The 144,179-nt window shown below is 46.7% G+C and overlaps 3 protein-coding genes across 3 annotated transcripts in view; 2 read left to right on the top strand and 1 right to left on the bottom strand.

Annotated features, from left to right (window-relative positions):
• LOC141078001 (uncharacterized) overlaps positions 1-49,272 on the bottom strand; it is an 81,889-nt gene extending 32,617 nt beyond the window's left edge. Inside the window, exons 1-4 of the mRNA XM_073564792.1 lie at positions 49,249-49,272; positions 37,088-37,211; positions 36,907-37,004; positions 36,618-36,708 (exon numbers count right to left, since the gene is read on the bottom strand). Coding sequence (XP_073420893.1) covers positions 36,618-36,708; positions 36,907-37,004; positions 37,088-37,211; positions 49,249-49,272 — 337 coding nt within the window. The remainder of the gene's footprint in view (positions 1-36,617; positions 36,709-36,906; positions 37,005-37,087; positions 37,212-49,248) is intronic.
• An 8,388-nt stretch (positions 49,273-57,660) lies between these two features.
• On the top strand, positions 57,661-141,721 carry LOC141078000 (uncharacterized). The gene is made up of 3 exons (XM_073564791.1): positions 57,661-57,665; positions 58,200-58,891; positions 140,690-141,721. Exons 1-3 carry the CDS (start codon positions 57,661-57,663, stop codon positions 141,472-141,474), a joined length of 1,482 nt encoding a protein of 493 aa, XP_073420892.1. The 3' UTR covers positions 141,475-141,721.
• Positions 115,084-116,406, top strand: LOC141077990 (gastrula zinc finger protein XlCGF66.1-like). Its single transcript, XM_073564781.1, has 4 exons — positions 115,084-115,092; positions 115,724-115,873; positions 116,003-116,182; positions 116,266-116,406. The coding sequence occupies exons 1-4, from the start codon at positions 115,084-115,086 to the stop codon at positions 116,404-116,406; spliced, it is 480 nt and encodes a 159-aa protein (XP_073420882.1).
• Positions 141,722-144,179: the final 2,458 nt, after the last annotated feature.

The following is a 144,179-nucleotide window of genomic DNA, read 5'->3' as shown; positions in this document are numbered from 1 at the left end:
TGCACGTGATTGCACAAAGGTTAGAAAGGGTACCGTATCCCCGGATAACATGTATGGATAGCGTACACATTCAAAATATATGTCTCAGGAGGCAGGCTCAGACGGTGTTAGGCCCAGTATGGATTGCACGTGATTGCACAAAGGTTAGAAAGGGTACCGTATCCCCAGATAACATGTATGGATAGCGTACACATTCAAAAATATATGTCTCAGGAGGCAGGCTCAGACGGTGTCAGGCACAGTATGGATTTGACGGCCCAGATTACACAGCGGAGGAGCAGGGAGAGGTAAAGATTGCAAATGCTGGGGCCCTGCCCAAGCAAGGGGGGCCCACTCGTGGGCGTCGGTACTGGCACTGGGCCCCTCATAGTACAGGAATAGGAGGAGGACCAAAGCAAGCCATTTTTCTGGCAACCTATGTGTCATCAAGGGAAGGTGGGACAAAATCCTTGGAAACCCATGCATGGTTCATTTTAATGAAGGTTAGATCATCCACATTTTGGGTTGACAGACGGGTCCTTTTTTCTGTCAGGATTGATCCAGCTGCACTGAAGACTCTTTCCGATAGCACACTTGCAGCTGGGCAAGCGAGCTCCTGTAAGGCATATTGTGCCAATTCAGGCCAGGTGTCCAGTTTAGCGGCCCAATAGTCAAAGGGGAATGACCTGTGTGGGAGAACATCGATATGGGAGGAAAAGTAGTTTGTAACCATGGTTGACAACTGCTGTCTCCTGTCACTTTCCATCGATGCAGTATTACCAGTTGTGTGAGCGGTATTTGAAAAATCAGTCCACAACATTGTCATGAAACCCCTGTCTCCAACGCCACTTCTGCTGTGTGCACCACGAACACCTCTGCCAAGCTGCCCCCGGCCCGTACGGCTCGTGTGAGAACCATCACCGCTGCTGTGTGCTGGGAATGCCTCAAGCAACCGATTTACCAGAGTTGCTTGTTTATTAGCCAATATTAGGTCAAGGTTCTCCTGTGGCATGATGTTTTGTAATTTGCCTTTATAGCGTGGATCCAGGATGCTGGCCAACCAGTAGTCGTCATCGTTCATCATTTTGGCAATGCGGGGGTCCCTTTTTAGGATCCGCAAGGCATAATCTGACATGTGGGCCAATGTTCCCGGTGTCAATGATGCACTGCGAGTGCTGGTTGGAGGAGCACTTTCTGGCTAATCCACATCCTTCCAGTCACGCACAAACCCTGTACCAGACCTTGCCACGCCAACATTTTCACTTGCCCCACGAGATGCATCCTCCTCCCCTAAGTAATCATCCCCATCATCATCCTCCTCCTCCTCTTCTTCCTCCACCTCGTCCAGGAGAGGTCCCTGAGCAGACAATGGCTGAATGTCATCAAGGATTCCCTCCTCCTCTTCCTCCTCATCAACAATGGCTGCAGACGCCTGCTCCTTAAGGTGCGTCAAAGTTTGCATGAGCAGACGCATAAGTGGGATGCTCATGCTTAGGATGGCGTCGTCTGCGCTTACCAGCCGTGTGCATTCCTCAAAACACTGAAGGACTTTACAGAGGTCTTTCAGCTTCGACCACTGCACACCTGTCAACTCCATATCTGCTCTCAAAGTGCCTGGCCGTGTATCCTCCCACAAATGCATTATGGCCTGCCTCTGCTCGCACAGCCGCTCCACCATGTGCAGGGTGGAGTTCCACCTTGTTGCAATGTCGATAATGAGGCGGTGGTTGGGAAGGTGGAGCAATCGCTGCAGCTTCTGCATACGAACGGAGTGTACAGGCGACCGGCGGATGTGCGCGCACAGTCTTCGCACCTTCTGGAGCAGGGCTGTTAACTCCGGATAATTTTTGAGGAAGCACTGCACCACCAGGTTCAAGGTGTGAGCCAAGCAAGGTATGTGGCTGAGTTTTGAAAGGGCTATGGCTGCCACAAAATTACGGCCGTTATCACTAACTACCTTGCCTGCCTCAGGATGTACACTGCCCAGCCATGACTCAGTTTGTCGCTTCAAGTACTCGGCCAGCACCTCGGCGGTATGTCTGTCGCCCAAACACATCATCTGCAACACAGCCTGCTGACGCTTTCCACTAGCTGCTCGATAGGGGGACACATCGTGTGCAACAGTGTCAGCTGCAGATGGAGTGCTCGTACGACTGCGCTCTGTGGACGAGCTTTCGCTTCTGGATGAGGAGGAGGAGGAGGGTGGAACGTCTACAGCCAACTGTTTCCTATACCGTGGGCTAGGCAGCACTGTCCCACCACCGCTGTCCCCTGTGGACCCTGCATCCACCACATTAACCCAGTGCGCAGTGATGGACATGTAACGGCCCTGGCCATGCCGACTGGACCATGCATCAGTTGTGAGGTGCACCTTTCCGCTCACTGACTGCTTGAGTGCATGGACAATGCAGTCTTTCACATGATGGTAGAGGGCTGGGATGGCTTTGTGAGAGAAGAAGTGGCGACTGGGTAGGTCATAGCGTGGTACTGCATAGGCCATGAGTTCGCGGAAAGCTGTGCTTTCCACCAACCGAAAGGGCATCATCTCAAACGAGATTAGTTTGGCAATGTGGGCGTTCAAACCCAGTGTACGCGGATGAGAGATTGAGTACTTTCTTGACCTACTCATAGTGTCTGGGAGGGTGAGCTGGACTTGAGAGCTGCATATGGTGGAAGTAGCGGTGGACAGGGCGGACTGAGAGAGGGTTGATGATGGTGATGGAGTTGGTGTTCTTTCTGATGGCCTAGAATCAGTCTTTCGTTGATATAACAGTGGGATTCCCTGACTGCTGTGGCCTTGCAACGACATCTCAACATTTGCTGCTGTGCTAACCGGTGGGCTTACAGTGGGGGAAACAATGTAGCGTTGATGACTACCTTCGTTGTGATCAGTTGCACATGTGGCACTTGAGGTTTGGTGTTGTGTCCACGCTTGCAAGTGCATGCTGGTTAAATGTCTAAGCATGCAACTGGTATTCAAATTTTTCAGATTTTTCCCTCGGCTAAAGGTCTTTGCGCACTTCTTACAGATAACCTTGGCCTGATCATGAGGATTTTGTTCAAAAAAGTGCCACACTGCACTCTACCTACTTTGGCAGACATTTTGCGGCCTAGCACGCTGTGATCTTTTGACCCTCTGGACAAGCTGTCCAGCAACTCTTTTGATGTTTGGAACCTGTCTTTGGAGTGCTCCGGGCCTGCCAGATAACAGCTGTTGCGATGTCGATGTCTGCTGTGGATGCTCCTCATCTGAGCTATTGGAAGCAGCACCCTCTTCCCCCAATGGATGCCAATCTGGGTCAACAACTGGGTCATCCATCACCTCCTCTTCTATGTCATGTGCACCTTCCTCTGTGTCACCGTGTATGGTGGTATAGTGTGCGGGAAGGGGCACCTGAGTCTCATCAGGGTCAGAATCTGGCTCTGTACACTGCGAGGACAATGTAGTGCTCTGAGTGAATGTACCAGCAGAATCATCCATCAGCGGCTGTGCATCAGTGCACTCCATGTCAGATTCATCTTGGCCTGGGTAATTCACCATTTCACTTGATAATCCAGGCATGGTATGTGAAAACAGCTCCATGGAGTAATCAGTAGTATGGCCTGCGTCATCCTTCAATCTTGGTTGGGGTGAAGGACACAAGGAAAGGTGTGGTTCATGAACATGAGCCTCCAATGACGACTCAGTGCTTTTACTTTTTACAACTGAAGAAGAGGAGGCGATAGAGCTGGAGGCTGAGTCAGCAATGTAAGACAAAACTTTTTCCTGATGCTCTGGCTTTAAAAGCGGTTTGCCAACTCCTAGAAAACTAAGCGTTCGAGGCCTTATGTAGCCAGACGATGACGCAGGCTCAACACCTCCTGCATTCGGTCCTATTTTGCTCTTGCCACTACCATCAGATCCACCACCAACACCATCATTACCAGCTGCCAACCCCCGCCCAATTCCACGTCCTCTTCCACCAGCCTTCCTCATTTTTGGTAGAAATGTAGACAAAATCCAACAAACTATATAGTATGTAAAACAAGGTACAAGGTGTCTATAGGACAGGGGAGATTTTGAATTTCTGCACACACTTTTGGACACTGGACACTTTTGGATTGTGTGAGGCCCACTGATATCTGAGCGCTATGTGACAGGCTTGATGGCACAGCTGTGACCTAAGTGACTAGAGGATAAGTGAGATTTTGAATCTCTGCACACACTTTTGGACACTGGACACTTTTGGATTGTGTGAGGCCCAATGAATATCTGAGCGCTATGTCACAGGCTCGATGGCACAGCTGTGACCTAAGTGACTAGAGGATAAGTGAGATTTTGAATCTCTGCACACACTTTTGGACACTGGACACTTTTGGATTGTGTGAGGCCCAATGAATATCTGAGCGCTATGTGACAGGCTTGATGGCACAGCTGTGACCTAAGTGACTAGAGGATAAGTGAGATTTTGAATCTCTGCACACACTTTTGGACACTGGACACTTTTGGATTGTGTGAGGCCCAATGAATATCTGAGCGCTATGTCACAGGCTCGATGGCACAGCTGTGACCTAAGTGACTAGAGGATAAGTGAGATTTTGAATCTCTGCACACACTTTTGGACACTGGACACTTTTGGATTGTGTGAGGCCCAATGAATATCTGAGCGCTATGTGACAGGCTTGATGGCACAGCTGTGACCTAAGTGACTAGAGGATAAGTGAGATTTTGAATCTCTGCACACACTTTTGGACACTGGACACTTTTGGATTGTGTGAGGCCCAATGAATATCTGAGCGCTATGTCACAGGCTCGATGGCACAGCTGTGACCTAAGTGACTAGAGGATAAGTGAGATTTTGAATCTCTGCACACACTTTTGGACACTGGACACTTTTGGATTGTGTGAGGCCCACTGATATCTGAGCGCTATGTGACACGCTCGATGGCACAGCTGTGACCTAAGTGACTAGAGGATAAGTGAGATTTTGAATCTCTGCACACACTTTTGGACACTGGACACTTTTGGATTGTGTGAGGCCCACTGATATCTGAGCGCTATGTGACAGGCTTGATGGCACAGCTGTGACCTAAGTGACTAGAGGATAAGTGAGATTTTGAATCTCTGCACACACTTTTGGACACTGGACACTTTTGGATTGTGTGAGGCCCAATGAATATCTGAGCGCTATGTGACAGGCTCGATGGCACAGCTGTGACCTAAGTGACTAGAGGATAAGTGAGATTTTGAATCTCTGCACACACTTTTGGACACTGGACACTTTTGGATTGTGTGAGGCCCACTGATATCTGAGCGCTATGTGACAGGCTTGATGGCACAGCTGTGACCTAAGTGACTAGAGGATAAGGGAGATTGGATTGCTTTTAAAAAAGCAGTTTGCGGAGCAGTGGGTAAACAGCAATGCCAGCCTGTCAGGAAGCCTTAAAAGGCAGCCCAACAACCAACACCACTGATACACCACAATATAGCCTCCCCTTGCACTGCACACACAGTGACTGGTGTGTTGTGCAGGCCAAATTGCTATCAGCAGCAGAAGCAGTTTTTTTTTCTTCTCATCAGGACAAAAAAAAAATTGGGATTGCTTTTAAAAAAGCAGTTTGAGGCCCAATGAATATCTGAGCGCTATGTGACAGGCTCGATGGCACAGCTGTGACCAAAGTGACTAGAGGATAAGGGAGATTGGATTGCTTTTAAAAAAGCAGTTTGCGGAGCAGTGGGTAAACAGCAATGCCAGCCTGTCAGGAAGCCTTAGAAGGCAGCCCAACAACCAACACCACTGATACACCACTATATAGCCTCCCCTTGCACTGCACACACAGTGACTGGTGTGTTGTGCAGGCCAAATCGCTAGCAGCAGAAGCAGTTTTTTGGTCTTCTTCCCTGCCTAACGCTCTCCCTACAGAATCAGCAGCAACCTCTCCCTATACTGAGATCGGCAGAAGTAAGATGGCGGTCGGCGTGCACGCCCTTTTATACCCCCTGTGACGCCCACCAAAGCAAGCCAATCACTTGCATGCCCTTCTGAAAGATGGTGGTGACCCGTGCCTATGTCATCACGTTGCCCACAGTGTCCGTTGATCCTGATTGGCTGAAAAAGAGCGCAAAACAAACTTTTGAAACGCGACTTTGGCGCGTAAGTCGCCGATCTCGTGGCCGACCTCATCCTAGGGTTGGGTTTCGTTTCATGAAACCCGACTTTGCCAAAAGTCGGCGACTTTTGAATTTTTTCGACCCGTTTCGCTCAACTCTAGTAACCCTATAAGAGAAGATATAACAAATTTCCCCTAAACTCACACAGCGGAGGAGGCCTCACTTGGAGCAATGTGACTCGCGCACAGAAAATCTATTCCCGGTTCTGTGATTAAGTTATCGGCCGACAGGAAGAAGAAAGGTCTGAATTACAGCCCAGACTGGAGGAGAAACTGCAGGAGTTAGAATTGGCCAATCAGCGCTCTTCACCCCTATACTTATCTACACAAATACAAGATATGAAATGACAATTAGACGCCATTCTCACCACCAGAACGGAGAGGCGCTAACTTGGAGTAAAGCCGCGTTTTATCACCATGCCAATAAGCCTAATAAGTTGCCGCTCGTAAGCTCAGAATGAGAGAGTCACTGCATATAATCTCCTCTATAAAAGACCCTAAGGGTCAGACCTCAGCCCACCCCGATGTCATGTATAGCACTTATAATGAATACTCCCAGAGTTTGTATTCGCCCCCACAATCACCCCCCCCTCACTACTGGAGTCATTCCTTCACACACTACATCTACCTAACCTGACTGAGTCCGCGGCACAACAACTCCATTTACTCATCTCTGAGGAGGAAATAGTTTCAACAATCAAAAAACTAAAAAGAGGAAAGGCCCCGGGGCCGGATGGTCTTACAGCAATATATTATAAAAAATGCAGCGATGTGCTGACACCACATATAAAAACCTCTGTAATTCACTACTAAATGGCTCACAGCTGCCCCCTGAGCTCTACGTGGCGCATGTAACCGTAATCCCTAATCCTAAGAAAGATCATCTCACAACAAATTATAGACCTATATCCCTCTTATACATTGACTTCAGAATCTTTACATCCATTGTGACTAACAGGATCAATAAAATCCTCCCTCACCTCATCCATCGGGATCAGGTTGGTTTTATACCAGTGCGACAGGCCCCAGATAATATTAGGAGAGCGTTAAATATTATTCATACAACTAACCTACAGCGAAAGTGACTTCTCCTGCCTGCATTAGATACTGAGAGGGCTTTCGATTCGGCGTCCTGGACGTATCTCTTAACGGTTCTATCGGAAGTCGGATTCTCCCCTAAACTTATAAAGTGCCTCCAATTGTTATATGATAGCCCTATCGCTTATGTAAAACTCCCGTCACCACACCCCCCTCCAATTAATATTCAGAGGGTACCAGGCAGGGCTGTCCTCTATCTCCGGATCTTTTTGCACTTCCAATGGAACCCATTGTGGAAGCAATAAGGAGAGATCAGAATATCCTGGGCCCTGAGAATATGGGAGACCAATATAAAGTCAGCCTCTTTGCGGATGATCTCCTGCTAACATTAATAAGTCCCCACACTACACTCCCTCACTTGTTTTCCCTCCTTCACGAATTTGAGAAGATCTCAGGGTTAAAGATTAACATTGATAAATCCAGAAGCATTATTTGTAAATTTTCCGAAGAGCAAACTAATATAGCCTCCCATTTTGGGTTTATACACAAAGAACATTATCTAACATATCTGGGTATCAACTTAACAGCCAACAGGTCACCTCTGTTTAGGTGGAATTACACTCCACTGATCCAAAACTTCCAGAGGGACCTGGATAGATGGGCTTCCTCAAAGTTATCCTGGCTCGGCAGAACACAGGCATTAAAAATGGTGTCACGGCCTCGCTTCTTATATCTATTTAGGTCCCTCCCAATTATGGTACCAGCCAGAACGTTCACTCATTTACACTCTATGATGTCTAGAATCATAGAATCGTAGAGCTGGAAGGGACCTCCTGGGCCATGTGGTCCAACCCCCTGCTCAAAGCAGGATTCGCTAAATCATCCCAGACAGATGTCTGTCCAGCCTCTGTTTGAAGACTTCCATTGAAGGAGAACTCACCACTTCTTGTGGCAGCCTGTTCCACTCATTGATCACTTTAACTGTCAAAAAGTTTTTTCTAATATCTAATCTGTGTCTCCTCCCATTCAGTTTCATCCCATTACTTCTAGTCTTTCCTTGTGCAAATGAGAATAAAGTTGATCCTTCTACAATGTGACAGCCCTTTAGATATTTGTAGACAGCTATTAAGTCTCCTCTCAGTCTTCTCTTTTGCAAGCTAAACATTCCCAAATCATGCAACCTTTCCTCATAAGATAGGGTTTGCAGACCGGTCATCATTCTGGTCGCTCTTTTCTGAACTTGCTCCAGTTTGTTGATGTCTTTTTTAAAATATGGCGCCCAAAACTGGACACAGTATTCCAGATGAGGTCTGACCAAAGAGGAGTAGAGGGCAATAATGACTTCACGTGATCTAGACTGTATGCTTCTGTTAATGCATCCTAAAATTGCATTTGCCTTTTTTGCTGCTGCATCACACTGTTGACTCATTCAGTCTGTGATCTATTAGTATACCCAAGTCTTTTTCACATGTGCTGTTGCTTAGCCCTATTCCTCCCATTCTGTATATGCTTTTTTTCATTTTTATTGCCCAGATGTAGTACTTTGCATTTTTCCCTGTTAAAAAACCATTCTGTTAGTTGCTGCCCACTTCTCCAGTTTATTTATATAATTTTGAATCCTCTCTCTCTCTTCTCTAGTATTAGCTATCCCTCCTAGCTTTGTGTCATCAGCAAATTTAATCAGTTTACCCTCTATTCCTTCATCTAAATCATTGATAAAGATGTTGAAAAATACAGGGCCTAGGACAGAGCCCTGTGGTACCCACTTGAGACATTCTTCCAACTGGATGTGCAGCCATTTACGACCACTCTTTGGGTCCGATCACTAAGCCAGTTATGAATCCACCTAACAGTTGCCTTGTCCATTCCATACTTAGTCATTTTTTCAATAAGGATTGTATGAGATACTTTGTCAAATGCTTTGCTGAAGTCAAGATATACTATATCAACAGCATTTCCCTGATCCACCCAATCAGTGATTCCATCATAGAAGGAAATTAAGTTAGTCTGACATGACTTATTAGTTACAAATAGAGTTGAGCAAAACGGGTCGAAATATTTCAAAAGTCCCCGACTTTTGGCAAAGTCGGGTTTCATGAAACGAAACCCGACCCTAGGATAAGGTCGGCCATGAGGTCGGCGACTTAAGCGCCAAAGTCGAGTTTCAAAAGTTTGTTTTGCGCTCTTTTTCAGCCAATCAGGATCCACGGACACTGTGGGCAACGTGATGACATAGGCAGGGGTCACCACCATCTTTCAGAAGGGCATGCAAGTGATTGGCTTGCTTTGGTGGGCGTCACAGGGGGTATAAAAGGGCGTGCACACCGACCGCCATGTTACTCATGCTGATCTCACAATAGGGAGAGCTGCTGCTGCTGCTGATTCTGTAGGAAGAGCGTTAGGCAGGGAAGAATACACCAAAAACTGCTTCTGCTGCTAGCGATTTTGCCTGTACAACACACCAGTCACTGTGTGTGCAGTGCAAGTGGAGGCTATATTTTGCTGGATCAGCGTTGTTGGTTGTTAGGCTGGCTTCTAAGGCTTCCTGACGGCTGCATTGCTGTTTACCCACTGCTCTGCAAACTGCTTTTTTAAAAGCAATCCCAATTTTTTTTTTGTGTCCTGGTGAGGTACTGAGCGTGCATTTTTTCACACCATACAGCGGTGCACACTCCTCACACAGTACCGTGTAACGGCTGTTATCACAGCCACAGTGAAGCTATCTGTGTGTCACTCTGTAAGAATAAGTCGAGGACATGTTCCGTTCTTACAGACCTGCACCTTCTAGTTTTGTCTAGTTTTCAAACAGTTAAATATATTTGCTGTTTGATCACATTCAAAACTATAGAGAGACAGCGTGTGTCAGTCCGTATACTTAAAAAACACGGAGCTTGACAATTTTACGTACACCAGACAGCCGTGTACGTGCACGCTCCTCTCTCAGTACCGTGTAATGGCTGTTATCACGGCCACAGTGAAGCTATCTGTGTGTCACTCTGTAAGAATAAGTCGAGGACATGTTCCGTTCTTACAGACCTGCACCTTCTAGTTTTGTCTAGTTTTCAAACAGTTAAATACATTTGCTGTTTGATCACATTCAAAACTATAGAGAGACAGCATGTGTCAGTCTGTATACTTAAAAAACACGGAGCTTGACAATTTTACATACACCGGACAGCCGTGTACATGCACGCTCCTCTCTCAGTACCGTGTAACGGCTGTTATCACGGCCACAGTGAAGCTATCTGTGTGTCACTCTCTAAGAATAAGTCGAGGACATGTTCCGTTCTTACAGACCTACACTCTAGGGAGATTCCTATTCTGCCCAATTCTATATACACCTTGTAGTTTGTCATACACTAGCCAATTTCTGCCTGTGACATAGTGCTGTGATATTCACTGGGCCTCACACAATCCAAAAGTGTCCAGTGTCCACAAGTGTGTGCAGAAATTCAAAATCTCCGTTATCCTCTAGTGACATTTTTCACACTTGCGACATCGAGCCTGTGACATAGCGTTGTGATATTCAGTGGGCCTCACACAATCCAAAAGTGTCCAGTGTCCACAAGTGTGTGCAGAAATTCAAAATCTCCGTTATCCTCTAGTGACATTTTTCACACCTGCGACATCGAGCCTGTCACATAGCGCTGTGATATTCAGTGGGCCTCACACAATCCAAAAGTGTCCAGTGTCCACAAGTGTGTGCAGAAATTCAAAATCTCCCCTGTCCTATAGACACCTTGTACCTTGCTTTACATTACTATATAGTTTGTTGGATTTTGTCTACATTTCTACCAAAAATGAGGAAGGCTGGTGGAAGAGGCCGTGGAATTGGGCGGGGGTTGGCAGCTGGTAATGATGGTATTGGTGGTGGATCTGATGGTAGTGGCAAAAGCAAAATAGGACCGAATGCAGGAGGTGTTGAGCCTGTGTCATCGTCTGGCTCCACAAGGCCTCGAAGGCTTAGTTTTCTAGGAGTTGGCAAACCGCTTTTAAAGCCAGAGCTTCAGGAAAAAGTTTTGTCTTACATTGCTGACTCAGCCTCCAGCTCTATCGCCTCCTCTTCTGAAGTTGTTCTGTCCCCACTTAATGGCGATTAAAGGTATGCAGACATGTAAGTGAGAGAAGTTCCTACCTTTGTGTATCCAATAAGCGAGGCAGACATGACCCTTAGCAGCTTCTCAGATAAGCATACACGCGTTGTGATGAAGAACAATGTTGGTTTATTCCGTAGATAACGATCCAAACATTACATTGAATCTCTTGCATGGAGCTTGTCTCTGGAGTCGCTACTTGTGGGTCAAAAGACTTTGCTTCCTCAGCTCATGAGGGAGAACAGTTCTCTCAGGTAAGATGTCTGCCGATGACTGAGCAAACAGGAAGAGAAGAGGCTGAAGAGAAGCCCCTCCCCATAGGCTGAACAAGGAAAGACCGAGGAACTAAATGGTCTGGCCAGTAGATGGCAGCAGAGACAAGCGAAAAAACATAAATACATTTCTTTAACTAGAAACATGCATGGAACAGCACACTCCCCGTCTGGAATTCACTATGGGGATTCCACTATTGTCAATAATAATAATAAACCTAAAAGAAAGGGCATGTTAAATGCAACAATTAAAGTTCAAAAAATCAGAAAAACGGCCAAACTTCGGGTGCAGAACGCTCATCCCGTAGTGGCGCTCTCGATAGGCAGTAAGAGGACGAGTTCATGGATTGGCCTCGCAAAGATCTTCGTCTCACCCTTCCTAAAGACCCTCAGCTCCACCTTCCGCACGTTGCCGTCCTGGCTAGGCAGTGTCCTGGTAACAAGTCCCAGAGGCCAGTCAGTCCTTTCAGTGGTCTGGTCTTTCATGAGGACCAGATCTCCTTCCTTGATATTCGGCTTGGGATGTCGCCACTTCCTTCTCCCTTGAAGAATGGTAAGGTATTCCTTCCTCCATCGGTTCCAGAAGTAGTCGGCCAAATATTGGACTCGTTTCCAGTGTCTTTGGTAGGTGTTGGCATGAGTGAAGTCTCCGCTGGGAATTACCGCGTTGTCGATCTTCTGGGTAAGAAGGATGTTGGGAGTCAACATGGTTGGTACCTCTGGATCCATTGACACCGGCACAAGGGGTCTCGAGTTGATGATGGCTGAGACTTCGGCTAAAAGAGTCACTAGAGTCTCGTGCGTGAGTCTCGAGGAGTTGACGTCCTTTAGCATGGAGTTCAGGATGTTGCGTGAGATTCCGATCATCCTCTCCCAGGAGCCTCCCATGTGAGAGCTGTGAGGAGAATTGAAGATCCAGGTGCAACCCTTGTCTGCCAGCTGGTCTTGGATTGGCTTGGTGTCGATGTTCAGCTCTCTACATGCACCGACGAAGTTGCTGCCGCGGTCGGACCTCAGCTGCTTTACTGGTCCTCTGATGGCGAGGAATCTTCTCAAGGCGTTAATCAGGCAGGAGGTATCCATGGACTCTAACACCTCGATGTGAACAGCTCGGATGCTCAAGCAGGTGAATAGCACAGCCCACCGCTTACTGTCCGCACGGCTGCTACGAGTTCTGCGTGTGGATACCATCCATGGTCCGAAAACGTCTAGGCCCACATAGGTGAAAGGTGGTTCCATGGAAAGTCTATCTGTAGGTAGGTCGGCCATTTGTTGGCAGAGTTGCTTTCCTCTCACTTTGCGACAGTGCACACAATCGTGAAGTATTTGTGCTACAAGTCTCTTCATCCCGACAATCCAGAGGCCTGCAGACCGTAGAGTGCCCTCTGTAATTTGCCTGCCTTGGTGTTCAGCCCTTTCATGATGATGACGGATCAGTAAGACTGTAACGTGGTGTTTGTTGGGAATGATGAGAGGATTTTGCTCTGCGACACCGAAACGAGCCTGGCTTAAACGACCGCCAACCCTCAGTAAGCCGAAGCTGTCCATTACTGGGTTTAAATTGGCGAGGGGGCTTCTTAATGGAATCTGCTGTTTGTTATTTAAGCACTTCCATTCGGTGGCGAATTCGCTCTGTTGGAGGTGGCGTATAATGAGGGACTCACTACGGGAGATGTCCTCAGCAGAAAGAGGTCTGTGGCATACATGCCAGCGATGACAGTCCTTGTCTTTAAAGTCTGCACGATAACATCTGGCGATGTGCACTAACCTGGCAACAGTCCTGACGAGTCTTAACCAGCTGGAGAAACGTTCAAAACGTTGGCAGCCGAGGTTGGATGTTTTCTCAGCACTGGTGGTCAGGGTATGGACCTCAGTTCGGACATCTGGATCGTTGTCTGGATCTAGGATGCTGAAGTCTTCCTGGACACCTTCTTCTGACTGTCTCAGCAGGAACTCTGGACCTGTAAGCCAAGAAGAGTTAACGAAAGAAGATATAGACATGGGTCTGGTTGCAAGATCTGCTGGATTCAGCTCCGATGGTACGTAACGCCATTGTTCCGGTTTGGAGGATCTCCTGATCCTTTCGATGCGGTTACTGACATACACGTAGAATCGTCTCGATGTATTGTAGATGTAACCCAAAACGACCTTGCTGTCGGTGTAGAATTGGACCTCATCTATTTCGATACACAGTTCTTGTAGTATGAAGTCAGCAATTTCCACTGCCAAGACGGCTCCACAGAGTTCGAGTCTGGGGATGGTGTGGTCGGGCTTCGGGGCTAGCTTCGCCTTGCCGAACACCAATCCGACGTAGCTTTGCCCGCTGGCGTCCATCACCTTCAGGTATGCAACCGCCGCTATGGCTTCTGTGGAGGCGTCTGAAAAGACGTGGAGTTCTTTCCTTCCGCTAGAGGCAAGGGAGATTTTGGTGTAGCATCTCGGGATGTGAATATTGTTCAATCCGCACAACGACTGTTTCCAAGTTTCCCATTTTTTCTCTTTGTCGGAGGGGAGCGGGGTATCCCAATCCTTGACAGTTTCAGATAGTTGTCTCAACAAGGATTTGCCTTGTATGGTGATGGGCGCCACGAACCCCAGCGGGTCAAATAAGCTGTTCACTATGGAGAGGACACCACGTTTTGTGAACGGTTTGTCCGAGCAATTCACTTGAAACCCGAAGGAGTCGGCTGCGAGATCCCATCTGATGCCTAGGCTCCTCTGCACGGGTGGGCTGTCTAGCCCCAAGTCAATGTCCTTGAATCCAGGGGCGTGATCACCCGAATCAAAGGCTCTCATTACGGTCGGGCTGTTTGAAGCGATTTTATGAAGCCTGAGCCTTGCCTGGGCCAGCATACCTTGGGTCCTCTTGAGCAAATCAATGGCTGCTTCTTCAGTGGGCAGTGATTTGAGCCCGTCGTCTACATAGAAGTCTCTTTCAACGAAGTCTCTTGCGTCTGTGCCATACTCAGACTCTCCCTCTGATGCGGTCCTTCGGAGACCGTAGGTTGCTACTGCGGGTGAAGGGCTGTTCCCGAAGACATGGACTCTCATTCGGTATTCCACCATCTCTTTGTTGGTGTCGTTGTCCTTGAACCACAGGAATCTGAGGAAGTTCCGGTGGTCCTCCCTGACTAGGAAACAGTGGAACATCTGTTCGATATCGGCAGTGATGGCGACGAGTTCTTTCCGGAACCTCAGCAACACTCCTACTAAGTTGTTCGTCAGGTTGGGACCTGTGAGGAGGACATCGTTGAGTGATACGCCTCCATGTTTGGCTCTGGAGTCAAAGACAACCCTGATTTGGTTCGGTTTCCGTGGGTGGTAGACACCAAATGAAGGCAGATACCAGCACTCTTCGTTCTTCTTCACGGGAGGAGCAGGTTCCGCGTGGTTGTTGCGAAATATTCTGTCCATAAAGGCGACAATATGCTCCCTCATTTCAGGTTTGTGGTTCGTTGAACGTTGAAGAGAGTTGAATCTGTTCTGAGCTTGGTCTCGGTTGTTTGGCAGTCTTACCCTGGTGGATCGGAAGGGTAATGGAGAGACCCAGTGGTCGGTTTTGTCCTTAGAGAACTCACGGTCCATTATGTCGATGAATTCTCTGTCCTCCACTGACAAGGCTACTTTATCGTCGTCCTTGGTGATGTGAAAGACTGATCTTCCCAAGTTGTCGGTACGCAGAGAAGAAGCGATGTCAGGCAGCTGTATTGAGTCTGGGGGCTTCTCTTTCACTTCATAGTGATGAGGACATGGCCTTAGGCAGGTTGTGCGTCCGTCTCCATGGACGTAGGTCCTGAAGGAGTCGATTTCTGATCGATCAACGCACACGTTTCCTATGACTACCCATCCGAGGTCCAGTCTCTGGGCGTATGGTGCGTAGTCAGGTCCGTTGCACTGTTGTCGCACCTTGTGTACCCTCAGGTTGTCTCTGCCGAGCAGGAGTAGAATCTCCGCGTTGTTGTCCATAGGTGGGATGACGCTTGCGAGGTGCTTCAGGTGCGGCTGATGAAGTACAGCTTCTGGGGTAGGAATTTCACTCCTATGGCTGGGTATTTGGTCACATTCAACTAGCGTTGGCAGAGGTATTTCAGTCTTCCCGTTGATAGGAGAAGCGATGAATCCCTGGGCTCTTCTGCCGCTAGTCTCTATGCGGCCTGAGCAGGTGTTCAAGGTGTAGGGCTCTGATGGTCCACTAATTCCGAAGGCTTCAAAGAATTTGGCTCCTGCCAGGGACCGGTTGCTTTGGTCGTCTATGATTGCATACACCTTCATTGCCTTTTCTGGATGTCCTTCGGGGTAAACCTTGATGAGGCATATTCGGGCGCAACATTTCTCCATGCGGCCCTCTCCACATACTTCTGAGCATGAGCAGGAGACAGTTGTGGCGGTGTCGGTCTGATTCTGTGGCTCCCCGCCATGACTTGGAGCGGGAGCGGTGGTGACTGCAGCCGGTGTGTCTCTAGCTATTCGGGTTGAGTGCATGGCTGAAACATGCTTTTCGCTGTGGCACTCCCCACACTTGACTGTGGATTTGCAGTCCTTGGCCATGTGCTCAAGTGATGCGCAGCATTTGAAGCAAACCCCGAGCTCTGTGAGGATCTTCTTGCGCTCCTGTAGGGTTTTGGATCTAAACCCTTTGCACTTGGTCAACGAGTGTGGCTTCTTGTGGATGGGACATTCACGATTAAAGGATTTATCTCGTGATGAGACGATGTTCTGTTCGTCTGTGGGCGTTGCAGGTGACGGTAGCTCGGTCTTCCTAACGCTCACAGCTCTCTTAGTGTCTCTGCGTTTGTTTGTGGTGTTTTCATACCTTGGCGCAGGAGTTGGTGCGGCTGTCGAAGCGTTGGACTCTAGGAAGTCGAGGCTGGGGTCATTCCTCATCTGGGCCTGTTCATCGATGAACCTGCAGAAGTGGATGAATGGAGGGAAGGTAACGTCGTTCACTCTTTTGTATCTTGATACTGACATTGCCCACTTTTCCTGCAGGCTGTATGGCAGCTTCACCACGATCGGGTTTACTCCATGGGCTGAATCCAGATAGCACAGCCCAGACAGACGAGGGTCTCTTTTGGCGAGCTCCAGCTCCATTAGCAGGTCACTTAGGTCTTGCAGCTTGTGGACGTCTTTAAGGTTGATCTTTTGGAAATCCTGCAGTCTCTTGAATAAGGCTTTCTCTATTGCCTCTGCGCTGCCAAAGGTGCGTTCCAGCCTTTGCCATGCGGCAGCGAGACCTGCATCTGCTTGTCCCACGTGGACCGCTCTGAGGCTCCTGACGCGGGTTGAAGAGCTTGGACCTAACCACTTTATCAGGAGGTCAAGTTCCTGTTCTTCAGTTAGGTTGAGATTGGCGATGGCTGCCTTAAAGGTTGCTTTCCAGGCCCTGTAGCTCTCTGCACGATCATCAAACTTCGTAAGACTGGTGTTGATTAGCTCTCTGCTCACCATGAACCTGGCGAACTCGGACATATCCAACTTCTCACCACTCGTTGCCACGACGACTCGTGATGCCCCTGGGGCGTATGGGCCGCCTGGTGTGAATGGATGAGCTGTTCCCGGATAGAATGATGTTGCTGCAGGGTTGAGCTGTGGTTTAGCCCTTGAAGAATCTGACGAATACCGCTTGAGCTGTGAAGGTGGGTCAGGAAACACTTGGTTGCCATCTTGTGGTGGTGACTGTGTTTGAGAAGGTATCTCTGGGTGACTGTCATTAATTAGCTCGGGTGCCTTCGAGGGTACTGGCGCCTCTGGAAGTACGTTGGAGGTTTTGGTGTCGTCGACTTGGACGGTACTGTAGACCGGGGTTGCTACAGGTAGCTGGTTTAGTACATAGTCTTTCGTGCGATTGACTGGATCGTCTGATTCCAGTGGTGGCGAGTTAGCTGCATCAGGACCTTGGATCAACGCCTGCTCAAGTAGTCTCACTTTAGCTAATGCGACCTCCTCTTCCATCTGTGACCGAAGAATCTTCAGCTGAGCCTCCGCTTCTGCTTCTGCTCTCTTGGCTTCCACTTCTGCCCTTTTTGCTTCCATGTCTGCTTCTGCCCTTTTTGCCTCTGCCTTAGCTTCTCTCTCAGTGAAAGAACGTCTCACTCTGGATTCCTCTGCCTTTATGCGGGCCTCTAGTATCCTGTCGCTCATGGTTGAACTTCTTGAGGACGATGCCCTGGATGACCGAGAGGAACGTTTAGATGAGGTCGATCGGTGTGACCTGGTTTCTTGCAGGTGAGAGATACGGTGTTCAGCCTTGTTTATGGCATGTTGGACCTTGGCGTCTCTCTCCTTGTCCGTCTCTAGCGCCTCACTGAGGTCTGGAAGAGCTTCATCAGAATTAAAATCTTTTAGAAGAGCGATGTACTTTGCTGATAGTCTCTTGTACCTTTCACGGGCGGTGTTCAGCCGCTCCATGACGGATTGCAAGCTTGCGGCATTGCCTGATGAGGATTCGAGTCTTGACATATAAGAGGTGACGCATTCCCACTGTTCTTCCAGGTGATCACATAGCTCATCTTTCATATTGTGATAGTTTTCAAGCACCTTTATAGTTGGTTTGGCAGAACGTTTTGGTCGGGTGACTTGGTCTGCTTGAGATGTGGGGTCTGCCTCCTGGGCTTCATCGTGGACGGTATCAGGTTGTATTTGCACTGTTTCAGCAGTAGGGACCTGTCCGAGGTCTTTTTCGGCCATTTTGAATAAAGGTGTACTGTCTCTTTAAAAAATTCAACTTTTGAATCGGGGTCCGAAAATCGCTGTGCGGCTCTGCGGGAGGTCCCGGATGAGATTCCCAGAGTGGCTTTGGCGAAACTTGGGGGTTCGCGGATCGCTGATGCGCGGTAATGAGGTATGGAGTACTGCAGGCCTTTAGGAGCGATGTGGCCAGAAGGAAACAGCAGGTGCATAGACAGTCCTCATTAACAGTACGAGCAGAGTTATTGCAAGATGTGGCAGGTGGTGGAGCTACTTCTAGGCTTGTCCAGACGTGCACTGCTGCAGGCAGACTGGTGTGCGAGGCTTGTTGCTGGGCAGATTACACATAGGGAGACGGGGCAGATGGAGATCTGTAGCTGGGGTGCTGGGCTATAAGGAGGTTTTCTAGCTGCTTATGAGCTTTAAAAGTAGTCTTCTGACTTGTATGGGCCGGCAAGCTAGTCTTTTGACTGTTCTGTCCCCACTTAATGGCGATTAAAGGTATGCAGACATGTAAGTGAGAGAAGTTCCTACCTTTGTGTATCCAATAAGCGAGGCAGACATGACCCTTAGCAGCTTCTCAGATAAGCATACACGCGTTGTGATGAAGAACAATGTTGGTTTATTCCGTAGATAACGATCCAAACATTACATTGAATCTCTTGCATGGAGCTTGTCTCTGGAGTCGCTACTTGCGGGTCAAAAGACTTTGCTTCCTCAGCTCATGAGGGAGAACAGTTCTCTCAGGTAAGATGTCTGCCGATGACTGAGCAAACAGGAAGAGAAGAGGCTGAAGAGAAGCCCCTCCCCATAGGCTGAACAAGGAAAGACCGAGGAACTAAATGGTCTGGCCAGTAGATGGCAGCAGAGACAAGCGAAAAAACATAAATACATTTCTTTAACTAGAAACATGCATGGAACAGCACAGAAGTTGTAAAAAATAAAAGCACTGAGTCGTCATTGGAGGCTCATGTTCATGAACCACACCTTTCCTTGTGTCCTTCACCCCAACCAAGATTGCAGGATGACGCAGGCCATACTACTGATTACTCCCTGGAGCTGTTTTCACATACCATCCCTGGATTATCAAGTGAAATGGTGAATTACCCAGGCCAAGATGAATCTGACATGGAGTGCACTGATGCACAGCCACTGATAGATGATTCTGCTGGTACATTCACTCAGAGCACTACATTGTCCTCGCAGTGTACAGAGCCAGATTCTGACCCTGATGAGACTCAGGTGCCCCTTCCCGCACACTATACCACCATACACGGTGACACAGAGGAAGGTGCACATGACATTGAAGAGGAGGTGATGGATGACCCAGTTGTTGACCCAGATTGGCATCCATTGAGGGAAGAGGGTGCTGCTTCCAATAGCTCAGATGAGGAGGAGCATCCACAGCAGACATCGACATCGCAACAGCTGTTATCTGGCAGGCCCGGAGCACTCCAAAGACAGGTTCCAAAAATCAAAAGAGTTGCTGGACAGCTTGTCCAGAGGGTCAAAATATCACAGCGTGCTAGGCCGCAAAATGTCTGCCAAAGTAGGAAGAGTGCAGTGTGGCACTTTTTTGAACAAAATCCTCATGATCAGGCCAAGGTTATCTGTAGGTTATCTGTAAGAAGTGCGCAAAGACCTTTAGCCGAGGGAAAAATCTGAAAAATTTGAATACCAGTTGCATGCTTAGACATTTAACCAGCATGCACTTGCAAGCGTGGACACAACACCAAACCTCAAGTACCACATGTGCAACTGATCACAAAGAAGGTAGTCAGCAACGCTACATTGTTTCCCCCACTGTAAGCCCACCGGTTAGCACAGCAGCAAATGTTGAGGTGTCATTGCAAGGCCACAGCAGTCAGGGAATCCCACTGTTATATCAACGAAAGACTGTATCTAGGCCATCAGAAAGAACACCAACTCCATCACCATCATCAACCCTCTCTCAGTCCGCCCTGTCCACCGCTACTTCCACCATATGCAGCTCTCAAGTCCAGCTCACCCTCCCAGACACTATGAGTAGGTCAAGAAAGTACTCAGTCTCTCATCCGCGTACACTGGGTTTGAACGCCCACATTGCCAAACTAATCTCGTTAGAGATGATGCCCTATCAGTTGGTGGAAAGCGCAGCTTTCCGCAAACTCATGGCCTATGCAGTACCACGCTATGACCTACCCAGTCGCCACTTCTTCTCTCGCAAAGCCATCCCAGCCCTCCACCATCATGTGAAAGACCGCATTGTCCATGCACTCAAGCAGTCAGTGAGTGGAAAGGTGCACCTCACAACAGATGCATGGTCCAGTCGGCATGGCCAGGGCCGTTACGTGTCCATCACTGTGCACTGGGTTAATGTGGTGGATGCAGGGTCCACAGGGGACAGCGGTGGTGGGACAGTGCTGCCTAGCCCACGGTATAGGAAACAGTTGGCTTTAGGCATTCGACCCTCCTCCTCCTCCAGAAGCAAAAGCTCGTCCACAGAGCGCAGTCGTACGAGCACTCCATCTGCAGCTGCCACTGTTGCACACGAGGTGTCCCCCTATCGAGCAGCTAGTGGAAAGCGTCAGCAGGCTGTGTTGCAGATGATGTGTCATGGCTGGGCAGTGTACATCTTGAGGCAGTCAAGGTAGTTAGTGATAATGGCCGTAATTTTGTGGCAGCCATAGCCCTTTCAAAACTCAGCCACATACCTTGCTTGGCTCACACCTTGAATCTGGTGGTGCAGTGCTTCCTCAATAATTATCCGGAGTTAACAGCCCTGCTCCAGAAGGTGCGAAGACTGTGCGCGCACATCCGCCGGTCGCCTGTACACTCCGTTCGTATGCAGAAGCTGCAGCGATTGCTCCACCTTCCCAACCACCGCCTCATTATCGACATTGCAACAAGGTGGAACTCCACCCTGCACATGGTGGAGCGGCTGTGCGAGCAGAGGCAGGCCATAATGCATTTGTGGGAGGATACACGGCCAGGCATTTTGAGAGCAGACATGGAGTTGACAGGTGTGCAGTGGTCGAAGCTGAAAGACCTCTGTAAAGTCCTTCAGTGTTTTGAGGAATGCACACGGCTGGTAAGCGCAGACGACGCCATCCTAAGCATGAGCATCCCACTTATGCGTCTGCTCATGCAAACTTTGACGCACCTTAAGGAGCAGGCGTCTGCAGCCAATGTTGACGAGGAGGAAGAGGAGGAGGGAATCCTTGATGACATTCAGCCATTGTCTGCTCAGAGACCTCTCCTGGACGAGGTGGAGGAAGAAGAGGAGGAGGAGGATGATGATGACGGGGATGATTACTTAGGGGAGGAGGATGCATCTCGTGGAGCAAGTGAAAATGTTGGCGTGGCAAGGTCTGGTACAGGGTTTGTGCATGACTGGAGGGATGTGGATTTGCCAGAAAGTGCTCCTCCACCCAGCACTCGCAGTGCATCATTGACACTGGGAACATTGGCCCACATGTCAGATTATGCCTTGCAGATCCTAAAAAGGGACCCACGCATTGCCAAAATGATGAACGATGACGACTACTGGTTGGCCAGCATCCTGGATCCACGCTATAAAGGCAAATTACAAAACATCATGCCACAGGAGAACCTTGACCTAATATTGGCTACTAAACAAGCAACTCTGGTTAACCGGTTGGTTGAGGCATTCCCAGCACACAGCAGCGGTGATGGTTCTCACACGAGCCGTACGGGCCGGGGGCAGCTTGGCAGAGGTGTTTGTGGTGCACACAGCAGAAGTGGCGTTGGAGACAGGGGTTTCATGACAATGTTGTGGACTGATTTTTCAAGTACCGCTCACACAACTGGTAATACTGCATTGATGGAAAGTGACAGGAGACAGCAGTTGTCAACTATGGTTAACAACTACTTTTCCTCCCATATCGATGCTCTCCCGCACAGGTCATTCCCCTTTGACTATTGGGCCGCTAAACTGGACACCTGGCCTGAATTGGCACAATATGCCTTACAGGAGCTCGCTTGCCCAGCTGCAAGTGTGCTATCGGAAAGAGTCTTCAGTGCAGCTGGATCAATCCTGACCGAAAAAAGGACCCGTCTGTCAACCCAAAATGTGGATGATCTAACCTTCATTAAAATGAACCATGCATGGGTTTCCAAGGATTTTGTCCCACCTTCCCTTGATGACACATAGGTTGCCAGAAAAATGGCTTGCTTTGGTCCTCCTCCTATTCCGTGAACTTTACCTATTTCGCCTTTTGCAGCAGCTGAATGACCCACATCTACATATGCCACTTTGTAAACATCCCTAAGTGGGCGGCCCCCCCCATGGCCGGGGTCACCACCTAGCGCACAAAACCGTGCGAGTGCCGTTGCCCTGGACAGGTGGGTAGGCCGACTCTTGGGCGCGGGCACTGGCATAGGGTCCCTCATAGTGCAATCAAGTGTCTCTGACAGTGGTGGTGCACACCCGCCGTCAGACACACCGCCGTACTATGAGGCGCCCAGTGCCAGTACCGACGCCCACGAGTGTGCCCCCCTTGCTTGGGCAGGGCCCCAGCATTTGCAATGTTTACCTCTACCTGCTCCTCCGCTGTGTAGTCTGGGCTGTCAAATCCTTCACTGGGACTGCCACTACAAATTGATTGAACTGAAAGATGATGGTTAAGATGTAGCTATGCCCTGTCCTGCTGGCCGGGCTCTAGCTCCAGATGATCAATGGCTTCCATTTCTTATGGACGTCGACTCACAATTACATGCAGTGGTGGTTTATCATCAGCTTTCACAGTTTTCCTACTCACAAACGTGTGACATTCCGGCGCACATTTCAAAATGTGCCCTCTCATGCCAATCAAATAGAATCGCCTACGGCCTGTGGCTTCTGTCTTTTGCACTCCAAAGTTACGTGACAGATCATGATAGCCAGTGAGCACCATGTTTACATCGCTCCCTGTGATAAAAATTGGATTGAGATGAGTAACAGTGATGGAATCAACGGAAGTGCGATACAGCAAGACTTTATTCACAAAAAAATGTTTTCACTGTCTCAACACACAAATTAATTGAGGGTCAGCTTCGCCTATGAGAATTGTGACGGAAGTTTTTCCCGTGAATAATAATTCCTAGATTTCTGCAATCAATAGCCTTTATGTCACTAATTGTATGCATCTCATTTCCTATTGCGGAGAGGCTGGACTGTATTACTGAGACAGAACTATATATGAAGATTTAAAAATAACACCAAAAGTACAGTATATAGTTGTGTACGCCTCAAATGCATTTCCTTTTTTCCACTTTTTAGATTGCTGTGTAATCCATACTGAGAACACGGAGATTTTACTTGTTTAAACTATGCTATATATACCTGCTATCCAGTGATAAAGTACCCTTTCTCAACTTTGTACAATCTGGTCAAATCCATACTGGGCCTGAGAACATCTGAGTCTGCCTCCTGATCTATAGACATATATTTTTAATGTGTAAACTAGGCTACATATATACGTGTTATCCGGTGAAACTGTACCCTTTATCAACTTTCTACTGTCACACGGCGGCTGCCGCGGACTTCTCCTCTTACCTCCCTCCGGCCCCGGCTCACCCGCTCTCCGGGGGTCTCCTCGCTGTCGCGCCGGCCGCTGCAGGCCTCGGCGCGGTCTCTCCCGGTCTCCCGTCCACGGCCCACGGCCGCCTCGGTCCAGCCCCCTGGTGTGCGCTCCCGCTCCTCCTCCTCGGCAGGCGCGTTTCCTCGCTATGGCCGGGCGCGCGCCCTCCCCCACCTGAGGACGCGCGTCTCCTCCTCCAGCTGGAGGTCATGACCTGGAAGCCCTTCTCTCTCCCTATATCAGGCCGCCTCCTTCTGGAGGCGATGCCTGACTATCACTAGAACTTGCTAGTGACTCTGGCCGCCCTCCTAGTGCTCCCTAGCTTTCTCCCGTGCATTTACCCAGTTCCTCTTGTGCTCTCCTTCCTAGGTTCTGTGGCTTCAGTCCTCGTCCGTTTCCCTCCTGTGTCTTCAAGCCGTGCCATCCCTCCTGTCTCGCCAAGCTGTGCCGTTTCTCCTGTGTCTTCTAGCCGTGCCATCCCTCCTGTCTCGCCAAGACGTGCCGTCTCTCCTGTGTCTCCGAGCCGTGTCGTCTGTCCAGTACCTGCTATTTGGATCTACCCGTCTGTCCGCTTATACTTTCCCGGGTACCGGCTACCGTGGTGATAGTTACCCGTGGGCTTGCCCCATACACTCCCTGTATAGGGGGTGGTCCACCTGGTCTGCTCGCCCTCGGGAGGTTCGTTGCCACTTTCTAGTGGGTCCACCCCAGGAGTACCTTACAGGATAGTCAGGCCATGGATCCCGCTGGTACCTCGACCCCGACCCAAAAGGAACTTTTGTTCCTTCGTGAGAACCAGGCGAGGATCATGTCGTTCCTCAAATCGATGGAGTCCCGACTTTCCTCTTTGCAGACCTCCGATCCGGGAATTGCCTCCCAGATCTCCGGCCTGCAGCAGGAACTGGCCCAGCAGCGCGACACCCAGGCCCATATTTTGAACTACATTGCCTCTGTAGATAACCGCTTACTAGCCCTACAGACGGCAGCCGCAGTCCCGGCACCTGTGGCAATCCCACACTCCTCTCCCCGGTTGGCCAAACCCCCACGTTATAGCGGAGATCCCAAACTCTGTCGGGGGTTCATCAACCAGTGCCAGTTGCATTTCGAGTTGGCTCCCCTACAGTATCCCTCCGACCGGGCCAAAGTGGCTTTTATGATTTCCCACTTTGAGGGTGAGGCACTGGCCTGGGTGAATCCCTTGTGGGAACGCGATGACCCGATAGTCTCCCAGCTCGCGACCTTCTTGGAGACCTTTCGTAAGGTCTTCGATGAGCCCGGTCGCCTGGTCTCTGCTACCGAGTCTTTATTTTGCCTTCGCCAGGGTACTCTCTCGGTAGGACAGTACGCCATCCAGTTCCGTACGTTATCCTCGGAGCTGGGGTGGAACAATGAGGCCCTGGTTGGGGCTTTTTGGGGAGGCTTATCGTCCCGAATCAAGGACGAGCTGGCAGGCCGGGATACACCCACGTCTTTGGAGGACCTCATCTCGCTGGCAACACGAGTTGATCCACGTTTCCGGGAGCGTTCCCGCGAGATCGCCAGGGAGAGAAGGCCCAATCGTTTTTTTCCTCCGACACACAGCCCACCACGCTCGCGGTCCTCCGCCGCGGCCGCAGCTCCCGAACCCATGCAAGTGGACCGACTCAGGCCCGCGGAGCTTCGCCGCCAGGACAGAATCGCTCATGGCCTTTGTCTCTATTGTGGCAGCGCCTCCCATCTCCTGCGTTCCTGTCCTGTGAGGCCGGGAAACTCCTCCGCCTAGGACAGGTAAGAGAGGCCTCCCTAGGTGTCACTGACACCTCTCTACCCTTGACCCTTTCTGTTGTGTTTTTCCTGGGCTCCAAACGTTTTTCGGAGTTAGCCTATATTGATTCTGGGGCTGCGGGAAACTTCATCCAACTCGAGGCGGTGAAGAGATTAGGGATACCTGTCAGGTCCTTGGAGGTTCCCCGGCAGTTAGCCTCTGTCGACGGTGCTCCCTTGCGCGAAGCCGTTACACTGGTCACTGAAGAGCTGGAGTTACAGATCGGGGTCTTGCACCGTGAAAAGATAACCTTCTTCGTGCTGCCGTCTTTGTCCCACACCGTGCTCCTGGGTCTTCCGTGGTTGCGGATGCATGAACCTGTTCTGGATTGGCGGTCCAGAGACATTCTTCGCTGGGGCCGCTTCTGCCAAACCAGATGTCTCCGCCCAGTACGACCCCTCAAATGCTCGTCTCCTGTCTCGGGTCCGGCGGAGTTGCCTTCGGCTTACTGGGCCTTCGCGGACGTCTTCGATAAAAAGGAAGCGAAGGTCCTCCCTCCGCACTGGCAATATGATTGTCCCATCGAGCTTGTTCCTGGCTCGACTCCGCCCCGAGGGCGGATCTATCCGTTGAGTCCACTCGAGTCCCAGGCCATGACCGAATATGTACAGGAGAATTTGGCCAGGGGCTTCATCCGAAAGTCTTCTTCCCCTGCTGGAGCTGGCTTCTTTTTTGTCAAGAAGAAAGACGGGTCCCTGCGCCCCTGTATTGACTATCGTGGTCTCAACGAGATTACCGTTAAGAATAGATATCCGCTACCTCTCATCCCCGAGTTGTTCGACCGGCTACGTGGGGCACGAATCTTTTCTAAATTGGATCTCCGTGGAGCCTACAATCTCATCCGTATTCGCTCCGGAGATGAGTGGAAGACCGCCTTCAACACCAGAGATGGACACTATGAGTATCTCGTCATGCCCTTTGGGTTATGCAACGCTCCCACAGTCTTTCAGGAATTTGTGAACGACGTCTTCCGAGACCTTCTGTATTCCTGTGTGGTGGTGTACCTCGACGATATCCTGGTCTTCTCTCCTGATCTGTCCACCCATAGAAGAGATGTCCGCCGCGTACTGCTCCGTTTGAGGGAGAATCGTCTGTACGCCAAGTTGCAGAAGTGTGCCTTTGAACAGTCCTCTCTTCCATTTCTGGGCTATATCATCTCCGACTCTGGTCTGCGTATGGATCCTGAGAAGGTTTCGGCCGTGCTTAACTGGCCACGTCCTCAAGGGGTGAAAGCCATTCAGCGCTTTCTCGGCTTCGCAAACTACTACCGGCAGTTCATCTCCCATTTCTCCTCTTTGACTGGCGCTATCTCGTCTTTGATCCGTAAGGGAGCCAACCCACACATCTGGACCCCTGAAGCAGAAGGAGCCTTTCTATCTCTGAAACGTGCCTTTGCCACGGCTCCCGTACTCCATCGCCCTGAGGTCAACAAACCATTCGTCCTTGAGGTGGATGCATCCGCAACTGGAGCTGGAGCTGTTTTGTCTCAGAAGTCCTCCTCCGGCAGGCTCGTTACGTGCGGTTTCTTTTCAAAATCATTCTCCACCCCAGAGCGGAATTATTCCATCGGAGACCGAGAACTGCTTGCCATCAAGTTAGCCCTAGAGGAGTGGAGGTACTTGTTGGAGGGCGCCGCACATCCCTTCACAATCTACACAGACCATAAGAATCTAGCGTACCTGCGGTCTGCACAAAGACTCAACCCTCGGCAGGCCAGGTGGTCTCTGTTCTTCGGCCGATTCGATTTTGACCTGCATTTTCGTCCAGGCAACAAGAACCTCAAAGCCGACGCCTTGTCCAGGTCCTCTCTTTCCACGGATGTCGAGGAGGAACCTGCACATATCTTGGACCCATCCAGGTTCATCACCGTGGCACCGCTTTCTCTCCTCGCTACCCCACCTGGCAAGACTTTTGTTTCTGAGAGGGACCGAAGACGAATCCTCCACTGGGGCCATGCTTCTAAGCTGGCGGGTCATCTCGGCCATAAAAAGACACTTCTTTTGGTGTCCCGCTATTACTGGTGGCCTACCCTTTCCCAAGATGTCCGGGATTTCGTCGCCTCCTGTCTCTCGTGTGCCAAGATCAAGGTGCCTCGGCAGCTGCCTTCTGGTCTTCTACATCCGCTTCCAGTACCCTCGTCACCTTGGCAACACATCGCCATGGACTTTATTACGGACCTACCCTCCTCTGCCAAGTGTACTGTCGTCTTAGTGGTAGTAGATAGATTCTCTAAAATGGCACACTTCATCCCTTTGCCTGGCTTGCCATCGGCTTCCGCCTTGGCGAAGATTTTCGTCCAGCACATCTTTCGTCTCCATGGACTGCCCCAACATATTGTTTCGGACAGAGGAGTCCAATTCACCTCTCGCTTCTGGAGAGCTCTATGCAAATCGATGGATGTCACTCTTGACTTCTCCTCATCTTATCATCCACAGTCCAACGGTCAGGCAGAACGGACGAATCAGAGTTTGGTGAACTACCTCCGGCACTTTTCTAATATCCACCAGGCCGACTGGTCTGAATTACTCCCGTGGGCTGAGTTTTCCTATAATAACCACATCAGTGAATCTTCTGGCAAATCCCCGTTCTTTGTCGTCTACGGTCTACATCCTGGTGTACCTCTACCAGTTCCCCCCGCCTCGGGTGTACCGGCGGCAGATCTTCTGTCCGGCGAATTCTCCAGGATCTGGCAGGAGACCAAGACCGCTCTCGAGTTGGTGCGTAACAGGGTGAAAGAATACGCAGACAAGAGGCACCTGGATGTTCTACCATATCACCCAGGTGATAAAGTTTGGCTAGCCTCCAAGTTTATTCGCCTCAAAGTCCCGTCCCACAAACTGGGTCCCCGCTATATTGGACCTTTTGAGGTCTTGTCCCGTATTAATGATGTCTCCTATAAATTGCGTCTTCCCGCCTCTCTCCGCATCCCTAACGCTTTCCATGTGTCTTTGCTTAAGCCAGTTATTTTCAATCGTTTCCTTTCTGAAGCTCCTCATTCACCTCCGCCTGCCGCCGCAGACGATGTATTTGAGGTGAGAGATATTTTGGCCATGAGAAAGCAAAAAGGGAAAACCTTTTTTTTGGTTGATTGGAAGGGCTTTGGTCCTGAGGAGAGATCCTGGGAGCCCCAGGAGAATATCCAAGCTCCTCGAATCCTGGCTAAATTTTTGTCCGGTCTGCGGGGGAGGGCGCGTAAGGGGGGGGTACTGTCACACGGCGGCTGCCGCGGACTTCTCCTCTTACCTCCCTCCGGCCACGGCTCACCCGCTCTCCGGGGGTCTCCTCGCTGCCGCGCCGGCCGCTGCAGGCCTCGGCATGGTCTCTCCCGGTCTCCCGTCCACGGCCCACGGCCGCCTCGGTCCAGCCCCCTGGTGCGCGCTCCCGCTCCTCCTCCTCGGCGGGCGCGTTTCCTCGCTATGAGGACGCGCGTCTCCTCCTCCAGCTGGAGGTCATGACCTGGAAGCCCTTCTCTCTCCCTATATCAGGCCGCCTCCTTCTGGAGGCGATGCCTGACTATCACTAGAACTTGCTAGTGACTCTGGCCGCCCTCCTAGTACTCCCTAGCTTTCTCCCGTGCATTTACCCAGTTCCTCTTGTGCTCTCTTTCCTAGGTTCTGTGGCTTCAGTCCTCGTCCGTTTCCCTCCTGTGTCTTCAAGCCGTGCCATCCCTCCTGTCTCACCAAGCTGTGCCGTTCCTCCTGTGTCTTCTAGCCGTGCCATCCCTCCTGTCTCACCAAGACGTGCCGTCTCTCCTGTGTCTCCGAGCCGTGTCATCTGTCCAGTGCCTGCTATTTGGATCTATCCGTCTGTCCGCTTATACTTTCCCGGGTACCGGCTACCGTGGTGATAGTTACCCGTGGGCTTGCCCCATACACTCCCTGTATAGGGGGTGGTCCACCTGGTCAGCTCGCCCTCGGGAGGTTCGTTGCCACGGTCTAGTGGGTCCACCCCAGGAGTACCTTACATCTACAATGTTGTTGAATCCATACTGGGCCTGAGAACGGCTGCCGAGCTGTTAAGCAAGCTACAGCACCTGTGGTTTGGACACGTAATTTTTTCAGGAATGACGGTTAGGCCCAACTCCGGAATTGCGGTTGACCTGAACTTACTGGGAAATCATCGTTCGCGGGGAATAATCTGAATCCCAGATCCCCATCACTATCGGAGTTCAGCAGGTTATCTGCACCTGTAAGCGACAAAAGCTGGTCCTTTCAGTGTAGCGTGCATGCAGCCCCGGACATGTACTGGAATGCTAGACCTGTTATTGCTCGATCCCACGTGCCACAGCCTCGCGTATCCCTCTAGTAAGCTTGACGCGTACCGCGGGGCCATGCCGGAGTCTCGGTCGTTAACGGAATAAAGCTGAGAAATTGCTAGCACAACTACAAACGGACATACCACACCACACACAGAATCGACAAAGCTTGCAATCTGTCCATCTTTTCTGTAGCTTGTATGGTAGTGGTTTCCCGGGTGCAGTCCAATTAAGCCACAGGCTCCACTCCTGGTGGTGCCTTTTTGGACATTCCTTTAAGGTTCAGCTTTGCAATCACACTGCCCCCGGAAACCAAAAACTTTGCCTTCAGGGACGCTGTTTGGAGGTTCGTGGGAATAACGCCGCCCGATCAGCAGTCGGCATATGGGTCGCCCTCCCAGGGCTGTGGGGTACTCGGTACTGGGCCGGTGTCAGTGGGATGTGTCACAGCAGCGGTGACCCGGACGGTGGCCCTGGGCGCCCATGTAAATGGCGTGGTATAACGGTAAAGAGTTTATATAGATAGTTTGACGCCACCTGTGGTGTTCGGCAACATAGATGTTAGGCCGACGCTGCATGCAGATCCTCTGGGACTGATGGTGTTGTCCAGCAAAGATGGTGAAGCTCCCCACAGGTGGAGCTGGAGTCCCAGGGAAGTGTAGATGTAGTGATGGGGGAAAGGCACAGGCGGTGTAGGTGCTGGTACCCAGATGTAGCGGTGCTGGAATAACTGTAGGACACCAGAGCGTGCAGTTCCAAAGCTTTACTCACAGTCTGCAGGTTACACAGATGCCTGCCTCCGTGCTGTGTCCTCCGGGTCAGGACCTCTGCCAACCTCCGGGACCAGAATGGAAAGCTCCCTTCCAACACTCCGCCAACATGTACCTTCCTGAAAGTCTCCTTTCTAGCGCTTGTGGGGGAAGCACTCACAGGACCGTGGTTCACTGAAACACCTCCTGTCTAACAGATGTTCCTCAGACTTTACTTGTATGGTAGACAGCTGTAGCCTTTTCCTTCTGCCTCGCACACGTCGATGCTGGGGCCTCCGAGCCTTAGTTGGGTATAGAGCATTTATAGCTGCTACTTCCCCCGGTTTTTGCTGCAGGAACGTCAGTGTCCCTACAAACTCGGAGACCGGAATCCGGACCATGCGCTCCAGCTAGAAGTGAGCCTTAACTCTGCTCATCCTCCAGCTCCCCTTCTCACGTCCACACACTTCCCCTTCCCTGCACAGAGTGCCCAAGCTTACCTCCTCCCGACCACAGAGAGCAGCTGCTCAGCAGTCAAGTTCAGAGGTCTCCCTGCTGGCCTGGAGTGGGAAATGTGTTGTGTGTTGGTTTCACTACTAGAGAGATCCTTTGTTGCTCCCAAGCTTGACAACACACTCCCTAGGAGGAAGGCAATGCCACAGTGGCGACCGTACTCTTGGGGACGCCACAAGTGCACTGAGGCCCAGCCACTGCTGGATGATGCTGCTGGTACATTGACCCAGACCACTACATTCCCCTCGCACTCTACACAGCCAGAATCTGACCCAGAGGAAACTCAGGTTCCCCTTCCCGCATACTATACCACCTTACACGGTGACAAAGAGGAAGGTGCAGATGAAAGTGCAGGTTCCTTGAGCAGGTGGGGGGGCATACTCATGGGCGATGGCACTGGCACAGGGCACCGCATAGTATGCAAAAGTGTCTCTGCCAGTGGGAGGGCCTAAACAGCCAAGTGCAGTGAGATGGAAGATGGGGACGACAAGGAGTTCAGAGTAGTGCAGGGATTCCCTAGCAAGGAGACTTATGTAATTGTTTTCAATGTTGGGACAGCAATTTTTGGGGAGCACTATACTCTAGTGAATGATATATGGGGCCCACCATACACTGGAGCATTCCAAAGGTGGACATCAGACACTGGAGCAGCATTTACAGGGCCCATTATACACTAGAGCAGTAGAAATGGGGCCCATTATGTATGGAGCATTATTTGGGCCCATAAGACAGTGGAGCTTCATCTATTGGGACCAACATATACTGTAGCATTATGTGGAGCTCATCATATACAGTTTGAAACATTATATGGGAATAATGATTCCGTATGGAGAAATATATGGGCCTCATTACTCTGTATAGCGCACTAAGCGCTGGCCATAATACTGTATGGAGTTATATACTGTCCGTTTTTGGAGGTATTGGAGAATTTAAAATGGATATCAGTCATGAGATGTAAGAAGTGAAGTATTTTTCATTGTACTATACCGCTATTTCTCTGCCGTATCGGAGCATCATGAGTTGTGGTATGTGTTAAAGGGGCGCTCTTTGGCCCTGGGCCCACGAAAACCTGGAGCCAGCCCTCCCGCCCCCACAACTGTAGCCAAATAACCCCCATTTTTCAGTGCGTAACTAGTATTATGAAGTTAATTAAGGTTGACAAGCTTCAGTAACAAGAATTTATGCTTTTGGCATTCAAATGGGCACTGTAGGTGTGTTTCCTGTCCTCCTCTCACTGCCGAATTTAATTCTCCATTGACTTACATTGGGTTTCGTGTTTCGGGACGACCCCGACTTTTCCCTATAGTCGGCCGATTTTGCTCGACCCGACTTTTGGAAAAGTCGGGTTTCATGAAACGAAACTCGACCCTAAAAAAACAAAAGTCGCTCAACACTAGTCAACACTTAAGAAGATACAATTTTGAGTTAAAATATTTCCAACATTTTGAACATGAAAAAAGCTTCTCCCCGTATGACTTCCCTGATGTTTATTAAGAGTTGATTCCAGTAGAAAACATTTCCCACATTAAGAACATGATTAAGGTTTCTCCCCTGTGAGAGTTTTTTGGTGACTAAGAAGAGATGATTTCATCACAAAACATTTCCCACATTCTGAACAGGAAAAAGGCTTCTCCCCTGTGTGAGTTCTCTGGTGAGTAACAAAATGTGATTTATCTGCAAAACATTTCCCACATTCTGAACAGGAAAAAGGCTTCTCCCCTGTGTGAGTTCTCTGGTGCTTAACCAAATCTGATTTCTGGATAAAACATTTCCCACATTCTGAACAGGAAAAAGGCTTCTCACCTGTGTGAGTTATTTGGTGCCTAACCAAATCTGATTTTCGAATAAAACATGTCCAACATTCTGAACATGAAAAAGGCTTCTCCCCTGTGTGAGATCTCTGGTGCTTAACCAAATCTGATTTCTGGATAAAACATTTCCCACATTCTGAACAGGAAAAAGGCTTCTCACCTGTGTGAGTTATTTGGTGCCTAACCAAATCTGATTTCTGGATAAAACATTTCCCACATTCTAAACATGAAAAAGGCTTCTCCCCTGTGTGAATTTTTAGATGTATATCAAGATTACATTTTTGTATAAAACATTTCCCACATTCTGAACATGAAAAAGGCGTCTCCCCTGTGTGAGTTCTGTGGTGGTTAACGAAATGTGATTTCCGTTTAAAACATTTACCACATTCTGAACAGGAAAAAGGCTTCTCCCCTGTGTGAGTTCTTTGGTGCCTAACCAAATTTGCTTTCTGGCTAAAACATTTCCCACATTCTGAACATGAATATGGCTTCTCTGCGGTGTGAATTCTCTCATGTGTAGCAAGATGTGAATTCTGAGTAAAACATTTCCCACATTCTGAACAAGAAAATCTATTCTCTGTTATGTGAATTTTTTCATGTTTACGAAAAGTCTCTTCAAGAAAACTATTTCCATATTCTGAATCTGAAAATGGCTCCTTTCCTTTAAAATCAATTAATTTCTTAATGCTTATATTGTGACTTTGATTTTCCTTAGTAATTGGTAATAAACTAAAACATGGGACCTGTTTCACAGGATCAGATGACAGATCTTTGCTATGAAGGGATGATGGTATATCTGGAGTAATGGCAGTCACTTCAGTTGTATCTTGTAGGATCTCAAGATCATCAGATTTAAAAATTGAAGATGTGAGCGTTCCCTCTAATCTCCTGGTGCAATCATCTGCTAAAAATAAAACCAAATAATAATTTTGAATACAATATCTTCAAATTTTATACTTTTGGACATTTCTACTTAAGCTGTCCATAAAAAATACAAGCTTTTTAAAAATATTGAATTATTATCCAAGACAATGACCGTTCACAGTCTAATCGAAAGCCTCATAGCATGAACCAGTGCATCATGGTGTTCAATGGTTTGTTCATTCTGCCTCCCAAACATGGAATAAAAAGCCAACAATGTTATATATGTGAAAATTATACCAATAAAACTTCTACTCATCTCACGGAAAGACAAGACACCACTAAGGTCCATCATCTGTCAGAGGAAAAATCAAAAGGTTTCCACAATATTTGTGGCTCAAAAGCTCTTGAAAAGCAACATGGCTTCCATAAACCAATCCAGCAATATCCGCTCTCCCAAAGTCAAATATCCACTCTCTTCTGAGCCTTGTAGTGCGCCCAAACCATATTTAGCATCCATATATGTGGCATTACTATAGTGAGAAGAACCCACTTAATTTACGGTGTGTGTTTCCTGGAGCACAATCTGGGCATTATGTGCTGGGTAATAAAATGGCAAATGTGCAATTTTCATGTTGCAACATCCAGTGCGAGCTAATTTCTGGAAAGTGTCACTACTCCCATAGAATAATTCACTGAGGGTTATATTTTCCATAATGGAGTCACTTTATGGGGATTTCTACTGCTTTAGTTTCCTGTAATTTTGTTATATTAGGGCATCTGCAGATGGTGTGTCCCCTCTCCCCTGGAATCTGCTCCTGCGATGTTTGGTTCCATCACCAAGCAGCGCCTTATTTATGGTGCAGGCGTTGCTGGTAATAGAAGAGACATCGAAACCAGAAGCTCTGGGTGGCGCTGGCTCTGTCCAGCCACTAAGATTAGGGTGCCTGAGACCAGTAGTTTCATCCAGCCTGGCAGTATGGGTTTATGTGCTGTCCAGCAATCTGGTAGCAATCTGCTACCTGCTTAAGCCAATTAGAAAGCACCAAACCCTACTAAAGCTTGAAGCCTATTCCCGGAATCTGCCAGATACAGCCTTGCTCTCCTCTGGTTCAGTCCTCTGTGCTCAGCTGGTGTATTTGTTTCCTGGTGTAATCCCAGCCCGCTTACTGACTACACTTGTGTCTTCTGATTTTGTATTTTCTCTGCCCGCCTGGTTATGACCAACTACCTGACTATTCTTCTTGCCATCTCACCCCACAGAATAGCAGGTAACACCTTGGCCCAAGCCTAGGGGTCTCTGTGTAAGTCCAGATCCATGAAGAGGGGTTAAGGGATGATGAGCAAGGCAATCACTGGGATCTGGAAAATAGAGTAGATAGAGCCAAGCCTTCTCGTGGTGGCCATCTTCTGATCTGCCAGGTGATCACTAACAATGCTCCCAATACATCGTGTCTGCAAACTATTCCATCAAGATCTGTGTACGAATAGCTAAATGGCGCTCCTTCCTTTCTTAGCCCTACCATGTGCCCAGAGAGTAGTGTACAACCATATACAGGGGATTGTTGGATTGAAGAGACATTGGGAAATAATTTGTAAGGTCCATTTGTTTCCTATGATTCTGGTGAACACTCTCTGGGTAATTAGAGTATGGGGCTCGGTGGCTCTTGGCAATCTAAACTATCGTAAGGGCCAATATTTTCCATCAGATGAGTTTCAAGACGAAATATTAGATATTCATAGAGAACTTTTTATAATAGTGCAGAGATGATGTGTCTTAAATTTAGATCTCAGGCATTTGGCAGAGGTAATGGAGACCTTATTTTAAAGGCTACCAGGTAGTTGCAGACTCACAAAAGTGAGGCAGGCCGATCCCACCATCATCAGACTACCATACAAAATGAACCTGTACAAAAAGAACTAGAAAAAAAAAACATGTTACCGTATTTTTTGGATAATAAGACGCTCCCCAAATTTTGAGGAGAAAAATAGGAATTTTTTTTTAATAACACGGTGGTGCTTCTTATAATCCATGCGTCTTATTTCTGTGGTGAAGCGGGTCCCAGGGTCGCTGCTGGAGGAGGCAGGAGTGGGGTGATGCTGCAGACCGCAGGGTGGGATGAGGGGGTGTCCGATGTGCAGTGCGCAGCTGTGAGTGTTTGCAGCGGCTGGGGTGCCTGGCACTGCTGCCCGGGGTGCCCGCTGCTGCCCAAGGTGGCCGCCTCCGCTGCTGCTGCCGCAGCTCGGGGTGTCCACCGCTGCTGCTGCCTGAAGTGTCTGCTGCTGCGGGGGGGACTATGCCGACTTTTCGTGATAGGCCAGAGCCCCTCGCATGTCCGTGGTTTCCTCCAGTGCGGTGGACTCCGTGAACATGGCTGCTGGGGCGCGGCGCATACGCAGATGGAAATCTCGGTATCAAGATCTCAGGATATGAGATTTCAGCCCTGAAATGAGATCTCAGGATTCTAGGAAGCCAACAGCATCATTACCCTCCGCTTTCTCTTACAGGCCCAGTATAATATTTTTCATCAAGTGATTTTCTAACTAGCCAGCACATTTTACGTACGCTGTCATTTGGCTTTATAGTTTACAGATCTGGGCAGGTAACGGTCAACGTCTCCTAATCCCAGGGAGTAGGTGGATCCTCCAGGTTGTAAGTTCGATAGAAAAGGGCTTTCAATGCCCAAAGTCATGTGAACAGTTTTGGGTGGAGGAGAATGTTGTGGTCTAGAGGCAAAATGGTGATCATGGTAATACGGCCGGACTACACCACCGATAAAGCAGCCACAGCCGGTGACTGAGAGGAATCTGTGACTTCTCTGCATTCAGTGGTTACTACTCACCTGGGTAGTCATATGTGGGAATCTCCTCTTTACACCACTCATCATCTCCCACATATGTCTCTGTAGTATTAATATGGGTCAGATCTTCACCCTGAAACAGATATTGTAAAAGTCACAGACAGATGGAGAAGTCCCATCTATGATCAGCTCTAATCCTGCCATCTCCACCGTTCTCATTACACAAGTATAAAACATATAATACTGGTGGATAAAACAAGACTGAGCACAAGACCTTCACAGCCGTCTACACATCATAGGGGAGATCTCCTGACACCTTCTCTCCATCTACCTGATGATCCTGAGGAGCACTGGGATCTTCTTGGTTACAGTCCTGTGGAAGAAGAGGACGGGGACATCTCCCTGGTGTTGTCCTCTTACTGGATAGATCTGGAGGAAACACATACAGGGACTGAATTCATTCTCTACATACAGATAATTATAGGCCGTGTGTATTTAGTCCTGTCTATTACCTGGAGATGTGAGGGGCTGGGGAACCTCCATTATGACGTTCTTGTAGAGATCTCTGTGTCCTTCTAAATACTCCCACTCCTCCATGGAGAAATAGACAGCGACATCCTGACACCTTATAGGAACCTGACACATACAATGATACCGTCATCCCCCGATCCCTTCATAGTGTTACTGTATAATGTCCCAGCATTCCCAGCAGTGTCACCTCTCCAGTCAGCAGCTCTATCATCCTGTAGATGAGTTCTAGGATCTTCTGCTCATTGATGTCCTCATGGATCAGGGGGTGAGGTGGAGGCCCCGTGATTGGGCTCAGGGGTCTTCCCCATCCCTCAGACACAGGGTCCTGACAGCGATCACAAGAGGTCTTCTTCACCACTGTGTAATCCTGGTAATGGAGAAACACATTAATAAATCTCACTACAGACATTTCCAGAGTCCTCACCTCTCCAGTTCTGTCCATCTGTTATTCCCATAGATAAGAATGATGTAATGTGACGTCATCAGAATCTCTCACCTCTCCAGTGAGACGGAAGAGGATCTCTAGGGTGAGGTGTAACATCCTCTCCGCCATCTTGTCTCTGTCCATATCCATCCTTGATGGGTAAAACAGGAAATTTATCTTTTGTAGAAGATCTTCACTGAGAGGATCCGATATTGTAGAGACCTGAATGAGAAGAAGATGATCCGATGTAACATCATAAGAATCCTGTGTAATAATACAATTACTGGAGATAATAAGGGAAACATATGAGGAGATTTATTATCTTACAGGGTTTAGTTTTCTTCCCTGACATCTTCTAATAAAACCTATATATTTAGGCGACAGACAACAAGCAGTTTCCTCCTCGGAGTCGGCAGCTGAACACGTTCCTCATAGACTCATCTTCCATAACGCTAATTCTCATCTCATTACCGACACTGGAATCGGCATTAGTAATACTGCAGGAGATATTTGTTATGAATGAGTCACCGGAGGGGAGAAAACAAAAATACAAGCTAAGTCCAGAAAAACCGGAGAGGTTGGTAACTATCGGATTGCAGACCCCTGATCCTATTCACCACAACTAACAGTAGCCGTGGGGGGGTTCCTACGGTGTTCCTAGACCCCTCGTCACAGCCAGGGAGCTAAATAAGCCTAAAGAAAGAAAGGGGAAATCTAAACTGCCCCAGAGCAGACCCCAATGCAATAGACAGCCCCCAACATGTATTGTCGGTGAAAAACAGATGAAAACACAAACACAGACAGAAAGACAGGCTGAGCAAACAATGGGGCCCAACTAACTAGATAGGACAGGACAGAAAAGATGCTGGCTGCAATCCGCAAAAACCCTGCCAAAAATGTCCCAACCGTCTGATAGGAAAAAAGGCCAAATCACTATATCAGCACTCAGGTATATTCTGAAAAAAGAGCAAAGAGATCAACTGATCAGAGACAAAAATGGAATTCAGCCAGTCCCAGCAAGAGCTGGCTGAACACAAACACTAAGTAAACCAGACAAAATCTCATGGAATAATAGCAGGGCAAAAACTTAGCTTTAGAAGACAGGAACTAGACTGAAGGCCAGAGCTCAGAGCAGAGAGGATCACCAGCAACCTTGCAGGGCGTCGGCTGCCTTATATCCACTCAGAGATTCCGGATGTCCAATCACCCTCCGCCTGCTCTGATGACAGGTTCTTCCCATCTAAATCAATTTCACTACCTCCCTTCACCAGAAGAGGGAGTTCATCAGACATCAATGCTGAAGGGGAAAATGAACTCACAACAGTACCTCCCCCTTGAGGAGGGGTCACCGAACCCTCATCCACGCCTCCAGGGCGATCAGGATGGGCCCGATGAAAAGCACGAACCAATCTTTTGGCATGAATATCGGATGCAGGGACCCAAGAATTATCCTCCTGGCCATAACCCTTCCACTTAACCAAATACTGGAGTTTCCGTCTAGCCAGACGAGAATCCAGTATCTTCTCAACCTCATATTCCACATTACCTTCAACCAATACAGGGTCAGGAGGTGCCACCACAGGAACTACTGGCTCAACAAAACTCTTTAACAGAGACTTATGAAACACATTATGGATCTTGAATGTAACAGGAGCCAATCGAAAAGAGACCAGATTAAGAATCTCCAAAATCTTGTAAGGTCCAATAAATCTAGGTTTAAACTTTGGAGAAGCCACCTTCATAGAGATGTTCTTTCATGACAACCAAACCATATCACCCACCTTAAACCGGGGATCAATGGTCCTATGCCGGTTGGAAAACCGCTGGGCCTTTTCCTGGCAAAGAGACAACTTATACACTACGTGGTCCCAGATCTGGTGCATTCTCTCCACCACAGTGTCAACACCTGGGCAGGCAGAAGACTCCACCTGTCCTGAAGAAAATCGAGGATGAAACCCAAAGTTACAAAAAAAAGGTGACATCAAAGTGGCAGAACTAGCTTTATTATTTAAAGCAAATTCGGCCAAGGACAAAAATGAAACCCAATCATCCTGATCAGCAGAAATAAAACATCTCAAATACGACTCCAAAGTCTGGTTTGTTCTCTCCGTCTGCCCATTGGTCTCAGGGTGAAACGCAGAGGAGAAGGACAACTGAATTCCCAGCTTGGAACAGAAAGTCCTCCAAATTCTAGAAAAAAACTGAACTCCTCTGTCAGATACAATGTTCTCAGGAATCCCATGCAAGCGAACCAACTGTTGCAAAAACAAGGGCACCAACTCTGAGGAAGATGGCAACTTAGGGAGTGGTACAAGATGGACCATCTTAGAGAGTCTATCACAAATCACCCAAATAACAGTCATTCTCTGAGAGACAGGCATATCAGAGATAAAATCCATTGAAATATGGGTCCATGGCCTCCTGGGCACCGGCAAAGGCATCAACAACCCACTAGAGCGAGAACAAGGTTTAGACCGAGAGCAAGTCCCACAGGACTGCACAAAATTCCTGACATCACGAGACAAGGCGGGCCACCAAAAAGACCGACTCACCAAATCTCTAGTACCAAAAATACCTGGATGACCAGCCAATGCGGAGCAATGAACTTCAGACATTACTCTCTTCCTCCACTGGTCAGGAACATACAATTTTCCAATGGGACAACGATCAGGTTTGTCCTCCTGAAACTCTTCCAGAGCATGTCTCAAATCGGGCAAGATGGCAGAAAGAACTACCCCCTCACCTAAGATGGTAGCAGGCTTGGTCACAATAGGAGAATTAGCAAAGAAACTCCTAGAGAGGGCGTCTGCCTTGACATTCTTAGTGCCCGGAAGAAAAGAGACCACAAAATCAAAACGTGTGAAAAACAAGGCCCACCTGGCCTGTCTAGGATTCAAGCGTATGGCCGACTCAAGGTAAATCAAATTCTTGTGGTCAGTAAGGACCACGACTTGATGTTTAGCTCCCTCCAACCAATGTCTCCACTCCTCAAATGCCCATTTCATGGCTAACAGTTCCCAATTCCCCACATCATAGTTACGTTCGGATGGGGAGAACTCTCGGGAAAAGAAAGCACAGGGATTCATTTTAGATGTTACAGGATCTTTTTGGGACAAAACAGCTCCTGCACCAATCTCAGAAGCGTCCACCTCTACCTGAAACGGGAATGAGACATCAGGTTGCCGCAAAATCGGAGCATAAGTGAACCTCCGCTTCAGCTCCTGAAAGGAAGAAACAGCCTCCGGAGACCAATTCAGCACATCAGCACCCTTCTTAGTAAAATCAGTCAATGGTTTGGCAATACCAGAAAAATTAGCTATAAATTTACGATAAAAATTAGCAAAACCCAAAAACTTCTGGAGGGCCTTCAAAGAAGTGGGCTGAACCCAATCATAAATGGCCTGTACCTTGGCCGGGTCCATTTCAATAGTTGACGGAGACAAAATAAATCCCAAAAATGAAATCCTCTGTACACCAAAAAGGCATTTCGATCCCTTGACATACAGGGAATTCTCCCTCAAAATCCGGAACACAGTCCGAACCTGTTCCACATGAGAGTCCCAATCCTTGGAAAAGATCAAAATATCATCCAGATAGATGATCAAAAATTTATCCACAAAGTCCCGGAAAATATCATTCATGAAGCACTGGAAGACAGAAGGGGCATTAGTGAGCCCAAAAGGCATCACCAGGTACTCAAAATGTCCCTCCGGAGTATTAAACGCCATCTTCCATTCATCCCCATGCTTAATGCGAATAAGATTATACGCCCCCCTGAGGTCAAGCTTGGTAAACCAGCAAGCACCTTTAACTCTGGAGAATAGATCAGAAATCAGGGGTAACGGATACTGATATTTAACAGTAATTTTGTTGAGGGAACGATAGTCAATACAAGGCCTTAATGAACCATATTTCTTGGCCACGAAAAAAACCCCACCACCTAAGGGTGAAGAGGATGGTCTAATATGACCCTTCTCCAAAAACTCCTAAATATAGGATCGCATAGCCTCGTGCTCGGATACAGATAAATTGAAAAGACGACCCTTGGGAAATTTACACCCAGGGCTCAGCTCAATTGCACAGTCATAACTCCTATGAGGAGGCAAAGACGCAGACTTACTCTCACTAAACACATCATAAAAATCAGCCAAATAGTCAGGAACCTCATGCGACTGGGGAGAGGTGGAGAAAACAGGAGCGTCACTAAGGGCACACCGACAACCCCAACTCACCACAGACACAGATTTCCAATCCAAAACTGGATTATGGATTTGCAACCAGAGAAACCCCAGAATAATGGTATCATGCAAATTATGCAACACCAAAAATCTGCAATTTTCTTGATGGTCTGGGGCGACCCGCATTACCACCTGGGTCCAAAACTGAGGTTTATTTTTCTCCAAAGGAGTAGCATCAATCCCCCTCAAAGGGATAGGCGTCCACAGAGGTGTCATAGGAAATCCACAACGTTTAGCAAAATCCAAGTCCATTAGGTTCAGGGTTGCTCCCGAATCCACAAAAGCCTTGGCGGAAAATGTGGACAGGGAGCAGATCAGAGTAATTGCCAGAAGAAACTTAGGTTGAACACCACCCACAGAAAACGTGTGTGCAAAGCGTTTCTCTCGTTTAAGACAGAGAGAAATAATATGCGAGGCATCTCCACAAAAAAACACAGCTTATTACACCTATCACATTGCATAGGTTCAGACACTTGTTCAACAGGTGGCAACACCTCTCGTGCAAGTCCTGCGTTCACGCAAACGCCGATTAACCTGAATGGCTAATGACATAGAATCGTCAAGACCAGAGGGAACAGGAAATCCCACCATAGTATCTTTTTCGGTTTCTGACAAACCCTTCCGAAAGAGAGCTGCCAAGGCACCATCATTCCAGGTAGTAAGGACCGCCCACTTTCGGAATTTTTGACAGTACAACTCTGCAGCATCCTGACCCTGGCTCAATGCCAACAGGGCCTTTTCAGCCTGATCAATAGCATTAGGTTCATCATACAACAACCCCAAGGCTTGAAAAAATGCGTCCACATTAGTTAGAATAGGATCATCAGGTTTCAAAGAAAACACCCAATCCTGGGGATCGCCGCGCAGCAAAGAGATGACAATTTTAACCTGCTGCGCGGAGCTCCCTGATGAGTTAGGCTTCAAGGCAAGAAATAATTTACAATTATTCTTAAAATTCAAAAATTTAGACCGATCCCCAAAAAACACATCAGGAGTAGGGATTTTTGGTTCAGCAGCATGTGAATGAGCAAGATAGGCGGAAATTTCCCGCACTTCAGCAGTGAGCTGCTCCACACGATCAGACAATTGCTTAATCTCCATTAAGAAAAAATTCCCCCTACGGCCTCAGAGAAATAGAGGAAAAAATATACACAAAAAAAAAATTCTGACACTTTTTTTTTTTTTTAACAATTCTTTCCTGCTATTGAGTACCCTAGAATCTGCGGTATGGCTGGTGATTCTGTTATGAATGAGTCACCGGAGGAGGAGAAAACAAAAATACAAGCTAAGTCCGGAAAAACCAGAGAGGTTGGTAGCTATCGGATTGCAGACCCCAATCCTATTCACCACAACTAACAGTAGCCGTGGGGGGTTGCTACGGTGTTCCTAGACCCCTCGTCACAGCCGGAGAGCTAAATAAGCCTAAAGAAAGAAAGGGGAAATCTAAACTGCTCCAGAGCAGACCCCAAAGCAATAGACAGCCCCCAATATGTATTGTCAGTGAAAAACAGATGAAAACACAAACACAGACAGAAAGACAGGCTGAGCAAACGATGGGGCCCAACTAACTAGATAGGACAGGACAGAAAAGATGCTGGCTGCAATCTGCAAAAACCCTGCCAAAAATGTCCCAACCGTCTGATAGGAAAAAAGGCCCTGAAGTCGCTAGACTTCAAAATCACTATATCAGCACTCAGGTATATTCTGAAAAAAGAGCAAAGAGATCAACTGATCAGAGACAAAAATGGAATTCAGCCAGTCCCAGCAAGAGCTGGCTGAACACAAACACTAAGTAAACCAGACAAAATCTCATGGAATAATAGCAGGGCAAAAACTTAGCTTTAGAAGACAGGAACTAGACTGGAGGCCAGAGCTCAGAGCAGAAAGGATCACCAGCAACCTTGCAGGACGTCGGCTGCCTTATATCCACTCAGAGATTCCAGATGTCCAATCACCCTCCGCCTGCTCTGATGACAGGTTCTTCCCATCTAAATCAATTTCACTACCTCCCTTCACCAGCAGAGGGAGTTCATCAGACATCAATGCTGAAGGGGAAAATGAACTCACAACAGATATTCATTACAGGCGACATGAGAAATAACTCCTTCATGGTAAGGACGACATCTTCATCTTCTATTACGGCTCTAGAAACAGATTTGGCCAGAGTCGGTCACTGACTCCATCCCCACCGGCCGTCTATATGAAGGTTTCCCGTCTTCCCCGCACTGGAATCTTCTATCCCGTTAGATCTCAGCTCTGAGTCACACACAGAAGTTTGAGGCTTTAAAAAAGATCTTTTGCTTCCACAATCAACGTGGACAGAAATGATCTGATCCCAAAGTCTCCATGTACAGTGATTTATGGGGTTTATTTCTGGCCTTAGGCTTTCCTATATTACAAGAAAAACTCCAGAAAAAGGTGATATTAAAATGTTTCTAAAGAAAACTGGCTCCAACAATTCTTGTAAGAAGAAAAAATCAGAAGACACATTTTATAATTTATCACATGTTAAACATTTATTAAAAAGAAATGAATCTTTTTGGGCACCAGAACATAGATGTACACCGCAGGGACGGCACAGATGAGGCTTTAACAAAAACCCTGAAAAGCAAATATGACATCTAAGAAGGTAATATGACATCTAAGAAGGTGTGACAGAGTCCGGCTGAATGCCCCCCGCCCCCAAGTACTCGATAGTATGGGGCGGCCTAGTTACTCCGATACTTACATGCCTAATAATGGGTTCTGGGCTGCAATGTATGAAGGTCTATTAGGCCGGGCCAGAGGCAGCGTCCAATAAGTTACCTTATAACGCCCCCATACACATTAGACTAAAATTCCAGGAAAGCACTGATTTCGGGGGGTTTGGCCGACCATATAATGTATTTGGGGGCCTCCCGACAGATGATGTCAGGGTAGAGAAGGATCTGGCATCCTGAATTTCAGAGGATAATCCGTTTGCTCTTCCTGTAGATAATCCTCCTCTAGAGGAGTCTGGAGGCGACTCTCTCATACAGACCACAGGAAAGCTGGAAGATTTGTGTGTATGGGGGAGTCGGGAGAGATCGCCGTCTGCCAAATGACCGTTCAGCCAACTCTGATCTCATGTGTATGGGGCCGTTAGTATTACACTGACAGGCAGTGATGATACACGGCACTACAGTAGTACAGGGCATCACCGGAGCCATCAGAGGCTTGTATGTTGTATGATCGCACTGATCAGAGGGGTTTAAAAAAGGTTTAAAGTGGAAAAAAATCACAGTTTCAGCAACAAGAAATATCTGTCACTATATGGAAAGCAGAGTCACTGCACAATGTTAGTTACGTCACATCCATAACTACTTTATTATACTCTATTATCCTATACACAGTGGAGTAGATAGAAATCACAGATCCCACAGCAATAGCTGGAACTGGACCCTCCAATGTAAAGAAAAAAAAATATCTCTATCTACTGTATCTATATACACTGTTCAAAAAAATAAAGGGAACACTTAAACAACAGAATATAACTCCAAGTAAATCAAACTTCTGTGAAATCAAACTGCCCACTTAGGAAGCAACACTGATTGACAATAAGTTTCACATGCTGTTGTGCAAATAGAATAGACAACAGATGGAAATTATTGGCAATTATCAAGACACCCTCAATAAAGGAGTAGTTCTGCAGGTGGGGACCACAGACCACATCTCAGTATCAATGCTTTCTGGCTGATGTTTTGGTCACTTTTGAATGTTGGTTGTGCTTTCACACTCGTGGTAGCATGAGACGGACTCTACAACCAACACAAGTGGCTCAGGTAGTGCAGCTCATCCAGGATGGCACATCAATGCGAGCTGTGGCAAGAAGGTTTGCTGTGTCTGTCAGCATAGTGTCCAGAGGCTGGAGGCGCTACCAGGAGACAGGCCAGTACACCAGGAGACATGGAGGGGGCTGTATGCGGGCAACAACCCAGCAGCATGACCACTACCTCCACCTTTGTGCAAGGAGGAACAGGAGGAGCACTGCCAGAGCCCTGCAAAATGATCTTCAGCAGGCCACAAATGTTCATGTGTCTGCACAAATGGTTAGAAACTGACTCCATGAGGATGGTCTGAGAGCCTGACATCCACAGATGGGGGTTGTGCTCACAGCCCAACATCGTACAGGATGCTTGGCATTTGCCACAGAACACCAGGATTGGCAAATTCACCACTGGCGCCCTGTGCTCTTCACAGATGAAAGCAGGTTCACACTGAGCACATGTGACAGACGTGACAGAGTCTGGAGACGCTGTGGAGAGCGATCTTGTCATGCCTGCGCCACCAGTACCGGTGCCGCCTGTCAGGTAGGGGCCGGCGTCACCTATCTCACCGGGTCCCGCTCTTCCTGCTGCTGCTGCTCCCAGGGTTCCCCCTCGGATCCCCGCTTACCGCTCTGGCCGCCGCACGACACCCTCAGCCTCCCATCCTGCAGCCCGGGGGATTCAGCAAGAGGGTTCCTCTTCCTGTCCTGCTCCAGGTATGCACCTTAGGCCGCGGGCGTGCTCCCTTCTCCTCACTTAACCCCTTCTGCACCACCCCATGTGGAGCGATCACCAATCAAGCTCTTGCACAGGGTATATCAGGCGGCTCCTCCCTCATGGAGGCGCCTGATTATTGTGTGCCTTCCATACGGTATTCTGGCCCTGTCTGGTCACTGCTGTCTCCAGTCGCTCCTGACTCCTGTTGCTCCTGTCTCCAGTCGCTCCTGACTCCGGTTACTCCTGACTCCGGTTACTCCTGACTCCTGTCGCTCCTGACTCCTGTCGCTCCTTACTCCAGTCGCTCCTGACTCCTGTCACTCCTGACTCTGGTTACTCCTGATTCCTGTCGCTCCTGACCCCTGTTGCTCCTGGCTCCGGTCACTCCTGACTCCGGTCACTCCTGACTCCAGTCGCTCTGCCTTGTCTGTCTCACCCGCACCTGAGCCACCCCTCTTGGTATCAGCTGTCACGGTATTCGGCTCCTTCGGGCCTGCTCCTGTCGGACCCTGTATAGGGGTCGGCACCACCTGGCCAGCTCTCCCCAGGGATCCCGGTACCGTGACCCAGAGGGTCCACTCTTGCTACTCATAACAGTATAATCAGGCCATGGACCCCGCTGGTGCCTCGGCAGCCACCCAAAAGGAACTACTCTTTTTGCGGGAGAACCAAACCCGGATTATGGCTTTTATGAAGTCCATGGACACTTGGTTATCCGCCATTCAAACCTCCAATCCAGGGAGCGCCCCTCTGCTGGTGGGACTCCAGCAGGAGCTCGCACAGCAGCGTGATACTCAGTCCCATATTCTAAATTACATTTCGTCTGTTGATGACCGTTTGAAGTCCCTGCAGTCGTCCACAGCGGCCTCTGTCCCGCCCCGCGACCCTGCACCTCACCCACCGCCACGTTTGGGGAAGCTTCCTAGGTATAGCGGGGATCCCAAATTATGCCGGGGGTTTCTTAACCAGTGCCGCCTACATTTCGAGCTGCTGCCCCAGCAATACCCGTCTGATAGGGCTAAGGTGGCATTTATCGTGTCCCATCTCGAGGGGGAGGCCTTGGCATGGGTGAACCCCCTGTGGGAGCGGCATGATCCGGTGGTATCCAGCCTACATGACTTTCTGGATACTTTCCGCCGGGTCTTTGATGAGCCCGGGCGTCTGGCCTCCACCACGGAGTCCCTTTTCAATCTCCGACAGGGAACTCTTACCGTGGGATAGTCCGCTATCCGCTTCCGGACCCTGGCCTCAGAGCTCAGGTGGAATAATGAGGCATAGGTAGGGGCCTTTTGGAGGGGGCTTTCGGGGAAAATCAAGGACGAGCTTGCTGGTCGGGACACCCCCACCTCTTTAGAGGACCTTATATCTCTGGCTACTCGCATTGACTTGCGGTTCCAGGAACGCTCCCGTGAGACAGTCAGGGAGAGAGGCCCGTCTAGGTTCAATCCTGCCCCCAGTCCTCATTTGTTCAAGCCTGCCAGTAGTTCTGCCCCGGAGCCCATGCAGGTGGATCGCGTTAAGCTATCAGAGCTGCGGCGCAGGGAAAGGTTACAGCAAGGTTTATGCCTCTATTATGGTGGAACCAACCACTCCCTGCGTTCCTGTCCTGAGAGGCCGGGAAACTCCTCCGCCTAGGCCAGGTAAGAGAGGCCTTCCTAGGTGACTCTGTTCCCTCTCTACTCATTACCATCTCAGCTTTAATTCTCCTAGGTCGGGAGCGTAGATCTGTGGAGGCATATGTGGACTCGGGTGTGGCGGGCAACTTCATTCGGATGGAAAAGGTGGGCAAGTTCCGGATTCCTGTCGTCACCCTTGAAGAGCCGTGTGTGATCACCTCAGTGGATGGCAAGCCGTTACCTGTTCCCATCACCATGGTCACTCTCGTGCTGGAAATGCATATCGGAGCTCTTCACCGGGAGAGAATAGCTTTTTATGTTTTGCCTAATTTGTTTCACGCTCTGCTCCATGACCTGCCCTGGCTCAGGTCGCATGAGGCAGTCCTTGCTTGGCACTCCGGGGAAGTCCTCCGCTGGGTCACGCTTGCCAAGAACGTTGTCTGCTGCCTGTTACCCGTACCAGTCTGCACCAAGTGCCCGCAGACCTTCCGGGGCTTCCCGTGGCCAACCATTCATTTGCGGATGTCTTCAACAAGAAGGAAGCTGAGACCCTTCCTCCGCATCGGGTCTACGATTGCTCAATCGAGCTAGTTCCTGGAGCTACTCCTCCCAGGGGAAGAATATACCCTTTGTCGCCTGCAGAAACCTCAGCCATGTTGGAGTACATCCAGGAAAACTTGGCCAGGGGCTTTATCCGGAAGTCGTCTTCTCCAGCAGGGGCCGGGTTTTTCTTTGTTCGTAAGAAGGATGGATCCCTTCAACCTTGCATTGACTACCGAGGCTTAAATAACATCATGGTCAAGAATAGGTATCCTCTACCACTTATCCCCGAACTGTTGACCGCCTGCGTGGTGCCCGGATCTTTACCAAACTGGATCTACGGGGGGCCTACAATTTGGTCCGAATACGTGCTGGAGATGAGTGGAAGACCGCCTTCAACACGGCCATTATGAATATTTGGTCATGCCCCTTGGACTTTGTAACGCCCCAGCGGTCTTCCAAGAATTTGTTAACAACGTTTTCCGGGATCTTCTAAACTACTTGTGCCTCGTGGTGTATTTAGATGACATCCTCATCTTTTCATCAGACCTGTCCTCTCACAGGAGGAGTGTTCGCCTGGTCTGGCAACGCTTGCGGGAGAATCAACTTTATGCCAAGTTGGAGAAATGCCTGTTCGAGCAGACCTCCCTACCCTTCTTGGGGTATATCATCATGGACTTGGGGTTGCGAATGAACCCAGAGAAATTGTCCACGCTGCTCAAATGGCCACGACCTGCCGGAGTGAAGGCCATTCAACGCAAATTACTATAGGCAATTCATCCCGCACTTCTCTGCTTTAACCAAGCCTATTGTTGCCCTTACCCAGAAGGGAGCAAGACCGAACATCTGGCCCTAGGAAGCTGAAGATGCATTTTTCGCCCTGAAGCGGGCCTTTGCTACGGCTCCGGTTTTGCATCGGCCAGAGGTCGGCAAGCCCTTCGTCTTCGAGGTAGACGCATCTTCTACTGGGGCTGGGGCGATTCTTTCCCAAAAGGGCGCTTGGCTCCATGCAGGTTCTTCTCCAAGTCATTTTCACCTGCAGAGTGTAACTACATGATTGGGGATCGGGAGTTGCTGGCCATAAAGATGGCGCTGGAGGAGTGGCGTTATCTCCTGAAAGGGGCAGTCCATCCCTTCACCATATTCACTGACCACAAAAACTTGGCCTACCTCCAGTCGGCTCAAAGACTTAACTCCAGACAAGCCAGGTGGTCATTGTTTTTCTCTCACTTCGACTTTGAGCTCCACTTCCTACCCAGTGACAAAAATACCAAAGCAGATGCTCTCTCCCGGTCCCTGCAGTCACCTGAAGTGGAGGAGGCTCCGTCGAATGTTATCAATCCTGCCCGAGTTATCACAGTAGCTCCTGTGAATCTTGATTCCGTGCCGCCTGGCAAGACCCTCATCCCGCAAGACAAAAGGGCAGAAGTACTACGCTGGGGCCACTCCTCCAAGATCGCTGGACATGTCGGCATCAAGAGGACCCTTGTGCTGGTTTTCCGTTATTACTGGTGGCCTTCTCTACGCCAAGATGTCAGACTTCGTGGCCTCCTGCTCAATTTGTGCCAGGAACAAGGTACCTAGAAGCTTGTCCTCCGGCCTTCTTCTGCCGTTGCCTGTTCCCGAAGCTCCTTGGCAACACATCACCATGGATTTTGTTACCAACTTACCCCGCTCTTCTGGATGTACGACTGTTTTGGTGGTAGTCGATCGATTTTCCAAGATGGCCCATTTTGTCCCGTTACCCGGCTTGCCCACAGCTTCTGAATTGGCTAAAATCTTCATTCATCAGATTTTCAGATAACACGGACTTCCTCAGCAAATCGTGTCTGACCGCGGGGTACAGTTTACCTCCCGCTTCTGCAGAGCACTCTGTAAACTCTTGGGCATATCCCTGGATTTCACTTCCGCTTATCATCCACAGACCAACGGGCAAGTCGAACGGATCAACCAAGTCTTGACCTCCTACCTGCGGAACTTCTCTAACGCTCATCATGACAATTGGGTCGATCTTCTTCCATGGGCAGAGTTTTGCGCATAACTATCACTCCAATGAATCTACCACCAGGTATCCGTTTTTGTGGGCTCCGGTCCGAATCCAGGTGTGCCTCTTCCATTATCTTCATCCTCCGGCGTACCCGCCGCCGATGTTCTCTCCCAAGAGTTTTCCCAGGTCTGGAGGAAGACCAAAGAGGCTCTTATACTGTTAAGGGAAGAATATATGGCACATGAATATATACAAGAATCAAAACTGTATCACTATATGGACGCTTTGCTGGATATTGGGATCATGTTGCTTTAAGATACTTCTGATTTTCTTATATTTTCTTAGAGTTGTTTCTGTATGGTATCACTCACCTAAGCTTCATCAAATATTGAATAAACTGGGTGGATCAGGGTAAGCCAAGCTAGAAAACAATACTTGTGTATATAAGTATTGTTTAGCAATATGGGAGCAGTAAACGGTAACCCAGAAATGTACATAATGATTGTGTAGCGACCTGGGAAAAGCAAATAGTAACTGGAAACATGTCCATGATGTAACTGATGATGTAGCTCAAATTCTGTTATAAAAGCTGTACAAGTTTGATTAAAGACAGAGAAGAATCATACTGACACGATACCCTCTTGTCTTGCGTATTCTTTTCTCGAGTATACGTATACCTTGTGCCAAAGCTACAATTCGGCCACAGACAATTAAGACGGGTCGCACCTTAGTGTGACAGAATCATCAGTTGGCACTCAAACAGTGGGGCTCAGGACGATACCAGATGATCACAGCCGCAACAAAATCTCCCCCCAGGACGGACGTCTTTCCAGCGGGACGAGACTGCAGCTCGAGACCTGGTGAGAAAATATATCATCTTACCTAACCTTCTGTATTCACGTCCGGCTGGGAGGAGATAGTTGGCTGTCTTCTCTGAACCCTTAAACTGACCACGTTTGAAAGTCCTGAGCCTACGGACCCGGTCAGGTATATAATTCCTTAATTGTCTGTGTGTATTGTCCGGTCTAACCAATTCGGAGGGTGTGTCTAGAATCTGTCAAGTATCTGATAAAAACTATTTCATACTGCACTAGCGCTACTAGAAACAAAACAGAGCAGAGTACAAAGGGGGTGTTCACACTGGGTTATCACCCTGGTTCCGACCTTAGAAGGTCGAAGAAGTTATAGGTATATATATACACATATAGGTGCTCACGTCCGGCCATACGCCCACAGTATAAACTGGGCCCGGTGACGTGAATGACACGGTAGTTTTTAAGGAAAGAGGTGATTACTAATTTTTCCCCCCTCTGCTGAAATATCAACCACCTATCTAGAGGTGATTACCACTATTTACTATACCTAAAGTGACAAAAAGCCCAGCCCTAGTTGCCTTGGTAACAAAAGAACAGTGAAAGGGATAAGGAATACATTCATAATATTTTTTTTTTATGTTTGAAGTATTGATGCATTGTTGTGACACTCCTGTCCGCAGCTCTCATATTGAATATACTGCCATACTGGTTAGACTGCTATTTCAGCTGCATTTCCTGAATGCAAAGTGTTTAACAATCACGCTACATTATCTGTATTCAGTCCGGAGGATATAAAATATAGAGTGTAATAAGTTGTTTTATAGTATACACACAGTAACCCTTCAAGCATATTTATAATTACGGTAATCTAAAAGTTTAATTGTCTGCCTTATCTGCTTTGCCTCTCTGCTTTGCTGTTTTGGTTGTTTGCATACGTGATTGTTACCTCAGCCAGCCTGAAAAGGAAAAAATATAGATAGGGAGACGTACTGAGCAAATTCACTGTCACTCTGGTTCCGGTCCTGCTCTCGGCTTGACCGATGATCGCAGAAGTCTGAACTGTGTCTCTCCCAGTGGGCAAGTGGGAGTAGGGGCTTGATTACTCAGTGATTTTCCAACCTCTAAGTGGTTGGTGACTTCTTGCGGGTTTCCCACCGGACATCATCTGGCTAAGATTATGGTGTTTTAGCTGCAGCATAGGTTCATAAGTTATATGGGTGGAAGGGTAATTTAAATTACCGTGTTGATGTGACTGAGTGATTGCTCTCTCCCTGAAAAGTATGGTTTGCCCAGGTGTAGATTTTTCACCTCTACAAATCAGGCTGGCATATGGATAGGTAAATTGCGAATTGTTTTGGTGTCAAGGATTCGCAGTATTTGATGTCAGTACCAGTTTTAAATTCATTGTCTTTTGTAGTGTGTATAATTTGCAGGAGGCGTACTAGCATGTGGTTAAAATTTTTGAATGCATTCTATGTGTGTATACATATATATGTTGTGAAATTAGAGAATTGGATAAACTGGTTTTGTTCTGCATACTATAATTATAAGGTTAGTTGGTTCAGGTAGAAAGAGAATTACTTGAATGGTAATTGCTTGATTTGTACAGATATCTCTGTGAGATCCGAGGTCTATTGTTACTTTTTAGTTATTGTTTTACTAATGTCACTACATTTCTCTATGAGATAGTTTTCTTTGAAATATTTTAGAGCGAAAGTTTTGAGGAAACAGAAATGTTAACAATTTATAAGGTATTTTTATACTACGCAGTTTCTGGATACACAAGATTTGTGAAATACTCTGGTGTTAGTTGTTGGTTAATTCCCTATATTACTGTGTTCAAGATAGCTAGACATCACTATGTTCACTGAAGACCCCTTTACTCGGACATAAGGAGTACATACAGCTTTTACAGTCACATATCCAACTGTTCATAACCCCGTGAGAATTTGTTTTAAGACGCACACATACATATGTTTTCCAGATATACTCAGAATTCAGATGATAGAATGGGTGGGAGCAGTCAGTCGATATCTATAAGACAGATATGACCCATAGTGGAGTGAGGAAGAAAATGTACGTTAAGAAACCCTCCGATCACGAGGGGAGGAGCATTAGATAAGAAGGGATAGAAGAATGTGTTACTGAGTGGAGAGCAGCGTCCCAGCCTCAGGTATTATGAGGTGTTACAGGACCCGGAAGCATTTTATAAGATGGCAGAGGAAGTTAGGAAAAAAGGCATGAGGAGAGGAATATAACAAGATTGCTGAATTTTGTGCAAAACAAATATTTACACAGGAAGATGTCAGTTGCAATATCTGCATTACATTCATTTATACTTCTATATACATTCCCGATGACTGGACGTGTGCCAGCTGTCAAACGCAGAATGCAGAATATCGTGAGACCTGTTCTGACTGTCAGATGACCAACCCAAAGAGCCGTACCTTCTTTCCAACTATTTATATAGACGGCACGTCTTATGCTACATCCTGTCCAGCATCCATTATAGTTTTATTAATTAATGTTGTTTATGAAAAGAATAATGAAGAAAAAGATGAATATGACATGGAGGTATATAATTAAACAGAACAGGAGGAGACAGGAAATAAATAGCTCAGACTGATAATCTACAGTATTTATCGTTATATGGTGAGGGGACATAATCATCATCATCATCATCTTTTAAGCCTCAAAGCTCATTCTTTTGTACACAATCTACTCCACACAAGGACTCCTGGAAATATGCAGGGAAAAGGAGAACCTGTGGATAATTTCTTCCACCAATGTAACAAAAAGTTTCTGGATCTCAGATTTGAAATACTCTTGCAGCCCCCCCCCCACAAAAATACAATAGAGAAACAACATCTCTCACCCAGACAGAGGTTGAGGATACTCCTCTCAAATTCCTGGTGGGTCCCGATGCAATCAGAAGATTGATCAGGGACATTGATCTACTTGCTGAAGAAGTATGTAGTCTTATCTTTTTTTTTTACAGGACACATCTGTAGATCATGTGGGCGTTGAACTAATGGCACTGATTCCAGATTCAATATTGGCAGGCTGAAAATCCAGTTTGTAAAGGTGGGGCAGAAGCCAGTAGCCCAGCTGCCAAGGAAATTGCAATATTTACCCTCCATTTCATAATTTGCAATTATTTCTATGAAGTTATGGATAATACATGACTTATGTGCTGTCAATGAAGTTATAGTACTGAACACATCTATGGTACCAAACCCACACACTATGTTTTGTTTTTATCAATTCTATTTATTTTTCTATGGTTCACGGTGATTGACCTGGCCAATGCTTTCTTCAGTTTATTTCTACATGCTGCAAGCCAGTACCTGCTTGTTTTCACACGAGGGCCAGCAATATATTTGGACTATGATGCCTCAAGGGGCACAGCATAGCCTCTCTATGTTCACCCGAGCCATGACCACGGTCCTGGAGCCCTGGAAGAGGATACATCCCACAGCCACTTTTTTTTTTACAATACATATGGATGACCTCCGACCCTGACTGAAGACAACCAAGACAATACTGCTCTTCTACACATGCAACCTTTTTTATAACTATTTTAAGGTTAACCAAAGAAGGTATCGGTGTGTTTTATATGCTAAATTGCAATCACATTTTCACAGCTCTAGGACTGCCACGCTATACTGAACTGTTTTGTCTGTTTGTCATGAAGAAGCCTGACCATGTAAATGGAGTCCTAACACAGCTTCACGGAGGAAGACAATGCCCTCCTGGCTTCTACTCTCCAAAACCTGACCAAGTGACTCGTGAAGTCCAAACCTGCATGAGAACCGTGTTTGCAACCCACCTGTGCTGGATAAAGCTTCTGATATTTCTGTCTGCAATGCCCTACTCTGCTCCCGGACAACGTCACCATCTCCAGATGTGCTGTCCATAATCCAGCTACTCTTCTACCTCTGCCAAAGGGGGGAGGAAGATGGAGGATGAAAACCACATCTCTGACACATTAGTGGAAGAGGTAGTCGACTCTGAAATGGCTGAACGCGATTGTCTTGCTGTCATGAGGCAAGAGAACACCTGGAAGATCCTGACCTGATGCTCTTTGTGGCTAGACCAAGGTATGCAGACCAAGAAGGCCGTTCGCACACTGGTATAGCAGTAGCCACAGAAGTAACTTGCTGCCAGCAAAACCACTGCCTACATCCAAAGGCAGGACTGCGGGCCTTGACAGAAGCATACGAGAGGTCCACTCAACATGAAGCTGTCAAGATCAATCTGGAGGGAAAGAGGCTTCATCACGGCTAACGGAACGCCAGTCTGACACCACAAAGCCATACAAGAATTAATGGAGTCCTTGTTGATGCCAGGAAGAGTTGCGGTGGTAAAAGTAAAAGCACACACACTGGAGACACTTCAAGGGAAGCAGTGGGCAACAGACTAGCTGAAGTAACAGCAAAAGAAGCAGCAGTAATACCGGTTGACATGGAAACAGAGGAAAAGGAATAACACTCCAGAAACAAGTATCCAAGGAAGAAAAGAAGAAATGGACCTAAGATGAAGTTATACAGGATGAAATACGCCTAAGGATGAACAAGGAAAATTTAAGGCCTCGAACAAAACTCTACATACTTGATGCTATACAGGAAACAGGGGTCATAGCATAAGAGTTTAGTCTTTCCCTTGGGTCACATACACGCACAAGTATAATTGCCTATATGTAGACTAAGTTTAAAAACATGTGACTAAAATGCATTTTCGAGTCTTTTCATCCATCCCAGATCCTGAGGACATAGGAGCCCACCAGATCCTGCCCGGTGACTGAGTCCTCATCACCAAGAGGTTCAACAGACGTACCCTTGAACCTAGAGATGACAGCCTGTTCCAAGTCCTGTCAACTATCGCAGCAGTCCATGGGTCCTCGCTTCCCACTGCAAGGAGATGCCGGATCCAGAGTCCAGTAGCGGCTGCCACTCTTCATCCATCTGGCACTTAACCTTTTCCTAGCTCAAGGGGTAGTCAGTCACCAAGGGGTAGTCACTCATGAGAAGGGCATACTGACTTTCTGGTATAATGTCTCCACCCCAAGAGTAACATATCAATTTGACTACTGTCTCACAATAAGAATGTCCAGGCCCCATGGCACAGTTTCATATCAGGTTTAATACACAATTCATCTGTGTCACTACTGCTGAAATAGGGGAAGGTTCAAACTGGGAGGATTAGTCTCTTGTTGGGTGGCACACTGGTGAAAGTGACTAGAGACATCAACTAGCCCAGGCCCTACAGCGAAGGGACAAATGGGAAATAAGCCTATTAAGTCGCATGACCCTGTCCAAAGCCCATTTTAAGGGTCAGAGTGGCCTTCCAGATTCAATACTCCCTGTCACTGCCACTCACTGCCCCAAGGAGGGATGCATAATTCTGTACCTTACTATTGACAACCCTTCAGAGTATGAGCAAGGGTTATATGTACTAGGCTCAAGTACTAAACTTGGGAGGGAAAATGGTGACACAAAAGGTAAATTTTGGCTAAGAAGTATAGATACCAGTGGGGGCACACAGGGAGCACCTGACAAATTCAAAGTCGAGAACGAGACAATAGTTGTGTTTAAACCACCATCACCGTAAATAAGAATGCAAAGCGGATAAACTATTTATACAATAATCAACAACGGTTTATAAAATACACTGGGGATGCCATAAAGGCAATTATTGACCCATTAAGTTTGCAAAAGTTATTTTATGTTCTTTGATCATATCTTCTTTAATTCTATGCTGCATAGCTCCATGCCTTAAGAAAATGATGACGATGACCATGGAAACCACAGTGATGACCATGCATGCCGATTTCGAAGATCCCCTGTATGAAAGATGTCCCAATGAAAACATGCAAGCACCACCTCCGGAATATGCCTGCTTGAAGCAAACCAACGAGGGAAAGTCCAGGATCTGACTTCCTCCTGTGCAAAGTCCGTTAGGAGGGGGTCCATCTACTAGAGATGGGTCGTCTCATATATACGGTGAAGATTAGTTAGCTAGGTTCCAGCATTGTTGAGATAGGTAGGCCGGGAGGACAGATCGATAGGTTCGACGAGATTAGGATTTTGATTTTGCATATCTCCAAAGGAGGGACTGTTAAGGGGAGAATATATGGCACATGAATATATACAAGAATCAAAACTGTACCACTATATAGACGCTTTGCAGAATATTAGGATCATGTTGCTTTAAGATACTTCTGGCTTTCTGCTGAATTATTTCTGTGCATGACCCACCTAGGCTTCATGTAAAACCGCAATACTGGGTGGACTAGGGTGGATCGGGCTAAAGAACAATACTTATGTACACGGTGATTATGTAGCATATGGGAACAGTAAACAGTAGCTTGGACACGTACATAGTGATATGTAGTGACATGGGAACGGTAAATAGTAACTTAGAAATGTACCCATGATGTAACACGATGAGATAACACAATATCTGTATAAAAGCTGCTCACTTTGGATTAAAGACAGAGAAGAATCATACTGACACGATTCACCTTGTCTTGTGTATTCTTTTCTCCGTGCACGTACAATCTCTACCAAAGATCCAATTTGGCCACAGACAATTAAGACGGGCCACACCCTAGTGCGGCAGAATCAACAATCTGATCCTATGAAACAGGTCCCATCTTCTGATTCATTACCGACTACTAAGGAAAATGAAAGTCACAAAAGAGGCATTAAAAAACAAACTGCTCCTAAAGGAAAGAAGTCATTTTCCTGTTCAGAATGTGGGAAATGTTTTGCATATAAATCACTTTTTGTTACACATCGGAGAAATCACACAGGAGAGAAGCCTTTTTCATGTTCAGAATGTGGGAAATGTTTTTATCAGAAATGGAGTCTTGTTACACACCAGAGAATTCACTCAGGGGAGAAGCCTTTTTCCTGTTCAGAATGTGGGAAATTTTTTAACCATAAAAAAGATTTGGTTAATCACCATAGAACTCACACGGGGGAGAAGCTTTTTACCTGTTTAGAATGTGGGAAATGTTTTACCCGGAAAGCGCAACTGATTAGTCACCAGAGAATTCACACAGGGGAGAAGCCTTTTTCATGTTTAGAATGTGGGAAATGTTTTAACAATAAATCACATTTTCTTATCCGCCAAAGAACTCACACAGGGGAGAAGCCTTTTTCATGTTTAGAATGTGGGAAATGTTTTAACGATAAATCAGATTGTGTTAAGCACCAGAGAACTCACACAGGGGAGAAACTTTTTTCATGTTCAGAATGTGGGAAATGTTTTAACAATAAATCACATTTTCTTATCCACCAAAGAACTCACACAGGGGAGAAGCCTTTTTCATGTTTAGAATGTGGAAAATGTTTTACCCAGAAAGCGCAACTGATTAGTCACCAGAGAACTCACACAGGGGAGAAGCCTTTTTCATGTTTAGAATGTGGGAAATGTTTTAACAATAAATCACATTTTCTTATCCACCAAAGAACTCACACAGGGGAGAAGCCTTTTTCATGTTTAGAATGTGGGAAATGTTTTACCCGGAAAGCGCATCTGATTAGTCACCAGAGAACTCACACAGGGGAGAAGCCTTTTTCATGTTTAGAATGTGGGAAATGTTTTAACGATAAATCAGATTGTGTTAAGCACCAGAGAACTCACACAGGGGAGAAACTTTTTTCCTTTTAATGTGGGAAATATTGTAACCAGAAAGTTCTTATTGATCACCATCAGATGAAAAGCTTTTTCATTTTCTTAATGTGGGAAATATTTTACTTGCAAATCAACTGTTAATAAACATCAGAGACGTCACATGGGGGAAAAGCCTTTTTTATGTTCATAATGTTGGAATAATTTTAACCAAAATTGAATCTTCTTAAATGAGTTGTCTCGTGTCAATCCTCATGTTTGCTGACAAAAGGATAAAACTAAACTTTATTAATTCCAAATGTAAAACTATACCTATAATTCCCCCCCTGAAGGTTAGTCAGTATACAGTTCAGTATATAAGGTGAGGTGACGTATACACACTCACTCTCCAAGCCTCTCATTTCTTTGGGTTTCATCGTCCTCACCAAAGGCGACTCATCAGCAGACTCTTTAATATTGATCTATATTCAAGCGATACTAGACAAAAAAACTAAAATCATGTATCATTTTATCCAAAACAGTCAGAAAACTAGCCACATATTGGCAGATCCCAGACTTCAAACTATATACATCGTAACAAGAAACGAGGAAAGGATTCGGCACACCAACCATGTAAAAATAAAAGAAAACCTTTATTGCAGCATGTGAAACCGGTTTAAAAACATTGGAAACACTTAACACGTTACAAGAGCCCTTACTCATAGGATATAAAAAACAAACTGACATAAGCATTATATACAACAGAAAAGCAATCAAAATCATGTGAATAATGGCATTAATTATGCACCAGTTGTGAACCAATGAACCTGGGAATGGAAAGACACAATACAATAGTCAATGGACCCAACACTGTTCCTGTCTAAAATAACATGTGAAAAACAAAAACTGATGATATAAAAATTATTAACATGATAATTGTACAGCCATGAAAAGAAAACGTAAAATAATATAGCAGGAAAATTAATAAATATAAAACAAATTGTGTCTCAAATTCATGCCTCTGGGGTGTTTAGTGCCAAGCTTTAAGATCCAATATGCTTCACGTATAGTCAGAAGTTTGTGTTTATTGCCTCCTCTGGTCGGATTATAAACCTTCGCAAACGCATAAAAGGTAAAATTAGAACCATCTCCTCTGTGAACATTAACAAAGTGCTTGGCAGCCCCCGAATAAGCCACATTCTTATTGGGAAGATTGGTCAAGTGCTCGGCAATACGTTTGTTTTTATTTTCCATGTGTTACATCCGATGTAATTTATCCCAAACAATGTACAACAAATACAATAAATTATGGATTGGGGGTCACAATTGATAAATGAGGTGATGTCGTACGATTTACCGTCTGATGATTGAAAAACCTTTTTTCTGTCTATCGCATGCGTGCAAACATTACACCTACTACCGGCACATTTATAGAAACCAGAAATGGACGACCAAGATTTAGGAGTAGACATTGGCTTTAATAGTCTAGGGGAAAGAGCGTTAGCTAAACTGCAACCCCGTCTGGCCACGGACCGCAGCCTGTACTGATAATATGCCGCAATTTGTCCTCCTGATACTGGTAAATATTTCTTAATTATAGATATTATTCGATTATATTGGGGCTGTAAGGCGCGGAAAAGGTGATAATAGAGTCGGAATGAAAATGAATAACGGATGATGTTTTAGTCGGTTCTAATGCGCTGGGTTTATTGGAAGCGTTATTAAATGCACGCTTGATGTTCAGGTTACTATAACCCCTGTGAAGTAGACGTTTACTGATAATTTCACTCTCCTTATAGAACAAACACTGATCACAGCATATACGCTCCTCTCCGTTACATTCACCGTAAGGGATCGCCTTAGTTGTATGATGGGGATGAGAAGATGAAGAAAGTACCAGAGAATTACCAGAATTCTCCTTCCTATGGATAGTGGTGTGAATACAATGGAGAGTGGGATCGCCCATAAGAAAAATGTCCAAGAAGGGGATTTGGGTATTTATATTACTGACAGTAAAAGAAAGATTCAAAATATTAGAATTCAGATACGTATGTTAGGAAGACAAATCAGATGGGAACCTCGCCAAATGAGCAGTAAATCATCCACATACCTACCAGAAAAAACAAGATTTATACAAAAAGGATTGGAATCAGAAAATAAATATAATTCCTCCCACCAAGCCATATAGAGAAAAGCTAATGTTGGGGAGAATTTTGAGCCCATTGGGGCACCAAGGACCTGCAACAAAAAAAATTCATTGTTAAATAGGAAAAAATTATGTTTTAACAAATATGTAAGAGACTCAATGATAAATGACTTAAGACGATCAGAATCATTGCTGTAACAATCTAAATGGTGAATAATCGCACGTACAGCCAAATTGTGGGGAATAGGAGAATATAGGATAACAACGTCACATGTAAAAAATTGAAAATCCTCTTGCCAATGAAAATGCTCAAAAACCCTCAAGATCAACAAGGTATCCTGGAAATCCCCGGGATTCTGGACACAAGAGGGCTTAAATGATCGTCCACCCAAGAACTCAAATTCTCATGTAAAGATCCAATTCTAGAAATGATAGGACGTAAAGGTGGTGGAAAGACATTTTTGAGTCTTGGGTAGACCATGAAAACCAGGAATAATCTCATGATCTGGTAATAGGCATTTGCTGACTTTAGAATTTATGATGCCGCCACGTGTGGCTTTTCCACACTACAACCCCCTTTGTCAGATTGACGCATCACAATGTTGGAGTTGCACTGTAATTCCTCGACAGCATTAGATTAATAGACAAATTATTAACATGATTTATGTCAATTTCGGCATCAAGTGCTTTCAGTTCTTTTTCAACCAATGATTGGAAAACATCAAGAGAAGGAACCCTTGATTGTAAAAGGTAATAAGTCGAATTCTAAGAAACAAAAATGTCATTGTCTTGAACAGAACATGGATTGCATTTTGGATCCTGAAGAGATGATAATGTACAAATGGCTTTCTGTTCCTCAAGTGAAAATAATGCGGTAGTCATAGGTGTCGAAGCGGGTTCAAATGTTGGAAAAATACATTGCTGATCCACAGAGAAAAAGTGTCTTTTGACGGTTAACAACCTCGTAAGTTTATTAACATCTTTGATGGTCTGGAATAAGTTGAACTTTTTGCTCTGTACAGAATTCAGTCCTTTTGATAAAACTTCCATTTGTGCTTTAGATAAAACCACAGGGTCAGAATCAGGACATTAGAAAAATTATCAATGGCTTTTACTAAGTTGTTTTCCTGTGCCTCGTAGGATAGCGTCTCCATGGACGGTTTTCTCTGTCTCCGTCCTTCTCTCCTACACACATTGCGTTTTTTGTTGCAACAGTGGAAAAATTACGAGGGTCACATGTATCCACAGTCATACTATGTGAAGAATGGCCAGTATCATAATCCGAGCTACGGTATTCAGATGAAGAAAAATAGACGGTTTTATTGCGTTTATAACCAGGCTTGGAAGCGTTCACATTATTTCTCAAGATGGATTTTTTAGAGGAACCATGAAAAGAAGATTTATTCCAATTATATACTTGATTGTTTTTATAGTCCTTAGTGTCTTTAGTCTTGAATATATATTGTCTTCCAATGATTTTATATTATCAGTGATTTTTTTCATGGAAATGTCAAATCAGGTAGTGAGTTAAATTTATTTACCGTATATACTCGCTTATAAGCTGAAATTTTCAGCTCATTTTTTTTAGGCTGAAAGTGCCCCTCTCAGCTTATTCTCGAGTCATTGTCTCAGGGGGTAGGCGGGGGAGGGGGAGCACAGGAGCCGGCGGCTGTCAGATCATCCTCACCCCCTCCTGGCCCGGTCTCTGCACTTACCTGCTTCTCAGATGGTTTCCGGTGCCGCAGATCTTCCTGTGTTCAGCCGTCACGTGGTACCGCAGGTGAATATCACAGGTGTCGGGGCCCTGAGCAAGTGGCGACACTAGCACCTGGCCCCCATAGCATGCCAGTATCCGCACCTGCTCATGACACCGTCATCTGGCCCCCAGCGGTGAGAGGTGAGTATGTCATTTTTTTTAATCACAGCAGCATATGGTGCATATATATCTGTGGAGCATCTTATAGGGCATCTTATGGGGCCATCAACATTTATGCAACATTATATGGGGCATACAGTATATATCTATAGAGCATCTTATGGGGCCATCAACCTTTATGGAGCAGCATATGGGGCATATTATTCTATGGAGCATCTTATGGGCCATCAACCTTTATGGGGCAGCATATTATTCTATGGAGCATCTATTGGGGCCATCAACCTTTATGGAGCAGCATATGGGGCATATTATTCTATGGAGCATCTTATGGGGCCATCAGCCTTTATGGAGCAGCTCTCCTCAACCACGACTATAAACTCTTGGTGAGGATCCTGGCGAACTGACTGCAGATGCTGCTACATGGCCTATGTGAGGCTAAGACAGGATTTACTCAGGGATGCAGCAGCGTGGCAAACATTCGCATTTCAAACCTTTCAAACCTTTGCGGGCATTAAGGTTCCCGTGTCAATTTACTAATGGCTCACTAAAATACTTGGGAATACAGGTGACAAAACACCCAGCTAAATTATAGAAAACTAATATTAATACATATCTTAAAAACGTAGAATCTACCTTAGTGAAATGGAAAGATTTTAACTTGTCATATCTAGGCAGAGCCAACTTAATTTAGATGACGGAATTCCCACGTTTCCTCTACCTCTTCCATACTATCCCAATTAACTATCTGTATCACTCATTCATCTGGGAGGGAAAAATGCCCTGTATAGCCTTCAAAATACTCCAATTATTGCGGCGAAACGGGGGGATAAATTTCCCTGACATTTGACACTATACCTTAGCATCCCTGTACCGGGTGGTGGTGGACTGGCTGAGAGGAATGTCTTATTATGCCCAATATGACCTGGAGCTGTCTTACCCCGGCACTGGCTCTCCCTACCCTTCTACATCTCCCTTATACGGAATTGCTGACTGAAGTATAAGGGAGGGACAGGACTGTAGTCGTGACCTGTATTCCGGTGACAGCTGTGTCCAGTCCTTCCCCTACATGAAACAATACTATTCTCGGCATACCTGCATCTCCAGATTCAGTTTCACCCGGGCACTTCCCAGGCCATAGCAGTCTCTCTTCTAATGCGACCCCCATCAATGGAGACACAGTCCGAGACAACTTTAACACTTTCTCTACTTAGAATTTTGCACGTTACATTCACAGTTGGTACATCATAACATTTTCTTGCTTCCTGATCTTTCCCTTGCTTGTTGTCACTTCTGTGCAGTAAACGCCCGGCCCGTACTTCACTGCTTCCCAGTTCCTTCCAGGCCTGACCTCACTATAATGACATTTCCTTCAGCCTGTTTCACCCCAGACATGAATTCATCAATCACTACGTTTGGTGACCCCTAGTGAAGCATCCGGCCTGTCTGTACTGATCTTGTCGAAGCTCCAACTCCTTTCATCTCCTTAGTCCAGCCAACTTCTGCCCTAAAAGCATTGGCACAGGCGGTAAAATGCCACATCTTCCTTTTCCGATTCTGACCCACTGCTTAGGTATGCAGTGGCCGTGGGTAACGTGGACAATAACGACTTAATTTTATGTGACTGCCGAGCTGTCTGGCCCTATAGCCCATGTGGACACTTGGGCGCCCTGGCCCCATCTGACTAAACCACTCTTCATCACTAACCTTAACGCTCTGCAGCCCGTCCTACAATTAACCCTCTAAGAACCTCCTATCAGGCCCCACTAGTATACCCCCCTCTAGTGGTCCACAACATAATTACAACTACCTGGTGTATAGGGGAAACTATATAGTAAGAGTGTCCTTCTCTAATATCCCAAGAAGGATACACTACCTATCCCTGACTGTACATATACAAAGAACACATAATATGTAAGCATTATAATACAGGAATACAAGTCAATATATACAGTTTTCTATACAATGGTAACACATTCAAGTGGCAATACCATAAGCAATGAGCAGTAATACATAGTTATACATGTAGCAGTACCACAGGCAATTATCATAAAACACGTCTGTAAACATTTAGAACTGGAAGACAATCAGAGGGAAGGGGAGCATGAAAGACATCATATCTTACCCCCTTACACTCATGAGAGCTAACCCACTTTTAATGTCCACATGGAGGGTATGGCGGAAACTACGTTAACATTTCCAGCTCTCTGCCTGGAAGTCTCTTCTTCTTCCACTTATTGGTAACCCCCACTTTCAGGACGGGCACTCTCACACTGTCATCTGCCAGTGGTACTCCTAAGGTATAACATCTATTAAGCAATTAGTCCACCCCGAGGAACGACGGATATACTCAATAGAGGAGTTGAAATGTAAATATCCCACTGCCATGTTCCCTCCCTTCCAATACTTGCAAGGTAAAAGCTATGGAACAAAAGTGTTAGCACATCTTTCTGAATATGAATGGAGACCATCCGTGCTTAGATGGCTCACGAAATATAATTCTCCATCTGGGCAAATAGCCACTAATTACAAATTCATCCTTGCAGCTCTGGATTATGAACAACTCCAATTTCCAGTAACAAAATGGCAGACTGAAGACCCCAGCATGTCCTGTGACACTATTCTGAAAGCTCTAGACCCAGCCTACAAATTCCTCCCTCCAGCCCGTTTCCCAGAAATGAGATAGAAAATCTGTCACGGCTCTTACCTGACTCCACAAAAGGTCATAGAATGGGGTTGTACACAACTTCTAAATGTTTTACATACCATTCCCCAGAAGCCAACCTGTTTCATTGCTTGTGGGCATGCCCGGTCATTAGACTGTTTTGGGAAAGAATACGGCAATACACCGCCACACATCTGACAAACTTTGTTCCTGGTGAACCCTTATGGGCCATATTTGGATACCTAAAACCAGATAATTACACCTGTTCTCCAGGGGCCTGTAAACTACTGCATTTGGTGGCGGCTGCCAGTACTAGGGCCATTTTACAGACATGGATCCACGACCATGCCCCTCCTTTCAATATCTTTCTAGAGAAGCTGTCGTTCTTGCTTCAAATGGACTGGGTTGAGGTCTCTTTACATAAAGAGGGAAGGGTGCAGGCCTTTTTTGAAACTTGGGAAAGCTTCATCTCTCTGCTCCCAAAACACATCCACAGCAATATTAAGACCTGTTCTCAGCCGACAGTCTGGTACCAGGAGCAACTACTACTGGGGGAGACACCTGTGCATTGATGTCTCTGGGTGAACCGCTGCGGAGAGACACTTCGGGGTGTTTGGGGTGTACTTTGGTGTCAGTGGGTCCTGAACTTAAGGTTAGACAGGTGCTGGATGTCTGATGGGTAAACATTATGCTTGTGTTTGACATGCCCCCCGCTTCCTTCTCCTTTTTTCCCTTCCCCGGTTTTTCAGGTTTGTCTTTATCTATTGTTCTGTGTACCGATGCGATCTCTAATGAGGAGGTTTATGTTACATATGACTCAAATATTATCTGCATGGATATATGTAGGAACATTTTTTTGCATTCAATAAAAACAACGATTAAAAAAAAGACACAGCTGTACTCCAATGAAGGAGCAGAACCATCTCAAGGAGGATCACAGGGAAATGGACAGCATGGGACTTACATATGAGTGTCTGAGCAAAGGGTCTGAATACTTATGACCATGTGATAGTTCAGTTTTTCTTTTTTAATAAATTAGCAAAAATGTCTACATTTCAGTCAAGATGAGGTGCAGCGTGTACATTAATGAGAAAAAAATGAAATTGTCTGAATTTACCAAATGGCTGCAATGAAACAAAGAGTGAAAAATGTAAAGGGGTCTGAATACTTTCCATAACCACTATATAGGTAGGGTGTATTTAGGTCATTGAGTGTAAGCCGGCAGTGAGCGTGGCCGCCATATCGCAATGTTAGGGTGCCAACCTCGGCGGCAAGGCGGGCTGAGTGATAGGCCGTAATATGGCTAGATAACTTCTCCTCACTGTACCTCTGATATGATAAGCCCCCCTTAGAATCATAGAGTTGGAAGGGACCTCCTGGGCCATCTGGTCCAACCCCCTGCTCAAAGCAGGATTCGCTAAATCATCCCAGTCAGATGTCTGTCCAGCCTCTGTTTGAAGACTTCCATTGAAGGAGAACTCAATGGAAAGTATTTATTAGAATCGCTGTAAATAGTAGGAGGGTCTCGTTTTTAGCTATTTGTTCATCTTCCCACTCTTCCATTATCATGGCTCTTATGTGTTTGTTAGCTGGAAAGACTCTGTTTCTCTGGGTTCACAGCCCCTAAACATTTCATCCTGTATTGAGTGAGCCATTTGTGCTTCCTCAGTTTTCATTGTACTCGTTCTGTATCGTCGGATGAGAAATAATCTTTATTCCTTTCCTCTGGAAGAACCTGAGGCATTTCCTCTCCACCCTCCAGATATTGGTACCGATCATAAGAACCTTCATCTTTCTCTGATGATACTTCCATTTCCCACCTTTCTCTCTTATGATGGGACATGACCTGTACTGTCTGAGGGGGAACTGGACTGGAAACTGTGCTTAGCGCGTCTTCCCCAATTATAGACCTCATGTCAGCCATGAATGAGGTCTGCTCCTTCTTTAGGATCTTTGTAATACATTCAGCACACAGACGTTTCTTATGTGTCACAAGTAACTTAGCCAACACACCTAACTACTTTGGCACGGAGGGTAATAAAAGGGATTTTTTCCCTGTTGTAACTGTATAGCTTGCCCCAATATGGAGAGGAGATTGACATTTCGCTTGAGTAAATAAACCAATATATTTGGTTGAAGATTATTAGATCTACTGATCTTCAGCCAAATGTATTAGTCCACCTGACCTAATAAGTGATGGCTCAAATTAACCTGATTTTAAGGCAATACCACAAAAAACACGAAAAAAAAAAAAAAAAAAAAATTAAAAAAAATTATATATTATATATATATAACAATAAATAATAAAATGGTTATAATTCCCTTAATATACCTGTGTAGCTCATCCAGCAGCGTTCCTCCAAGGTATATACCCTCTATTCTTCCCTCCTTTCCCCCACATTCACTTTTTTATATTTATTTTTGTGTTTTGCATTTTTTGCACTTTATACCATCATATTGGTTCCTCTCTTTGTTGATTGTTTTGCATTACCACACGGTTTTATGCACAGACACTTGTTTGAGCCTATATGGGCTCTGTATATTCTATGTCACTCATTTAAGGAGCTAATATATAGAGGGATAAAATATAGTTGTTTATTAATGGGGAACGCTGTGCTTTATTAACCTATATAGGTGTATATAAAATTCTTTTGAGCACACATCTTTTTTATATCTTTTTTATATGTATTTGTATTACTATTACTCAATAAAGGTATTTTAATCTTACATCTGTTTTATGACTTTTTTATTATTTATATATTTTATTTAATTTTTACATTTTTTGACCAAAAATTCGGGTTTTTCTTTTGATTCGGTTTACTGACCTAATAAGTGTTCTTTAATCTGTAACTGATGTAAGAACAAAACGTTTTGTTTACTACGATTGTGGACATTAAATTATTGTTTGATCACTTAAACTGGGTACCAATGCACTCAGCGGTCTTCGGCTTTTTCAGGCAGTGTTCATGCGATGATGTCAGGGTTCACCACAGTTCATGGCTCAGCCTGGGGTGAACCCTGACATCACCGCGCGAACACTACCAACGCTGGCCGAAAATTGCCAAGCAGTGGAGTGAATAAGCCGGAAGTTAATGAGCGGCCCCGGAAGTAGATGCTGTTGTGAGTTCATTTTTCCCTTCACCGTTGAGGTCTGATGAACTCCCTCCTCTGGTGAAGGAAGGTAGTGAGGCTGATTACCAAACACCTGGGCAGCTAGATGATGACTGGGTGGCTGGAATTGAGGACTGGATATAAGGCAGCCGACGCCCTTCTGCCTTGCTGGTGATCCTGCTGGATTCTTGGAGACCAGTCTGATTCCTGCATCTCAAAGCTAAGTTTTTCTGGTCTGCTTTGTACACTTCAGTTTTGTTTTTGTTTTGCCTTGTTTTTTTGGGAGTTCTGCCATCCCCGGCCGGGGATGAGCTGAATTCCATTTTTGTCTCTGATCTGTTGATCTTTTGCTCTGTCTTCAGTATATACCTGAGTGCTGATATAGTCTTTTGAAGCCTAGCGACTTCAGGGCCTGTTTTTCCTATCAGTCGGTTGGCACATTTTGGATAGGGTTTTTGCGGATGGCAGACAGTGGCTTTCCTATCCTGTCCTTTTTAGTTAGCTTGGGCCCCATCATTTGCTCAACCTATCTTTCTATCTGTGTTAGTGTTTTCATCTTGCTTCACCGTCATTATATGTTGGGGGCTGCCTATTGTTTTGGGGTCTGCTCTGGGGCAGTTTAGTTTTTCCCCTTTCTGTCTTTAGGCTATGTAGTTCTCCGGCTGTTATCGAGGGGTCTAGGGCACCGTAGGAACCCCCCATGGCTACTGCTAGTTGTTGTGGATAGGTTCAGGGGCCGCAATCCGATAGCTGCCAACCTCTCTGGTTTTTCTGGACTTAGCTAGTATTTTGTTTTTTCCTCCTTCGGTGACTCATCATAACAGAATCACCAGCCATACCGCAGATCCTAGGGTACTCAATAGCAGGAGAGAATTGTAAAAAAAAAAAAAAGGGGGTCAGAATTTTTTTTTTTTGCGCATATTTTTTCCTCTATATCTCTGAGGCCATAGGGGGAATTTTTCTCTCAATGGAGATGAAGCAATTGTCTGATCGTGTGGAGCAGCTCGCTGCTGAAGTGCGGGGAATTTCCGCCTATCTTGCTCATTCACATGCTGCTGAACCAAAGATTCATGCCCCTGATGTGTTTTTTGGGGATCGGTCTAAATTCTTGAATTTCAAGAATAATTGTAAATTATTTTTTGCCTTGAAGCCTAACTCGTCGGGGAACTCGACGGCAGCAGGTTAAAATTGTCATCTCTTTGCTGCGCGGCGATCCCCAGGATTGGGCGTTTTCTTTGAAACCTGATGATCCTATTCTGAATAATGTGAACGCATTTTTTCAAGCCTTGGGGTTGTTGTATGATGAACCTAATGCTATTGATCAGGCTGAAAAGACCCTGTTGGCATTAAGCCAGGGTCAGGATTCGGCAAAGTTGTACTGTCAAAAATTCCGAAAGTGGGCGGTCCTTACTACCTGGAATGATTGTGCCTTGGCAGCCCTCTTTCGGAAGGGTTTGTCAGAAACTGTAAAAGATACTATGGTGGGATTTCCTGTTCTCTCAGGTCTTGACGATTCTACATCATTAGCCATTCAGGTGGATCGGCGTTTACGTGAACGCAAAACTACACGAGAGATGTTACCACCTGTTGAACAAATGTCTGAACCTATGCAATGTGATAGAGTTTTGTCTAGGGCGCAACGTCAGTAGTTCAGAAGGCGTAATAAGCTGTGTTTTTTTTGTGGAGATGCCTCGCATATTATTTCTGTCTGCCCTAAACGAGAGAAACGTTGTGCACACACGTTTTCTGTGGGTGGTGTTCAACCTAAGTTTCTTCTGGCAATTACTCTGATCTGCTCCCTGTCCACATTTTCCGCCAAGGCTTTTGTGGATTCAGGAGCAGCTCTGAACCTGATGGACTTGGATTTTGCTAAACATTGTGGATTTCCTATGACACCTCTGTGGATGCCTATACCTTTGAGGGGTATTGATGCTACTCCTTTGGCAAAGAATAAACCTCAGTTTTGGACCCAGGTGGTAATGCGGGTCGCCCCAGACCATCAAGAAAATTGCAGATTTTTGGTGTTGCATAATTTGCATGATACCATTGTTCTGGGGTTTCCCTGGTTGCAAATCCATAATCCTGTTCTGGATTGGAAATCTTTGTCTGTGGTGAGTTGGGGTTGTCGGTGTGCCCTTAGTGATGCTCCTGTTTTCTCCACCTCTCCCCAGTCGCTTGATGTTCCTGACTATTTGGCTGACTTTTATGATGTATTTAGTGAGAATGAGTCTGCGTCTTTGCCTCCTCATAGGAGTTATGACTGTGCAATTGAGCTGAACCCGGGGTGTAAATTCCCCAAGGGTCGGCTTTTCAATTTATCTGCACCCGAGCACGAGGCTATGCGATCCTATATTAAGGAGTCGTTGGAGAAGGGTCATATTAGACCATCCTCTTCACCCTTAGGTGCTGGGTTTTTTTTGTGGCTAAAAAGGATGGTTCAGTAAGGCCTTGTATTGACTATCGCGCCCTCAACAAAATTACTGTTAAATATCAGTATCTAGAGTTGAGCGACTTTTGGTTTTTTAGGGTCGCGTTTCGTTTCGTGAAACCCGACTTTTCCAAAAGTCGGGTCGAGCAAGATCGTCCGATTATAGGGAAAAGTCGGGGTCGTCCCGAAACACGAAACCCAATGTAAGTCAATGGGGAATAAAAGTCGGCAGTGAGAGGAGGACAGGAAACACACCTACAGTGCCCATTTGAATGCCAAAAGCATCAATTCTTCTTACTTAAGCTTGTCAACCTTAATTAACTTCATAATACAAGTTACGCACTGAAAAATGGGGGTTATTTGGCTAAAGTTGTGGGGGGGAGGGCTGGCTGCAGGTTTTCATGTGCCCTGGGCGAAAGAGCGCCCCTTTAACACATACCACAACTCATCATGCTCCGATACGGCAGAGAAATAGCGGTATAGTACAATGAAAAATACCTCACTTTTTACATCTCATGACGAGGCCCATCTATTTCTCCATACAGAATCATTGGTCCCATATAATGTTTGAAACAGTATATGATGAGCTCCACATAATGCTACAGTATATGTTGGTCCCCATGGATGAAGCTCCACTGTCTTATGGGCCCAAATAATGCTCCAAACATAATGGGCCCCATTTCTAATGCTCTAGTGTATAATGGGCCCTGTAAATGCTGCTCCAGTGTCTGATGTCCACCTTTGGAATGTTCCAGTGTATGATGGGCCCCATCTATCATTCTCCAGAGTATAGTGCTCCCCAAAAATTGCTGTCCCAACATTGAAAACAATCAAATAAGTCTCCTCGCTAGGGAATCCCTGTACTTGTCTGGATTCCTCGTCGTCCCCATCTTCCATCTCACTGCACAGTATTTCAACTTTGCAAGTGCTGTGATCCTGAGCAAGCAGGGGGGGGCCCACTCGTTGGCGACGGCACTGGCACAGGGCCCCTGATAGTACGGTGGTGTGTCTGATGGCGGGTGGGCCGAACCTGCACTTTCATCTGCAGCTTCCTCTTTGTCACCGTGTAAGATGGAACTGTATATGGGAAGGGTAACCTGAGTTTCATCAGGGTCAGATTCAGGTCGTGTAGCGTGCGAGGGGAATGTAGTGGTCTGGGTCAATGTACCAGCAGATTCATCGAGCAGTGGCTGGGAATCAGTGCACTTGTGTCGCCCCCAGGAGTACGGTCGCCACAGTGGCTTTACCTTCTTCCTAGGGAGTGTGATGTCATGCTTGGGAGCAACGAAGGATCTCTCTAGCAGGTTAACTGATTGGGCGGCTTTATTCCCACGAGTCATGACCCTCCAAACAGCGTTCATGAAGGCAAAGTGTTTGTTTTACGTGGGCAGTATGGTTGCAAAGCTGAACCTTAAAGGAATGTCCAGAAGGGCACCACCAGGAGTGGAGCCTACGGTTAAATTCGACTCCACATGGGAAACCTCAACCATGCCAGCTACAGAACAGATGCACACATTGCAAGCTTAATTCCGTTAACGAACGAGACTCCGTCATGCCCCGCGGTCCGAGTCCGGCTTACTAGAGGGACACGTGAGGCTCTGGCACATGAGATTGGCCAATAACTGGTGTGTCATGCCCTTACATGTCCGTGGCTGCATGTGCGCTACACTGAAAAGGCCAGCGTTTGTCGCTTACAGGTGCAGATAACCCGCTGAACAACGTTAGTGATGGGGATCACTGATTACAATTATTACCCGCGAACAATGATCTCCCAGTAAGTGCAGGTCAACCGCAGTTCCGGAATTAGGCCTAACCATCATTCCTGAAAAAATGAAAAACTTACGTGTGCAAACCACAGGTGCTGTAGCTTGCTTAACAGCTCGCCAGCCGTTCTCACGCCCAGTATGGATTACACGTGATTGCACAAAGGTGAGAAAGGGTACCGTATCCCTAGATAACATGTATGGATAGCGTACACATTCAAAATATATGTCTCAGGAGGCAGGCTCAGACGGTGTTAGGCCCAGTATGGATTGCACGTGATTGCACAAAGGTTAGAAAGGGTACCGTATCCCCGGATAACATGTATGGATCGCGTACACATTCAAAATATATGTCTATACATCAGGAGGCAAGCTCAGACGGTGTTAGGCCCAGTATGGATTGCACGTGATTGCACAAAGGTTAGAAAGGGTACCGTATCCCCGGATAACATGTATGGATAGCGTACACATTCAAAATATATGTCTCAGGAGGCAGACTCAGACGGTGTTAGGCCCAGTATGGATTGCACGTGATTGCACAAAGGTTAGAAAGGGTACCGTATCCCCGGATAACATGTATGGATAGCGTACACATTCAAAATATATGTCTCAGGAGGCAGGCTCAGATGGTGTTAGGCCCAGTATGGATTGCACGTGATTGCACAAAGGTTAGAAAGGGTACCGTATCCCCGGATAACATGTATGGATAGCGTACACATTCAAAATATATGTCTCAGGAGGCAGGCTCAGACGGTGTTAGGCCCAGTATGGATTGCACGTGATTGCACAAAGGTTAGAAAGGGTACCGTATCCCCGGATAACATGTATGGATAGCGTACACATTCAAAATATATGTCTCAGGAGGCAGGCTCAGACGGTGTTAGGCCCAGTATGGATTGCACGTGATTGCACAAAGGTTAGAAAGGGTACAGTATCCCCGGATAACATGTATGGATAGCGTACACATTCAAAATATATGTCTCAGGAGGCAGGCTCAGACGGTGTTAGGCCCAGTATGGATTGCACGTGATTGCACAAAGGTTAGAAAGGGTACCGTATCCCCGGATAACATGTATGGATAGCGTACACATTCAAAATATATGTCTCAGGAGGCAGGCTCAGACGGTGTTAGGCCCAGTATGGATTGCACGTGATTGCACAAAGGTTAGAAAGGGTACCGTATCCCCGGATAACATGTATGGATAGCGTACACATTAAAAATATATGTCTCAGGAGGCAGGCTCAGACGGTGTTAGGCCCAGTATGGATTGCACGTGATTGCACAAAGGTTAGAAAGGGTACCGTTTACCCGGATAACATGTATGGATAGCGTACACATTCAAAATATATGTCTCAGGAGGCAGGCTCAGACGGTGTCAGGCACAGTATGGATTTGACGGCCCAGACTACACAGCAGAGGAGCAGGGAGAGGTAAAGATTGCAAATGCTGGGGCCCTGCCCAAGCAAGGGGGGCCCACTTGTGGGCGTCGGTACTGGCACTGGGCCCCTCATAGTACGGCGGTGTGTCTGACGGCGGGTGTGCACCACCACCGTCAGAGACACTTGATTGCACTATGAAGGACCCTGTACCAGTGCCCGCGCCCAAGAGTCGGCCTACCCACCTGTCCAGGGCAACGGCACTCGCACGGTGTCGTGCGCTAGGTGGTGACTCCGGCCATGGGGGGGGAGGCAGCACAGTTAGGGAGTTTTAGAAAGTGGCATATGTTGATGTTGGACATTCAGCTGATGCAAAAGGTGAAATAGGTCAAGTCCCAGGAAGAGGTGGACCAAAGCAAGCCATTTTTCTGTCACCCTATGTGTCATCAGAGGAAGGTGGGACAAAATCCTTGGAAACCCATGCGTGGTTCATTTTAATGAAGGTTAGATCATCCACATTTTGGGTTGACAGACGGGTCCTTTTTTCTGTCAGGATTGATCCAGCTGCACTGAAGACTCTTTCCGATAGCACACTTGCAGCTGGACAAGCGAGCTCCTGTAAGGCATATTGTGCCAATTCAGGCCAGGTGTCCAGTTTAGCGGCCCAATAGTCAAAGGGGAATGACCTGTGTGGGAGAACATCGATATGGGAGGAAAAGTAGTTTGTAACCATAGTTGACAACTGCTGTCTCCTGTCACTTTCCATCGATGCAGTATTACCAGTTGTGTGAGCGGTACTTGAAAAATCAGTCCACAACATTGTCATGAAACCCCTGTCTCCAACGCCACTTCTGCTGTGTGCACCACGAACACCTCTGCCAAGCTGCCCCCGGCCCGTACGGCTCGTGTGAGAACCATCACCGCTGCTGTGTGCTGGGAATGCCTCAAGCAACCGATTTACCAGAGTTGCTTGTTTATTAGCCAATATTAGGTCAAGGTTCTCCTGTGGCATGATGTTTTGTAATTTGCCTTTATAGCGTGGATCCAGGATGCTGGCCAACCAGTAGTCGTCATCGTTCATCATTTTGGCAATGCGTGGGTCCCTTTTTAGGATCTGCAAGGCATAATCTGACATGTGGGCCAATGTTCCCGGTGTCAATGATGCACTGCGAGTGCTGGTTGGAGGAGCACTTTCTGGCAAATCCACATCCCTCCAGTCACGCACAAACCCTGTACCATACCTTGCCACGCCAACATTTTCACTTGCCCCACGAGATGCATCCTCCTCCCCTAAGTAATCATCCCCATCTTCCTCCTCCTCCTCCTCTTCTTCCTCCACCTCGTCCAGGAGAGGTCCCTGAGCAGACAATGGCTGAATGTCATCAAGGATTCCCTCCTCATCAACATTGGCTGCAGACGCCTGCTCCTTAAGGTGCGTCAAAGTTTGCATGAGCAGACGCATAAGTGGGATGCTCATGCTTAGGATGGCATCGTCTACGCTTACCAGCCGTGTGCATTCCTCAAAACACTGAAGGACTTTACAGAGGTCTTTCAGCTTCGACCACTGCACACCTGTCAACTCCATGTCTGCTCTCAAAGTGCCTGGCCGTGTATCCTCCCACAAATGCATTATGGCCTGCCTCTGCTCGCACAGCCGCTCCACCATGTGCAGGGTGGAGTTCCACCTTGTTGCAATGTCGATAATGAGGCGGTGGTTGGGAAGGTGGAGCAATCGCTGCAGCTTCTGCATACGAACGGAGTGTACAGGCGACCGGCAGATGTGCGCGCACAGTCTTCGCACCTTCTGGAGCAGGGCTGTTAACTCTGGATAATTTTTGAGGAAGCACTGCACCACCAGGTTCAAGGTGTGAGCCAAGCAAGGTATGTGGCTGAGTTTTGAAAGGGCTATGGCTGCCACAAAATTACGGCCGTTATCACTAACTACCTTGCCTGCCTCAAGATGTACACTGCCCAGCCATGACTCAGTTTGTCGCTTCAAGTACTCGGCCAGCACCTCGGCGGTGTGTCTGTTGCCCAAACACATCATCTGCAACACAGCCTGCTGACGCTTTCCACTAGCTGCTCGATAGGGGGACACATCGTGTGCAACAGTGGCAGCTGCAGATGGAGTGCTCGTACGACTGCGCTCTGTGGACGAGCTTTCGCTTCTGGAGGAGGAGGAGGAGGAGGGTCGAACGCATACAGCCAACTGTTTCCTATACCGTGGGCTAGGCAGCACTGTCCCACCACCGCTGTCCCCTGTGGACCCTGCATCCACCACATTAACCCAGTGCGCAGTGATGGACACGTAACGGCCCTGGCCATGCCGACTGGACCATGCATCAGTTGTGAGGTGCACCTTTCCGCTCACTGACTGCTTGAGTGCATGGACAATGCGGTCTTTCACATGATGGTGGAGGGCTGGGATGGCTTTGCGAGAGAAGAAGTGGCGACTGGGTAGGTCATAGCGTGGTACTGCATAGGCCATGAGTTCGCGGAAAGCTGTGCTTTCCACCAACCGAAAGGGCATCATCTCAAACGAGATTAGTTTGGCAATGTGGGCGTTCAAACCCAGTGTACGCGGATGAGAGACTGAGTACTTTCTTGACCTACTCATAGTGTCTGGGAGGGTGAGCTGGACTTGAGAGCTGCATATGGTGGAAGTAGCGGTGGACAGGGCGGACTGAGAGAGGGTTGATGATGGTGATGGAGTTGGTGTTCTTTCTGATGGCCTAGAATCAGTCTTTCGTTGATATAACAGTGGGATTCCCTGACTGCTGTGGCCTTGCAACGACACCTCAACATTTGCTGCTGTGCTAACCGGTGGGCTTACAGTGGGGGAAACAATGTAGCGTTGCTGACTACCTTCGTTGTGATCAGTTGCACATGTGGCACTTGAGGTTTGGTGTTGTGTCCACGCTTGCAAGTGCATGCTGGTTAAATGTCTAAGCATGCAACTGGTATTCAAATTTTTCAGATTTTTCCCTCGGCTAAAGGTCTTTGCGCACTTCTTACAGATAACCTTGGCCTGATCATGAGGATTTTGTTCAAAAAAGTGCCACACTGCACTCTTCCTACTTTGGCAGACATTTTGCGGCCTAGCACGCTGTGATCTTTTGACCCTCTGGACAAGCTGTCCAGCAACTCTTTTGATGTTTGGAACCTGTCTTTGGAGTGCTCCGGGCCTGCCAGATAATAGCTGTTGCGATGTAGATGTCTGCTGTGGATGCTCCTCATCTGAGCTATTGGAAGCAGCACCCTCTTCCCCCAATGGATGCCAATCTGGGTCAACAACTGGGTCATCCATCACCTCCTCTTCTATGTCATGTGCACCTTCCTCTGTGTCACCGTGTATGGTGGTATAGTGTGCGGGAAGGGGCACCTGAGTCTCATCATGGTCAGAATCTGGCTCTGTACACTGCGAGGACAATGTAGTGCTCTGAGTGAATGTACCAGCAGAATCATCCATCAGCGGCTGTGCATCAGTGCACTCCATGTCAGATTCATCTTGGCCTGGGTAATTCACCATTTCACTTGATAATCCAGGCATGGTATGTGAAAACAGCTCCATGGAGTAATCAGTAGTATGGCCTGCGTCATCCTTCAATCTTGGTTGGGGTGAAGGACACAAGGAAAGGTGTGGTTCATGAACATGAGCCTCCAATGACGACTCAGTGCTTTTACTTTTTACAACTGAAGAAGAGGAGGCGATAGAGCTGGAGACTGAGTCAGCAATGTAAGACAAAACTTTTTCCTGATGCTCTGGCTTTAAAAGCGGTTTGCCAACTCCTAGAAAACTAAGCGTTCGAGGCCTTATGTAGCCAGACGATGACGCAGGCTCAACACCTCCTGCATTCGGTCCTATTTTGCTCTTGCCACTACCATCAGATCCACCACCAACACCATCATTACCAGCTGCCAACCCCCGCCCAATTCCACGGCCTCTTCCACCAGCCTTCCTCATTTTTGGTAGAAATGTAGACAAAATCCAACAAACTATATAGTAATGTAAAACAAGGTACAAGGTGTCTATAGGACAGGGGAGATTTTGAATTTCTGCACACACTTGTGGACACTGGACACTTTTGGATTGTGTGAGGCCCACTGATATCTGAGCGCTATGTGACAGGCTCGATGGCACAGCTGTGACCAAAGTGACTAGAGGATAAGGGAGATTTTGAATCTCTGCACACACTTTTGGACACTGGACACTTTTGGATTGTGTGAGGCCCAATGAATATCTGAGCGCTATGTGACAGGCTCGATGGCACAGCTGTGACCAAAGTGACTAGAGGATAAGGGAGATTTTGAATCTCTGCATACACTTTTGGACACTGGACACTTTTGGATTGTGTGAGGCCCAATGAATATCTGAGCGCTATGTGACAGGCTCGATGGCACAGCTGTGACCAAAGTGACTAGAGGATAAGGGAGATTTTGAATCTCTGCACACACTTTTGGACACTGGACACTTTTGGATTGTGTGAGGCCCAATGAATATGTGAGCGCTATGTGACAGGCTCGATGGCACAGCTGTGACAAAAGTGACTAGAGGATAAGGGAGATTTTGAATCTCTGCACACACTTTTGGACACTGGACACTTTTGGATTGTGTGAGGCCCAATGAATATCTGAGCGCTATGTGATAGGCTCGATGGCACAGCTGTGACCAAAGTGACTAGAGGATAAGGGAGATTTTGAATCTCTGCACACACTTTTGGACACTGGACACTTTTGGATTGTGTGAGGCCCAATGAATATCTGAGCGCTATGTGACAGGCTCGATGGCACAGCTGTGACCAAAGTGACTAGAGGATAAGGGAGATTTTGAATCTCTGCACACACTTTTGGACACTGGACACTTTTGGATTGTGTGAGGCCCAATGAATATCTGAGCGCTATGTGACAGGTTCGATGGCACAGCTGTGACAAAAGTGACTAGAGGATAAGGGAGATTTTGAATCTCTGCACACACTTTTGGACACTGGACACTTTTGGATTGTGTGAGGCCCAATGAATATCTGAGCGCTATGTGACAGGCTCGATGGCACAGCTGTGACAAAAGTGACTAGAGGATAAGGGAGATTTTGAATCTCTGCACACACTTTTGGACACTGGACACTTTTGGATTGTGTGAGGCCCAATGAATATCTGAGCGCTATGTGACAGGCTCGATGGCACAGCTGTGACAAAAGTGACTAGAGGATAAGGGAGATTTTGAATCTCTGCACACACTTTTGGACACTGGACACTTTTGGATTGTGTGAGGCCCAATGAATATCTGAGCGCTATGTGACAGGCTCGATGGCACAGCTGTGACAAAAGTGACTAGAGGATAAGGGAGATTTTGAATCTCTGCACACACTTTTGGACACTGGACACTTTTGGATTGTGAGAGGCCCAATGAATATCTGAGCGCTATGTGATAGGCTCGATGGCACAGCTGTGACAAAAGTGACTAGAGGATAAGGGAGATTTTGAATCTCTGCACACACTTTTGGACACTGGACACTTTTGGATTGTGTGAGGCCCAATGAATATCTGAGCGCTATGTGACAGGCTCGATGGCACAGCTGTGACAAAAGTGACTAGAGGATAAGGGAGATTTTGAATCTCTGCACACACTTTTGGACACTGGGCACTTTTGGATTGTGTGAGGCCCAATGAATATCTGAGCGCTATGTGACAGGCTCGATGGCACAGCTGTGACAAAAGTGACTAGAGGATAAGGGAGATTGGATTGCTTTTAAAAAAGCAGTTTGCAGAGCAGTGGGTAAACAGCAATGCCAGCCTGTCAGGAAGCCTTAAAAGGCAGCCCAACAACCAACACCACTGATACACCACAATATAGCCTCCCCTTGCACTGCACACACAGTGACTGGTGTGTTGTGCAGGCCAAATTGCTAGCAGCAGAAGCAGTTTTTTTTTCTTCTCAGCAGGACAAAAAAAAAAAATTGGGATTGCTTTTAAAAAAGCAGTTTGCGGAGCAGTGGGTAAACAGCAATGCAGGAATGTCAGGAAGCCTTAGAAGGCAGCCCAACAACCAACACCACTGATACACCACTATATAGCCTCCCCTTGCACTACACACACAGTGACTGGTGTGTTGTGTAGGCCAAATCGCTAGCAGCAGAAGCAGTTTTTTTGTCTTCTTCCCTGCCTAACGCTCTCCCTACAGAATCAGCAGCAACCTCTCCCTATACTGAGATCGGCAGAAGTAAGATGGCGGTCGGCGTGCACGCCCTTTTATACCCCCTGTGACGCCCACCAAAGCAAGCCAATCACTTGCATGCCCTTCTGAAAGATGGTGGTGACCCCTGCCTATGTCATCACGTTGCCCACAGTGTCCGTGGATCCTGATTGGCTGAAAAAGAGCGCAAAACAAACTTTTGAAACGCGACTTTGGCGCGTAAGTCGCCGACCTCGTGGCCGACCTCATCCTAGGGTCGGGTTTCGTTTCATGAAACCCGACTTTGCCAAAAGTCGGCGACTTTTGAAATTTTTCGACCCGTTTCGCTCAACTCTATCAGTATCCGTTACCCCTGATTTCTGATCTATTCTCCAGAGTTAAAGGTGCTTGCTGGTTTACCAAGCTTGACCTCAGGGGGGCGTATAATCTTATTCGCATTAAGCATGGGAATGAATGGAAGACGGCGTTTAATACTCCGGAGGGACATTTTGAGTACCTGGTGATGCCTTTTGGGCTCACTAATGCACCTTCTGTCTTCCAGTGCTTCATGAACGATATATTCCGAGACTTTGTGGATACATTTTTGATTATCTATCTGGATGATATTTTGATCTTCTCCAAGAATTGGGACTCTCATGTGGAACATGTTCGGACTGTGTTCCGGATTTTGAGGGAGAATTCCCTGTATGTCAAGGGTTCGAAATGCATTTTTGGGGTACAGAGGATTTCATTTTTGGGATTTATTTTGTCTCCGTCAACTATTGAAATGGACCCGGCCAAGGTACAGGCCATTTATGATTGGGTTCAGCCCACCTCTTTGAAGGCCCTCCAGAAGTTTTTGGGTTTTGCTAATTTTTATCGGAAATTTATAGCTAATTTTTCTGGTATTGCCAAGCCATTGACTGATTTGACTAGGAAGGGTGCTGATGTGCTGAATTGGTCTCCGGAGGCTGTTTCATCCTTTCAGGAGCTGAAGCGAAGATTCACTTCTGCTCCGGTTTTGCGGCAACCTGATGTCTCACTCCCGTTTCAGGTGGAGGTGGACGCTTCTGAGATTGGTGCAGGAGCGGTGTTGTCCCAAAAAGATCCTGTGACATCTAAAATGAATCCTTGTGCTTTCTTTTCCCGAAAGTTCTCCCCATCCGAACGTAACTATGATGTGGGGAATCAGGAACTGTTGGCCATGAAATGGGCATTTGAGGAGTGGAGACATTGGTTGGAGGGAGCCAAACACCAAGTCGTGGTCCTTACTGACCACAAGAATTTGATTTACCTGGAGTCGGCCAAGCGCTTGAATCCTAGAAAGGCTAGGTGGGCCTTGTTTTTCACACGTTTTGATTTTGTGGTCTCTTTTCTTCCGGGCACTAAGAATGTCAAGGCAGACGCCCTCTCTAGGAGTTTCCTTGCCGATTCTCCTGTTGTGACTAAGCCTGCTACCATCTTAGGTGAGGGGGTAGTTCTTTCTGCCATCCCGCCAGATTTGAGATGTGCTCTGGAAGAGTTTCAGGAGGACAAACCTGAGCGTTGTCCCAGTGGAAAGTTGTATGTTCCTGACCAGTGGAGGAAGAGAGTGATGTCTGAAGTTCATTGCTCTGCATTGGCTGGTCATCCAGGTATTTTTGGTACTAGAGATCTGGTGAGTTGGTCTTTTTGGTGGCCCGCCTTGTCTCATGATGTCAGGAATTTTGTGCAGTCTAAACCTTGCTCTCGCTCTAGTGGCTTGTTGATGCCTTTGCCGGTGCCCAGGAGGCCATGGACCCATATTTCAATGGATTTTATCTCTGATATGCCTGTCTCTCAGAGAATGACTGTTATTTGGGTGATTTGTGATAGATTCTCTAAGATGGTCCATCTTGTACCACTCCTTAAGTTGCCATCTTCCTCTGAGTTGGTGCCCTTGTTTTTGCAACAGGTGGTTCGCTTGCACGGGATTCCTGAGAACATTGTATCTGACAGAGGAGTTCAGTTTGTGTCTAGATTTTGGAGGACTTTCTGTTCCAAGCTGGGAATTCAGTTGTCCTTCTCCTCTGCGTTTCACCCTCAGACCAATGGGCAGACGGAGAGAACAAACCAGACTTTGGAGTCGTATTTGAGATGTTTTATTTCTGCCGATCAGGATGATTGGGTTTCATTTTTGCCCTTGGCCGAATTTGCTTTAAATAATAGAGTTAGTTCTGCCACTTTGATATCACCTTTTTTTTGTAACTTTGGGTTTCACCTTCATTTTCTTCAGGGCAGGTGGAGCCTTCTGCGTGCCCAGGTGTTGACACTGTGGTGGAGAGAATGCACCAGATCTGGGACCAAGTAGTGGATAAGTTGTCTCTCTCCCAGGAAAAGGCCCAGCGGTTTTCCAACCTGCGTAGGATCGTTGGTCCCCAGTTTAAGGTGGGTGATATGGTTTGGTTGTCATCAAAAAATATCGCTATGAAGGTGGCTTCTCCTAAGTTTAAGCCTAGATTTATTGGAGATTTTGGAGATTATTAATCCGGTCTCCTTTCGGTTGTCTCTTCCTGTCACATTTAAAATTCATAATGTGTTTCATAAGTCCTTGTTGAAGAGGTTTGTTGAACCAGTAGTTCCTGTGGTGGCACCTCCTGACCCTGTATTGGTTGAAGGTAACATAGAATATGAGGTAGAGAAGATACTGGATTCCCGTCTGGCTAGACGGAGACTCCAGTATTTGGTTAAGTGGAAGGGTTATGGTCAGGAGGATAATTCCTGGGTCTCTGCCTCTGATATTCATGCCGAAAGATTGGTGCGTGCCTATCATCGGGCTCACCCAGATCGCCCTGGTGGCATGGATGAGGGTTCGGTGACCCCTCCTCAAGGGGGAGGTACTGTTGTGAGTTCATTTTTCCCTTCACCGTTGAGGTCTGATGAACTCCCTCCTCTGGTGAAGGAAGGTAGTGAGATTGATTACCAAACACCTGGGCAGCTAGATGATGACTGGGTGGCTGGAATTGAGGACTGGATATAAGGCAGCCGACGCCCTTCTGCCTTGCTGGTGATCCTGCTGGATTCTTGGAGACCAGTCTGATTCCTGCATCTCAAAGCTAAGTTTTTCTGGTCTGCTTTGTACACTTCAGTTTTGTTTTTGTTTTGCCTTGTTTTTTTGGGAGTTCTGCCATCCCCGGCCGGGGGTGAGCTGAATTCCATTTTTGTCTCTGATCTGTTGATCTTTTGCTCTGTCTTCAGTATATACCTGAGTGCTGATATAGTCTTTTGAAGCCTAGCGACTTCAGGGCCTCTTTTTCCTATCAGTCGGTTGGCACATTTTGGATAGGGTTTTTGCGGATGGCAGACAGCGGCTTTCCTATCCTGTCCTATTTTGTTAGCTTGGGCCCCATCATTTGCTCAACCTATCTTTCTATCTGTGTTAGTGTTTTCATCTTGCTTCACCGTCATTATATGTTGGGGGCTGCCTATTGTTTTGGGGTCTGCTCTGGGGCAGTTTAGTTTTTCCCCTTTCTGTCTTTAGGCTATGTAGTTCTCTGGCTGTGATCGAGGGGTCTAGGGCACCGTAGGAACCCCCCACGGCTACTGCTAGTTGTTGTGGATAGGTTCAGGGGTCTGCAATCCGATAGCTGCCAACCTCTCTGGTTTTTCTGGACTTAGCTAGTATTTTGTTTTTTCCTCCTTCGGTGACTCATCATAACAAGATGCGGTTGGGAGACGGGAGGACGCGTCTCTGGACCAGTATGTATAATTATAATGTTTATTATTAATTGTATGCTTTGTTTTACAGCCCCCTGCCCCGTCCCATATCTGTAAAGTCCAAGCTCGGGGTTCGGACGCAAGTTCGAGTCATCTCCGGCCCTGAGATCAAACTTTACAAAAAAACTCGGGTGAACCCACCGATATCGGTCATCGGGGGATACGCCCATCACTACTGGTCACAAATAGAAAGTAAATGGATCCGGCAATTAAATCCCTTACATCCTAATGGTGTAGATGACGTTCTCAGCTTCTCCCCTTTCCTATAGGGGGTTTGGTGGAATTCGTTCTCTACACTCTTTATTACAAAAAACAGGTTTCTCTGACTCAATGTGTCTTATTTGTTTCTTATCTCCCCATAATACACCGGTCACAAGATCGCCGATCTGCACTTTACTCTCCGATGGTGACGATCCTCTAGACATCCGGACAGTCAGGAGCATTGGACCCCATCTGTGTCTCCCCACTATTCTAACAATGGACGCTCTCTCCGCGATCATTTCCTCCTCTATACGGTTATTACGGGGAATGACGCTGTGATGACTTCTCTTCTGGGAGAGACACAGATCACAGGTGACTAATATTGCAGTGTGAATAGACACTTATATTTCCGGTATTTTTCTGCCCTTACATTGTGGGTTATGAGGTGTTTGGGGCTTGTTTTTTGTTCCGCCCTTTTCCCTTTGTTTTTATCTTTCCAGTTGGTAATTGGGATTCTAATATAAGCCCATATATCCCGGGAAGTGTCAGGTGCTGGGATCTCATTATATTATTAATAACAATTTCATTCCCGATTATTCCCGTCATTTATTGCTCGTTACATTCTCTCTATATAATAACAGATTCCTCTTTGTTACACGTCCTAATACTGATCATTTATATCTCTATATTGTAGAGGAAACATTTCTAGGAGTGTATACACTTCACCACAAACACTTCCCATAGATTTTATTATCATCACTGTTATTAAGCTGCTTTTCTCTTTATATCTTTACCATATCACTGTTTATTCTCTTTTCTTACCCGTTGCACAGTTGCACTCTCACTGGTCACTCGGTGGGGTCACATTTGGCTCTTTTCACCTGCATTGTTTTGTTTCCGGACCCCCCTCACTATCACTTCATCTGACTGATCGCTACCAGATGGCTCTATGCAGCATTATCCATCTTGGTCTAACCAACAGGTTTTCATCCTGATCCTCCTGCTTCACTGGGGAAGATGTGACCGGGGAACAGCCCCAATTCCTTTAGGAACACCCCCACTTTACCCCAGAGTTACCCCCCTTGCCTGGATTAGTGCAGGACCTTGGTGTGTTGGAAACACTTATCCGTACCCTCTGAGGAAGCTGACGTGGCGAAACACCAGTAAGAGGGAACAGTGGTGAATCTGCCATCTTTCTCTGTACACTCCCGGCATGTCGTCTGTAGGATCTGTAATCTCCATCTCTTGTTAGGATGGTTCCTCCTTTACACTATATGGGCTGTACTGTATTCCTGGGATATCCCATATAGCACTGGCTGCACTTTATATCTCCTATCTGTACTCCAGGGATGTAATGCGCTGTCAGCTCTTTATTCTCTCACTATTTATACCCTTTGCTCTGTGTCCTCTCATTATATAAGCTATTCATCTATAAGTGCACAGGATCTATTCCCCTCATACACTGATATCCAGGGATAGATCTACAATCCGGTTACATATATCTATGTATGGATTTATCTTACACTCAATAAATACGGAGCACTTATCTCATCTCCACCTTGATAGTGACACTCTCTTAGGATACATGTTACTCTATGATGGCACTTTTGCACATGGCCACTAGATGGCGCTACATTTGACATTTGCCTGAATTTTTATATCTATACATGGTTTACACAAATTATATTTTCTTGTGGTAACTCTATACTATTTACCATTAGAAGCTGTGTATTTTTGTAATTATTTGTATGTATACATAGAATCATAGAATCATAGAATCGTAGAGTTGGAAGGGACCTCCTGGGCCATCTGGTCCAACCCCCTGCTCAAAGCAGGATTCGCTAAATCATCCCAGTCAGATGTCTGTCCAGCCTCTGTTTGAAGACTTCCATTGAAGGAGAACTCACCACTTCTCGTGGCAGCCTGATTGATTACCACTTCTGTCTCTGTAAAAACAATCCCCTTTAACTCCTTTCCGACATCAGGTGTAAATGTACTTCCTCTCTTTGATGTGGGCTCTGGCAGTGAGGCGACATCTTTTCTGGCACATGTCAGCTGTTTTGAACAGCTGCCATTTGCCCCTAACAGCCTCTGACAGCGACATTTAATGCGCACTTCCAGCAAGCGCATCAAAAATCCTACCCATCGGTGACCCCACCACAAGATCATGGGTCACCGATGGGTTGGCATGATAACCAGAGGTCTCCAGCAGACCTCTATGCTTGTCACTGCTGGAATGCTATGAGCGCTGCCCGCTAGACAAAACCACATGAACTAGGGATCATCCTGCCGAACTCCCGCTCTCCTTTTAACATGGGCAAAACGCTACTCAGACAACACAGGGTGAGGGTAACACAGTGTGGGCAATGCTTTACTGTACCACAGAACAGGCAGATAACACATAGAACAGTCCCAGCACAGGACCCAAGATGGGGCACATTACAGAGTCTCACCCTCCACTGACCCACTGGGATAATAGCTGCTGTGACTTCAGATCTTCCAGGGTCACTACCCAGCTGTGGCGCACACAGAGAGGAGGTAGCGACAAACATAGGAAGATGTGTCAGCGCCGGGATTTTTTCTTATGGTCACCAACCTCGGGTAAAGCTCATTTAGAGCTTCTCTTACCTAGGATCCTAGAAGTGGAAGAATAAAGAGAGAGACACAGGTTGCTTGTCTTTCAAGTTAATCTCCTTTATTGGGAGGGTCAGGGTAGATCTTTTATAGTGAATCAGAAAGAGGAAATGAACAAATATGGATACTTCCGTAATGTTGTGTAACAACTTCGAAATGGTGGATAGTTGGCAAAAACAATAGTTATATAACAGATATGACAAAATGATATATTATGTGTCTAATTGGGGATGACGGGAGTATGGCACTTCCTTGATATCAATTTAACAATTCGTGGAACTGCATCCGGTAATACTAATAGGCCAGAATACTTGGCCTTGACATTTTAGACATTATTCTGAGAAAAGAGAGAATTTTTGAAACTGACCACTTGGCAGAATCTCCTAACCACGTAGACAGATGATAACAATTAAAATTGTGTCATGAGTTGCAAGTTATTTTTCAGTTATTTTTCTGGACTTTAGAAACTAAGATTAACCATTTCTTTGACAATGACAGTCCATACAAGGTACAAGGCCAGTTGCTCCAAAGATCACAATCTGGCTTCTCCAAACGTATCCATGATTCAGTGATGGTCAGTGGAGCAGATCTGTATTCTTCCAACCGAGGCTGAAACCCCCTAGGTTGTTTTCTATAGAATGATAGATCTGTGTCCCTTGTGATGATGTTGTGGCTGCTGTCCTGTCTCTTGTCCTTTGGATGTATAGATGTCTTGGCAGAATCTCTCTGGCTGTTTCTCTCTCTCAGTCTCTTTATACCGAGGCATGTAACCCATTTTTACACCCAAGTACACTTAACTGTATTTCATTCAGTATTTACATAAAGGGTAAGAATGGAGATGAGATTATTATAGCATTACTTGATTATTTAAACTATTTGCATAGTTTTTCCCTCTCTGCTTTAGAAGTCAACAAACTGGCTCCATAACACAATGCATAATTAGCATATCAGCAATCAATCATCACTAGGGATCAAGGATAAGCGCACAATAAAAGTCAATATTACCGACTTACACCAACAAGTCTGTTTTCTTGACCCACTAGAAATCAACACTTAAATTTAAAGCCAACATACAGATAACATTCTATTATTCTTCATTTGCGAAAAAATAGCTGTCTGGTTATTTAAGATACAATGCTGTATGTCTTCACAATGCCAAAAGTAAAAAAAGAAATGTTTTTAAAAATATAAAAAACAATATAAAAGTTCAGATCACCCCCCTTTCGCTCCTTTTCAAAATAAAACAATAAAAAAATCAAACATACACATATTTGTTATAGCCGCGTTCAGAATCGCCCAATCTATCAATATAAAAAAAGAATTAACCAGATCGCTAAATGGGTAACGAGAAAATGGTCAAAACACAAGAATCACTTTTTTTTGGTTGCTGCAACATTGCATTAAAATGCAATAAAGGATGACCAAAAGATCGTATCTGCACCAAAATGGTCTCCATTAACCCCTTCACCCCCAAGGGTGGTTTGCACGTTCATGACCGGGCTAATTTTTACAATTCTGACCACTGTACCTTTATGAGGTCATAACTCTGGAACACTTCCATGGATCCCGGTGATTCTGACATTGTTTTCTCGTGACATATTGTATTTCATGTTAGTGGTAAAATTTCATTCAAATAACTTGCGTTTATTTGTGAGAAAAACGGAAATTTGGCGAAAATTTTGAAAATTTCGCAATTTTCCAACTTTGAATTTTTATGCCCTTAAATCACAGAGATACGGCACACAAAAAACTTGATAACTAACATATCCCACATGTTTACTTTACATCAGCACAATTTTGGAACCAAAATTTTTTTTTGTTAGGAAGTTATAAGGGTTAAAAGTTGACCAGCGATTTCTCATTTTTACAACACCATTTTATTTTTACGGACCACATCACATTTGAAGCCACTTTGAGGGGTCTATATGATAGAAAATACCCAAAAGTGACACCATTCTAAAAACTGCACCCCTTAAGGTGCTCAAAACCACATTCAAGAAGTTTATTAACCCTTTAGGTGCGTCACAGGAATTTTTTTGAATATTTAAAAAAAAATGAACATCTAACTTTTTTTCATAAAAAAAATACTTCAGGTTCAATTTTTTTTTATTTTACCAAGGGTAACAGGAGAAATTGAACTGCAAAAGTTATTGTGCAATTTGTCCTGAGTACGCAGATACCTGATATGTGGGGGAGAACGACTGTTTCGGCGCATGGCAGAGCTCAGAATGGAAGGAGCGCCGTTTGACTTTTTCAATGCAAAATTGGCTGGAATTCAGATTGGACACCATGTCACGTTTGGAGAGTCCCTGATGTACCTAAACAGTGGAAACCCCCTACAAGTGACCCCATTTTGGAAACTAGACCCCCCAAGGAACTTATCTAGATATGTGGTGAGAACGTTGAACCCACAAGGGCTTTACAGAAGTTTATAACGTACAGCGGTACAATTAAAAAATCATATTTTTTCAACAAAAATGATCTTTTCACCCCAATTTTTATTTTCCCAAGGGTAACAGGACCCTAAAAGTTATTGTGCAATTTGTCCTGAGTACGCTGATACCCCACATGTGGGGGTAAACCACTATTTGGGCGCATGGCAGAGCTCGGAAGGGAAGCAGCGCCATTTGACGTTTTTGGCTGGAATAGAGATCGGACACGATGTCGCGTTTGGAAAACCCCTGATGTACCAAAACAGTGGAAACCCCCCACAAATGACACCATTTTGGAAACCAGACCCCCTAAGGAACTTATCTAGATGTGTGGTGAGAACTTTGAACCCCCATGGGCTTCACAGAAGTTTATAACATAAAGCCATACAATTAAAAAATCATATTTTTTCCACAAAAATGATCTTTTCACCCTCAATTCTTATTTTTCCAAGGGTAACAGGACCCTAAAAGTTATTGTGCAATTTGTCCTGAGTACGCTGATACCCCACATGTGGGGGTAAACCACTATTTGGGCGCATGGCAGAGCTCGGAAGGGAAGCAGCGCCATTTGACGTTTTTGGCTGGAATTGAGATCGGACACGATGTCGCGTTTGGAAAACCCCTGATGTACCAAAACAGTGGAAACCCCCCACAAATGACACCATTTTGGAAACTAGACCCCCTAAGGAACTTATCTAGATGTGTGGTGAGCACTTTGACCCCCCCAGTGCTTCACAGAAGTTTACAACACCCGGGCGTGAAAATAAAAAATTCGTATTTTTTCCACAAACATGATCTTTTAGTCACCATTTTTTATTTTCCCAAGGGTACCAGGAGAAATTGGACCCCAAAAGTTGTTGTCCAATTTGTCCTGAGTATGCTGATACCCCATATGTGGGAGAAAACTACTGTATGGGCACACGTCGGGGCTCGGAAGGGAAGTAGTGACGTTTTGGAATGCAGACTTTGATGGAATGGTCTGCGGGTGTCATGTTGCCTTTGGAGAGCCCCTAATGTACCTAAACAGTGGAAACCCCCCACAAATGACACCATTTTGTATACTAGACCCCCCAAGGAACTTATCTAGATGTGTGGTGAGCACTTTGAACCCCCCAGTGCTTCACAGAAGTTTACAACGCCCGGGCGTGAAAATAAAAAATTCGTATTTTTTCCACAAACATGATCTTTTAGTCACCATTTTTTTTATTTGCCCAAGGGTACCAGGAGAAATTGGACCCCAAAATTTGTTGTCCAATTTGTCCTGAGTATGCTGATACCCCATATGTGGGAGAAAACTACTGTATGGGCACACGTCGGGGCTCGGAAGGGAAGTAGTGACGTTTTGGAATGCAGACTTAGATGGAATGGTCTGCGGGTGTCATGTTGCCTTTGGAGAGCCCCTAATGTACCTAAACAGTGGAAACCCCCCACAAATGACCCCATTTTGAAAACTAGACCCACTAAGGAACGTATCTAGATGTAAGGTGAGCACTTTGAACCCCCAAGGGCTTCACAGAAGTTTATAATGCCAGGGCATGAAAATAAAAAAATCGTATTTTTTCCACAAACATGATCAATTAGTCCCCAATTTTTTTTTTTCCCAAGGGTAACAGGAGAAATTGAACCCCAAAAGTTGTTGTCCAATTTGTCCTGAGTACGCTGACACCCCATATGTGGGATAAAACTACTATATGGACACACGTCAGGGCTCGGAAGGGAAGTAGTGACGTTTTGGAATGCAGACTTTGATGGAATGGTCTGCGGGTGTCATGTTGCCTTTGGAGAGCCCCTAATGTACCTAAACAGTGGAAACCCCCACAAGTGACCCCATTTTGGAAACGAGACCCCCTAAGGGACTTATCTAGATGTGTGGTGAGCGCTTTGAACCCCCAAGGGCTTCACAGAAGTTTATAATGCCCGGGCATGAAAATAAAAAAATCGTATTTTTTCCAGAAACATGATCAATTAGTCCCCAATTTTTTCATTTTCCCAAGGGTAACAGGAGAAATTGGACCCCAAAAGTTGTTGTTCAATTTGTCCTGAGTACGCTGACACCCCATATGTGGGAGAAAACTACTGTATGGACACACGTCGGGGCTCGGAAGGGAAGCAGTGACGTTTTGGAATGCAGACTTTGATGGAATGGTCTGCGGGTGTCATGTGCGCTTGGAGAGCCCCTGATGTACCTAAACTATTGAAACTCCCCACAAGTGACCCCATTTTGGACACTAGACCCCCCACGGAACTTATCTAGATGTGTGGTGAGCACTTTGAACCCCCAAGTGCTTCACAGAAGTTTATAACACTCGGACGTGAAAATAAAAAAATCATTTTTTTCCACAAAAATGATATTTTTGCCCCCAATTTTTTATTTTCCTAAGGGTAACAGGAGAAATTGGACCCCAAAAATTGTTTTGCAATTTGTCCTGAGTAGGCTGATACCCTACATGTGGGGGTAAAACACTGTTTGGGCGCATGGCAGAGCTTGGAAGGGAAGGAGCACCATTTGACTTTTTCAACTCAGAATTGGCTGGAATTGAGATCAGACGCCATGTTGCATTTGGAGAGCCCCTGATGTGCCCAAACAGTGGAAACCCCCAATTATAACTCCAACCCTAACCCCAACACGCCCCTAACCCTAACCCTAGCCCTAACCCTAGCCCTAACCCTAACCCTAGCCCTAACCCTACCCTAACCCTAGCCCTAACCCTACCCCAACACACCCCTAGCCCTAACCCTAGCCCTAACCCTAATGGAAAAATGGAAATAAATACATTTTTTTTATTTTATTATTTTTCCCTAACTAAGGGGGTGATAACGGGGGGTTTGATTTACTATTTATGGCGGTTTTTATGTTTGGCGGCTGTCGCACGCTAAAAGACGCTTTTTATTGTAAAAATAGTTTTTGCATCACCACATATTGAGAGCTATAATTTTTCCGTATTTTGACCCACCGAGTCATGTGAGGTCTTATTTTTTGCGGGACGAGTTGACGTTTTTATTGGTACCATTTTCGGGCACGTGAAATTTTTTGATCGCTTTTTATTCCGATTTTTGGGACGCAGAATGAACAAAAACCAGCGTTTCATGAATTTCTTTTGGGGGGGTGCGTTTACACCGTTCCGCGTGCGGTAAAATTGATAAAGCGGTTTTATTCTTCGGGTCAGTACGGTTACAGCGATACCTCATTTAGGTAGTTTTTTTATGTTTTTGTCGGTTTTATGCAATGAAAACTATTTTATATAAAAAATAATTATTTTTGCATCGCTTTAACTTTTTTATTTTTTCGCTGATGATGCTGTGTGGTGGCTCGTTTTTTGCGGGACAAGATGACGTTTTCAGCGGTACCATGGATATTTATATGCGTCTTTTTGATCGCGCGTTATTACACTTTTTGTTTGGCGGTATGATAATAAATCATTATTTTTTGCTTCGTTTTTTATTTTTATTTTTTAAGGGGTTCGCTAAAGGGGTTAACTAATGGGACAGTTTTATAGGGCGGGTCGTTACGGACGCGGCGATACCTAATATGTGTACTTTTATTGTTTTTTTTTTATTTCCAAAAAATGGATTTATTGGGGGAATATTTTTTTTTTTTTCTAATTTATTTGGCGATTTTTTTTTAAATTATTTTTACACTTTTTTTTATTTTTTTTTTTACTTTATTAAATAGTCCCAGGTGGGACATCACTGTCCTGTGACAGATCGCTGATCTGTCACATCACAGATCACTGTGACAGATCAGCGATCTGACACAGGCAGTGCAGAAGGCTTCCTCATGCCTGCGCTTTGCAGGCACTGAGGAAGCCAGCTTCCGCAGGCCCCCGAAGGCCCCCGTCGCCATCTTGGATTCGGGGGCCTGGAGGAAGGGAGTCCCCCGCAGCAGCGCTGCACATTGCGCTGCCGTGGGGGGCTCAGGGAAGCACGGAGGGAGCCCCCTCCCTGCCGATGCTTCCCTTTAACCCCCAGTACACCGCGATCGTGTTTGATCGCTGTGTGCAAGGGGTTAACGTGTCGGGGGCGGTCCGTGACCGCCCGACACATTGTGCCGGGTGTCAGCTTTGATAATTAGCTGACACTTGGCCGCGATCAGCGGCGCTCACCACGTGCCCGGGTACCGTGGACGGGATAGTACGTCGGATGGCAGAAAGGGGTTAATAACATCAGCTCGGTACACAAAAAAAAGCCTTCACCCAACCCGAGATCATGAAAAATGGAGACACAACGGGTATCGGAAAATGGTGCAATTCTTTTACACTTTACCTAATAAAGAGGAGTTATTTTTACTGATACAGCGGGTATGGAAAGTATTCAGACCCCTTTAAATTTTTCACTCTTTATTTCATTGCAACCGTTTGGTAAATTCAAATTCATACTATCTATTCTTGACACGGGACGGGCTTATAAACTTCCGAAGTATATAATTTGGTGTTTGGGATCTGCGAATATGTGGCTAGTTTTCTGTTTCGGATAACATGATACATGATTTTAGGTTTTTTTTTCTCATTTAGTCTCTCTTGAATATAGGTCAATATTAAATAGTCTCTTAATGAGTTGCCTTTGGTGAGGACGATGAAACCCCTAGAAATGAGAGTGAGTGTGTATATGTCACCTCACCCTATATACTGAGATGTGGGGTATATGTTTTTTCTATTAGTCACTTTCTGACTAACCTTCAGGGGGTGACTTATGGGTATAGTTTTACATTTGGAATTAATAAAGTTTAGTTTTATCCTTTTGTCAGCAAACATGTGGAATGACAAGAGATAACCCATTTAAGAAGATTCAATTTTGGTTAAAACTATTCCAACATTATAACATTATGAACATAAAAAAGGCTTCTCTCCTGTGTGGATTCTCTGGTGCTTAACACATTCTGATTTAGTGTTAAAACATTTCCCACATTCTGAACAGGAAAAAGGCTTCTCCCCTGTGTGAGTTCTTTGGTGGCTAACAAAACGTGATTTATGTGCAAAACATTTCCCACATTCTGAACATGAGAAAGGCTTCTCCCCTGTGTGAGTTCTCTTGTGGGTAAGAAAATGTGATTTCTGTCTAAAACATTTCCCACTGTCTACACATGAAAAAGGCTTCTCCCCTGTGTGGATTCTCTGGTGCTTAACAAAATCTGATTTAGTGTTAAAACATTTCCCACATTCTGAACAGGAAAAAGGCTTCTCCCCTGTGTGGATTCTCTGATGATTAACACAATCGGATTTAGTGCTAAAACATTTCCCACATTCTAAACAGGAAAAAGGCTTCTCCCCTGTGTGAGTTCTCTGGTGGATAACAAAATTTGATTTATGTTCAAAACATTTCCCACATTCTGAACAGGAAAAGGAAAAGGGCATCTCCCCTGTGTGAGTTCTCTGGTGGATAACAAAATGTATTTTCTGGTTAAAACATTTCCCACATTCTGAACAGGAAAAAGGCTTCTCCCCTGTGTGAGTTCTATGGTGAGTAACAAAATGTGATTTCTGTGCAAAATATTTCCCACATTCTGAACAGGAAAAAGGCTTCTCCCCTGTGTGAGTTCTCTGGTGGATAACAAAATGTGATTTCTGTGCAAAATATCTCCCACATTCTGAACAGGAAAAAGGCTTCTCCCCTGTGTGAATTCTCTGGTGAGTAACAAAATGTGATTTCCATGCAAAATATTTCCCACATTCTGAACATGAAAATGACTTCTTTGCTTTAGGAGCAGTTTGTTTTTTAATGCCTCTTTTGTGACTTTGATTTTCCTTGGTAGTCAGTAATGAATCAGAAGATGGGACCTGTTTCATAAGATCAGATGACAGATCTTTGCTGTGAATAGATGATATATCTGGAGAAACAGCAATCACTTCAGTTGTGTCTTGTAAGATCTCAAGATCATCAGATTTAAAAACTGAAGATGTCAGCTGTCCCTCTGATCTCCTGGTACAGTCATCTGCTAAGATAAAAAAACTTTTTTAAATAAAATATCCTTGAGTTTTATATTTTTGAACATTTCTACTTAGCTTGCCATTTTTATGGACAGTTTATGTAAAAATCTTTAATTATTTATCCAAGACAATGACAGTTCACAGTCTAATAGAAAACCTTGTTGGATGAGCCAGTAGTGTGCGGTGTTCAAGTGTTTGTTCATTCTGCCTCCCAAATATCAAATAAAAAGAAACCAATCAATGTTATGTAGGCGAAAATAATACCAATTCTCATCTCACAAAAAAAATTCCCCACTCAGGTCCATCATCTGTCAATGGAAAAACAGAGGTTCCCACACTATTAGTGGCTCAAAGGCTGCTGAAAAGCAACAAGGTTTCCATAAACCAATCCAGCAAAATCCGCTCTCACTTCGGAGTCTTGCAGTGTGCGCAAACAACATTTAGGATCCCTGTATTTAGCAATATTATAGTGAGAAGAACCCACTTAATTTGCGGTGTCTCCTGGAGCACAATCTGGGCACTATGTGCTGGGTAATAAAATGGCAAATGTGTAATTTTCACTCTCCAACATCCACTGTGTGTTAATTCCCAGAAAGTGGCTGTGGAGTCAAAATATTCACTCCTCCTAAGGATTATAACCCTCAGTGAATTAATTTATAAAATGGAATCACTTTATGGGGATTTCTACTATTCTGGTTTTCTGTCATTTAGTTATATTAGGGCTTCTGCATATGGTGTGTCCAATCTCATCTGGGATCTGTTCCTGCTGTCCAGCTGGAGTAATCTGCTCCCTACTTCAGCCAATTGGAAAGTACCACACCCTACTAAAGCGCAAAGCACATGGCCGGAATCTGCCAGATACAGCGCTGTTCTCCTCTGGTTCAGTCCTCTGTGCTCAGCTTGTGGCTTGTGTATTTGTTTCCTGCTGTGACCGTGGCCCGTTTACTGACTACTCTTGTGTCTACTGATTCTTTCCTTCTGGTTCTGACCCGGCTACCTGACTATTCTTCTTGCCATCTAACACCACAGAGTAGCAGGTAACACCATGGTCCAAGCCTAGGGGTCCCAGTGTAAGTCCAGATTCCATGTGAGGGTGTTATAGGGCGATGAGCAAGGCAATCCTTGGGAAAGCAAAGAAGATAGAGCCAAGCATGTTCATGGTGGACATCTTTTGAGCTGCCAGGTGACCACGAACAGTGCTCCCAATACATTGTGTCTGAAAACTATTCAGCTAGATCTGCATTCAAATAGCTAAATGGCGCTCCTTCCCTTCTGAACACCGCCAGACAGTAGTGTATATAGGGTACAGTGCGAAGCTGGAAAACAATTTCTAAGATCCATTTGTTTCCTATTATCCTTTGTGAAGAATTCAAAACTTACCACCACATAAAGTGACACACGTCAGATATTAATAATGGGGCCTGATTAGGAACTACTGAAATGATCAAACTCCACAGTCTCCATCAGTAATAAATGAGTAACTAGTGGTGAAACCTCTCTGGTGTAATTAGAGTATGAAGCCACATAAACCATATGAAGCGCATCAATCCCTCTAATCTTCAATAAGGTTCCATCGCTATTATGACATGATCTATAGTGTTGGGGAATGGTTTTCAGATCCCCAATATCGGACACTGTCTTGGCCGCGCCAATGTCCCGCACATGCTCGCGCACTCGAATCCTGAGTTCTCTTGTTGTCAGACCCACATATATTTTGGGACAAGGGCACGTGGCATAGTAAATCACGTTTGAAGTTCCACAGGAAATTCTCTGTCTAATCTGGAGTTCCCTTGTCCCATCTGATGAGAAGAGAACTAGAGGGATTGATGCGCTTCATATGGGGATTAGGGGTGGTGACAGCAAACATTTTTTATCACAGACGGAACTCAGGTGGTTCATTCAACTGGACACCATGACCCCTAATGGACTCAATGAAGTTTTGAGCTTGGCCCCATTCCTATAGTCTTTGGGGATTTAACAATTATGCATCAATTGGTCCCGGATATTATTTTCTTTTTTGTTAATGGATTCCCAATGGGATGATTTGCATTATTCTCTTTATAGTATATTCCATATGGATATCTGGGTATATTTATAGGCATATAATATATAGGTAATGAGAATTCCTCCTGTCCTTTTTCCTCCACAGGTCTATATCACACTCCCTCCTTTTTTCTGGCAGTGTGTTGTTTTTATATTGTTTTTAATTTTTACTCTTTATTTTCACTAATCTTTTCTTGTATGTCAATAATTTATATTTAGTGACCTTGAGGACACCATATGTCTCCTTGGACCCTCACCCTGTACCATATCTATGTGAACCGCATCCAGCAGTCTCTACAGTTGTGGGAATCATGACCATATATTGTATTCTATGTATTTTATGTACTTAGTATGTGAGATTTTTTCACTGTTTATGTCATATACGATGTACATTTATATATATGTGATGACTTTTTTTACGGTCATGACCCGATTAGGATTATTGTCTGCATGGACCTTACGGTTCTTCCCATGTATGGGATATAATTATGAGCATATTATATCAAACATGTGAATCGGATCTAGTGGCCTTTATAGTTGTATATGTCATGACCATATATCCGTTTTATGCATTTGATGTATTTAATATATGAGTCTCTTTATCGCCTGGGCTATATGTGATGCATATCCATGTATGTATGTGATGATTCTTTTGTATGGCCATGACCCCTTTAAAAATCATTCATCTTCCCGGTATGGATTTTTGGGATTTCCATTTACCCTATATATGGGATACAATTATGGGCGGCTGTGAGCATCTCTCTGCGGTGGTAATTGTGCTGCTGACAGATGGGCATCTTTATGTGTTGTACATGGGCGCCTTGGTCTTTTGACTTGTGTCCTGTGTTCAGCCTGACGCCTGTTCTGTGCAGCGGTGCTTTCCGACCTCAGAGCGCATGCGCCGATGAGGCCACGATGATTGGTTGATCTCGGTCACGTGACTGTGGTCACAGGGTATATGAAGGTCCTGTGGAGATATGGTTACTATCTCCTTGATAAAGCGGCCTTTCTGCGCCACGAAACGTGCGTCAGGGGTCACTGCCAGACGCTTCCCCTCTTCCTCCTGCATCCTCTGGTAAGATTTTGATCTGACATTTATTTCTGTCTTTCACTGGTGGTCGCCCTTGTTTATGTCCAGATTCATTGCACCCTAAGGACATTATATGTCTCTCCTCCTTACTTTTTGAGCTTTGCTCAGGGGATTTACTTGAAGTAATCTGGGCCATATGGCCATTGATTTTTGTAGGGCGGTATTATATTTTGGGCTTCCACTTGGGCATGATGTCTAAAATACATATATGAGGACATTATTTCCATCTTGGATGGACGGGGGGATGGTCGGGTATGTGTTCATCTGCTTTATATTGGCACCTCATCATGATTTTGTGCACTTCTTTGTACGATAGTTAATAAAAATTATTAATATTTTTGCAGTCGTCGTTTTGCTCCCTTTTTTCTCCGGTGTTTCCATGTTTATAGGAGCTGATGTGGCTTGTGCCTACGGTGAACAAATTGTTTTGGTATCATCCATAGGCATTTTAGCATTTTACATGGGAATCTTGTTATTAATCCCAGGGGGTAGGTGGATCCTCCAGGTTGTAAGTTCTATAGAAAAGGGCTTGCAATGCCCAAAGTCATTTGAACAGTTTTGGGTGGAGGAGAATGTTGTGGTCTAGAGGCAAAATGGTGATCATGGTAATGCGGCCGGACTACACCACCGATAAAGCAGCCACAGCTGGTGACTGAGAGGAATCTGTGACTTCTCTGCATTCAGTGGTCACTACTCACCTGGGTAGTCATATGTGGGAATCTCCTCTTTACACCACTCATCATCTCTCACATATGTCTCTGTAGTATTAATATGGGTCAGATCTTCACCCTGAAACAAATATTGTAAAAGTCAACGATAGATGGAGAAGTTCCATCTATGATCAGCTCTAATCCTGCCATCTCCACCGTTCTCATTACACAAGTATAAAACATATAATACTGGTGGATAAAACAAGACTGAGCACAAGACCTTCACAGCCGTCTACACATCATAGGGGAGATCTCCTGACACCTTCTCTCCATCTACCTGATGATCCTGAGGAGCACTGGGATCTTCTTGGTTACAGTCCTGTGGAAGAAGAGGACGGGGACATCTCTCTGGTGTTGTCCTCTTACTGGATAGATCTTGAGGAAACACATACAGGGACTGAATTCATTCTCTACATACAGATAATTATAGGCCGTGTGTATTTAGTCCTGTCTATTACCTGGTGATGTGAGGGGCTGGGGAACCTCCATTATGACGTCCTTGTACAGATCTCTGTGTCCTTCTAAATACTCCCACTCCTCCATGGAGAAATAGACAGCGACATCCTGACACCTTATAGGAACCTGACACATACAATGATACCGTCATCCCCCGATCCCTTCATAATGTTACTGTATAATGTCCCAGCATTCCCAGCAGTGTCACCTCTCCAGTCAGCAGCTCAATCATCTTGTAGATGAGTCCTAGGATCTTCTGGTCATTGATGTCCTCATGGATCAGGGGGTGAGGTGGAGGCCCCGTGATTGGGCTCAGGGGTCTTCCCCATCCCTCAGACACAGGGTCCTGACAGTGATCACTAGAGGTCTTCTTCACCACTGTGTAATCCTGGTTATAGAGAGACACATTAATAAATCTCACTACAGACATTTCCAGAGTCCTCACCTCTCCAGTTCTGTCCATCTGTTATTCCCATAGATAAGAATGATGTAATGTGACGTCATCAGAATCTCTCACCTCTCCAGTGAGACGGAAGAGGATCTCTAGGATGAGGTGTAATATCCTCTCCGCCATCTTGTCTCTGTCCATATCCATCCTTGATGGGTAAATCAGGAAAATGTTCTTATGTAGAAGATCTTCACTGAGAGGATCCGATATTGTAGAGACCTGAATGAGAAGAAGATGAGCCGATGTAACATCATAAGAATCCTGTGTAATAATATAATTACTGGAGATAATACGGGAAACATATGAGGAGATTTATTATCTTACAGGGTTTAGTTTTCTCCCCTGACATCTACTAATAAAACCTATATATTTAGGCCACAGACAACAAGCAGTTTCCTCCTCGGAGTCGGCAGCTGAACATGTTCCTCATAGACTCATCTTCCATAACGCTAATTCTCGTCTCATTACCGACACTGGAATCGGCATTAGCAATACTGCAGGAGATATTCATTACACGCGACATGAGAAATAACTCCTTCATGATGAGGACGACATCTTCATCTTCTACTGCGGCTCTAGAGACAGATTTGGCCAGAGTCGGTCACTGCCTCCTTCCCCACCGGCCGTCTATATGAAGGTTTCCCGTCTTCCCCGCACTGGAATCTTCTCTCACGTTAGATCTCAGCTCTGAGTCACACACAGAAGTTTGAGGCTTTTAGAAAAGATTTTTTGTTTCCACAAACACAACGGACAGAAATGATCTGATCCCAAAGTCTCCATGTACAGTGATTTATGGGGATTATTTCTGGCCTTAGGCTTTCCTATATTACAAGAAAAACTCCAGAAAAAGCCGATATTAAAATGTTTCTAAAGAAAATTGGCTCCAACAATTCTTGTAAGAAGAAAAAAATAACAAAAAAGCAGAAGACACATTTTATAATTTTTAACATGTTAAACATTTATTAAAAATAAATTAATCTTTTTGAGCCCCAGAACATAGATGTACACCACAGGGACGGCACAGATGAGGCTGCAACAAAAACCCAGACAGTTTAACCACTTGCTGCTGTGAAAAGCAAACATGGCATCTAAGAAGGTGTGACAGAGTTTGGCTGAATGCCCCCCGCCTCCAAGTACTCGATAGTATGGGGCGGCCTAGTTACTCCGATACTTACATGCCTAATAATGGTGTCTGGGCTGCAATGTATGAAGGTCTATTAGGCCGGGCCAGAGGCAACGTCCAATAAGTTACCTTATAACGCCCCCATACACAGTAGACTAAAGCTCCATGAAAGCACTGATTTCGGGGGGATTGGCCGACCATATAATGTATTTGGGGGCCTCCCGACAGATGATGTCAGGGCAGAGAAGGATCTGACATCCTGAATTTCAGAGGATAATCCGTTTGTTCTTCCTGTAGATAATCCTCCTCTAGAGGAGTCTGGAGGCGACTCTCTCATACAGACCACAGGAAAGCTGGAATATTTGTGTGTATGGGGGAGTCGGGAGAGATCGCCGTCTGCCAAATGACCGTTCAGCCAACTCTGATCTCATGTGTATGGGGCCGTTAGTATTACACTGACAGGCAGTGATGATACACGGCACTACAGTAGTACAGGGCATCACCGGAGCCATCAGAGGCTTGTATGTTGTATGATCGCACTGATCAGAGGGGTTTAAAAAAGGTTTAAAGGGGGAAAATATCACAGTTTCAGCAACAAGAAATATCCATCACTATATGGAAAGCAGAGTCACTGCACAATGTTAGTTACGTCACGTCCATAACTACTTTATTATACTCTATTATCCTGTACACAGTGGAGTAGATAGAAATCACAGATCACACAGCAATAGCTGGAATTGGACCCTCCAACGTAAGGAAAAAAAAATCTCTCTATCTATATACACTGTTCAAAAAAATAAAGGGAACACTTAAACAACAGAATATAACTCCAAGTAAATCAAACTTCTGTGAAATCAAACTGTCCACTTAGGAAGCAACACTGATTGATAATCAATTTCACATGCTGTTGTGCAAATGGAATAGACAACAGACGGAAATTATTGGCAATTATCAAGACACCCTCAATAAAGGAGTGGTTCTGCAGGTGGGGACCACACACCACATCTCAGTACCAATGCTTTCTGGCTGATGTTTTGGTTACTTTTGAATGTTGGTTGTGCTTTCACACTTGTGGTAGCATGAGACGGACTCTACAACCCACACAAGTGGCTCAGGTAGTGCAGCTCATCCAGGATGGCACATCAATGCGAGCTGTGGCAAGAAGGTTTACTGTGTCTGACAGTGTAGTGTCCAGAGGCTGGTGGTGCTACCAGGAGACAGGCCAGTACACCAGGAGATGTGGAGGGGGCCGTAGGAGGGAAACAACCCAGCAGCAGGGCCACTACCTCCCCCTTTGTGCAAGGAGGAACAGGAGGAGCACTGCCAGAGCCCTGCAAAATGATCTTCAGCAGGCCACAAATGTTCATGTGTCTGCACAAACGGTTAGAAACTGACACCATGAGGATGGTCTGAGGGCCCGACGTCCACAGATGGGGTTGTGCTCACAGCCCAACACCGTACAGGACGCTTGGCATTTGCCACAGAACACCAGGATTGGCAAATTCACCACTGGCGCCCTGTGCTCTTCACAGATGGAAGCAGGTTCACACTGAGCACATGTGACAGCCGTGACAGAGTCTGGAGACGCCGTGGAGAGCGATCTGCTGCCTGCAACATCCTTCAGCATGACCGGTTTGGCAGTGGTCAGTAATGGTGCGGGGTGGCATTTCTTTGGAGGCCACACGATGTTGGGCTGTGAGCACAACCCCCATGGAGACACAATTGTGCCTTTACCTGGAGATAAATTCCCAGTGGGGGCAATTTCCAAAATGCAATAACTTAAGTGGGGAATTCACACTTAACGGATCTGTATATGGAGTCTACAAACTACAGTGGGGAAAATAAGGATTTGTTACGCTGCTAATTTTGGGGTAAAGTCACATTTTTGTGAGGAAAAAAAAATAAAATTGTCATTTTTTCCTTCCACATTGCTTAAATTCCTGTCACACTATCCGAATTCAGATATTGTCCTGTCAGAAAGGAGAATACAGGGAGCGAAAGGGTTAATAGGACTCACAGGAGGAACCGGCCCAGAAAGCAGAAGATCCAGGAGTGTCCGCCACATATATGACTGCTCTGTGCACACAGGACCTGTGATGAGGTCACAGGAGGGGAGGAGTCAGGGGTCACATGATCAGGGGCCTCAGTGTGTGCAGGACTCAGTGTGCTGGAGCGCTCCCGATAATCAGCTGCGTGTGTCGCGCTGTGTGATAGTCACAGCACCTGCATGGAGGGCGACACATGCAGCTGATTATCGGGAGCGCTCCAGGGATCCGGGGTCCCGATGCAGCTATTCGGTAAGCGATATTAGCCAATAACAACTTCTCCGACAATATTCGCTCATCTCTAGTAATAACAGCTCAAAGAAATTCACCGAAATTTTCATTAAGTTTAATAGTAAGACCCTATTAAATATTGAGCACCAGCGGGATGAAGCATTGACAGCGGCATGTAAAAGTGTGGGCGCCCCTGGTCAAAATGACTGTTATTGTGAACAGTAGTAACATGAAGATGAAATGATCTCTAAAAGGCCGAACCTCTAAGATGACACATGGCCTTTGTATTTTAGGCAATAATAATAATAAAAAATATATATATAGACTTTTTTACAATTTCATAATTGCAAAAAGGAAAAAGGGGCGATGCAAACTTTGGGCACCTTTAGAGATTTGTGTACTGAGATGATTTTGATCAAGATTTCACACCTTAATTAGCTTGTTTGGGTTATGGTGAAATCACATGGTGACCAGGAGCTACAGTCTGAGGAAAGGGCTAAAAAGCCTTCACTAGACCCCTGTACAGCTGTATAATGAGGCCAGGCTTTATAGTGAAGGGACAGGAGTGAGGGCCTGTGCCCAGGAGCTACAGTCTGAGGAAAGGGCTAAAAAGCCTTCACTAGACCCCTGTACAGCTGTATAATGAGGCCCAGGCTTTATAGTGAAGGGACAGGAGTGAGGGCCTGTGCCCAGGAGCTACAGTCTGAGGAAAGGGCTAAAAAGCCTTCACTAGACCCCTGTACAGCTGTATAATGAGGCCCAGGCTTTACAGTGAAGGGACAGGAGTGAGGGCCTGTGCCCAGGAGCTACAGTCTGAGGAAAGGGCTAAAAAGCCTTCACTAGACCCCTGTACAGCTGTATAATGAGGCTCAGGCTTTATAGTGAAGGGACAGGAGTGAGGGCATGTGCCCAGGAGCTACAGACTGAGGAAAGGGCTAAAAAGCCTTCACTAGACCCCTGTACAGCTGTATAATGAGGCCCAGGCTTTATAGTGAAGGGACAGGAGTGAGGGCCTGTTCCCAGGAGCTACAGACTGAGGAAAGGGCTAAAAAGCCTTCACTAGACCTCTGTACAGCTGTATAATGAGGCCCAGGCTTTATAGTGAAGAGACAGGAGTGAGGGCCTGTGCCCAGGAGCTACAGTCTGAGGAAAGGGGTAAAAAGCCTTCACTAGACCCCTGTACAGCTGTATAATGAGGCCCAGGCTTTATAGTGAAGGGACAGGAGTGAGGGCCTGTGTCCAGGAGCTACAGTCTGAGGAAAGGGCTAAAAAGCCTTCACTAGACCCCTGTACAGCTGTATAATGAGGCCCAGGCTTTATAGTGAAGAGACAGGAGTGAGGGCCTGTGCCCAGGAGCTACAGTCTGAGGAAAGGGCTAAAAAGCCTTCACTAGACCCCTGTACAGCTGTATAATGAGGCCCAGGCTTTATAGTGAAGGGACAGGAGGGATAAAAGTGGGGAAAGGAGCCAGAAGAGCTGGACTGCCCATCACTAACCTGCAGAGTCGCACTCCACATATATGGCTGCTCTGTGCGCACAGGACCTGTGATGAGGTCACAGGAGGGGAGGAGTCAGGGGTCACATGATCTCCGGAGTGCAGACCACCATGGAGCCTTCTCCTCAGTCAGTGACATTCCCGCCATTATTCGCCCCTCACTACTGGCACAATTACCCCGCGCCGCCTTCTCTACACAGTGTTATGTGTGGAATGTAACGTGTGATTTCTCTGGAGGGAAATAGACCCCACACATGAGGGAATTCTCACCAGTTACCGGCCGTCTACTATATGGCGGCATATGATTGTGCTATCGACTCCACACCAGGAGCTAAAATGCCCAAATCTCTAATGTAACCGCTATAAGAGAAGATATAACAAATTTCCCCTAAACTCACACAGCGGAGGAGGCCTCACTTGGAGCAATGTGACTCGCGCACAGAAAATCTATTCCCGGTTCTGTGATTAAGTTATCGGCCGACAGGAAGAAGAAAGGTCTGAATTACAGCCCAGACTGGAGGAGAAACTGCAGAAGTTAGAATTGGCCAATCAGCGCTCTTCACCCCTATACTTATCTACACAAATACAAGACATGAAATGACAATTAGACGCCATTCTCACCACCAGAACGGAGAGGCGCTAACTTGGAGTAAAGCCGCGTTTTATCACCATGCCAATAAGCCTAATAAGATGCCGCTCGTAAGCTCAGAATGAGGGAGTCACTGTGTTGTGAGTTCATTTTCCCCTTCGTCACTGAGGTCTGGTGAACTCCCTATTCTGGTAAAGGAAGGTAATGAGCCTGATTATCAGGCACCTGAGCCTAATGAGGATGACTGGCTGAGTGGAGTCACAGACTGAATATAAGGCTGCCGACGCCCTTCTGCCCTGCGGGTGATTTCTCTGTGGACTTCTAGGACACCAGTCTGTTTCCTGCTCCTCTAAAGCTAAGTTTTCTGCTTTGCCTGTTAGCATTTGTGTTTTGTTTTTGTTTTCCTTGCTTTTCTGGATTCTGTCATTCAATGCTGGGGTGAGCTGAATCTCCTTTTGCCGATTGCTCTGTCTTCAGAATATTCCTGAGTACTGACATAGCTTTTTTGAAGCCTAGCGTCTTCAGGGCCTTTTTCACTGTCAGTCTGTTGGCTCTTATTTTCATAGGGTTTTTCACGGATTGCAGACAGCAGCCTTCCTGTCCTTTCCTATCTAGTTAGCTTGGGCCCCGTCTTTGCTCAGTCTATCTTTCTGTCTGTGTTAGTGTTTTCATCTTGCTTCACCGTCATTATATGTTGGGGGCTGCCTATTGCTTTGGGGTCTGCTCTGGGGCAGTTTAGATTTCCCCTTTCTTTCTTTAGGCCTATTTAATTCTCCGGCTGTGATTGAGGGGTCTAGGGCATCGTAGGAACCCCCCACGGCTACTGTTAGTTGTTGTGATAGGATCAGGGGTCTGCAATCCGATAGCTGCCAACCTCTCTGGTTTTTCTGGACTTAGCGAGCATTTCTGTTTTTGCCTCCTACGGTGACTCAATCATAACTCACTGAATATAATCTCCTCTATAAAAGACCCTAAGGGTCAGATCTCAGCCCACCCCGATGTCATGTATAGCACTTATAATGAATACTCCCAGAGTTTGTATTCGCCCCCACAATCACCCCCCCCTCACTACTGGAGTCATTCCTTCACACACTACATCTACCTAACCTGACTGAGTCCGCGGCACAACAACTCCATTTACACATCTCTGAGGAGGAAATAGCTTCAACACTCAAAAAACTAAAAGAGGAAAGGCCCCGGGGCCGGATGGTCTTACAGCAATATATTATAAAAAATGCAGCGATGTGCTGACACCACATATAAAAACCTCTGTAATTCACTACTAAATGGCTCGCAGCTGCCCCCTGAGTTCTACGTGGCGCATGTAACCGTAATCCCTAATCCTAAGAGAGATCATCTCACAACAAATTATAGACCTGTATCCCTCTTATACATTGACTTCAAAATCTTTACATCCATTGTGACTAACAGGATCAATAAAATCCTCCCTCACCTCATCCATCGGGATCAGGTTGGTTTTATACCAGCGCGACAGGCCCCAGATAATATTAGGAGAGCGTTAAATATTATTTATACAACTAACCTACAGCGAAAGCGACTTCTCCTGCTTGCATTAGATATGGAGAGGGCTTTCGATTCTGCGTCCTGGACGTATCTCTTTACGGTTCTATCGGAAGTCGGATTCTCCCCTAAACTTATAAAGTGCCTCCAATTGTTATATGATAGCCCTATCGCTTATGTAAAACTCCCGTCACCACATCCCCCTCCAATTAATATTCAGAGGGTACCAGGCAGGGCTGTCCTCTATCTCCGGATCTTTTTGCACTTGCAATGGAACCCATTGTGGAAGCAATAAGGAGAGATCAGAATATCCTGGGCCCTGAGAATATGGGAGACCAATATAAAGTCAGCCTCTTTGCGGATGATCTCCTGCTAACATTAATAAGTCCCCACACTACACTCCCTCACTTGTTTTCCCTCCTTCACGAAGATCTCAGGGTTAAAGATTAACATTGATAAACCCGAAGCATTATTTGTAAATTTTCCTAAGACAGAGCAAACTAATATAGCCTCCCATTTTGGGTTTATACACAAAGAACATTATCTAACATATCTGGGTATCAACTTAACAGCCAACAGGTCACCTCTGTTTCGGTGGAATTACACTCCACTGATCCAAAACTTCCAGAGGGACCTGGATAGATGGGCTTCCTCAAAGTTATCCTGGCTCGGCAGAATACAGGCATTAAAAATGGTGTCACTGCCTCGCTTCTTATATCTATTTAGGTCCCTCCCAATTATGGTACCAGCCAGAACGTTCACTCATTTACACTCTACGATGTCTAAGTTTCTTTGGCTAGGAAAACAACCCAGAATTGTGCAAAAACTTATGTTCCGTCACAGAAAAGAAGGGGGTTTATCCCTCCCTAATTTTACACTTTATTACAAGTCGGCACAGATTGCTCCATTAATAAGTGCGTGTTCATATCCCAATAGTCCGAGATGGGTTATTCTGGAATCATTTCTCTCCAAACCATTCTCTTTATCAGGCCTAATGTGGACCACAGACCGACTTCCACGGGGGTTAATGAATGTGGCTCCTTTTACAGTCCACTCGTTGCTTCTTTGGAGGAAAGTCCGGTTTAAATATAACTTACAATCAAGCCCTTCTCCCCTGACAGCTATATTACAAAACCCCATGTTCCCACCAGGTCTTGAGCCACAAATGTTTTCTTGGTGGAAGCTGAAAGGTATTCATATACTTCAACATTTGTGTCCCCATTTAATATCTTACTTGACAGACAGGAATTTGTTCAAATATTTGAACCTCCAGTTAGGGAGGTAATGCGACTGAACCAGATCTTCCACTTTGCAAAGCAGATCCTCCCGAGCGGTACTACTCTCAGGGCAGCGAGTTTTGAAAAAAAATGTCTAAATGACCCTTTGGGCAGGGGAACGATCTCATTGATCTACTATGCTATAAATTCTCCACAAAATGATAAAAAATTGAAGTATATGTTACAGTGGGGGGAGGATCTGGGGTTTGAACAGTCAATTGATGAATGGTATCGTAGCTGTGACACCATATCATGAGGTAGTCACCAGACTTCCCTTGTTGAGACCTCCTTAAAACTATTGCACAGAGTCTATTATGTACCGGAAAAAATTCACAGCATTTTTCCTAAAATCTCGGGAGACTGTTTTAGGGGCTGTGGAATATCTGGTGACATGAGACATATTTGGTGGTCTTGTACGGTGGTTTCTGGGCTTTGGGAGAAGGTGAAGTGTCTGATAGCACAGATGTATGGTGGACCGGTTGATCTGGAACCTATTACTGGGAACCAGGCCTTCCCGGCTTCCAGAAAGCTTTCAGAAGCTAGTAAACTACTTATGTATGGCCACTAAAATCCACATTGCGGCAAAGTGGAAGTCGCCCTCACTGTCAATATCTATGGTGAAAGAGAAGATGAACGACATTATGTTATTCTCATTTGTGGCCCCAGTGTTTCTTGTAGAATAAATCCCTTTCTCACACAGTCCTGTAGTAATGACTTTGTTCTCATGTTCTGTAGGAAGGTTCGTCTGACTCCATCTTATGTTATCAGTATAAGTGCGAGAGATGAGAGACCGACGACCGCAGTTTTACCGTGTGTGTCCGGCGTCAGTTCTACAGTGTGAGAGACGCGTGGTCTGTGACCGAAGCTGGGGGTATACGGGTGTATACAGCATACACAGAGGGGTCTGTGACCGAAGCTGGGGTTATACGGGTGTATACAGCATACACAGGGGTTTGCGACTGAAGCTGGGGGTATACGGGTGTATACAGAGTACACAGAGGTCTGCGACCAAAGCTGGGGTTATACAGGTGTATACAGCATACACAGGGGTTTGCGACTGAAGCTGGGGGTATACGGGTGTATACAGAGTACACAGGGGTCTGCGACCAAAGCTGGGGGTATACGGGTGTATACAGAGTACACAGAGGTCTGTTACCGAAGCTGGGGATATACGGGTGTATACAGCATACACAGGGGTTTGCGACTGAAGCTGGGGGTATACGGGTGTATACAGCGTACACAGGGGTCTGCGACCAAAGCTGGGGTTATACGGGTGTATACAGCATACACAGGGGTTTGCGACTGAAGCTGGGGGTATACGGGTGTATACAGCGTACACAGGGGTCTGCGACCAAAGCTGGGGGTATACGGGTGTATACAGCATACACAGGGGTTTGCGACTGAAGCTGGGGGTATACGGGTGTATACAGCGTACACAGGGGTCTGCGACCGAAGCTGGGGATATACGGGTGCATACAGCGTACACAGAGGGGTCTGCGACTGAAGTTGGGGGTATACGGGTGTATACAGCGCACACAGGGGGGTCTGTGACTAAAGCTGGGGGTATACAGGTGTATACAGCATACACAGGGGTCTGCAACCGAACCTGGGGGTATACGGGTGTATACAGTGTACACACGGGTCTGCGACCAAAGCTGGGGATATACAGGTGTATACAGTGAACACAGGGGTCTGTGACCGAAGCTGGGGGTATACGGGTGTATACAGTGTACACAGAGTGGTCTGCGACTGAAGTTTGTGGCATACGGGTGTATACAGAGTACACAGAGGGGTCTGGGACCGAAGCTGTGGGTATACAGGTGTATACAGCATACACACAGGGGTCTGAGACTGAAGCTGGGGGTATACGGGTGTATACAGTGTGAGAGACGCGGGGTCTGTGAGCGAAGCTGGGGGTATACAGGTGTATACAGCGTACACAGAGGTGTCTGTGACCGAAGCTGGGGGTATACGGATGTATAAAGAGCACACTGAGGGGTCTGCAATCTAAGCTGGGGGAATACAGGTGTATACAGCATACACTGAGAGGTCTGAGACTGAAGCTGGGGGTTTTCGGGTGTATACAGCGTACACCGAGGCGTCTGCGACCGAAGCTGGGGGTATACAGCGTACACAGAGGGGTCTGTGACCGAAGCTGGGGGTATACGGGTGTATACAGCCTGCACATAGGGGTCTGAGACTGAAGCTGGGGGTATACAGGTGTATACAGTGTGAGACGCGGGGTCTGCGACTGGAGCTGGGGGTATATGGGTTTATACAGCATACACAGAGGCGTCTGCGACCGAAGCTGGGAGTACACAGAGGGGTCCACACAAACGCGGCTCCGCTCCGTACACACACAGCTCTGCTCCGTACACCTCGTACACACACGACTCCGCTCCGTACACCTCATACACACACGGCTTTGCTCCGTACACCTCGTACACACACGGCTCCACTCCGTACACCTCGTACACAGGCGGATTCGATCCGTACACCTCGTGCACACGCGGCTTCGCACCGTACACCTCGTACACACACAGCTCTGCTCCGTACACCTCGTACACACACGGCTCCGCTTCGTACACCTCGTACACACACAGCTCCGCTCCTTACACCTCATACACACACAGCTCCGCTCCTTACACCTCATACACACACGGCTCCGCTCCGTACACCTCGTACACACACGGCTCCGCTCCGTACACCTCGTACACACACGGCTCCGCTCCGTACACCTCGTACACACACGGCTCCGCTCCGTACACCTCGTACACACACGGCTCCGCTCCGTACACCTCGTACACACACGGCTCCGCTCCGTACACCTCGTACACACACGGCTCCGCTCCGTACACCTCGTACACACACGGCTCCGCTCCGTACACCTCGTACACACACGGCTCCGCTCCGTACACCTCGTACACACACGGCTCCGCTCCGTACACCTCGTACACACACGCTCCGCTCCGTACACCTCGTACACACACGCTCCGCTCCGTACACCTCGTACACACACGGCTCTGCTCGGTACATCTCGTACACACACGGCTCCACTCCGTACACCTCGTACACACGCGGCTTTGCACCGTACACCTCGTACACACACGGCTCCGCTCCATACACCTCGTACACACACGGCTCCGCTCCGTACACCTCGTACACACACGGCTCCGCTCCGTATACCTCGTACACACACGCTCCGCACACCTCGTACACACATGCTCCGCTCCGTACACCTCGTACACACAAGGCTCCGCTCCGTACACCTCGTACACACACGGCTCCGCTCCGTACACCTCGTACACACACGGCTCCGCTCCGTACTCCTCGTACACACACGGCTCCGCTCCGTACACCTCGTACACACACGGCTCCGCTCCGTACACCTCGTACACACACACGGCTCCGCTCCGTATACCTCGTACACACACGCTCCGCTCCGTACACCTCGTACACACACGCTCCGCTCCGTACACCACGTAGACAAACGGCTCTGCTCGGTACATCTCGTACACACACGCTCCGCTCCGTACACCTCGTACACACACAGCTCCGCTCCGTACACCTCGTACACACACGGCTCCGCTCCGTACACCTCGTACACACACGGCTCCGCTCCGTACACCTCGTACACACACGGCTCCGCTCCGTACACCTCGTACACACACGGCTCCGCTCCGTACACCTCGTACACACACGGCTCCGCTCCGTACTCCTCGTACACACACGGCTCCGCTCCGTACACCTCGCACACACACGGCTCCGCTCCGTACACCTCGTACACACACGGCTCCGCTCCGTACACCTCGTACACACACGGCTCCGCTCCGTATACCTCGTACACACACGCTCCGCTCCGTACACCTCGTACACACACGCTCCGCTCCGTACACCTCGTACACACACGGCTCTGCTCGGTACATCTCGTACACACACGGCTCCACTCCGTACACCTCGTACACACGCGGCTTCGCACCGTACACCTCGTACACACACGGCTCCGCTCCATACACCTCGTACACACACGGCTCCGCTCCGTACACCTCGTACACACACGGCTCCGCTCCGTATACCTCGTACACACACGCTCCGCTCCGTACACCTCGTACACACAAGGCTCCGCTCCGTACACCTCGTACACACACGGCTCCGCTCCGTACACCTCGTACACACACGGCTCCGCTCCGTACTCCTCGTACACACACGGCTCCGCTCCGTACACCTCGTACACACACGGCTCCGCTCCGTACACCTCGTACACACACGGCTCCGCTCCGTACACCTCGTACACACACACGGCTCCGCTCCGTATACCTCGTACACACACGCTCCGCTCCGTACACCTCGTACACACACGCTCCGCTCCGTACACCACGTAGACAAACGGCTCTGCTCGGTACATCTCGTACACACACGCTCCGCTCCGTACACCTCGTACACACACAGCTCCGCTCCGTACACCTCGTACACACACGGCTCCGCTCCGTACACCTCGTACACACACGGCTCCGCTCCGTTCACCTCGTACACACACGGCTCCGCTCCGTACACCTCGTACACACACGGCTCCGCTCCGTACACCTCGTACACACACGGCTCCGCTCCGTACTCCTCGTACACACACGGCTCCGCTCCGTACACCTCGCACACACACGGCTCCGCTCCGTACACCTCGTACACACACGGCTCCGCTCCGTACACCTCGTACACACACGGCTCCGCTCCGTATACCTCGTACACACACGCTCCGCTCCGTACACCTCGTACACACACGCTCCGCTCCGTACACCTCGTACACACACGGCTCTGCTCGGTACATCTCGTACACACACGGCTCCTCTCCGTACACCTCGTACACACGCGGCTTCGCACCGTACACCTCGTACACACACGGCTCTGCTCCGTACACCTCGTACACACACGGCTCCGCTCCGTACACCTCGTACACACGCGGCTTCGCACCGTACACCTCGTACACACACGGCTCCGCTCCATACACCTCGTACACACACGGCTCCGCTCCGTACACCTCGTACACACACGGCTCCGCTCCGTATACCTCGTACACACACGCTCCGCTCCGTACACCTCGTACACACAAGGCTCCGCTCCGTACACCTCGTACACACAAGGCTCCGCTCCGTACACCTCGTACACACACGGCTCCGCTCCGTACACCTCGTACACACGCGGCTTCGCACCGTACACCTCGTACACACACGGCTCCGCTCCATACACCTCGTACACACACGGCTCCGCTCCGTACACCTCGTACACACACGGCTCCGCTCCGTATACCTCGTACACACACGCTCCGTTCCGTACACCTCGTACACACAAGGCTCCGCTCCGTACACCTCGTACACACACGCTCCGCTCACCACGTAGACAAATGGCTCCGCTCCGTACACCTCGTACACACAGGGCTCCGCTCCGTACATCTCGTACACACACGCTCCGCTCCGTACACCTCGTACACACAGGGCTCCGCTCCGTACACCTCGTACACACACGGCTCCGCTCCGTACACCTCGTACACACACGGCTCCGCTCCGTACACCTCGTACACACACGGCTCCGCTCCGTACTCCTCGTACACACACGGCTCCGCTCCGTACACCTCGCACACACACGGCTCCGCTCCGTACACCTCGTACACACACGGCTCCGCTCCGTACACCTCGTACACACACGGCTCCGCTCCGTATACCTCGTACACACACGCTCCGCTCCGTACACCTCGTACACACACGCTCCGCTCCGTACACCTCGTACACACACGGCTCTGCTCGGTACATCTCGTACACACACGGCTCCACTCCGTACACCTCGTACACACGCGGCTTCGCACCGTACACCTCGTACACACACGGCTCCGCTCCATACACCTCGTACACACACGGCTCCGCTCCGTACACCTCGTACACACACGGCTCCGCTCCGTATACCTCGTACACACACGCTCCGCTCCGTACACCTCGTACACACAAGGCTCCGCTCCGTACACCTTGTACACACACGGCTCCGCTCCGTACACCTCGTACACACACGGCTCCGCTCCGTACTCCTCGTACACACACGGCTCCGCTCCGTACACCTCGTACACACACGGCTCCGCTCCGTACACCTCGTACACACACACGGCTCCGCTCCGTACACCACGTAGACAAACGGCTCTGCTCGGTACATCTCGTACACACACGCTCCGCTCCGTACACCTCGTACACACACAGCTCCGCTCCGTACACCTCGTACACACACAGCTCCGCTCCGTACACCTCGTACACACACAGCTCCGCTCCGTACACCTCGTACACACACGGCTCCGCTCCGTACACCTCGTACACACACGGCTCCGCTCCGTACACCTCGTACACACACGGCTCCGCTCCGTACACCTCGTACACACACGGCTCTGCTACATCCACCCTGTAAACCCCTCCTGACCCCACACATAAACTTCCCCTCATCCAGCACCATGACAACCAGCACAGCAGAGTCCTGCACACACTGAGGCCCCTGATCATGTGACCCCTGACTCCTCCCCTCCTGTGACCTCATCACAGGTCCTGTGTGCACAGAGCAGCCATATATGTGGCAGATGCTCCTGGACCTTCTGCTTTCTGGGCCGGTTCCTCCTGTGAGTCCTATTAACCCTTTCGGTCCCTGTGTTATTCTTTCCTTAGTTTCCCTGTCTCTGTGTTTCGGGTCGTTGTTCTGTTCGAAGACACAGCCTCCACCCATCTTCAATGCTGTTAGTGAGAGAAGGCGGTTGTTGGCCAAAATCTCCCGATACAAGACCCCATCCATCCTTTCTTCAATACGTTGCAGTTGTCCTGTCCCCTTTACAGAAAAGCCCCCCAAAGTGTGATGTTTCCCCCACTAGGCCTTGCAGTTGGGACTGTGTTCTTGAGGTTGTACCCATATATTACATATAGATAGAAGATTCCAGTGCGGGGAAGACGGGAAACCTTCATATAGACGGCCGGTGGGGAAGGAGGCAGTGACCGACTCTGGCCAAATCTGTCTCTAGAGCCGCAGTAGAAGGTGAAGATGTCGTCCTCATCAGGAAGGAGTTATTTCTCATGTCGCGTGTAATGAATCTCTCCTGCAGTATTGCTAATGCCGATTCCAGTGTCGGTAATGAGAGGAGAATTAGCGTTATGGAAGATGAGTCTATGAGGAACGTGTTCAGCTGCCGACTCCGAGGAGGAAACTGCTTGTTGTCTGTGGCCTAAATATATAGGTTTTATTAGTAGATGTCAGGGAAGAAAACTAAACCCTGTAAGATAATAAATCTCCTCATATGTTTCCCTTATTATCTCCAGTAATTGTATTATTACACAGGATTCTTATGATGTTACATCGGATCATCTTCTTCTCATTCAGGTCTCTACAATATCGGATCCTCTCAGGGAAGATCTTCTACAGAAGAGAATTTTCCTGATTTACCCATCAAGGATGGATATGGACAGAGACAAGATGGCGGAGAGGATGTTACACCTCACCCTAGAGATCCTCTTCCGTCTCACTGGAGAGGTGAGAGATTCTGATGACGTCACATTGCATCATTCTTATCTATGGGAATAACAGATGGACAGAACTGGAGAGGTGAGGACTCTGGAAATGTCTGTAGTGAGATTTATTAATGTGTCTCTCCATAACCAGGATTACACAGTGGTGAAGAAGACCTCTAGTGATCGCTGTCAGGACCCTGTGTCTGAGGGATGGGGAAGACCCCTGAGCCCAATCACGGGGCCTCCACCTCACCCCCTGATCCATGAGGACATCAATGACCAGAAGATCCTAGAACTCATCTACAAGATGATTGAGCTGCTGACTGGAGAGGTGACACTGCTGGGAATGCTGGGACATTATACAGTAACACTATGAAGGGATCGGGGGGATGACGGTATCATTGTATGTGTCAGGTTCCTATAAGGTGTCAGGATGTCGCTGTCTATTTCTCCATGGAGGAGTGGGAGTATTTAGAAGGACACAGAGATCTGTACAAGGACGTCATAATGGAGGTTCCCCAGCCCCTCACATCACCAGGTAATAGACAGGACTAAATACACACAGCCTATAATTATCTGTATGTAGAGAATGAATTCAGTCCCTGTATGTGTTTCCTCCAGATCTATCCAGTAAGAGGACAACACCAGAGAGATGTCCCCGTCCTCTTCTTCCACAGGACTGTAACCAAGAAGATCCCAGTGCTCCTCAGGATCATCAGGTAGATGGAGAGAAGGTGTCAGGAGATCTCCCCTATGATGTGTAGACGGCTGTGAAGGTCTTGTGCTCAGTCTTGTTTTATCCACCAGTATTATATGTTTTATACTTGTGTAATGAGAACGGTGGAGATGGCAGGATTAGAGCTGATCATAGATGGGACTTCTCCATCTGTCGGTGACTTTTACAATATTTGTTTCAGGGTGAAGATCTGACCCATATTAATACTACAGAGACAGATGTGAGAGATGATGAGTGGTGTAAAGAGGAGATTCCCACATATGACTACCCAGGTGAGTAGTGACCACTGAATGCAGAGACGTCACAGATTCCTCTCAGTCACCGGCTGTGGCTGCTTTATCGGTGGTGTAGTCCGGCCGTATTACCATGATCACCATTTTGTCTCTAGATCACAACATTCTCCACCCAAAACTGTTCAAATGACTTTGGGCAGTGAAAGCCCTTTTCTATAGAACTTACAACCAATTACATTGTTTCTGATCCTAAGGAATTCAGATTACTGCACAATCTCTCCTGAAATGGGGAGCAATATTATTTTCTCTAATCTTCTGCTCAGGATCCATAGTAGCTCCAATGCTCCACCATAAATGAGGGCAACTCTAGTTTACTGTTGTTTAATCTGTATTTGTAGTTTTCAGTTAATGAGATTTCTCGTGCTCTGGGGCGGGGCTGTGGGCGGGGCTTTATGTGGTGCTCTGATTACATATTCCTCTGTATTGACTTATGACAGGTCGCTGATCCCTCACTGACCTGCCCCCATTATTACATAATGCATATAATAGCATTGATATTATTGGTGATAATGCCTATAATATTGTGGCCATTGTGAGGCTTAGAAAAAAATTACATCCAGCAAAATGTCAACTTATCCAGATGTGTATTGATCACCTTGAACCTTCAAGTGCTTCACAGAAGTTAATTACGTAGAGCCGTGAAAATAAAAAATCATATTTTTTTCTCAAAAAATGATCGCTTCTCTCTCACCCATGACAGCACCATGGAGAGAGGGGATCCGCCCATCAGGGACAGGAACCTACAGATAAAAATGGTGGCACCTCTCCTCCACCCCTGGTTGGGTTCCTGTCCCTGACGGGTGACCTACAGAACCGCAGCAGCTTACCTAATAGGAGATCCAGGGCTGTCCCGTCCGGGGGCTCACAGCGGGGAAGCCCCTGTCATGGCGGGTCGGTTCCTGAAGCCGCCACCGCTGCAGCCGACGGGCTCGACAGGGTGAGCTGGGGGGAGAGGACTGAGCCGCCGCTCTGGAAAGGATTCTGGGGCTGGTGGGGACCCGGGACACACACGGGCAGCGCCATGGTACAGAGGTGTACCAATATGGTGCTGCCCCAGAAATGGACAAATGACTTCTGAGTCAGCGCACTGCGCACTCCCCGGGGCAGACAGCGGTGCAGTCTGGTAGAGGAGGTGACGTCACGCGCCGCAAAATTCGAAAATGAAAGTGCTGGAATTGCTCCTGGCTGTAAGCGCCCTGTAAGTATGGAAGACAGCGACCAGCAAGAGGAGCAGCAGCTCAAGCAGCAGCCTAAGCAGCAGCCCAGGCAGCAGCAACACCAGCATCACCGGCAAAAAGAGCAGGACAGGAGTGATGGCCGATCCAGTCGCCACTCCACGCAACGCAGCAGGTCGGCTGCAAGGAGCAAGTCGCCATCCTTGGATCAGCCCGTACGGGACCTGAATCCACCTCCCGAACCGATACCTGCAGCCGCGCATATCAGGTGAGTGACCTTCGAGAATGTTCACCATTGTAATAGACTTCTTTTCCCTTATCAGGGAAAAAAGAAGGGGGAACAAAGAACAGGGAATGCCCCACTTATAGCAGAGCCCTGCGAATCCTGCATACAGGAAGTTCTTTGTGAGGAAACCCCGGATTTCGCCTTGGACCTAAGTGCTGTAATCAGATCAGAGGTTCAGAGTGCCCTTTTATCCCTGAAACAAGGGGAAAAAGTTAAAAGGAAGGACGCTGGAGTGGGTTCCCAGTCAGAAGTCTCGGCGTCAGGGGAGGTTACCTCACATACCTCAGTCACCGGCTCATCATCCTCAGACGAGGAAACGGGAGGCCATCATTGTTTTCCCCCAGAGGAGGTAGACACGCTAGTTAAGGCAATAAGATCTACCATGGGGGTGGCAGTCCCTCACCCTGATAGGTCAGTCCAGGACATAATGTCTGGGGGACTGGGCCAAAAGAAACAGAGTGTTCCCGCTAAACGAGAACATACAGGGCCTTAAAAAAAGAAAAGGGAAAAACCAGAGTGGAAAAACTCCACGGTCCCTTCCCTTAAGAGGAAATATCCCTTTGATGAAGAGGCGTCCACATCTTGGGACAAAGCCCCGACACTAGACGTAGCTGTCGCCAAGGCCTCAAAAAAGTTTTGCACTCCCCTTTGAGGACACTTTTAGGGTACTCTGAAGGACCCCTTAGAGAAAATGGCCGATACCTTCCTCAAGGGCGCTTGTGAATCAGCTGGGGGAAATCTGAAGCCAGTTATTGTGGCAATATGTACCTCCAGAGCCCTTATGGTATGGGTGGATCAACTAAAGAGACAGTTAAAGGAAGGTACACCCAGAGAGAAGATTCTGGAATCTATTCCAGTAAATAAGGGGAGCGGTGGCATTCTTGGCGGACTCATCAGCTGACTTGGTGAGATTATCATCTAAAGCAGCAGCCATGTCAAACGCAGCCCAAAGAACGTTGTGGCTCTAATGTTGGCCAGGGGATTTACAAACTAAAATGAACCTAGGTCGATCCTCTGCGAAGGGAAGTTCCTATTCGGGGAGACGCTAGATGACATCCTCCAAAAGGCAGGGGATAAAAGAAGGGATTCCCAAATCTGGGTCCTACAGTGTTTGAGGTCCTTTCGTAACAGAAAGTTCTTTCAGAGCAGAAATAGGATGACAGAAGGAGAGATATGGGGATTCTCTTCGGTAACTCGTCCCGAGACAAGAAACCCTCTTGGTGACATTTGCCCAAGATGGGGGGGGGGAGTCTAAACCTTTTTCTCCCAGCTTGGAGGGAAATCTCGAACAGCCCTTGGTTGGTAAGTCTGATTGGCTCGGGCCTAAGGATAGACTCTCTCTCTCCCACTGTAATGTAATGTCTGCAAAATATGATGTTTTCTGTTGGAACCTTCTAGAAGTCTCCCATTTTCTTATCAGGACATTGCAGCCTGCCATGTTGCTGCAAATCCCCCCTTTCTCTTCCCCCACACACACACACACACCAGTGTCTTCATGGGCACAGCTCTGTGAAACCTGAAACCGTCCATTTCCTGTGATCTAGGAATGTTAATTAAGCTAGTGGAAAAGATGTTCCTTTGTTCTCAGATCTGTGGCTGAATGAAACTATGGGTGATATTAAAGAGACTGTACCGTAAAAACCATACGCAGCAGAGATATAAAACCCACATTTCTGCGAAGGGCACAAAGCCAGCTGTCTAAACCCCTTAGTTTCACGATTCTCGTACTTCTAGAAAATGAGATATGGATTCCTTCTAAACGGTGTGTCCGAAATACTGCATATTTGGTCTTGAATTATTGTAATCAACAAACTACAAAGAATGATACCATGTGCGTGTTTGTGCGAACTTCCTCCTGCGAGATACAGTTATATTAAGTTTTGTAGTTTGATTCTAAATCCAAGAGTAGGGGGCAGACCCTCTCCAGACTGCCCCTTCCGTGATGTCACACAGCAGAGGCTATAAGGCATTCCCTTGGCAAAACCAGTTCAGAGCAGCTGAAGTCCTCATGCCAGAGAGACGTGCCGATGAGTGGCGACGTTTGGTTACGTGCCCCTCCCCCTCCAGCCACATGGGATGCCTAAAGATTCATAAGCAACCGTGAGTGTACTTTCTGTTTTCATCCACTTTTGTTTTATACTTGTATCTGTACATATGTAATGTCTCAACTTTATAGCAATTTTTATCTATATAATCACTGCCCTCATTTTGGGGAATAAATGATATAATAATTCAGTCTGTCTTCATGCTCTTAGAAACGAACTATATGCCTTATTTAGATAATCGCTACTAATTTGGGGTTTGTCACGGACCCTCTTAATTAACTCTGTGATTAAGTAAAGTGTGGCTGGTGGCAGCGTGGTGTGCGCGGCTGGCGAGACTAGCTGGCAGTACAGAAGGGTCTTATATTGCTGAATGAGGGGCTGCGGCCACAGCATTGATAATTCCTTACTGCAGTAGTCTAGAGGCCAGTGCACAACAAGCAGCCCGTCCGGCGACTAATTATCCTAGGTGCAGTTCCCTGACTGACCTGAGGGTAAGGGGGGCGCCGGAGAGCTGCGAGTTCCAAAGTGGAACTGAGAAAGTGGGCTATACATAAATCCTCGCAGTTCTTGGAAGGTTGTTAGCAGAGGTGAAGGCATCCAAAATAACCCCCCCTGCGGTAAATTGTTAGAGCAAGGTTAGTTTGCTGCATTTTGGTCACATGGTGCCAGTGGTGGGATAACTAAGATAAGCCCCCACTGTGCCTGTGATAGCCGTGTGCCGGCAGTGTGTCGCGTCCCTCCGTCCATTGATACACCCGTGTCAGTGGTGGGATTGTGACAAATTGGTGACACAGGGTCTGCTGTCCGTCACGTTTTGGTGGCAGCGGGACCCCCGTTCGTCATATTTGGTGGCAGCTGTGGGCTGTTCATCACACACCTCAAAAATACGTGGTAACTCCATACTCCATAAGATCTATATGAGAACAAAAAACTCTTGGAAATGAGGTCCTAAGTTTACTAAAGAAAGGAGGAAATGGAGTCAACCACCAAAATCCTGTTCCCTCACTGCCTTATGACAGTATTAGATCTCAGCGACGCATACTATGACGTCCCCATCCACAAAGACTACCGAAAATACCTCAGACTGCCGGTCTCTATAAATGGCGAGATGAGTTTCAATACAGGGCCCTTCCGTTCGGAATATCTATAGCCCACGAGTTTTCACGAAACTAGTAGCAGAAATGATGGCCCACCTAAGGCAGCAGGACATATTAATAATTCCATGTTTGGACGACTTTTTAATAGCAAGCGACTCGGCTCAAAATGCAAGGAACGGAGGGACAGAGTGATGAACACTCTACAGAACCTCGGCTGGCTTCTAATCCTGGAAAAAATCAAGGTTGCAGCCCAGCAAAATTCAGGAGTTCCTAGGACTAACACTGGAATCAAACACCCAAGAGTGTTACCTCCCGGACCACAAAAAGAGAGAATTGCTCAAATGATAGCAAAGGCGATTCAGAACCCTTCCATGACACTAACAAAAGCAATGTCACTACTAGGCTCTCTCCTCTCTCTCCGCCTGCCTGCCGGCGGTCCAATGGGCACAGCTACATAGGAGAGATCTCCAATGGGATCTATTAGCCAACCAGTTAGCATTAGGAGGTCACTTAGATGGTCGCATTACCCTAGATTCCAAAACTTCATTAAATAGCCTGTTGGGGAAACACAGACAATCTATCCAAAGGGATTCCGTGGGTAATAAAAATCACATATAATTACCGCGGATGCCAGTCCCAATGGATGGGGAGCACACATGAACAGCAGGGTGGCTCAGGGGGAATTGGGAGGCCAGGAATTAGAAGCCTCCTCAAACCAAAAGGAACTCTGGGCAGTAGGCTATGCCTTAACACACTTCCTATCCATGCTGCAAGGTCATCATGTCCGCATATTTTCGGACAATCAAGTGACAGTGGCCTATATAAATCACCAGGGGGGGATCCAGGTCCCGAGCCCTAATGAACACGTCCTCCAAAATCCTCACCCTAGCCGAGATAAACCTACTATCTCTTCCTGCACTGCACATACAGGGAACAGAGAACCAGACAGCAAACTTTCTGAGTTGCACTCAATTGCGCCAGGGAGAATGAGCCTTAAAACAGTCCATTTTCGGCAGATGGTGGAAATGTGGGGAATCCCAGACATAGATCTGTTTGCCGACTACAAAAATACAAAAAGTGGAAGCATTTTGTCCCCTAGACCCCAGGGGGAATCCTCGGGCCCTGGACGCCTTGATGCTCCCGTGGACACAGAACCTAACGTATGCCTTTCGCCTGATCATTCTCATTCTGGCTGTCATAAGGAAAGTCAGAGAGGATGGGTCGAGAATGATACTGATAGCCCCCTGCTGGCCAAAAAGAACTTGGTTCTCCTGGCTGAGAATGCTCTCGATAACTGACCCCTGGATCTTACCAGATCTCCCAGACCTACTGTCTCAGAGACCAAGGTTACACCCTCGGGCAGTGAACCTCCATTTGACAGCATGGAATTTGAAAGGGCACTGCTGAGGAAAAGGGGGTTCTCCGAAAGCCTAGTTTCTACACTACAAAAGAGTAGGCAACCGACCACGACGAGCCTATGGGAGAACTTTGAGGAAATTTCTGTCCACCTCCGGGACAAGGGTTCAGGACGGGGTCCAGATTGAAAGAATTGTTGAATTTCTGCAGAGGGGCTTAGAGCAGAGACTGGCGGTTAACACACTGAAAGTACAGATAGCAGCCATAGGTGCCCTTTATAACCAGGATATGGCAGGCAGCCCCGGGGTAACATGGTTTATTAGGGCCGCAACCAGGTCCAGGCCAATAGTCAGCCTGAAATTACCATTGTGGGACCTGAATCTCGCATTACCCGCACTAACAGGTCCCCCGTTTGAACCTATCCAGTCAGTACCCCTAAATATCATCATTAAAAACCGTGCTTCAGGTGGCGCTATCGTCGGCTCGCAGGGTGAGCGATATTCAAGCTTTATCAGCGGCGCCACCGTTTACTAAAATACTAGACGACAGAGTCATCTTAAAGCCTGACCCGGCATATCTATCTAAAGTAGCATCACATTTTCATAGGTCCCAGGAGGCAGTCCTTCCTTCCTTCTGCCCAAACCCTAGGAATAGGGGAGAGGAAAGATTTCATACCCTAGATGTAAAGAGGTGCCTAGTTCAGTACTTAGAGGCCACCAAAGGATGTAGGAAGGAAGGCTCTCTCTTTGTGTGTTTCCAGGAACCTCGGAAAGGACTCAAAGCATCTAAGAGTACCCTGGCAAGGTGAATAAGGGATGCGATTGCCAGGGCATATTCATCAAGTGGAAATACCATCCCGGAAGGGTTGAGAGCCCATTCCACAAGAGCGATGGTGACCTCATGGGCTGGAAGATCGGAGGTATCTATAGAACAGATCTGTAAGGCGGCCACCTGGTCATCACCTTCTACCTTTTTCAGACACTATCATAGAATCATAGAATCGTAGAGTTGGAAAGGACCTCCTGGGCCATCTGGTCCAACCCCCTGCTCAAAGCAGGATTCGCTAAATCATCCCAGTCAGATGTCTGTCCAGCCTCTGTTTGAAGACATCCATTGAAGGAGAACTCACCACTTCTCATGGCAGCTTGTTCCACTCATTGATCACTCTAACTGTCAAAGTTTTTTCTAATATCTAATCTGTGTCTCCTCCCATTCAGTTTCATCCCATTGCTTCTAGTCTTTCCTTGTGCAAATGAGAATAAAGTTGATCCTTCTACAATGTGATAGCCCTTTAGATATTTGTAGACAGCTATTAAGTCTCCTCTCAGTCTTCTCTTTTGCAAACTAAACAATCCCAAATCCTGCAACCTTTCCTCATAAGACAGGGTTTGCAGACCGGTCACCATTCTGGTTGCTCTTTTCTGAACTTGTTCCAGTTTGTTGATGTCTTTTTTTAAAATATGGTGCCCAAAACTGGACACAATATTCCAGATGAGGTCTGACCAAAGAGGAGTAGAGGGAAATAATGACTTCACGTGATCTAGACTGTATGCTTCTGTTAATACATCCTAGAATTGCATTTGTTTTTTTTTGCTGCTGCATCACACTGTTGACTCATATTCAGTCTGTGATCTATTAGTATACCCAAGTCTTTTTCACATGTGCTGTTGCTTAGGCCTATTCCTCCCATTCTTTGCATTTTTCCCTGTTAAAAACCATTCTGTTAGTTGCTGCCCACTTCTCCAGTTTATTTATATCTTTTTGAATCCTCTCTCTCTTCTCTATTATTAGCTATCCCTCCTAGCTTTGTGTCATCAGCAAATTTAATCAGTTTACCCTCAATTCCTTCATCTAAATCGTTGATAAAGATGTTGAACAATACAGGGCCCAGGACAGAGCCCTGTGGTACCCCACTTGAGACATTCTTCCAACTGGATGTGCAGCCATTTACAACCACTCTTTGGGTCTGATCACTAAGCCAGTTATGAATCCACCTAACAGTTGCCTTGTCCATTCCATACTTAGCCATTTTATCAATAAGGATTATATGAGATACTTTGTCAAATGCTTTGCTGAAGTCAAGATATACTATATCTACAGCATTTCCTTGATCCACCCAATCAGTGATTCCGTCATAGAAGGAAATTAAGTTAGTGTGACATGACTTATTAGTTACAAACCCATGCTGACTCTGTTTAATCACTTCATTCTTATCCAGGTACTGACATACATGTTGTTTAATAATTTGTTCAAAGATCTTTTCCTGGTATAGAAGTCAGACTCACCGGCCTATAGTTGCCTGGGTCCACCTTCTTCCCCTTTTTGAAGATAGGAACAACATTTGCTTTTCTCCAGTCTTCTGGGACTTCTCCTGTTCTCCAAGAATTTTCAAAGATTATGGAGAAGGGTTCAAAAATTTCTTCTGCTATCTCCTTCAGTACTCTGGGGTGTAATTCATCTGGACCTGGAGACTTGAATTCATTTAGGTTAGCTAAGTGTTTCCTCACTATCTTTCTGTTTATAGATATCCTGGATTCTTCTATTCCCTTAATAGGACAGTGAAGAACAGTTGATGTCACATTTCCTTTCTGAGAGAAAACAGATGCAAAATAGGAATTTAAAAGTTCGGCCTTCTCAACATCCTGTCTTACGTTTAGATCTAGCCTCTACGTCTGACCTGACCTTTGGGAGAAGGGTCCTTCAGGCTGTGGTCCCTCCCTAAGCTACAAATCTCTGAAATTCTCTCCGTGGTGCTGTTATGGGTGAGAGAGAATAGCTTAGATACTCACTGATAACGGTGTTTCTCGGAACCCATGACAGCACCCGCTTATTCCCCCCCTTCATGCGTGCGGTGAGCACGTTTTACTGTTCGTAGATTGGTTTTCATCTAGACACGGTGCTTCTTGATAATTTGCAACATTACAATGTTATGTATATTCTTTTGTTGTTAACTAACCTGGAGACCCTCTGATGCTCTGTAACCAACTGGGGGCGGAGGAGAGGTGCCTCCCTTTTTATCTGTAGGTTCCTGTACCTGATGGGCGGATCCCCTCTCTCCATGGTGCTATCATGGGTTCCGAGAAACACCGTTATCGGTGAGTAACTAAGCTATTCACCCTCATTTTTTTTCCAAAGGGTAACAGGAGAAATTGGACGCCAAAAGTTGTTGAGCAATTTCTCCTGAGTACGCCCATACCCCATATGTGGAAGAATACTACTGTTTGGCCGCATGGCAGGGCTTGGAAGGGAAGGAGCACCATATTGGAGAGCAGATTTTGCTGGAATTGTTTGTGGGTGACATGTCACATTGTCAGAGCCCCTGAGGTGCCAGAACAGCATAAGCCCCCAAAAGTGACTACATTTTTCCAAATACTTCCCTGAATGAATTCTTCTAGTGGTACAGTGAGCATACTGACACCACAGATGTTCCATAGAAGATTATACCATTGGGCAGTGAAGAAAAAATAATTACTGTATTTTTCGGACTATAAGATGCACCCCAAATTTTCAAAAGGAAAATAGGGGAAAAAATGTGCCAAATGGGGGTCCATCTTACAGTCTGAATTCAGCTTATCGGGGGGATCAGCACAGGTGCAAGAGTGGTCACAGAGGTTGTTTGGTGGCCCACGCTGATGCGGTGGCCTCCTGAAAATCCCATCCCAGGCTGGTGTGGCAGCGGTGCTCTGTGCTGGGGTGGCAGCGCTCTGTGCTGGGGAGGCGGCAGCGCTCTGTGCTAGGGAGGCGGCAGTGTTTTGTGCTGGGGCGGCAGCGCATTGTGCTGGGGTGACGGCAGCGCTCTATGCTGGGGCGGCGGTGCTCTGTGCTGCGTGGGGGGGCTATGCCGCCATTTTGTCAAAGCCGGAGGCCCCTGCAGCTCCATTGCTGCGATGCGGTGGCAGAGATCTGAATCCAAGCATGCGCCGCCCACGGCGGCCATTTTTCCGGAGACCACCGCATCCCAGCAATGGAATTGCGGGGGTCTCCAGGCTATGACAAAATGCCAGCGGAGCTCTCCACGCAGCACAAAGCACCGCCGCACTTTAGAATAAACCCTAACAGTAACTAACAGTAACCCTAACAATAACCCTAACTCTAGCCTCAACACTAACCCTAACTCTAGCACTAACTCTAACATGCCTTATCTGTTTCTTTTTACTTTATAGTAAAATCGCTGACTGACACAGCTGTTTGCAGCAGCACTTGTAACACTGTTTCTCCTCTAATGTCTCACTGACAGGAGATCTGAGGCAGATTGCCCGGAAAAGTTTGCTGCTACAACAAACTTATCTAGTGATTTGTCTCATTGGCTGGTGTGACACTGACGTCATAAGGACCTGAACCAATCAGGTCTCAATGAGGTCGGGGGTCACAGGAAGCGCTGTGTGCCAGAATCCCCCAGTTATAAGGTACATGGGGGGCCCGATGAGCACAAAACCGCTGACAAGCGTCGGCGGTGCACAAAGTCCTGCTAGCGCCGACGTTTATCTACTCTTGGTGGTCACAAAGCGGTTAAGTTAAGGGTACCAAAATTCCTGTCCAGGCCTATTTCATGAGTTAAAAAAAAAACAAAAAACTGGAGTCTGAACTGAGAAAGTAAGTTAATGTGTATTCACAATGTAAGTGCATATTAACACATGACCATTAACCAGAGAAAGCAAAAAACACAAATATCCTAAAATAAAAAATATATTTCATGAGTTTTACTTTTTCTTAAATACTGTGGAAGCATGGTTAAAAAGCTATGGTGTAACTACAAAGTTATGGGCCCCTATGCAAACTTTCAAATGGGGCCCCCCCACCCCGGGCTGCCACTAGGAGTTTCGGGGACCCCATACTGGCAACATTTTTGGGGCCCCCTTGAGACCAGCCTCCATCCCCCGAACTGTCCACAGCCCCATCGTTCCCATAATTCCACCCCCACATAGAGAATGAAAGGAGCAGAGGGCAGATGTCTGACTTGCTATACCATAGAATATAATGCCGCCCCTCATATTATATAACACAGCCTCCCCCATAGAATATAATGTACCCCCCATGGTATATAACACAGCAGCATAGTATATAGCACAGCATCACTGTTAGCGTGAGTGGTCTGGAGCAGGAAACCCCGGGAGTGGACCCTCTGGACCGTGGCACCGAGGGACCCCGGGCGAGCTGCCAGGTGGAACCGACCCCTATACAGGGACCGTTAGGAGCAGGCCCAGGGGTTTGAGTACCACGGTAGCCGGTACCAAGAGGGGCGGCTCAGGATGGATCGGAGTAAGACTGAGACTGGAGTAGGATGGCAGGAACACTGGAGGCTGGACTGGAGTAGGACGGCAGGAGCACTGGAGCCAGGACTGGAGTAGGACGGCAGGAACACTGGAGATAGGACTGGAGTAGGACGGCAGGAACACTGAAGGCAGGACTGGAGTAGGATGGCAGGAACACTGGAGACAGGACTGGAGCAGGAACACAGGAGACAGAACTGCAGAAGAGAACAAGGAACACGGGTAGCAGGACTGAGAAGCTGCTGCTGCAGGGAGCAGCCGAGAACGGAACTGCAGGAGCAGAGCGCACACGATGTAGCGAGGCCAGAGTGCTAGGAAACACAACGATCAGGCGCCTCCCTCAGGGGAAAGCGGCCTGATATGGCCCCGTCTGGTCCACCATTGGTCCAAAGGTGCTTCCGGGTCAGGGCACAGCCGGAGCATAAGAAGCAGGAAGGAGGCGCGGCCTATGGTGCATGCGCATAGCATGCAGGGACGGCATCGGTCGCGAGCCCGTCTCAGGTGACCGCCGCGGCCGTCGGGTGGAGAGAGGCTGCGGCATGGGAGCGGAGGCCAACTGCGGCGTGGGAGCGGAGGCCGGGTGAGTATGGCGGAGCGATGTAACAATCACATAGTATATAGCACAGCATCACATGGTATACGGCACATTACCGCATGGTATACATTACAGCACCCCCCATTCTATACAACACAGCACCCCCATGGTATACAGCATCGCATGGTATACAGCCCCCTTCATGGTATATAGCATCGCATGGTATACAGCACAGCACCACATGGTATACAGCACAGCACCCCACCATGGTATACAGCACCCCCTGTTGTGAATTCGCTTTCTGGCCTCCCTCTGGTTATTACTGAAGGTAGTGGAGCTGGTCAGTTTGACAGAGGGATTGCGAGTTCTCTTTCTGGGCTCCCTCTGGTGGTTACTGGAGGTAATGGAGCTGATCTGATTAACAGAGGCTTGCCACCTGATAATGAGGACGACGATTGGAGATCTGGGGTTTCAGATTGGGATTTAAGACAGCCGACTCCCTCTATCCCTGCTGGTGATTTTCTTCTTGCCTCCTGAGGTCTGATGTTTCCAGCTCTGTCCCTGCATGTTCAGCTAAGTGTTCTTTTGCTATTCTGTTTAAATTTGATCTGGTTTTGTCTATTTCAGTTTTGTGCAGGTCAGCCAGCTCCGGCTGGGGCTGTGCTGAATCACCGTCCATATGTTACTGCTTGTGCCAGTTTGTTTTTGTCCCTTATTAGATTGGCCTCTTTTTGCTCTGCTTTCAGAATATACCAGAGTGCTGATATAGTGGGTGAAGTCGTGTGACTTCAGTGTTTTTTTGCATCAGACGTGTTGGACTTTTTGCAGGGCTTTTTGCGTGATTGCAGACAGCGTCTTTCCTTTCCTGTCCTGTCTAGTCAGTGTGGGCCCCATCATTTGCTCAGTCTATTTTCCTGCCTGCGTTTGTGTTTTCATCTTGTCTCACCGACAATATATGTTTGAGGGCTATCTATTCCTTTGGGGTTTGCTCTGGGGCAGTTTAGATTTCCCCTTTCTTGCTTTAGGCTTAGTTAGCTCTCCGGCTGTGCCGAGGCGTCTAGGATCATCGTAGGTACGCTCCACGGCTACAGCTAGTTGTGTGGATAGGATCGGGGTCTGCAATCCGCATAGTTACCAACCTCTCTGGTTTTCTGGGGCTTAGCTTGGGCTTGCTCTCCTCCTCGGTGACCCAATCATAGCACCCCCCATGGCATACAGCACAGCATGGTATACAGCACAGCACCCCCCATGGTGTAATAATAAATAATCTTTATATAGCGCCAACATATTCCACAGCACTTTGCAGTTTAACAGTTTCAAAACACAAGTCATAAGTAACAATGTTAACAATACAATAATTAAAGCAGAATAAGACAAAATAAGATGACCCTGCTCGTGAGAGCTTACAATCTACAATGAGGTGAGGGAGATACAAAGTACAGGTGTGTATTTACATTTGTGTTTTTACAATGAAGGTCCAGCCATTTTGAGGGAGTGAAGGATGGATAGAGATAGTGAATGGGCTACACACGCACACTTACACATAGAATGACTTTGATTAGTGAATGTGATAGGCCACTCTGAACAAATGTGTTTTGAGGGAGCGCCTAAAGCTATGCAAATTGTGGTTAGTCCTAATTTCTTGGGGTAGAGCATTCCAGAGGATAGGAGCAGCATGCAGAAGTCTTGGAGTCGGGAGTGGGATTAGTGCAGAGGTAAGTCGAAAGTTGTTTGCAGAGCGCAGCGATCGGCTATGCCGATAGACAGAAATGAGGGAGGAGATGTAGGGGGGGGCCGCACTGTAGAGAGCTTTGTGGGTGAGAACAAGTACTTTGAATTGGATCCTATAATGAATGGGCAGCCAGTGTAATGACTGACGAAGAGCGGACACGTCCAAGTACTGATTAGCCAGATGGACGACCCTGGCCGCTGCATTAAGAATGGACTGGAGAGGGGATAGTCAAGTGACAGGGAGGTGTTGTGTTCATTTTTCCCTTCACCAGTGAGGTCTGATGAACTCCCTCTTCTGGCGAAGGAAGGTAGTGAGGCTGATTACCAAACAGCTGAGCAGGTAGATGATGACTGGGTCACAGGAACTGATGACTGGATATAAGGCAGCCGATGCCCTGCTGCAATGCTGGTGATTTTCCTGCTGGATTCTTGGAGACCAGTCTGATTTCTGCTTCTCAAAGCTAAGTTTTGCTCTGCCTTTTGTACTCTTTAGTTCTGGTTTTGTTTGCCTTGTTTTATGGAGTTCAGCCATCCCCGGCCGGGGGTGAGCTGAATTCCATTTTTGTCTCTGATCTGTTGATCTCTGGCTCTGTCTTCAGAATTTACCTGAGTGCTGATATAGTCTTTTTGAAGCCTAGCGGCTTCAGGGCCTGTTTTTCCTCCTTCGGTGACTCATCCATAACAGAATCACCAGCCATACAGCAGATCCTAGGGTACTCAATAGGAGGAAAGAATTGTAAGAAAAAAAAAAAGTGTCAGAATTTCTTTGTGTATATTTTTTCCTCTATATCTCTGAGGCCGTAGGGGGAATTTTTTTTTCTCTCAATGGAGATGAAGCAATTGTCTGATCGTGTGGAGCAGCTTGCTGCGGAAGTGCGGGGAATTTCCGCCTATCTTACTCATTCACATGCTGCTGGACCAAAGATCCCTACTCCTGATGTGTTTTTTGGGGATCGGTCTAAATTTTTGAATTTCAAGAATAATTGTAAATTATTTTTTGCCTTGAAGCCTAACTCGTCGGGGAGCTCCGTGCAGCGGGTTAAAATTGTCATCTCTTTGCTGCGCGGCGATCCCCAGGATTGGGCGTTTTCTTTGAAACCTGATGATCCTATTCTAAATAATGTGGATGCATTTTTTCAAGCCTTGGGGTTGTTGTATGACGAACCCAATGCTATTGATCAGGCTGAAAAGGCCTTGTTGGCATTGAGCCAAGGTCGGGATTCTGCAGAGTTGTACTGTCAAAAATTCCGAAAGTGGGCGGTCCTTACTACCTGAAATGATGATGCCTTGGCAGCTCTCTTTCGGAAAGGTTTGTCAGAAACCGTAAAAGATACTATGGTGGGATTTCCTGTTCCCTCTGGTTTTGACGATTCTATGTCATTAGCCATTCAGGTTGATCAGCGTTTGCGTGAACGCAAGACTGCACGAGAGGTGTTGCCACCTGTTGAACAAATGTCTGAACCTATGCAATGTGATAGAGTTTTGTCCAGGGAGCAACGTCAGGAGTTCAGAAGGCGTAATAAGCTGTGTTTTTTTTGTGGAGATGCCTCGCATATTATTTCTGTCTGCCCTAAACGAGAGAAACGTTGTGCTCACACGTTTTCTGTGGGTGGTGTTCAACCTAAGTTTCTTCTGGCAATTACTCTGATCTGCTCCCTGTCCACATTTTCTGCCAAGGCTTTTGTGGATTTGGGAGCAGCTCTGAACCTGATGGACTTGGATTTTGCTAAACGTTATTGGAAATCTGTGTCTGTGGTGAGTTGGGGTTGTCGGTGTGCCCTTAGTGATGCTCCTGTTTTCTCCACCTCTCCCCAGTCGCATGATGTTCCTGACTATTTGGCTGACTTTTATGATGTATTTAGTGAGAATGAGTCTGCGTCTTTGCCTCCTCATAGGAGTTATGCCTGTGCAATTGAGCCGAGCCCGGGGTGTAAATTTTCCAAGGGTCGGCTTTTCAATTTATCTGTACCCAAGCACGAGGCTATGCAATCCTATATTAAGGAGTCGTTGGAGAAGGGTCATATTAGACCATCCTCTTCACCCTTTGGTGCTGGGTTTTTTTTCGTGGCTAAAAAAGATGGTTCATTAAGGCCTTGTATTGACTATCGTGCCCTCAACAAAATTACTGTTAAATATCAGTATCCGTTACACCTGATTTCTGATCTATTCTCCAGAGTTAAAGGTGCTTGCTGGTTTACCAAGCTTGACCTCAGGGGGGCGTATAATCTTATTCGCATTAAGCATGGGGATGAATGGAAGACGGCGTTTAATACTCCGGAGGGACATTTTGAGTACCTGGTAATGCCCCTTCTGTCTTCCAGTGCTTCATGAACGATATATTCCGAGACTTTGTGGATAAATTTTTGATTATCTATCTGGATGATATTTTGATCTTCTCCAAGGATTGGGAGTCTCATGTGGAACATGTTCGGACTGTGTTCTGGATTTTGAGGGAGAATTCCCTGTATGTCAAGGGATCGAAATGCCTTTTTGGGGTACAGAGGATTTCATTTTTGGGATTCATTTTGTCTCCGTCAACTATTGAAATGAACCCGGCCAAGGTACAGGCCATTTATGATTGGGTTCAGCCCACTTCTTTGAAGGCCCTCCAGAAGTTTTTGGGTTTTGCTAATTTTTATCGTAAATTTATAGCTAATTTTTCTGGTATTGCCAAGCCATTGACTGATTTGACTAAGAAGGGTGCTGATGTGCTGAATTGGTCTCCGGAGGCTGTTTCTTCCTTTCAGGAGCTGAAGCGAAGATTCACTTCTCCCGTTCTGCAGCAACCTGATGTCTCACTCCCGTTTCAGGTAGAGGTGGACGCCTCTGAGATTGGTGCAGGAGCTGTTTTGTGCCAAAAAGATCCTGTGACATCTAAAATGAATCCCTGTGCTTTCTTTTCCTGAAAGTTCTCCCCATCCGAACGTAACTATGATGTGGGGAATCGGGAACTGTTGGCCATGAAATGGGCATTTGAGGAGTGGAGACATTGGTTGGAGGGAGCTAAACACCAGGTCGTGGTCCTTACTGACCACAAGAATTTGATTTACCTGGAGTCGGCCAAACGCTTGAATCCTAGACAGGCTAGGTGGGCCTTGTTTTTCACACGTTTTGATTTTGTGGTCTCTTTTCTTCCTGGCACTAAGAATGTCAAGGCAGACGCCCTCTCTAGGAGTTTCTTTGCTGATTCTCCTGTTGTGACCAAGCCTGCTACCATCTTAGGTGAGGGGGTAGTTCTTTCTGCCATCTCGCCCGATTTGAGACGTGCTCTGGAAGAGTTCCAGGAGGACAAACCTGAGCGTTGTCCCAGTGGAAAGTTGTATGTTCCTGACCAGTGGAGGAAGAGAGTGATGTCTGAAGTTCATTGCTCTGCATTGGCTGGTCATCCAGGTATTTTTGGTACTAGAGATCTGGTGAGTCGGTCTTTTTGGTGGCCCGCCTTGTCTCGTGATGTCAGGAATTTTGTGCAGTCCTGTGGGACTTGCTCCCGGTCTAAACCTTGTTCTCGCTCTAGTGGGTTGTTGATGCCTTTGCCGGTGCCCAAGAGGCCATGGACCCATATTTCAATGGATTTCATCTCTGATATGCCTGTCTCTCAAAGGATGACCGTTATTTGTGTGATTTGTGATAGATTCTCTAAGATGGTCCATCTTGTACCACTCCCTAAGTTGCCATCATCCTCTGAGTTGGTGCCCTTGTTTTTGCAACAGGTAGTTCGCTTGCACGGGATTCCTGAGAACATTGTGTCTGACAGAGGAGTTCAGTTTGTGTCTAGATTTTGGAGGACTTTCTGTTCCAAGCTGGGAATTCAGTTGTCCTTCTCCTCTGCGTTTCACCCTCAGACCAACGGGCAGACGGAGAGAACAAACCAGACTTTGAAGTCGTATTAGAGATGTTTTATTTCGGCTGATCAGGATGATTGGGTTTCATTTTTGCCCTTGGCCGAATTTGCTTTAAATAATAGAGCTAGTTCTGCCACTTTGATGTCACCTTTTTTTTGTAACTTTGGGTTTTATCCTCGATTTTCTTCAGGGCAGGTGGAGCCTTCTGCCTGCCCAGGTGTTGACACTGTGGTGGAGAGAATGCACCGGATCTGGGACCAAGTGGTGGATAAGTTGTCTCTCTCCCAGGAAAAGGCCCAGCGGTTTTCCAACCGGCATAGGACCATTGGTCCCTAGTTTAAGGTGGGTGATATAGTTTGGTTGTCATAAAAAAATATCGCTATGAAGGTGGCTTCTCCTAAGTTTAAGCCTAGATTTATTGGACCTTAAAAGATTTTGGAGATTATTAATCCGGTCTCTTTTCGGTTGGCTCTTCCTGTCACGTTTAAGATTCATAATGTGTTCCATAAGTCCTTGTTGAAGAGGTTTGTTGAACCAGTAGTTCCTGGGGTGGCACCTCCTGACCCTGTATTGGTTGAAGGTAACATGGAGTATGAGGTAGAGAAGATACTGGATTCCCATCTGGCTAGACGGAGACTTCAGTATTTGGTTAAGTGGAAGGGTTATGGTCAGGAGGATAATTCCTGGGTCTCTGCCTCTGATATTCATGCCGAAAGATTGGTGCGTGCCTTTCATCGGGCTCACCCTGATCGCCGTGGTGGCATGGATGAGGGTTCGGTGACCCCTCCTCAAAGGGGAGGTACTGTTGTGAGTTCATTTTTCCCTTCACCAGTGAGGTCTGATGAACTCCCTCTTCTGGCGAAGGAAGGTAGTGAGGCTGATTACCAAACAGCTGAGCAGGTAGATGATGACTGGGTCACAGGAACTGATGACTGGATATAAGGCAGCCGATGCCCTGCTGCCTTGCTGGTGATTTTCCTGCTGGATTCTTGGAGACCAGTCTGATTTCTGCTTCTCAAAGCTAAGTTTTGCTCTGCCTTTTGTACTCTTTAGTTCTGGTTTTGTTTGCCTTGTTTTATGGAGTTCAGCCATCCCCGGCCGGGGGTGAGCTGAATTCCATTTTTGTCTCTGATCTGTTGATCTCTGGCTCTGTCTTCAGAATTTACCTGAGCGCTGATATAGTCTTTTTGAAGCCTAGCGGCTTCAGGGCCTGTTTTTCCTCCTTCGGTGACTCATCCACAACAGGGAGGCCAATTAATAGGGCGTTGCAGTAATCCAGGCGGGAGTGGATCAATGCTACAGTGAGGGTTTTTGTTGCTTCCATGTTGAGAAAAGGGCGGATTCTAGAGATGTCCTTTAGGTGTAAGCGGCAAGAGCGGGCAAGAGATTGTATATGGGATGTGAAGGAGAGATTGGTGTCAAACATAACACCCAGACAGCGAGCCTGATGCCGGGGTGTTATTGTGGTGCCATCCACGGAGTGGGAAATGTCAGATTTAGGGAGGTTAGTAGACGGTGGGAGCAGAAGAAGTTCAGTTTTGGAGAGGTTGAGTTTCAGATAGAGAGTGGACATGATATTGGAGACTACGGACAGACAGTCACTGGCGTTCTGTAGTACAGCGGGGGCAAGGTCGAGAGAAGACGTATATAGTTGTGTGTCATCAGTATAAAGATGGTACTGAAAGCCAAATCTGCTGATGGTCTGTCCAATTGGGGCCGTGTAGAGAGAGAAAAGAAGGGGGCCAAGGACTGAGCCCTGAGGTACCCCGACAGCAAGAGGAAGAGGAGATGACGTGGAGCCAGAGAACAAAACACTGAAGGAGCGGTCAGAGAGATAGGAAGAGAACCAGGAGAGAGCAGTGTCCTTAATGCCTAGTGACTGGAGCCTAGAGAGTATGAGATGGTGGTCAACAGTATCGAAAGCTGCAGATAGGTCAAGAAGAATGAGCAGAGAGTGGTCACCATTACGTTTTGCTGTCAGAAGGTCATTGGTCACTTTGATGAGTGCAGTTTCAGTCGAATGTAGGCGGCGGAAGCCGGACTTTGAAGGGGAGTGAGTGGAGAGGTAACGGGTAAGGCGGGAGTAAACTAAGAGTTCCAAAGGTTTAGAGATGAAGGGGAGATTGGAGACTGGTCTGTAGTTGTTGGTGCAGGATGGGTTGAGAGCGGTTTCTTTAGTAATGGAGTAACAATGGCGTGTTTGAAGGAGGATGGGAAAATGCCCGAGGAGAGGGAGAGATTAAAGATTGTGGTTAGGTGGGTTGTGACGACTGGAGAGAGAGACTGGAGGAGATGTGAGGGAATAGAGTCGGTAGTGCATGTAGTCGGACGAGAAGAAGAGAGGAGTCTGGAGACTTCTTCTTCTGTGATGGGATCAAATGTGGAAAGTGAGCCAGGGGAGATGCAGGAAGGGATGGGAGTCATGGCACTTGGTGGTTGAGAGATTTCAATATTATCTATTTTTTCTGTCAAGTGGGAGGCCAGGGCATCAGCACAAATGTCTGTGATAGGGGCTTGTGCTTTTGGCCTGAGGAGGGACTGAAAAGTGTCAAAAAGTTTCTTGGGGTTGTTGGCTAGTGAGGAGATCAGGGTGGTGAAGTAGGTCTGTTTGGCGAGGTGAAGGGCAGCATTATAGGTTCTTACATAAATTTGAAGTGGATGAAGTCTTCTGGTGTGCGGGTTTTTCTCCATAGGCGTTCAGCACTCCTAGAGCATCGCTGGAGAAGTTGAGTTTGCGATGTGAGCCAGGGCTGTTTTACTCTGTGCTTGGAGGTTCTGAGGGTGAGGGGAGCTACTTGGTCAAGGGTGCTTCTAAGAGTGTTGGATAATTGTTGGAAAAGTTCCACAATTATCCCTGTCCCCAAGAAAGTGGGATCCTCTGAGTTGAACGACTATAGACCAGTAGCACTCACATCTGTAGCTATGAAAGTCTTCGAAAGAATTATGATGTCCCACCTGATAAAATTCACGCAGAAGCTATGGGACCCGCTTCAGTTTGCCTATAAGGAGAATCGTTCAGCAAATGACACTGTCAATCTGGCACTGAAGTACATTTTGGATCATACAGATGAACTGCACTCAAATGCCCGGATTCTTTTCATGGACTTTAGCTCAGCGTTCAGTACCATTGATCCGAATTTACTTCATAAGAAAATGGTAGCTCTTGGAGTCCCTCTCAACTTATGCTTGTGGATTTATAACTTCCTGACAGCCAGGATACAGAGTGTAAAAGTTGGACCATTCACTTCGGACACCTTGGTCACAAACATCGGGGCACCTCAGGGGTGTGTTTTGTCCCCGTTACTGTTTTCTCTCTATACGAATGATTGCATCTCTTCAGCAGACTCAGTAAAAATCTTGAAATTTGCCGATGATATGACACTGATTGGTCTCATCAGGGGAAATGCTGAAGACTTGTATCGGAGTGAGGTGAAAAGAATATGTGACTGGTGTAAAGCCAATAATCTTGTACTCAACACTAAAAAAACTGCTGAGATGGTTGTGGATTTTAGGAAAGATCAACATGAGATACTTCCAATCTACATCCATGACGAAGTGGTTCTTAGGGTCACAGAGACCAAATTCCTTGGTGTTATCATCTCTCATGATCTTAAATGGGGGAAAAACATGGATGCTGTTATAAGAAAAGCACAACAGAGGATGTTCTTCCTGCGTCAGCTGAAAAGATATGGTTTGTCTAAGAATCTGCTGATCTTATTCTTTAATGCTGTCATCAGATCTGTGATTTGTTCCTCTCTGATAGTCTGGTATGGGGGAGCCACTGTGCATGACAAACTCCGCTTACAAAGGACTTTCAGAACAGCAGAGAGAATTATAGGTTCCCCCCTGCCTAAAATCCAGGATCTTTATGATAAGAGTATTCGATCCCACGCATTGAAAATTTCATCCGATCCCTCTCACCCGGGACACTCCTCATTCCAACTACTCCCTTCAGGACGTCGCTTCAGAGTCCCCAAATGCAGCACCAACCGCCATATGAACAGCTTCTATCCACTCTCTGTTCAACAATTAAATCGTCATGTGTAGACTATATACTGTATCTGTCTTGTTAGATGTTACTTGTTGTATCTGTTGTTATATATTATGTTGCCTCTTTGCCACAAAGAATTCCTTGTATATATGTAATATGTACTTGGCGATAATAAATTTGATTGATTGATTGAAGAGTGTCATTGTAGTGATGAACAGCCAGATTAGGACAGGATAAAGAGGAGATTGGGGACAGTGATGAGTGTAGGGAATCTGAAAGTGTCTGAGGGTTAATGGCTTGTAGATTTCTGACTGTGTGGTAGGTAGGAGTGAGCTGGGGTGGGCGAGGATTTGTGAGTGTGAAGGAGAAAATGTTGTGGCCAGAGAGTGGAAGCGGTGAGTTAATTAGGTGGGAGATTGAACAGAGCTGGCCGAAGACCAGATCAAGGGTGTTACCGTCCTTGTGTGTCTCAGATGTTGAAAGCTGCGAGAGGCCTAGAGAGGTGGTTAGTGATAGAAGCTGGGATGCAGATGTGGAAGTAGGGCTGTTAATGGGGATGTTGAAATCTCCCCGGATAAGGGTTGGAAGTTCTGAGGACATGAAGTGTATAGCACAGCACCCCCCATGGTATACAGTCCCCTATGGTATACAGCACAGCACCCTGCCATGGTATACAGCAGAGCATAGTATACAGCACAGCACCCCCATGGTATACAGCACGGCATGGTATACAGCATGGCACCCCCCATGGTATACAGCACAGCACCCCCCATAGTATACAGCACAGCATCCCGCCATGGTATACAGCACCCCCATGGTATACAGCCCCCCATGGTGTACAGTACAGCACCCCCCATGGTATACAGCATGGCACCCCCCATGGTATACAGCATGGCACCCCCCATGGTATACAGCACGGCACCCCCATGGTATACAACACAGCACCCCCATGGTATACAGCACTGCATGGTATACAGCCCTGCATGGTATACAGCACCATGGTATACAGCCCCCCCCCGAGAATGGCCCCACAGTCCTGGCTGTACTGTTGCATAAACTAAAAGAAAAACTCTCCTCACCTTCTAATCGTGCTTCCGCTGCTCCCAGCTCCTGTCTCCTGCTCTGCCTGATAAACAGTTAGTGCGCATGTGTCAGAGGCAGAGAGGGGAATGATGGGAGAGGGAGCATCGGCTGATGCTCTCTCCTCCATCATTGCTTTGAACTGTACCGGCATCATAGACGCCGGTACAGTTCAATGCGGCGGGGGGGGGGTCGGCGCTGACATGGTGCCTCTCTGACCCCCCTCCCGCCCAGCCTGCCCCGCCGCTGGGGCCCAATGCGGGCCTCCTCTGCTCATTGGGCTCCATACGCCAGTCAGGGCATTAATGCCCTGAGTGGGGGCCCGGACCCCTAAGCGCTCGGGCCCCGTCTCAGCTGCGACCCCTGTGACCGCGGGTGTTACTTTTCTGTTGAAAAGCAATGTCTGACTTTCATTTGCTCATTTTCACAGATTTTTTATTTATTACTACTTTTGTCAGATTCAAGATATTTCTGTCACCATTGTGGGTTTTTCTGTCATCAAACGAGGGGTACCTGCAATTTAGACCACAGGAGGAGTGAATATTTTGATTCCACAGCCACTTTCCGGAAATTAACACGCAGTGGATGTTGGAGAGTGAAAATTACACATTTGCCATGTTATTACCCAGCACATAGTGCCCAGATTGTGCTCCAGGAGACACACACCAAAAATTAAGTGGATTCTTCTCACTATAATATTGCTAAATACAGGGATCCTAAATGTAGTTTGCGCACACTGCAAGACTCCGAAGTGAGAGCGGATTTTGCTGGATTGATTTATAGAAACTCTGTTACTTTTCAACAGCATTTGAGCCACTAATAGTGTGGGAACCTGTTTTTCCATTGACAGATGATGGACCTGAGTGGGGACTTGTTTTTGTGAGATGAGAATTGGTATTATTTTTGCCTACATAACATTGATTGGTTTCTTTCTATTTGATATTTGGGAGGCAGAATGAACGAACAGTTGAACACCACACACTACTGGCTCATCCAACAAGGTTTTCTATTAGACTGTGAACTGTCATTGTCTTGGTAAATAATTAAAGTTTTTTACATAGCTTGCCATTTTTATGGACAGTTTAAGTAGAAATGTTCAAAAATATAAAACTCAAGGATATTTTATTAATTTTTTTTTTTTTATCTTAGCAGATGACTGTACCAGGAGATCAGAGGGACAGCTGACATCTTCAACTTTTAAATCTGATGATCTTGAGATCCTACAAGATACAAATGAAGTGACTGCTATTACTCCAGATATACCATCATCCATTCACAGCAAAGATCTGTCATCTGATCCTATGAAACAGGTCCCATCTTCTGATTCATTACTGACTAATAAGGGAAATCAATGTCACAAAAGAGGCATTAAAAAACAAACTGCTCCTAAGGCAAAGAAGTCATTCTCATGTTCAGAATGTGGGAAATGTTTTACATGGAAATCACGTTTTGTTACACACCAAAGAACTCACACAGGGGAGAAGCCTTTTTCCTGTTCAGAATGTGGGAAATGTTTTATCCAGAAATCAGATTTGGTTAATCACCATAGAACTCACACAGGGGAGAAGCCTTTTTCCTGTTCAGAATGTGGGAAATGTTTTATCCAGAAATCAGATTTGGTTAATCACCATAGAACTCACACAGGGGAGAAGCCTTTTTCATGTTCAGAATGTGGGAAATGTTTTACACGTAAATCACTGCTTGTTACTCACCATAGAACTCACACAGGGGAGAAGCCTTTTTCATGTTCAGAATGTGGGAAATGTTTTGCACATAAATCACTGCTTGTTACTCACCATAGAACTCACACAGGGGAGAAGCCTTTTTCATGTTCAGAATGTGGGAAATGTTTTGCACATAAATCACTGCTTGTTACTCACCGTAGAACTCACACAGGGGAGAAGCCTTTTTCATGTTCTGAATGTGGGAAACGTTTTAACAACAAATCACATTGTGTTGCACACCAAAGAATACACACAGGAGAGAAGCCTTTTTCATGTTCAGAATGTGGGAAATGTTTTAACCTGAAAAGAAATCTCGTTAAGCACCAAAGAACTCACACTGGAGAGAAGCAATATTCATGTTCAGAATGTGGGAAATCTTTTGCAGATAAATCACTGCTTGTTACTCACCAGAGAACTCACACAGGGGAGAAGCCTTTTTCCTGTTCAGAATGTGGGAAATGATTTGACCGGAAAGAGCATCTTGTTAGACATCACAGCAGTCACACAGAGGAAAAGCTTTTTTCATTTTCTTAATGTGGGAAATATTTTACTTGAAAATCAACTGTTAATAAACATCAGAGACGTCACATAGGGGAGAAGCCTTTTTTATGTTCATAATGTTGGATCTTCTTAAAGGGGTTGTCTCTTGTCATTCCTCATGTTTACTGATGAAAGGAAAAAATAAACTTTATTAATTCCAAATGTAAAACTATACCCATAATTCACTCCCTGAAGGTTAGTCAGTAGGTGACTAATAGGTTGAGGGTATATAGGGTGAGGTGAAATATACACACTCACTCTCCAAGCCTCTCATTTCTACGGGTTTCATCATCCTCACCAAAGACGACTCATCAGGAGACTATTTAATATTGACCTATATTCAAGTGAGACTAGACAAAAAAAACTAAAATCATGTTATCCGAAACAGTCAGAAAACTAGCCACATATTGGCAGACCCCAGACCTCAAACTATATACTTTGTAAGTTTATAAGCCACTCCAGTGTCAGGAATAGATAGTATGTGAAAATACAGTATAATTCTTGTGTTTTCTCCTATAGGGGCCGACCTAGTTTGGTATTGTAACTGCTGTTAATTAGTGGTGTAAACAAATTGTCCTAGACCAGTGATGGCGTACCTATGGCATGCAGAGCCCTCTCTGCTGGCACGTGGTATCCCCTCATCTACAAGTGTCCTCGCTCCAGATCTGCAGCTTCCTGCCTCACATGGCAGTCAGCAGCGCTGCTGGATAACATCATCATTCAGCTCCGCAGCCGCTGTGCCAGTGAGAGGAAGCTTCCGGCGAGTTCGCGGAGAGGTGTGTGTGTGTCTAATGATGTGAGTGATGGAGAAGGAAATGATGGGGAGAAGGCAATGATGGGTGTGATGGAGAAGGCAATGATGGGGTGATGGAGGAGGCAATGATGGGAATGATGGGGGTGATAGCAATGATTGAAGTGATGGAGAAGGCAATAATGTGAGTGATGGAGAAGGCAATGATGGGGGAGAGGGCAAAGATGGGGTGGTAGTGAAGAGGGCAAGGATGGGAGTGATGGAGAAGGCAATGATGCGGGTGATGGGGGAGAAGGCAATGATGGGGAGAGGGCAATGATGTGAGTGATGTAGAGGGCAATGATGGGGTGGTGAGGAGAAAATGATGGAGGTGGAATGGGCAATTTCTACATGAAGGAGATCATGATGGGGCAATTTCTACATGAAGGGGATCAGGATGGGGCACATTATTAAAAGAATGGGGCATATTACTAAAAGAAGGGGATAATGATGGGGCATATTACTACAAGAAGGGGACAATGATGGGGCATATTTCAGGGTAGAATCTGCTTGTTATTGTTAGGTTCTTTAGAAGGACGTAGATCTGGGGATTTATTCTGACAGAATTTTATAGGCTGAACTGGATGGACTAATGTCTTTTTTTTGGCCTTACTAACTATGTTACTAAGTTATTCCATGCTAAAATCTATCTATCTAATCTGCATTTTTTTCCCTAAAGATCAATCCAGCCGCTGTGTCTGGAAAGGGCAGTGTGAGTGGCTCAGTGTCAGTGTGCGACAAGCACGCATGAGCTTGAAGCCCCCCTGCTGAACAGAAGAGAAGACTGCAAAGGTAAGTTTCAAATCAATGAATTGTTTACATAATAGAATTGATCGTCAAGGTTTAGGGACGGCAAGCGTTGTACAGGGATGAGAGGTGGCAGCTTTTCCTTCTATACCAGGAAAGATCTTTGAACAAATTATTAAACAACATGTATGTCAATACCTGGATAAGAATGAAGTGATTAAACAGAGTCAGCATGGGTTTGTAACTAATAAGTCATGTCAGACTAACTTAATTTCCTTCTATGACGGAATCACTGATTGGGTGGATCAAGGAAATGCTGTAGATATAGTATATCTTGACTTCAGCAAAGCATTTGACCAAGTCTCTCATACAATCCTTATTGAAAAAATGACTAAGTATGGAATGGACAAGGCAACTGTTAGGTGGATTCATAACTGGCTTAGTGATCGGACCCAAAGAGTGGTCGTAAATGGCTGCACATCCAGTTGGAAGAATGTCTCAAGTGGGGTACCACAGGGCTCTGTCCTGGGCCCTGTATTGTTCAACATCTTTATCAACGATTTAGATGAAGGAATTGAGGGTAAACTGATTAAATTTGCTGATGACACAAAGCTAGGAGGGATAGCTAATAATAGAGAAGAGAGAGAGAGGATTCAAAAAGATATAAATAAACTGGAGAAGTGGGCAGTAACTAACAGAATGGTTTTTAACAGGGAGAAATGCAAAGTACTACATCTGGGCAATAAAAATGAAAAAAGCATATATAGAATGGGAGGAATAGGGCTAAGTGACAGCACATGTGAAAAAGACTTGGGTATACAAATAGATCACAGACTGAATACGAGTCAACAGTGTGATGCAGCAGCAAAAAAGGCAAATGCGATTCTAGGATGTATTAACAGAAGCATACAGTCTAGATCACGTGAAGTCATTATTTCCCTCTACTCCTCTTTGGTCAGACCTCATCTGGAATATTGTGTCCAGTTTTGGGCACCACATTTTAAAAAAGACATCAACAAACTGGAGCAAGTTCAGAAAAGAGCGACCGGAATGGTGACCGGTCTGCAATCCCTGTCTTATGAGGAAAGGT

This window comes from Dendrobates tinctorius, unplaced genomic scaffold, assembly GCF_039654945.1.
Source record: "Dendrobates tinctorius isolate UK_male_01 unplaced genomic scaffold, ASM3965494v1 ptg000489l, whole genome shotgun sequence".
In the NCBI taxonomy this organism is placed as follows: Eukaryota; Metazoa; Chordata; class Amphibia; order Anura; family Dendrobatidae; genus Dendrobates; species Dendrobates tinctorius.
The sequence above is the reverse complement of the archived record's forward strand: the minus strand, read 5'-3'. Positions and strand labels throughout refer to the sequence as shown.

Excerpts from the sequence above, each read along its gene's own strand:
- LOC141077990 (XM_073564781.1), top strand. Across the intron at positions 115,874-116,002 it reads TCTTCCGTCTCACTGGAGAG|GATTACACAGTGGTGAAGAA; the intron begins GTGAGAGATTCT and ends CTCCATAACCAG. Across the intron at positions 116,183-116,265 it reads TTGAGCTGCTGACTGGAGAG|GTTCCTATAAGGTGTCAGGA; the intron begins GTGACACTGCTG and ends TGTATGTGTCAG.
- LOC141078000 (XM_073564791.1), top strand. Across the intron at positions 58,892-140,689 it reads AACTCACACAGGGGAGAAAC|CATTCTCATGTTCAGAATGT; the intron begins TTTTTTCCTTTT and ends AGGCAAAGAAGT.